This window comes from Sciurus vulgaris (genome assembly GCF_902686455.1).
Source record: "Sciurus vulgaris genome assembly, chromosome: 19".
Lineage (NCBI taxonomy): Eukaryota > Metazoa > Chordata > Mammalia > Rodentia > Sciuridae > Sciurus > Sciurus vulgaris.
In genome coordinates, this window is record NC_136480.1 from 6599263 (window position 1) to 6716505 (window position 117243).

The 117243-nt window shown below is 45.1% G+C and overlaps 3 protein-coding genes across 6 annotated transcripts; 2 read left to right on the forward strand and 1 right to left on the reverse strand.

Annotated features, from left to right (window-relative positions):
- The first annotated feature begins 1872 nt into the window (after positions 1-1872).
- RAF1 (Raf-1 proto-oncogene, serine/threonine kinase) lies at positions 1873-69492 on the forward strand. Of its 3 annotated transcripts, none has more exons than XM_079122286.1 (18): positions 1873-2192; positions 45457-45689; positions 49980-50092; positions 52170-52272; positions 52547-52704; positions 54038-54136; positions 56117-56270; positions 56850-56909; positions 59454-59481; positions 59571-59698; positions 60091-60208; positions 65949-66033; positions 66416-66592; positions 67156-67202; positions 68206-68324; positions 68515-68646; positions 68740-68874; positions 69001-69473. In XM_079122286.1, the coding sequence occupies exons 2-18, from the start codon at positions 45483-45485 to the stop codon at positions 69142-69144; spliced, it is 2007 nt and encodes a 668-aa protein (XP_078978412.1). In that variant the 5' UTR covers positions 1873-2192; positions 45457-45482; the 3' UTR covers positions 69145-69473. The 3 variants fall into 3 exon arrangements, with proteins under 3 accessions (XP_078978412.1, XP_078978414.1, XP_078978413.1); XM_079122287.1 differs by lacking the exon at positions 1873-2192 and adding an exon at positions 2543-3249 and having other exon boundaries at positions 69001-69492; XM_079122288.1 differs by lacking the exon at positions 56850-56909 and having other exon boundaries at positions 1875-2192; positions 69001-69472.
- Positions 69493-70285: 793 nt separating this feature from the next.
- MKRN2 (makorin ring finger protein 2) lies at positions 70286-98297 on the reverse strand. The gene is given in 10 exon segments (XM_079122305.1): positions 70286-70842; positions 70979-71123; positions 76627-76737; positions 78242-78456; positions 79647-79948; positions 81203-81384; positions 82531-82659; positions 98032-98071; positions 98074-98167; positions 98169-98297. Coding segments are annotated over 10 exon segments (1470 nt in total). The 5' UTR covers positions 98283-98297; the 3' UTR covers positions 70286-70704.
- A 4182-nt stretch (positions 98298-102479) lies between these two features.
- MKRN2OS (MKRN2 opposite strand) lies at positions 102480-112275 on the forward strand. Of its 2 annotated transcripts, XM_079122322.1 has the most exons (4): positions 102480-102809; positions 106762-106811; positions 110314-110476; positions 111853-112275. In XM_079122322.1, the coding sequence occupies exons 1-4, from the start codon at positions 102592-102594 to the stop codon at positions 112073-112075; spliced, it is 654 nt and encodes a 217-aa protein (XP_078978448.1). In that variant the 5' UTR covers positions 102480-102591; the 3' UTR covers positions 112076-112275. The 2 variants fall into 2 exon arrangements, with proteins under 2 accessions (XP_078978448.1, XP_078978449.1); XM_079122323.1 differs by lacking the exon at positions 106762-106811 and having other exon boundaries at positions 102616-102809.
- The last annotated feature ends 4968 nt before the right edge of the window (positions 112276-117243 follow it).

Sequence of the window (117243 nt, forward strand, 5' to 3'; positions counted from 1 at the left end):
GCTCTGCACTCCTTTCCTTCTCAAGCTGGAAAATTCCGACTCATCCTTTAACACTCGGCTTAAGAGTTCTCTCTGCGGAGGCCTTTCTGGCCTGCCACGGCAGCACAGGTCACTCTCTTCCTCTGCTGGGTGCCCTCTGAATCACCTGGCAGACTGTTTATTGACATTGCTCTTTCCTAGCACCCATCCCAGGCCAGACCCACACTTCAAACTCATCTGTGACTAAAATTAAGCTCACCAGAGGCAGGATGGCATGGGAAGGTCACAGGCAGCAGTATCAGTCTGGATATTGCTCCAGCCTGTCCTTACTTAGCCAGCCTCATCTCTTTCTGGCGCTCTTCGCTCTCATCATTCCCGTGCTACTCCATGGCCCTTGGCTCCTGCACATGCTGTTCCAACTGCTTAGAACCACACTAAGTACTGGGGTACTGGGGATTGAACTCGGGCATTTTACCACTGAGCTGCATCCCCAGTCCTTTTATTTGTTTATTTAAATTTCGAGACAGTGTCTCACTAAGTTGCTGAGGCTGGCCTTGAACCTGCCATCCTCCTGCCTCAGCCTTCCAAGTTCAGTCACTGGGATTACAGGCATATACCACCATGTCTGTCTTTCTCACCCTTCAGTGCCCTGTTTAACTGTCACTTAGGGGAGGGCTTCCTAGACTCCTGAAATCTAAAGGCACACCCTTTCCCAATAATTCTGTAGTCATCCTCTTCAGTGATTTATCACAGTGCTGATGGTCGTGTCCTGTGGGTTTACTTGTCTGCTGCTTGTGGCCTCAGCTAGACTTTAAAGCCCCGACTTGTTCACTGTTACAGGGCCAGTGCTCACACAGGGCGCGACCTTCAGGCTTAGGCAATGCAGAAGTCTTTTCTTTTTATTAACTTTTGCAGCTGTAGGGACTAAACCGAGAACCTTGTGCGTGCTAGGTAAGTGCTTCTTTCACTGAGCTACGTGCCCAGCCTTGACTTTGGGACTAAAATGTTGAGGCAGGATCTCACAGAATTGGCCCAAGCTGGCGTCGAACTTGCGATCCTCCTGAAAAGCTGGGACTACAGGAGTGGGCCACCGCGCCAGCTTTGGCTCCTTTTTAAAAAACAGATGGACAGCAAGCCATAGTGTCGACACTGGATCGTTCCTTCAGCTTCCCATCAATTCACCCTTGCCCCCGTGTTTCTCTAATGAAAACGACCTGGTAATAAACATCTTCGGACCAGCCTTTCGGTGCATTTGCGTACTTATTTCTCTAGAATTAGTGCCAAGGCGTGGAGCTGCTGGGAGCAAGGGTCCAAGCTCTAGAAACGTGGACAGGTAAAGCCGAACTGCCCTCGGGTATCCATGCCTGCCTGCGCAGGTTTCACTGCACCCGAGACCAAATCGGATCATCCGTTTTTAACTTTGCCCCAAACTCCTGGTTTGCAAATGAGGAAACTTTCCCACGCAGCCGGTAAAAGTGGCGGAGCCGCGGTTTGCGGACCCCTCCGTGGAGGACGCTCCAGAGCTGGACACGGTGCTGAGTGTCCAGGGCAGGCCTGGCCACCCGAGGGCCTTGCGGTGCTGGCAGACGGGCTGTCCTCCTCCCTGTAGGCCTCACGCTCCTCCACCTGCTCTTCCCGATTACCGATCGCTTCTCCCGAGCGACAGCCACTCAGCGGCGCCTCACAGCCTCTTTAGCTCCGAAATGGCGGCCGCCGGCATCGCGAGGACACGCCCCGGAGGCGGGGCCTGAGCTCAGGCCCGACCGATAGATCCCCGAGCCAAGTGGGAAGTCGACAGCCCGCCGGGAGAGCCAGCTCGCGCTGCCGCGGAGAGCCGGTGGCGCCGCAGGTCGGGAAGTAGAGCACCGAGCGGACGGCTCGCCTGCCGGGGCCGCCCGAGAGTGTCTTCATCGCGGGCGTTCGGGCCGCCATCTTAGATGGCGGGAGTCAGAGGAGAACGAGCGTAAGGCGGGAAGGCTTCTCTGCGGCTCTCCTTGGGCCTCCAAAAGGGCCAGCTGACCGGGCTTTGGGGCGTGTGCCCTGAGGCGCGGAGCGCAAGTGCGACGATGCGGGGTCTTCCCGGGGCCCCGTCCCCTGGGCTGGGGACGCGTCGAATGTGACCGCCTCCCGTTCCCTCACCCGCCGTGGGGAGGAGGAGCGGACCAGACGCAGCCGCCGGACGACAGGACACCGGGGCGGCCTGGCTCCCTCAGGTAGGCTGCGAGGCTGGGTGGTGGATGTGGGGGGAGTCGGGCGGCGGGGCTCCGGTGAGCGGCCCCGCGGCTGCCAGGCGGAGGGCCGGGGCCCGGCCGCTGTCACCCCGGGTGGCGCTGGGCGGGCGGGGGCCCCGGGGCCGGGTGTCATGGCCGGCGAGCCTAGTTCCCACATCCCTACTCGAATTTCCTTGCGTTTCGCGGAGACGTGCCAGCGCCACCCCTGTGCCCAGTGCGCATTCCTCATATTTTGGCAGTGGGGAAAATCCGCCCGGCGCTGCCCGGATCTTCGTTGTCACTCGGATGGGCTCGTTCCTTTTCTCTCCACCTGCGCCGCCTCCGGGGCTTCTGATTCACTCCCGTGACAGCTTTTTAGGGGCAGACGCGAGGGGTCGGGGAAGCGAGGAAGAAATGGGTCAGTGCCCCGCCACAAAGGCGTAGGAGCCTCGCCTTGGGTTTCAGAACTCTGTGGGTTACTAATGAGAGGTTTGGGACGCCTCTGCCGGGACTGGCCTCGGGATGCTCCGGAATGAAGCGCGGGGCTGCCTTTTGTGTGAAGCAAGAGCCGCCGGGACGCGTCAGCCCTGCAGCTGCCGAGGCTCTGCAGAGCCCGTCGGTGCTCAGACAGAGGAGTCTGGACCCCGGCAGGGGCGAGGGCTGCGTTCATTCATTGTTCTCGGTCCAGGGCCCCGGGTGTGCCTCTGGTGTTCTTTCTCTGGTGGGAGGAATGATAGCATCTGGTGTGTCTCCCGGAGCCGTGGCCGCGGGTGCTCGGGGGGTCACCTGATGCAAGTGCGGAATGATCGCCGCGCACGGTGGTGGAGCGTCGCCGTCCGCCTGGCCCTCCGTGGGCCGGGTCCAGAGCCTGCCCTCCCTGCGCTCCCGGGGCGTGGAAACAATGCGGCGTGATAAGGCTGGGTTTGCCAAGTGTTCTGGGCACTCGGAACAGCTAGTTTTGCTTTGGGGGAGTTGAGGAAAATTGTACACCGGAGGCGGCTTGCTTTGGCGCCGGGGGGATTTTGTGCGGAGTTTGCAAGGACGGGCAAGTGCTCCCCAGGTGAGGCCGAGAGGAGCGCTTTCCAAGCTGAAGGAGCAGCTGCCACAAAGGCAGAGGCAGGCAGGGGTTGGGATGAATTCCGGGGGCAGCAAATCGTCGGGGGTGCGGAAGGAAAAGGTGGGGCGTGAGGGTCTCAAAGTTGATACGGTGTGATGGGTCTCTGTTGTGGACAGTGGTGAGCGAACGGATCTAGGTTTGTTTCAAATTCTTTTGATTTTTTGGAGCGGGGTGATGATGAGCCTCTAACCTTGAGCCTCTTGCACGCTAGGCAAGCATTGTGCCAATGAGCTTCCACCCAGCCCGGTGTTGCTAATTCTTTACTCGTGCTGCTAACTATCCCCCACCGCCCCCGTGGTGTTAAAGCTGATAGCAATTGAAATGATTGACTTTGTTAAACCCAGTTGAGTACATTATTGTTTTATTTCAAATGTTCTGTGCTGATAAAAAGGAGAGTGAATTGAAACTCATATTTCTAGAGATTCTTGAAAAAGATTCTTATAAAGTTATACCTGGCTCTCGAAAATGTTGATTTTTATCAATGTGATACCCCTCTGCTGCTTCTGAACTTTCAATGACTGTTGACAGTATAAACTGTTCCCCACACATACAGAAATTGGCAGATTATGTAAAACCCACATCTGAAAAAGTGTAGAAAGCAAGTATTTTTAAATAACCTATTTTATGTAGTAAACTGTTTCTTTGGATTGAATCTCCAGTTTTCAGATCTGTTATAAAGTCTTTAGCTCTGTGAACATTATTTTCCTTAAATAGCTATTGTGCTAAAATAATTATGATGTTAAAAGACTTCAGCTGGCAATTACTAAATCTCTGAGTTGTGTTGATTGTATACCTCTGAAGAACATTAAGATTCTTTCCACTTGTTTTTACCCTTATCATTTAAAGGGGTAAGCTGTTTAAAATCCAACAGAAACATTTGACCCAGTTGAACACTGGATACTTGGAAAAATAAACCTGTTACTGTTCCTGTTCTAAAAGCTTATCTTTTAGGTATGTGGTGTTTGCGATTATGCGTTGTGGCGGGATTGCTTAGTTTTGCTAACGTCTAGGCAACAGTTGGAAAAAGCCTGTGCCTTTGAAGTAGAAGGTTTGACCGAAATACATTTGAACATATTTTGAGGAATTTGGTTTTGTAGGAAAAAGAAGCATTAAACTGATCATTAATGACAAAAAGTGAAAAATGGAGAATGTTTAAACATCAAGTATTATATTACAGTTGCTCTGAAACAAGTTGCTTTTAGCGCAAGACATGCTGATTGTTGACTATGAAGATTAAACAACATACTTTTTGAGAATTAAATTTGACTTTTGCAGAAGCACTAGATTTTTGAGATGAAAAGTATAACTTCAAATTCCTATTTCAAGAAGTCTATTAGTGAATGTGTGATTCCTCTACATTTAAATCTCATGAAAGATTGTTAGTAACCTACTGCCTAAAAATAGAAAAATGTTACATGAGCGAGCACTTTTGTTTGCATGCTAGGAACATAATAGGCCATACATAATAATCCCGGTCTTGGGAGGAGTTTGTTAACCAAACAGCAGGCCTTCATGTTGATTTGCAGAAGAGAATCTTAAAATATTGCCTTTGAAAGGCAGTGAACTACTGTGGCAGTTGAGGGGGTTTATGAAACCACAAAATCAAGATTCGACTTGCAACGATTTGTTTTAAGTTGTGCAGATCGTGGAAGTCATTTTTTTTTTTTTTTTTTTTCAAAACATGACTATAGTTGGAAAATTGCTCACCTTAACTAAATTAATTGGAAAATCAGGAACACTGGGTTCTTTTAAAATTAGTTTGTTTAGGTCTTTTTTTTTTTTTTTTTTTTTTTTTTTTGGCATGTGCATAGATGGGCACATTTCCTGATTGCTCAGCTAACTAGGTTCAAAATATACTACTAAAGAGTTGTATCGTAGTTTAGTTGATATTTATGGCATAGGGCTAAACTATTTTATCCGTAATCCTCATGGCTGGGAATTTTGTTCTTGCCTTAAAAGTTGTTTAATTACATATTACAGTTTTCACTGTTAATTTTACAGTGTTTGAGTCATTCTATTCTCCTTTTCTTCCCGAATTACTTGTAGCTCTGTGATTTTAGTAGGTAACTTCAGATCTGTTTGCCTTCTAAAGTTACTCCTAGAATCTCCCTTCCACCAAGGAAAATGTCAAGTGGGTGTTGTTTCTTTGTTACTGGTTTTGGCTCAGGCTAGCTGAAGTTTCTTTGGCAAATTACTCACCAAGTGTGTTAATTGGCATCACATTCCGATCAGTGTACATAGTATTTTTTTGAGGAACACTTGACACATAGTTTTATTTTTAGAATAGATTCTAAAGGATTTTACTGGGTGGGGATTAACAATTCTAAAACTACTTTAGAATGTGAAAAGTTTTGATTTAGAAATTGTTTACATTTTTGGTTAATGAATGGGAAAAGAGCAGGCTCTGATTTTAAGGAAACCCTTGTGGTCTGTACAGTGATCTTCCTCCTCTTTCTACATAATTGGATTTAATTTGCTATCATCCAGTAGCAGGAGTAAATACATCCTTACTGTTTTAGTCAAGATGTTCTATTTTCTACCAACCTGCTGTGAAAATAAGCATTTTTAAGGTTTTTTTATTTTTATTTTTTAGGCTGCATAACTGGGTATCACATTTGGACAGAGTATTCTGCTTCATCCTCAGATTTCTGCTGAAAGAGGGTAGTTAAAGGTTAATTTTGTCTTTATGAGTTTTCATTCTTAATCTGCATAGTTTGGAGGTATGTTTTTAAATTTGAGATTTTGCCTAAGTTTGAGACAGATGAAATCCTATTTTTTTTTTCTCCTGGAAGAATACAACTCTTGACCTCTGTGGCAAATCTAATGAGAAAGCTTTAGGGTTTCAGGGAGAGACATTTTCCTGGCTCCAGTTAGATCAGTTAAAAAAAAAAAAAAAAAAAAAAAAGGAGGTCCTACTGCATTTAAGAAAGTTTATTAACAATAGAAAAAAAACAAAACCCTGAAAATTATTCACATGTCCAGCCAAAAGAATGACTAAACTAAGGTATAACCACCTGATAGGGTCACTGTCCTTACCTTTAATATCTTACATGAAGCATTTACAATATGAAAAAATGCTGAACACAAAATTATGTATCTGGAATGATTACAGTTGGATTTAAAAAGTCAAGATAATACAGTGGAATAGTATTCAGTAATAAAAAGAAATGTACTGATACATATATGTAACATGGATGGACTTTGAAAACATGCTAAGTGAAAGAAGTGAGACAATAGACCTCGTACTGTATGATTTCATTTATGTGAAATGATCAGAATAAAATCCATAGAGATAAAAATTAGATTAGGAGCTGGGAGAAGTGGGACTGGGCAGAGACTGGCTATAATAGTGGGTTTATTTTTGGGTGATGAAAATATTCTAAAATTATGGAGATGAATGCACAGCTCTTGAGTACAATAAAGGTCACTGAAATATATGCCTTAAATGAGTTGTAAGGAATGGAAATTATATCTTACGTTAAACCAAAACTTACACATGAAATACATGTAGATGTTACCAGTGGTTGTTAAGTAATAGGTATAAAGATGATTTTCCTCTTAATATATTCTTCTGTACTTTACAGTTCTCAGAATACATTGCTCCCCGCCCCCCCACCTTTTTTTTTGTCAGTACTGGGAATTGAACCCAGGGCCTGTGCACTGAGCTATATTCCTATCTCTTTTTAAATGCCTTTTTCTTTTAAGACCTGGTTTTGCCAAGTTGTAAGTTGGCAAGCCTGGCCCTGAATTTGTGATCCTGGTGCCTCACCCTCAGGAGTTGCTGGGGTTACAGGCACATACCACCACGCCCAGCTCATACATTGCTTTTATAATAGAAAAATACATTTAATAAAAAGATGAATTCTATTCATAGCGTGGGCCTTAACACTAGCCATTCAGTCACTTGTCAGAGTGCATTTTGACAGAAGTATTTTTGAGCTGCTTTCAGGTACACCCCTGCCTCCAGATTAGTTCAGATCCTTATTACTATTTTCTTGGATTGTTAGACCTTCTTATTTCTTCCCATACCAAAGCCTTCTCCAAATTGCTGCCAGATTCACTTTGTTAATGTGCAGATTCTTGCTGGGTGTGGTGGTGCACACCTGTAATCCCAGTGACTCAGGAGGCTGAGGCAGGAGGATAGCAAGTTCTAGATCAGCCTCAGCAATTTAGCGAGACCCTGTCTCAAAAAAATTAAAAAAATGGGAGTGTAGTTCAGTGGTAAAGTGTGCCTGGTTTCAATCCTCACTACACACCCTCATTCTCCAAAATAGTGCAGATTCTTAGAAATTAAATTTTATTATTGTTTTTGAATAGGTAATACAGTCAACATGCCACAAAATTCAAAGCATACAAAAATTATGGTGTGCAGAGTAATTCTGTCTTCTTGTTTGTTTCCCAGCTACCCACCTTTTTTTGATGAAGAGAAATACATTATGGGGTTCCTAGGCATTCTACTGCCGATGACCCAAGGATATTCAGTTGTAGATGTGCTCACCTTCCTTTCTTCCTGAAATCTTCAAGTCTTTATTGCCTTTGAGACCAAGTGTGCAATTCTCGCCTGGGTGTCTTGCTTACATGACTTCCTCATTTACTGTGTTTGTTTTGTGCAATTCAAATGCTTGTGGTTTTGTCTTTGTTGTTTTTTTGGTGGATGCGGGATTAAACCCTGGGACCCTTTACGATTGAACTACACTCCAGTTCTGTTTTCTTTATCTTCAGTCTCTTACCTTGCTGAGTTGCTGAGGCTGGCTTCAAATATGTAATCCTCCTGCCTCAGTCTCCTGAATCCCTGGGATGTCAGGCAGATGCCACTGGGCCCTGGTGAAAAACTATTTTTTAATTTTTCAGTTTTGGGGATTGAACCCAGGGGCACTTTACTATTGAGCCACATCCCAGCCCTTTTTCTTTTTTATTTTGAGACAGGGTCTCGCTGAATTGCTTAGGACCTCACTAAATTGCTGAGACTGGCCTGAAACTTGAAATCCTCCTGCCTCAGCCCCCCAGGTCACAGGGATTCTAGGCATGTGCCACTGTGCTCACCTCAAAAGCTATTTTTTAAAGCACCTCGTTGCTTCAGGCTACTGTGCTTGGTGCAGGTGGAATAAGGCAAGTTCCTGCCTTCAAGGACCTTATCTGGAGGCTGAGGGTCATGGCTCAGTGGTAGAGTGTGAGGCACTGGGTTTGATCCTCAGCACCACATAAAAAAAAAATAAAAATAAAGGCCCATCGACAACTAAAAAGTAGGGCCTTATCTAATGGAGAGAGCCTTACAGATTTCCTTACTTTATTCTTTTAAAAGCCATTTCACACAACATCTAAATATCATTTCCTTGTCTTTTATTCCCCTTTCCACTCATTCCTGTTATTTCCCCTACTTGGGCTTCTCCAAAAACCGTTTGCATTTGTCTGTCTTTTGCATTTGATTTTCTTATGGCCTTTATCATACAGTTGTTTGTGAGCTTATCAACCCAACAGATTATAAATTCAAATGAAAGTTTTCCACTAGATGTTTACTTATTGATATTTGTGGGAAAATTTCCATTCGAGAGGCAGAGAAGGCCGGTGTGCTTGGGGGAAAGTGCTGAGTCTAACTTCCACCACTTAATACTAAATTTTACAAGATCTCTATTTAACCTTCAATGATTTGTGCAAATACTTTTTGGTACCCTGCATTTGTAGGCTTTCCTGTGTTTATGTGAGACATGATTAAATTGTTTGCCTTTTTCCTCTTAGAGGACATGAGTTTAGTCACTGTGTAATACTCAGGTTAGCACAGTGCCTGGCCCCTGACTGCAATGGAATTTGTCGAATATAAGTTGCTATATAACGTTTGTTATATTGAATTTAAGGTGGAGCATGTTTTACTCTTGTTTATGTATTTTCGATTCTTAAAACCTTATTTTCCTTATACAACATTAGTTGAAAGAGTAGAGATTCAGAGGTTGGTCACTTGTAAATGTAGTGTCTTCCCCTGCCACCACTCCCCTCCCCCACCACCCCTACAATAAGGAGAATATATTCTTGATCTGCTTGCTCTGTTCTATGACGCATGCCTGTAATCCCTCTAGTTTGGGGGGCTGAGGCAGGAGGATTGCAAGTTCCAGGCTAACCTGGGCAATTTAGGGAGACCCTCAGCAACTTAGATCCTTTCTCAAAATAAAATTTACAAAGGCCTGGGGATGTAACTTAGTTGTGAGCACCTTTGAGTCCAATCCCCACTACCAAAAAAAGAGAGGTTAAAAAGTAGGGGTGCAGTGGTGTATGATGGTATTTCCAGTGACTGAAGAGACTGAGGCAGGAGAATCTTTAAGTTCCAGGCCAGCCTCAGCAACTGGGTCAAATTTTGATCCTGTCTCAAATTTTTAAGAAGGGCAGGGGATGCAGCTCAGTGGAAAGTGCCCCTGGGTTCAATCCTCAGTATTCCCCAAACAAACATATTTCCTCAGAATTTTGTAATTTAGGAACTGTGATTGGAGTTAGCTTTCTTATACTTCTCCCTCTGTTGGGCATTATATGTAGAATGTTTGGGGTTCTTATTGTTTGTTCCTGAGGACATTTGCCAGTTTTAGCAGCTCTTGCTATACTGGATATTTCCTTCTGCATCCTTAGTTTTTAAACTTGAACAAAATTTTAACCAGAGGGAATGAAGAGATAACTGATAAGTCTCTTGCCTTCCTTGACCTTAGTTTGGACTGGAATTAGAGAATGATTGTGAGAGTAGAGATAGTGACCTTTCTGACTAGTTTTAACTAGCTGTCTGACATTGCAGAATGGGCCCGTAGGCTGTGTGTGGATATGAGTGTTAAAATATAACGCAAAATTTGCCGTTTAAACCATTTTAGGTGAACAATTCAGTGGCATTACGTATATTCAGTGTTTCGGGTTTTTCCCTCCTCTGGTCCTGGGGTTGAACCCAGGGGCATTTTACTGCTAAGCTACGTCCTCAACCCTTTTTATTTTTAAATTTTTAGTCAAGGTCTTGCTAAATTGCTGAGGCTGTCCTCCATCTTGTGATCCTCCTACCTCAGCCTCCGCAGTAGCTGGAATGAAAAGAGTGTACCACATTCACAGTGTCTTGTAATCATCACTCTCCATTTCCAGAGCTTTTTCATCATCCTCAACAGAAACTCTACTCATTAAATAATAACTCCCTGCCCTCAGCCCTTGACACCTATATTCTTTGTCTCTGAATTTTCTTGTTCCAGGTGCTTCATCTAAGGGGAATCATAGTACTTATCCTTTTGTGTCTGGCTGATTTCACCAAGCATGTTTTCAAGGTGCATCCATTGGTAGCATGTACCACTACTTCACTTTTTAGAGCTGAATAATATTTAGTTATATGACTGTATCACATTTGTTTATTCATTAATCTGTCGATAGACACTTGGATTGTTTCCACCTTTTGGATGTTTTGAATAATGGTGCCATGAACATTGGTGTACAAATACCTGTTTGAGTTCCTGCTTTCAGTTCTTTCAGGTATATGTGTAGGAGTGTTACTGGTGGATCTGTGTTTAGCTTTTGTTTTTAATTTTTTTTCCCTTCTTATAGGTACCGGGGATCAATTCCAGGGGTGCTTTTACCACAGAGCTACATCCTCAGTCCATTATATTTTTAATTTTGCAACAGGGTCTCACTGAGTTGCCCAGGCTGGCCTCCACCTTCTGATCCTCCTGCCTTAGCCTCCCAAGTTAAGAGCCCAGACTGTGTTTAACTTTTTGAGGGATCGCCAAACTGTTCTGCACAGTCACTGTGCCATTTTACACCCCCCATCGGCAAAGTGCAAGGGTTCCAGTATCTTCACATTTTTGCCAAGCCTTGATATGTTCCTTTTTTATTTATGTATTTATTTATTTTTTGTACTGGGGAGTGAATCTAGGGGTGCTTAACCACTGAGCCACATCCCCAGCCTATTTTGTGTTTTTTATTTAGAGACAGGGTCTCACTGAGTTACTTAGGGTCTTACTCAGTTGCTGAAAGTGACTTTGAACTCAAAATCCTCCTGCCTCAGTCTCCTGAGCTGCTGGGATTGTAGCCGTGTGCCACCATGCCCAGCATATTTATTTTTTTAATAATAACCATAACCATCCTAACAAGTACAAAGTAGCCCTTGGCTTTTTTTTTTTTTTTTTCTAATTAGAGCTGATACATAAACCAGAACCATAGAAGTTGGCTATATTTCAATCTGATAGATCCCCCCCTTAAAAATGCATTTGTATGTAATATTCTAAAAAGAGATACATTTGATATACAATTAATGACTCTTCTTTTTTTCTAAAGAGTAGTTTACCTGTAAGCTGGTTAAGTGTAGTTGTTATAGTTAACCTTCTTTGTATCCTCATATTCTTTTTTTTTTTTTTTTTTTTTTAATTTATTTTTAAAGACTGCATTTTGATTCATGGTACACAAATGAAGTGCAACTTTTCATTTCTATGGTTGTACACAATGTGGATTCACACCATTTGTGTATAATCATACATGTACATAGGGTAATGCTGTCTGTCTCAGTCCACTGTCTTTCCTTCCCTCACCCCCCTCCCGCCCCATTTCCCTCTACACAATCCAAAGTTCCTTCATTCTTCTCTTGTTCCCCCTGCCACCTCTTCTCATTATGTATCATCATCCACTTATCAGAGAAAACATTCGGCCTTTGGTTTTTTGATCTTGGCTTATTTCACTTAGCATGATATTCTCTAACTTCATCCATTTACCAGCAAATGCCATAATTTTATTCTTTATGGCTGAGTAATATTCCATTATATGTATATACCATAGTTTCTTTATCCACTCACCAATTGAAGAGCATCTAGGTTGGTTCCACAATCTGGCTATTATGAACTGAGCAGCTACCCTCATACTCTTTTAACCTAAAATGTATTTAGATTGGTTGGGGTGGGGCATGACTATAATCCCTCACACTCAGGAGGCTGAGGCAGGAGAATCATAAGTTCAAGACCAGCTTCAGCAACTTAGGTCCTAAGCAACTTAATGAGACCCTTAAAATAAAAAAAGGGCTGAGACTGGGGCTCACTGGGTAAGCACCCCTTGGTTCATCCCTAGTACTTAAAAAAAAAAAAAAAATTTATAGGTAGCTCAGTGGTAGAGTACTTATCTACTGTGCATGAAGACCCTGATTCAATCTCTAGTACTGCTCAAAAATGAAAAAAAAGATGTATTCAGTTAACCAGTGAGGAATGATTTCAATTGATAGTGGATTATAAGAGCTATTAACCGAAAAAAAGCAGTGTACTAAAATATATATAACAAAATCTCATTTTACAAAGTACAATATCTCTGCTTAGAAAAGTCTGGATACCTATGTCCATATACTTTAAAAGCTGCTGCAAGATCCTGGCATTTTAAAATTTTTATGTATTTGTCAGTTTTTCTGCTTCCTCTATGAACATGTATTCTATAATCATTGTATCTTTTTAAAAATTGTATTGGGAAGTATAAATGATTGCAAAAGGCAAGGTAGAGAGGGGGTTAAAAAAAACTGATTTATCTATTGATAAATGCAACAGAAAAGTACAAAACAAGACTTAAGCAACTTGAGACCCTGTCTCAAAATAAAAAAAAGAAAGGGCTGGGGGATGTGGCTCAGTGATTTAGTGCCCCGGTTCAAACCCCAGTACCAAAAAAAAAAAAAAAAAAAAAAAGTTTTAGCGGGGAGGAGGAGTTTGGTATTAACAATGCTCATAAAGACACGGAGTATGAAGATTTACTATAAAAGAAAGCAGGACCCTGTGGCATATTCCTGTAATCCCAGCTATTCAGGAGACTGAGACAGGAGGATCCAGAGTTCAGGGCCAGCTTGGACAACATGGCCAGACTCTGTCTCCAGAAAAATAAATGAATACATAAAAGGAAACAAAGTTACAATCACTTGTGTGTGTGTGTGTGTGTGTGTGTGTGTGTGAGAGAGAGAGAGTGTAATAAATTTAAAAGGCTGTATCTTCATCAGACTCGCTTCTTTACCAATTTCACATTCTTCTTTACCTCTATTCACATTCTCTGGATCTCCTTTGACTTGTTTCACCTTTGCATTTTTCTGTTGAAAGTCTGCCTTTTCACATTCAGGTAGCACAAGGAAATCATGCTTTATTGTGTACTCTTCCTCCACTCAGACCAGAGTACCTTTCTGTAATTCAAATTCTCATAGTACTTTTCATAAGAATGCCCCTTCCCTTCAAAAAGTTACCATGTTTTGTCTTAGGCCTCCTTGTCTTCCTGAAAGTTCTTACTATACCTAGCACACTTTTGGCAAATGGTGGCAATTGGAACATATACTTTAAAAGCTACTGTAAGGCAAGGGCCATGACTTTCTGAACTTTGTAGTCTTAAAAGCAGCTAGAAGTTGAAAGTAGAGTCTTGAAATTACTGACTGAGTAGTGCTTCTTATTCTTTTCAGTTCATTGCCTGGTTGCAGTATATAGAGAGGCATTCTGGTTTTTAAGATTATATAGTAATATTTTTATGTGGTAGATAAACAGTATCTGAAAAATTGCTAGGATAAATGTCTTAATTTTTTCTTCATTAGTATTTCATTCAGCAAATATTTGAGTACCTAATTTTATGCAAGGCACTATACTTGATGATGTAGTTAACAGGATGTAGGAAATACACATAGTTCTTTTCCTGAAGGCATTTATATTTTGCCAGGGCAAAATATAGTGCCAGGGGCACTTAATCACTGAGCCACATCCCCAGCCCTTTTTGTATTTTATTTAGACAGGGTCTTGCTGAATTCCTCACTAAGTTGCTGAGGCTGGCTTTCAATTTTGATCCTCCTGCCACAGCCTCCCAAGCTGCTGGGATTACAGGTGTGCGCCACCACACCCATTATGCTTTGGTGAATAATTACATAGGTTACATTTTTATGTTTTACTTTTTTAATCTTGTGGCAAAGTAGCTGGGTATAATGTAGAACTTTAATAAATTAGTGGTCTGATTAATGAATTAACAGGGAAAACTTTTAAATATGTTCTTGTTTTAAGGCAATTATTCATGAAAAGTTGATCAAGAATAACTTATGAAAAAACAAATGATACTGACCGTTTTACAGGTAAACTGTAATTCCTAAAAGTTCTTAAAGCCTGGCGCTTACTTTGGGTATGCCACTAAAGACTCAGGAATCTTTCTCCTTGAAAGTGATTGTCTCCAAAAGAAAGTTTGGAGAGCTAGGTGAATCAGGCGGTTACCTCTTGAAATGGCATTAGCAAGATGTAGCCATGGGGAAGACCTCTTATTTTGAAGACAGGTCCCAGTGTCTGATCAAATAAGTGATGTCAGTGTATAGGATGGTAGGTTCACTTATTTCACATTTGTCTTTGTTTTGAGATAAGCGGTTTTTTTTGTGTGTGTGGATGGAGGGTATACTGGGGAATGAACCCAGGGGCTCTTTAAGACTGAGTTCTATCTCTGGCCCTTTTTATTTTTGAGACAGTGTCTTGCAAAGTTGCTGAACCTGGCCTTGAACTTGGGATCCTCCTGCTTTAGGCTCCCAAGTTGCTGGGATTATAGGCATGAACCAAGCTTGGCATGTAAAGGGCAGGTTTTCTTTTCTTTTCTTTTTTTTTTTAATCTACTTCTTGAATGTGCACATTTTGCCACCAAAATTCATGCCTTCTATGTGGAATATGAATTAATGATGCAAGATTAAATCAGTGTTTCCAGGCGATTAATTTAGTGAAATGAATTAACTGGGTGATTGTTACTTCCCCTTTCTCTCTTCAGTACGCAACCATTTTTTAATCCTTTTGTTACCTGGCCATCAGAATAATCATCTCTAAACCATAATTATTTGTTGTATATTTTGGTACTTGCATTAATGTCATATTTTGTAAATGAATGATTCATTTTTAAAATTAGGAGTAGTTCCTAAATGAGGAAACAATGACTGATGTAGAGATAAAAAGAAAAATTTGAGTTAAAAACAATTCCAAGAGATTTAAAATGAAAATAGTGGAAAAACTCATTTTGTGATGGGAGTTAGGTTGGCTCCAGACATCTTTCACTACGGAACTGATTGTTTTTGCATAATTGTTTTTTAATTAGCTCATTTTTAACTTGCATTTTTAAGTTAATTGCAGTTTTAAGTTCATTTACAGTTTTAGAATCTGAGACTGGGGATGTAGCACAGTGGCCAGGCACTTGCCTGCCATGCAACAAGGCCTTGGCTTGGTCCCCAGCACTACAAAATTCAAACCAAAACACTGGAATCTGTTTGCTAAACTTGGGCGTTTCCTGCTTACTTGCTTTTAGAAGGGTAGAGTTTTCCTTTTCTTCTTGTGTGTGCTGGTCAGTCATCTGATGAAGTTACCAGTTTATGGTCAGAGATTGAGAAAGAGGAGTGAGGAAACTCGAAATATTGACACATACACCACCTTGAAGTGTATGATAGTGCCCTTTTGGACTGGTTGGGAAACTAGCAAGACTTTTGCAGACTAGACATATCGTTTCTTAGCTTGGATGAGATGAATATCTGAATATGTTTGTTCAGCAGAAACTTTTTTTTAATGTGTTGAGGGTGATTTTTTTCTATTGGTGTTTGTATAGCCAGTTGAACTTAAAAAGCAAAACAAACAAACAAAAAAAACCAAAAAACCCCCACTCATTCCCTAAAGTAAGCTTGAGATAGTCTTGAAACTGATCACCCAGTCTATCAGATGAAGCAAGGCTGAATCAAAGAAAGGAATGAGTATAAGAGGAGGAATGAATTTAGTAAAGTCACATAATAAGGACATTAGCATACAGTTATTCATCTAAGTTTTTATAGTGTCTCCCCCAAAATGTGTCCCCTCTCTCCCATTGCTGGGTATGGAGCCTGGTGCCTTGCACATGCTAGGCCTGTGCTTTATCACTGAGCCATTCTCCAGTGCTTTTAATTTTAAGACAGGGTTTTGCTGAGATGTCCAGGTGACCTCAAACTTATCCTCATAACTTTGTCTCCTGAGTGGCAGGAGTTACAGGGCCACCACGCCTGGCTTTGGTTTTTTTTTTTTTTTTTTTGTTTTAAATTGGGGATAGAATCCAGGAGCACCCTACTACTGAGCTACATCCCCAGTTCCCTTTCTTAATTTTGAGATAGGGACTTGCCAAGTCACCCAGGCTGGCCTCGAACTTGGGATCCTCCTGCTTCAGCCTTTGGAGCCTCTGGAATTACAGGCACATGGCACCACGCCTCACTAACTTTTGAAATCTTAAAAGTTTATTTTATAATTAGGTAATGAAAACTGAGTAGATATAAGTCTTTGGAATGGTGTTCTGAGTTGAAGGGCTATTAGTCATTAAGTACATATTTCATATTTCATTGCCAACATTTCTCCTCTGAACTCTCAATCTGTTTTCTAGTCTTCTGATATATCAGGTACTTTTATAGTATTTCAGTTAGTTAACTGATTAAAACAAACTCAAATAGTTTGAATATAATGTGTATATATACTACTTAGATTTGATGGAACTACTTTTACCTGTATTTGACTTGAAGAACAGTAAAACCAGGATAGTTCTCTTAAGTATTACTTAGCTTTAAGTTGTTCATGGCACTTGGTTTATTTTCTCCTGTATTATTTTGTTTCATATTAAATCTTTTTCTCCTTTCCTGAGGAATTAGATGATTTTTGAGGAAATGATAAATGCAGGCAGAGAGGGAGATTTTCCAAAAAGTTGCATTGGTTAATTGTAGGTGATTTAGAGGTGTGTTGGTGTCATTCACAGATTCCAAGTTATAGACTATTGGGAAGAGCATTTAGAATTGTCCCAGAGGATCTCTTAAGAATCTGGAAACCAGGCATGGTGGCACATGCTGCTCCTGAGACTAGCATCACGAGTTCTGGGTCAACTTAGGCAATTTAAATTTTTACAAACCTAGTCTTAAAAGAAAAAATAAAAATTGAAAGACTGGGGATTGAACCCAGGTTGTTAGGCCCTGCGCTCACTCCCTTACATTGGGGAAAAACCGAAAAGGATTTGGATGGAGAGAATTTCCAAAAAGCAAATGAATAAAACTGCATAGTCAATATGGGGAAATACAGACTTCTTTAATGTCGGGTGGAATGAGCACAGTTGATTAATACTTTGGTACCTGGAACTTACTATTCCAAATACAGTAACAGTGCTTAAGAACTTTAGGTAACAAACTGGAACAGGCCAGAGGTTTAAGGGCTATCTAGACAAGTGGCTGACTGTTGTAACCAATAGAATATAAATTTCTAGTCAGTGGAACCCTCATTACCTGTATAACAAATAATAGTTGTAATATTTACTATTTCAGGCTAACATTGTTTGCTTTTCATAAACTGTTTAATTTTCACATTTTAAGAAAACTGCAGCCGGTACAGTGGCACATGCCTGTAACCCCAGTGACTCTGGAGGCTGAGGTAGAATGATCAAGTTCAAGGCCAGCTTCAGCAGTTTCGCCAGGACCTAAACAAGTTAATGAGACCCTGTCTCAAAATAAAACATAAAAAGGGCTGGGGATGTGGCTTAGTGGTTAAGCATCGCTGGGTTCAATCCCAAGTACCAAACAAACAAACAAAAAACAAAAACAAACAAATCTGCCAAGTAAAGGAGAAAGCAACATAAGTAAATCTTAAATTTAGCTATCACTAAGGAAAATGATGTTTAAAAATATTAAAAGGATGTTTAAAAATTTTAAAAGGAGGGATAGTAGAATGAATCAGACGTTATTACCCTGTGTGCATATATCTCTACACGGCTGGGGTGATCCTATGTCATGTACAACCAGAAGAATGAGAGGTTCTACTCCATTTATGCATGATGTGTCAAAGTGCACTCTACTATCATGTGTAACTAATTAGAACAAAGAAAAAAAAATAGAAAAACTTCATTGTATTTATGCCAGAGGTAGCCTTTCAGCTCTTGCTACCAGCTCTTCCTCCTCCTGCTTTCAAACAAAGGAGAAACTGGGGGCAGCCAGATAATATTACAACAGAATTCTAACTCCAGGGTAGTGCCCAGGTTATTTTAATATATAGGAATTCTTTTGTATTGACTAACATTCACAATTAATGAGTCATGGTTTGTAATTCGGTTGTCTTCTGATTACATGAAGCCTCTCTTCTGTCCTTTTCTTAGTACTGGCGGGAGAACCCAGAGCCTCAGCGTGCTAGGCGAATGCTCTGCCTCTTAGCTACAGCTCTAGCGCAGGTCCAGGCTGGCCTCAAACTTGCAGTCCTGCTGCCCCGGCCTCCTGAATAGCTCGCATTACAGGCATGTGCCACCCCAGCAAAACCCTCTCAGGTGTTCTTGAAGGTTTTGTTTTCTAACCATATTAATCCAGCACCAATTATGCATTCATTTGTGCTGGAGTGAACTCGGGGCCATGTTCATCAAAGGCCTACCTTAGCAAACCTGAGCTATAGCCCAGCTCTATTCTTCTTCTTTTTTTTTTTTTTTTTTTTTTTTTTGGTGGTGCTGGGGATCGAACACAGGGCCTCACGCTTGCAAGGTGCAAGGCAAGCACTGTACCAACTGAGTTATCTCCCCAGCCCTATTCTTTTGTTTTAAGACAAGGTCTCACTCAATTGCCCAGGCTTGAACTTGAGATCCTTCTGCCTCAGTCTCCTGACTAGCTGTGATTACAGGCCTGTGCTGTGTTGCCCAACAAACCTGCTTTTTTTCCAATTTTAAACGAGTCAGTACTTCACAGATGTGTGTCCCCTATATACTATCCTTAGTTTATTTGATCCTTAACATGTTTGAGTTCCCAATAGTGTTCCTACCTGTTCTGACCTGTTTCTTCACCATGTGGTGCTTGTGTAGCGTGAGGCCTGAGGATTTGGGGCTCAGAATGCGACAGGCCCTCTGGAAGTAGGACAGCCTTGGCCTTAGCTGGGAGAATGGGACTTCTCTGCTGCTGCCTGGGGGTTGAGTGGTAGGCACTGTGCTCTTACCTGCCCTGTGATTCGTTCCCTGAGGACAGAAGTACTATATTATAGGTAGGACTTGTGTCTTGCCTTGCCGTGTTTATACTTTTAAAAAGATGGTATTACTTCTTGAAAGTGTAAGAGGTGAAAACCAGTGGGCTTCTGTTTCTGTACCCCTCTTTCTTCATAGCTTTTTTCTGCTATGCTTTCTGTTTAGCGGAAAGCGAATTCATTGTATTGGTGCATTTTGTCCATAGAAACACTCAAGAGTGCATTCTTTTTTTAATGCACTCTTCTGGGGATTGAACCCTGGGCCTTGTGCATGGGAGGCAAGCACTCTACCAGTTGAGCTATATCCCCAGCCCAAGAGTGCATTCCTGAATTAAAAAAAATAAAAATGAGGGCCCGGGGAAATAGCTCAGTTGGTAGAGTGCTTGCCTTGTAAGCACAAGGCCCTGGGTTCGATCCCCAGCACCCCAAAAAAAAAGAATATACTTTGAAAGTTGAATTTTTCTTATAGTTTCAGATTGTTGGAGACAGAGTTGACAAATTCATTTTGAACCATGGAAGTCAGCTAATTAGCCATGACCTAGAAAACTTGTTGACATTTGGCCTGGGGAGGTTGCTCAGTGGTTAGAACCTATGCTTAGCCTGTGAGGCCTGGGTTCTGCCTTCAGCACCACCAAAGAGAGAAAAAAAATTGTTGGCATTCAGTAGTCAATAGTTTGTTTTTGTGGTGCCAGGGATTAATCCCAGGGCCTTGGACATGATAGGCAAATGATCTACCTTTGGGCTGCACTCCAACCCCCTAATTTTTATTGAGAAACTGGCTTCATCCTTTTACTAAAATGAGGATGTGTTCTTAGGGCTGGTAGCAGCATTGCCCATAGTATCTAGCCCATTGTAAATCCAGAGAAAGTAGAAAGTAGTGACTACTGTATTATTATGGAATCTTTTACAAACATAATGTGGATGTAGCAGTTTTCCCACATTTTAGCATTTATATATTTTGGAATTGCAAGGAAGAATGACAGAATTTTAAGTTTGTATTTGTTTTCTGCTTAATTTTGCTGAATGGTTGGTTTCATGGTTAACAACTTGTGTATATTGACTGTTTAAAATTTATGTTTCAGAGTCTAAATTACAGCTAGTCTTAGGTGTTTATGCTTAAGAAATAATTTTTGTTTTGGGACATGTCTCTCAGACATTTGGAACTTTTGTATTTTCTCAAAGCCAAACTAATTTTTTTCTCCATATCTGAAATCCTTTTGTTCCTGAATATTCTTTTGCATATTCTATGATCTTCAAGTCTGTTTAAAGAAACATTTGTGTAGCAGGGGCACTGTAGTTTAAAACTCAGCAGTGCATGTTTAGGACAAGTTGAGTATGTATAGAGACACAAAAGATTTAGTGTAACGAAACAGGTGAACAACAAAAATGGTACTTGGTTTTATTTCTGATACAAAACAACTGTGAAGGAAAATGCCAAACAGTAGTAGTCAGTCGAACTTGGGGATATCATCAGCATAATAGAATTTCATAATAACTTCAATTGGGTATTGTTAAATAAAATTTATAGGAGGCCATTGTTTCAGACTAGCCTTTGTACTATACGAGGACACAGCAGATCAGAGCTGAACCAGAATGGAGTTACTCATGCTAAGTGCCACTTAATGAAACAACTCTGAAATGGGCCAGTTAAAACAAACCAAACCATCTGGCTGCAGTGGCACATACCTACGTAATTTTAGCTACTTAGGAGGTTAAGGCAGGAGGACGGCCAGTTCAAGCCCAGCGTAGGCAACTTGGCAAGGCCCTGTCTCAAAATGAAAATGAAGAAAAGCACTGGGGGTGTAACTGAGCGCTTGCCTAGCCGGTGCGAGGCCCTGGGCTTGATCCCCATTACTGCAGCAACAGAAAGCAAAAAACCAAACCACGAGACTCACAGCAATGAAAAGGGGCCCAGCATGATAAGGAAGTCTCCTATGTGTTAACTTTATAAGGAAAGTAAACTTGAAACAACCAATACGCTTTTGTTCTGTATTTCTGCTTTCTTCAGCTTTTTATGTCTATAGAACCAACTTCCTCTGCTCAACTGATTGGAACACTCAATTCTATTTTATAGAATGAAGTGTTGCCTGATTTTAGAATCTCAGTTAAGAGCCAATTAAGATGTTCAATCTAAATTTATGATTTCGTCTTTGACAATATTAGCAGCTGGTTTCTGTGTGTCTGAGTTTTGTTTGAGGAATCATTGCATGACCTTAGCTGATTGCCAGTCAACAATTATTCTGTTTATTTTATGCTTTTCCCATAATTGTCAGCATCCTAGGTCCAAGTATGGCGTATGGCTGCTTTTTCTTTTTCTAAATCCTCCTGCCTCAACCTTCCAAGTAAGTGGGATTATAAGCATGAACCATCGTACCCGGCCTAAGTATAATTTTTTAACATTGTCTAGTTCATAAATCACGGCACTAATGATTTTTGTTAAAACTTGCTAGAATGCTTTTATGGCATCTTGTTACTCATTCAGGAGATACATCTTAAGGACCTATAATGTGCTAGACACTCTTAAAGGTAGTAGAATAGGCAGATCATAACCATTGGGTAGGCAAATACCTAATAAATTTAAAATGGTGATAAATGATGGAAACTGTCAGGCTGAGTCAAAATGAGGTGAAGTGCAGGCTACTCTTGAACCCAGTGCTCAGGTGAGATGGCATTGAGTGGCAACATGCTTGCCAAGAGACTAGCAGCAAGAAGGCCAGTGTGGGCCGGGCATGGTGTCACATGCCTGGAATCTACTCTCTGGGAGGCTGAGGTGGGAGGATAGCAAATTCGAGACCAGCCTGGGCAATTTAGCAAGACCCTGTCTCGAAATTAAAAGAGGCCTGGGGATGTAGCTTAGCCATGGAACATTTGTCAACATGTGTGAGGCCCTGCGTCCGTCCTGGTATCTCGGGTGAAAAGAAAAAAAAAATGCTGGAATGATAGGAATAAAGTGAGCGAGAGAGAGATGGATAGGAGATAAGGTGCAAAAGAGGGAGAGAGAGGCAGGAGGGGCCCGGCATCAGTGCAGGGATTTGTCAGTCAGTTAAAGAATTTGAGCTTTATTTTGAGTGCAAGGGGGAATAGGTCTGGAAGATTTTAGCAGAGGAATAATGTGACCAAGTTTATGTGTTACGATCACACTGACTGCTCTGTAGAGAATCGAGTTAGAGGGATTGGGAGCAGACATAGTGACCCATGGAGCAGTCTAGGCAGGGCGTGATGGTTGTTTAGGTTCGATGGGTTGGGATTCGATTAATGTGGTTGGATTTTTAAAATTTTTAATGTAGTAGGGATTGAACCCAAAGCCTCATGCATACGAGGCAAGTGCTTTACCAACTGAGCTGTGTCCCCAGTCTTTTTTTCTTATTTTGAGGTAGGATCTTACTTCATTGTCTAGATTGGGTCCTAACTTGCCATCCTTCTGTTTCAGCCACCCACGTAGTACGCATGTGCTTGATTTTTTTTTTTGAACTGGGGACTGAACACTGAGCTACATCCCTAGCCTTCAAAGTTTTTTATTTTGAGACATGTTCTCAATAAGTTGTGTAGGGACTCACCAAGTTGCTGAGGCTGGCCTCAAACTTGTGATCTTCCTCCTTAGCCTCCCCAGTCACTGGAATTACAGGCATGTGTATTGCATCCCACTGTGGGGTTGGATTTTTGAGGAGGACCTGACAGGAAATGATGGATAATCGAATGTTGTGCGTGAGGAAAATAATCAAGGATGATGTCTAGGTAACTTTGTGGCACTGAAAAGTAGTGTTGCATTATCTCTAATAATACCTGTCCTGTGAAGTGCCTGCTGTGTACCAGATGTTGAATTTTCATTACATTCTCTTAAAATATAGTTTGGCCCATTTTACAGAAGATGAAATTACCGCTGTATGTGGTGCTGGGGCTCAACCCCAGGGCATCATGTGTAATAGGCAGACTTTGTACCACTGAGCTACAGCCCTGGCCTGAAGTTGTGCTTTCACTGTGTCGTCATTTGCCGAGGTTCATGGCTAAGAAGGCCATCCACCTGCAGGTCTCCTTGACTTCAGAGTGCACACTCAAATCATTTAGTCATTCACCACCTACCACTTCCAAGTATTTATTCTGCAAGAGGTTAACTATACAGAGGATAGCAACACTGAATCATTTTTGTCATGAAGTTTTAAAAATTTATAATTTGTGAGGAAAAAAAAAAAAAACCCTTTATGGTCTCAAGTGTGGAGAGAACCTTGCTTGCTCTAATGTTGTATTTCTGGTAGCCTTAATCTTCTAGAACATAGCTTTAACCTGAAGTCACTTTCAGTATTCAGTGGGCTAGGTTCTGAGGCTTTTTTTCTTCTTGTGCTTTTTGACACATACTTTGTTAACTAAATTCCTCAGAACCAGTTATCGGTAACTGCACGTGCTAAGGAATCAGGGTTAAGGGAGGTAAATACAAGGATAGTAAATAGCAGTGATAGCCAGAGTGCAAAAAAATTGAATGCAAAGGAGGTGCAAAAATGTGTTTTCTGTTACATCCATTGTCACATTAAAAAAAATTATATGTATGTATTTTTTAGTTGTTGACTTTGTTTATTTATATGCATTGCTGAGGATCGAACCCAGTACCTCACACGTGCCTGGCAAGCGCTCTACCACTGAGCCACAACCCCAGCCCCCATCGTCAGATTTTTTGGAAACTTTTTTTCCAGCATACTACCTACCACCAGTATTAGAGAAGATTAAATGCCTAACCGTTAAGCCTGAAAGTTCTTTACAGTCATGTTTTGTCTTAAAAATCTTTAGTTCTTGGAGGTAAGGGTGTTAAGTTCATGCTTAGTATGCACGAGGTCCTGAATTCAGTTTGTACATAGTCCTAAACAAAGCCCCTGCCAACAAACAAAACCCCTCCATCCATTCTTGTATTTTACTTCATAATAGATGCAACAATATTTTAAAATACTAGTTAACAACTGGGCAGGGGTGGTGCATACCTGCAGTCCCAGTGACTTAGGCTGCTAAGGAAGGAGAGTCCTATGTTTGAGGCTAGCCTAGGCAATTTAGCATGACCCTGTCTCAAAATAAAAAAGAACTGGGGATGTGGCTCTGAGGTAGAGTGCCCCTAGGTTCCATCCCCAGTTCTACCCCAGCCCCCACAAAAAGTTACCTTATTACTCTCCCTTATTCAGTCTAAATAAAATCGATACTTCAGAAAAGTTTGGTGTACTTACTTCCCCTCAATAACCAGAGGCTATTCATTCTAGTAGCTTATAAGTCACTAAGAAAAGGTTGCCTGGTAATTTGGAAAGCTAGGAAGCCATACACACACACACACACACACACACACACACACACACACACACATATACATGCATATATACATATATGCATATATTTAGTACCAGGAATGAATCTAGGGGTGTTTAACCACCAATCACATCCCCAGCCCTTTTATGCTTTATTTTGAGACAGTGTCTCACAGAGTTCCTTAGGGCCTTGCTAAGTTTGCTGAGGCTAGATTTGAACTTGTGATCCTCCTGCCTCAGCCTCCCCAGCCATTGGGGTTACAGGTGTGTGTCACTGCATATTCTTTATTGGAAAATTTTAATATGTATTAGATTTTGATGACATTAGAGTCATTCATAAGGTGTTAGCGCTAGCAGAATCCTTCATCATAAATCATACTACTGATCATGGTAGTTTTCAGAGGAAGTAACTTAAGGTCCAAAAAGACAGTGACTTATTTGTCAACACATTTTTAGTTTTTCTTTTAGAACCTGAATTTAAGCTCAGGTAAGGCAAATTATGTAATTTTTAAAATTTTATCCCTATCAGTCATTAAAAACATCTTCCTCATAGTTACGTGGATTAAATGAAATAGTATATAAACACCTAGCTTAGGGCCTGGTAGATGCTCAAAAGATTCTGAGTTTTGTTTTTCTTTATCTGTCACATTTGCCCTTTTTCAATTATGTCTCGTATTTCTCTTTCTGGAAATGTTAACCTTTTTAGTCCTAGTGACAAACGTGTTCATTCCAGGGAAGCAGTTGAACAAGAAATTGATGGTATCTTGTCCCTCCTTGCTTAGGGGACTGTGGTTTCCCAAAGAGATCTGGAAGAACTGAGATTTGCTGAAGAACAGAGCCACCAGGACTTAAGCAGACCCAGCAGTTGCTTGATTTTGTCTGGGTGGCTATTGGAGAAACAGTGGCAGTGTGTGAGAATCTTGGGGTTAAGTGCAGGTCCTGAAGTTTGATTATACTACTGGGAAGAGCGCACTGGAGACATGTAAAGATCTTGCTCTAAACTCCCTCCTTTCTTCCCTGACCTTGGCGATTTTCACCTGTAAACCATTGTAGTGAACATCTGTTTATTTCCTTCTTTTTGTGGTCACTATATCCCATACTTTTCTCTGAAGAACCACTGAAGCTTACTCCCTGTTGCCATTCAGAATGAGTGAATGAGTCTGACACATCCTGAGTTCTTTGGATGAGATAATGAGTTTAAATCAATCAATAAAGCTCAGACCTTTGGATATAGTGATTTGTTCTTGGTGACTTCATAAAAGCCAGTGAAAGGTGATGTTTGGCACGTCCTTACTCCAGGGGCGTCCCTGAGAAATTCTGTTGACCTCCAATAATTAAATGAAGATGTGTACAACCCTCAGAATCTGCTTTATAGTCTCCTATCTTATGACTTGGAGTAGAAAATTGCCAGCCTTAGACTGAAGCAAATACCAAGGAAGGCAAAGAGGAGAAAACAAAAGAAACCAGATCTTTGGTGACATTATGAGTCACTGAATGAAGCCTTTCTGAAGCCATTCTATCTTTGGTCTTTCAGTTCAATGAATCAGTAAATTTTTTACTTATGCCAGTTTCAATTGGTTTTTCTATTACTTACAGAACCCTAAAACTTTCCAGTGACAGCCCCCACCTTACCCTATGCCACCTACACTAATTTCAGATATCCAGGAGTGTAGATTTAACAGCATGCTCTATGAATCGATTTTCTAAGTGAATCAAATCTCTCAGCATTGGTTGAACTGCTAATCCATTCATTTGTTGAGTACATATTTGAGTACCTTCAGTGTGCCAGGTTCCGTGGAAGGCAACGGAGTTGAACCTTTAAGAAACTACAGTTTAGCTGGGTGTGGTGGCGCATGCCTGTGATCCCAGCAGCTGGAGAGGCTGAGGCAGGAGGATCGCAAGTTCAAAGCCAGCCTCAGCAACTTAGCAAGGCCCTAAGCAACCTAGTGAGGCCCTGCTTCAAAATAAAACAAAAAGGACCGGGAAGTGGCCTGATGGTTAAGTGCCCTGAGGTTCAATCTCTGGTACAAAAAAAGGAAACAAAGAGAAAAACCCTACAGCGTAGAGGAGGTAAGCCACATAGTATATTTAAATAGTAATTGTGGGATTCTTGTCCTAAAAATAAGTATCTTCCACTCACCACTGCAAATTGCTTTAATATTCTTTGTTTTAAAATGGACTACTCTATTTTGTTTTTTTATTTTTTATTTTTTTCTATTTTGTGTATCATTATTGTAATTTTTCTGCTTCATAGTGTAGTGTAATATAGTATGGTTTCACTGTAGTTAATGTAATATGCATGTATTCCCTGCCTCATTTGTTACACTTTCCATAAAGGCCTAATTGGTAAATATACTTGGGCTCTTTAAAGATTAACATGTGTTAATGGCATATTAATCAGCAAATCAGAAATGAATAAGAGCTGATCCAAGTATTTCTAATTGCTGATCACTCTTATCCTTGGATACTTGCTGCTTTTTAGATTGTAATTGCTTTCAAACTGATAGAAACTAAGGTCTGGGTATCGGTGTGTACGTATACAAGATTGTATTATGTTTCTGAAAGTTCTTGAATTCTCTGAAGCTCTCAAAAGTTAAAGGACTCAGGTTAACCCCCATACTTTCCCCTAAATGATACTCTGGGTCCTAAGCTCACTAGTGAAAATAATTTACTTAAACAAGCAACAACAAAAAACTACATCTTTCCACCAGAAAAATTTGTAATAGTGGAGAGTCAACTTTCATTAACTTTTTAGAATGCTTCTTATGTAACAAAATTGATCTAGGTGCTTTATACACATTATCCTACTTACTCTTTGCTGTAGTTCAGTTAATTTTTTTTCAGTCAAGTTTGTACTATTCTTAATTTTGTGCCTGAGAAACCTCATATGCCTGGGGTTTTTCCAAGTTCAGAAACCTCGTTAAATAGCGAAGCTAGATTGCAAACCTAGTAACTGTCTAAACAGTACCTACTACACTATTAAGTAATTGATGGAGAGTACTTAGTATAGAATCCCAGATGTAAGCAAGCAAACTGTTGCTACTGTTACTGTTCATTTGTGTGGCAAATATGTGTTTGAGCAACCACTCTTCATACCTTTAGCTGTGTGTGGGTGTGTATGGGGGATTGAATCCAGGGGTGCTGATGACACTGAGTTACACCCCCAGCCCTTTAAAAAAATTTTTTTTTTTTTTTTTTAAGGCAGGTCTCCCTAAGTTGCTCAGACTGGCCTAAAACTTATGATCCACCTGCCTCAGCCTCCGGAGAGGCTGGGATTACAGGTGTTTGTCACCCATGCCCAGCATGCCTTTAGTTCTTAATAATAGTATTTTTTTTTTTTTTTCTTAGAACCCTTAGATGGAAGGAACAGAATTCATTTCAAACTAACTTAAATATAATAGTGAACCAAGAGGTTCATAAATGTATTTGGTTTGATTGTAGGGTTTGAGGTAGGAAGTTGTAAGACTTATGGGGGTGTAGGACTAGAATCTAGAAAGTTCAAAAACCCACATACTCCATACCCAATTACTTCAGGTCTGACCTCTCCCCCTTTTGTAACAGCTTTATTGAAATGTAATTCACATACCATATAATTTACCTATTGAAAGCACATAATTTGTGGTTTTTGGTATATACAGAGTTGTGGCAACCAGACATTGAACCTGGGCACAGTGTCACTGAGCTACATCCCCAGCCCTTTTTAAATTTTGTGTTTTGAGTCAGGGTCTCACTAAATTGCCCAGAAAGGCCTTGAACTTGAAGTCCTCTTGCCTCAGCCTCTCAGGTGTATGGTATTACAGAATGACAGCTGATCTGACAAGCAAGACAGCTTGTGGGAGTGGATTGTTTGAATGGAAGGGAGCCCCTTGTGTTTTGTCTCTTTTCCATGTGCCTGCTTCCTTTCTATTTTTGGCCATGAGCTACAGCAGTTCAAGGCCTTTAGCAGAAGCTGAGCAGATTCTAGCACCATGCTATTGGACTAACCAGCCTGCAGAACTGGGAGGCTGAAATGAACTCCTTTATTTTATAAATGACCCAGTCTCGGGTGTTCTGTTGTAAGATCGGGAAATGAACTCATACACTCCTTATCCTCAGTTTTACTTTCCTTAACCTTTTACCTAGTCAGCTGCAGTCTTAAAATATTACATGAAAAATTCCAGATTAAAAATTTTAAAGTTTTTGGGCTGGGGAGATACCTCAGTTGGTAGAGTGCTTACCTTGCATGCATCACCAAAATAAAAATAAAAATAAAACAAAAAAAATGTATGTATAATGCTTGCTGCTAAGAGATGCATGGTGAAATCTCACACCAGACTGCTCCGTCCTGTCCAGGGTAGGAACCATTACGTTGTCCAGCGTACCCGTGTATATATGCTCCCCTCTATTCAGTTACGTAGCTGTCTTGCTTGTCAGATCAGCTGTCATTCTGTTGCAGTCTTGTGTTCAGGTGACTCTTATTTTACTTCATGGCCCCAATGCAAGAGTAGTGATGCTGGCTATTTGGATATGTCGGAGAGAGGTCATGTAAGACTTCCTTTAAGTCGCAGAGTTTCAGCTTAAGGAGAGGAAAACATCGTATGTGGAGTTGCAAAGCTGTGCTCTAAGAATGAATCTTTTGAGAAATCCTGAAGGAGGAAGAGATCCACGCTCGTTTTGCTGTCGTACCTCACACTGCAAAAGTTATGGCCATAGCGCGTGATAGGTGCTTAGTGAAGGTGGAAAAGGCCTGAATCGTGGAGTTCAGTACTATGTGTGATTCCAGACGTCCGCGCGGGTCCTGGAGTGTCTCCTGGGAATAAGAGGGGGGCTTCTGTAGCAGCACGTCTTTTTTGTTTGTCCAGTCACTGTTCTGTTGTTTGAATATACTGTATTTCATCCACTCATCCCTTGATGGGCACTTGGTCTATTTCTTCCTTTTGGCTATTCAGAATAATGCTGCTGTGAACATTCTAATGTTCTAAGGTTTTAATAACCTACAATTTCAGTTGATTTTTTTTCTTTTATTGCTCTGGGAAGGCTTTTGGAAGATGAGGATATTTTCATTAGGTTTCATGTGGAATATTGGAAGCAGTCAGGATCCTTTTTATTAGGTCTGAAGTCTCAGGATTCCTGAGACGTCAGGCTGGGTGTAGGACTGTATTTGGTCCCACCCTCATGTTAAATCCGCTGAGGTACAGGAGGTATGTAGGTCTCCTCAAGATCTCCAGAATTTAGTACCATTGTATTTAATGTTTTGGCCTGGTGTGGTGAGGATAGGGGATTAAATCCAGAAGTGCTTTATTACTGAGCTACATATCTGTCACTTTTTTTTTTTTTTGTGGTGCTGGAGATTGAACCCACGGCCTTGTGCCTTCGAGGGGAGCACTCTACGAACTGAGCTATATCCCCAGCCCCACCTGTCACTTTTTTTATTTTCCTAAAACAGGGTCTCACTAAGTTGCTTAGGGTTTCTCTCTCTCTCTCTCTTTCTCTCTCTCTCTCTCTCTCATTATGTGGTAGGTAGGTTTAGCCAACTACAATTCTTTTTTTTTTTTTTTTTTTTTTACATTCTTGTGGTAAAATATCCATAACATAAGATCTATGATTATAGCCATGTGTAGATGTGCAGTTCATTGGCGTTGAGCACATTATTCGTATTACTGTGCAGCCAGCACTTCATCCCTCTCCAGAACTTCATCATGTCCCCCTGGTACTCTGTGCTCATGACCTCCTGCCCCTCATCGCCTTTTCTCCTCCCAGTTCCTGACAACCTCCACTCTGCTTCCTGTTCTTATGAGTTGGACTATTCCAGTGTCTAGCTCTATTAGTAAAACCGTCCAGTATCTTTCCGTCTGCGAGTGGCTTATTTCGCTTGGCATGATGTCCGCACAGTTCATCCATGTGATAGTGTGTGTGAGAATCTCACCTTTTTCAGGATGAGTAGTATTCCATTGTATCTGAATATCAGCTTTTGATTACTCCCTTGATCTGTTGATGGACAGTTGGTTGTTTCTGCCCTTGAATATTTGCTATTGTGAATAATTTTGCCATAAGCATGGGTGTAAAAGTACCTTTTTGAGTTCTGCTTTGAGTTTTTTTATTTTATTTTTTTGGATATAAACCTAGGAGAGGAATTACTGGGTCATATGGCAATTGTTTGAACATTTGAGGAACTTCATAACATTTTCACAGTAGCTGTACCATTTTACCTTTCCATCAGCAAGTCTCAAGGATTTTAGTTTCTCCACATCCTTGCCAGCATTCCCCTTCCCCTTCCCCTTCCCAGTGGGCATGACGTGGTATTGCATTGTGGTTTTGATTTGCATTTCCCTTTTAGTGATGTTGCCCATCTTTTAAGGTCTGGGCTCAGTGGCACATGCCTGTGATCCCAGCACTTCTGGAGGCGGAGGCAGGAGGATTGCAAAGTCGAAGCCCACCTCGGCAACTTAGAGAGGCCCTAAGCAACCGAGTTTAAAAAAAAAAAAAAGTCTATTTAAATCCTATTTTTCAGTTGAATTTTTTAAAATTAATAAGTATAGGGCAGTTCTATATCCTATAGAAAAATATTTTCTAGAAACAAGCCCCTCATCAGCAGTGTGATTTATAAATGTTTTCTGCCATTCCTTCGGTTATTTCTTAGTGTTTTCTCTTAAATAACTCACTTTAAATAGAGAAGTACTTTTTGGGGGGGCGGTAACAGGGATTGGACCCAGGAGCACTTAACCACCAAGCCATAGCCCCAGCCCTTTTTTATACTTTATTTAGAGACAGGGTCTTGCTAAGTTGCTGAGGCTGGCTTTGAACTTACGATCCTTCTGCCTCAGTGTCCTGAGTCGCTGGGATTACAGCTGTGCACCACCGTGCCCAGCCCCTAAATACATTTATTTTTAAAAGGAAGCTTAACACTATCAACAGTCATGTATTGCTTAAAGATGGGAATGTGATCTGAGAAATGTGTCATTAGACAATTTTGTCATTGTGAAATATCAGAGTGTGCTTACACAAACCTGGCTGGTCTAGCCTGCTGTCACTGTGCTCTATGGTAAGAGTACAGTCTGTGTCTTCAGGCCACAAATGTGTTGCAGTGTGTTAGTATGCTGGAGAATATGGGGATTGTAACACAACAGTAAGTATTTGTGTATCTAAACATAGAAAAGGTACAGTAAGTGCAGCTCAGGAGAATAGTGGAGGAAGTGCCTGTGGAGGGTACTTCCTGTGAATGGAGCCATAGCGGCTGTGGGCAGTCAGTGAGGAGGGAGTGTGACGGTCTGACGCTACTGTAAGGTGTTTTGAACAGTGTGACACTAAATTGATTAAAACAGTAAGTCAATATTAGCTTACTATACCATTTTAGCTTCTTTAGCTTCTTTAATTTCTAAAAACTTTGATCCTTTGTAACAGCAAATTGATACTAGATAAAATATTTTCTTTATTGTGTGTTTTCCATTAATTTTTTTAACTTTTTCTTTTAAATGAGAGCATCCTGTTATACATGCTCATTGGATTCATTTTGACAAAATCATGCATGCATGGAATTTGATTGACTTCAGTTCCGTCTCCATTTCCCTGTGTTTCCCTCCGCCCCTCCCTCTGCCTCTACTCTCCTAATCTTCCTTTTGTTTGTTTATATATTTTTGTTCGGTGCTTTCTACGTATACGTAAAGGTGGAATTCACCATGGGATGTTTATATATGCGAATATGTGACTGTTTGCTCCCCTTGCCATCCTTCGCCCTTCCTCAGTCTTCTCCGCGGCCCTTCGGTCTTTATGACACCCAGCTCTCACCTTTCCCGCGCTTTGCTCTCGTTCGCACTTGAGAGGGAGCACTCCACCCTTGCCTTCTGCTGAGTCTGACTTCACGGAGCATGACGTTCTCCAGGTGAATCCATTCCCCACCACAGGAACCTTTCATTCTTCCTCATGGCTGAGTAATTCCACCCCCACTTCTTATCCATTCGTCTATTGATGAGCCTATGGACTGGTCTTCTGTTAGCTTAGTTTTGTTAGTTTTTTAATGGTTCTTTTGTCATCTTAGTTTTTAACAAAAAATAGTGGCAGGCCTTCTTTTTAAGTGTTTGAGACAGTCTCACAATGTTGTCTCATCTGGCCTCAAACTCCTGGACTCAAGCGAGCCGCTGAGTAGATGCGATAATAGGCGTGAACCGATGACGTTTTCATGAAACAAAAGTGACAGTATTAATTTTTACTTAGGTATTATGTTCTCTCATTGTGTTTGAGTTTGAAATCTATTCTTCTTTTCTTTAAAAAAGATTAGGAAGTGTTAAAGAAACAGTAAACAGTGGCCAGGCACCGTGGCACACACCTGTAATCTCGGCTCCTCGGGAGGCTGAGGCAGGAGGATCTTGAGTTCAAAGCCAGCCTCAGCAACAGCAAGGCACTAAGCAACTCAGTGAGACCCTGTCTTTAAAAAATACAAAACAGGGCTGAGGATGTGGCTCAGAGGTTAAACACCTCTGAGTTCAATCCCTGGTACCCAGGAAAAGAAAAAAAAAGATACACCGACACCAAAGTGAGGCTTTCTCCTTAACTCTTACTGGATTGATTCAGTTTCAGTTTCTGTCATGTTCACATAGCCTCTAAAATCATCCTGTCAAACGTGGAAAATCCACGTCCTGTGCTTTGAGAAACACTGCTGCGGGACTTATTTGTGGCACTCGGCCACTGGCACACTCGGGACTGAGCACGGGTGGCACTGCCTCCCCCATAAGGAAGATGGGGCACTTTACAGGGGCTATGTGCAAGCTTTAAAATGGGAATTTCTTTTTAAAATTCTTTTCCTTGTGGGCACAGGTAATTTTTTATTCTGGTTTTATTTAGCAAAATATAAACTATATTTTTATTTTATTTTATTCTCACAAACTGCATTTTGATTCATTGTACACAAATGGGGTACTACTTTTAATTTCTATGGTTGTGCACGATGTAGAGTCACACCATTCGTGTAATCATACATGTACATAGGGTAATGATGTCTGTCTCATTTTACTCTTTCCGTCCCCCACCCCCTCCCACCCCATTTCCCTCTACACCATCCAAAGTTCCTTCATTCTTTTCTTGTTCCCCCTTTGATCCCCCCCTCCTTACGTATCATCATCCACTTATCAGAGAAAACATTCGGCCTTTGTTTTTTTTTGGGCTTGGCCTGTTTCACTTAGCATGATATTTTCCAACTTCATTTACCAGCAAATGCGATAATTTTTTTCTTCTTTATGGCTGAGTAGTATTCCACTGTGTATATATACCTCAGTTTCTTTATCATTGTGTATATGTACCACAGTTTTTGTTTTTGTTTTTGTTTTTTTTTTTTTTTTTCTTCCCTCTTTTTTCCCTCTCAGAAGAAAATGAAAAGCCACTGTGAATGTAAGTGTTGTTGGCCATGGTGTCATATGCTAGTTATGGAGTCTTGTTCCTGGTGCACTCTTGTAATCCGGGAATTTTCCTCTGTTGGCGTACAGGAGATTTCCTCCTCCTCTTTCCTGTGTTGGCTGTTCTGTTTACTATGCCCCAGATCAATTATTTTGTTTATTCATGTAATAAGGCCCTTGAGAAAAGGTACCATAGAGGTTAAAAGTTTTGTGTTCATGAATATCAGAAAACGTCTCTTCTACCCATCAGTAGTTTTGATGGTTATTCTAAATTGTAGATAATTTTCTTTCAGATTTTATAAGGCTTTCCTCAATTACATCATAAGGCTTCCAGCATTGTTGAGAAATCTGAAGCCATTCTGATTCCTGATCCTTATTATTTTTTGTTTATTTTATTTTTTTTTAACTCTAAAAGTTCTTGTTGTTGTGAAATTTAATGTGCTAGGCATTCGATGGTTATTATCTGATAGTTAGTTCAAGTCTTGGTAGTTAAGTCCTCTATATCCCTCCTCCCCACCCCCCCACCCCCAATCTGGAGGATTTCTAGTTTATCTTCTCCAAGAATGAGGGCCTGGGCCTTCCTAATAGAAGGTTTCAGAGAATTCTTGGGGAATTAGGCTGTTGAGTAGTCCTCTTCTTCAAAGGAGTAGATAAACAGTAGTCTCACTGAGCAGCTTAAGTTGCTCATGGAAAACTGCCCTAATATGGAATTCTTAGAAAAGTTACAGGGCCAGTGATGGGGGCTCAGCGTGCTCTAGGCCCTGGGTTTGATCCCCAGCCCTGTGGGGAAAGAGAGAGGCCACACCCACTGGTGTTAGTTGCCCTTATCTATCTCTATCTTTACCCTCTTAAAATTTTTGAAGGCTTTGCCACTTCTAAGAAAGATGAAGTAACAGCACAAACCTTTTCCGGGTTAACCCCCACCCCCCAAAAAAACCACACACACAAAATAGATATCTAGTGACCAGTCACTTCAAGAAATAAGCCTATCTTTAAAAATCCACCCAAACCCAGTCTTAAAGTACAAAAACATGACAGTGGCACCGTTCATACCTGTGTCTTTCTTTTTGATGGAGTAATCCCAGTCTAATGTTAAGAAAAATTCTCACATACGTGAAGGCGTTTATTTTAGGTTCCCTGTTAGGCACACCCTTGTTTGTAGGATGTATTCTGACTTCAGAGATTTTAAAGTTTGAAAAAAAAAAAAAAAAAAAAAGTGTAACTTATATCCAGAACAGTGGAACATGATTAGACAGGTTATCAAACTTTTAAAATTAAACCAGAAGGATATTAATAACATAAAATTTAGATTGAGAATACAGTTATGGAAAAGTGCATTTGTATGCAGACAAGGATCGGGCGGAGCTAACCCAAGGGCACCGTTACTTAATGGGAAGTCCCTCCTGGATGGCTGCGGCTTTGTGGAGGCAGCTCAGCTGGCAGGACCAGCCTTGGTGTGACGTAGGAGGACCCCTTCCTCCAGGCTCACGCTGCTGATAGCCCGCGTGTGCTTTTCGCGCTTTCTCCTCTGCGCTGGGCGTGTTTGCAGGGCAGAAGCCGTGCCCAAGGCGCTTACTATGCGTTGGACGCAGTGCAAGTGCCTCACGGACACTTTTGAACCATTTTCGTAGCAGCTCAGATGCAGTAGTATTCTCATTTTACGTTCGTTCTTCAGCCCAGACATCTTCTGAGCTCCACAATTGTGCACTAATTTCCTAGGTAGTTTATTTCATGATACTTGGCTTCATGCTGCAAAAACTTGCTATTTTTTGTACCCAGGGTTTTCCTTGGTTATTCCATCTGCCTGGAATATTCTTCCAGCTGTCTGCAAGTCAGACTCGGTCACTTCCAGATCTTGGTGAACTTGGTGCCTCCTTGTTGAGGCCTGCTGTGACCTCACTGTAAGTTGCATGTTGTCCCCTCCCCGGACTTGGTGCCCACTCTGATATTATCGACTTTATTGTGTGTTTACATTAGGAGGTAGGCTTCTTTTTTTTTTTTTTTTTTTTTTTTTAATGGTTTATTTTATTTTATTTTATTTTATTTTATTTTATTTATTTTTTTGCAGTACTGGGGATTTGAACCCAGGGCCTTGTGCTTGCGAGGCAAACACTCAACAAACTGAGCTATATCCCCAGCGGAGGTAGGCTTCTTGTAAGATAGGTATCCCAAAGGGCTAGAACAGTGCCTGGTACATAGGAGGCACTCAGCAATGTTTATTACCTGCCTAAGTGAGTGAGAATATCGGTGCGTGGGTCAGTTGATGGATTTGGCCAAAAAAACCCCATACAGCTAATGAAAGGCGGAGGTAGATTTTGAACTAATACCCAGGTATTTTGCTTCTAATATTAGATGATATCCAAAGAATGTTAGAATGAGTTAAGTTTATGAGTAACTTTTTTTCTTTATCTTTTCCAGATTTAATTATTGTTTTGCTGTTGTAATTAAAAACAAACTAAATTACCAAAGTAGAAGGAGAGAGCCAGATAGCTATCAGGAAGCTAGAACAAGCGGCCACAGGTTGACATCTGCACCTATCTGATCAGTCCCACAAATGGCGCTGATCTTATCAGCCTCGACGATACAGAATGACGGTGTGAGAGAGCCCTGTGGAACCTGTGAATGCTTTTGACTTCACATCTTCTGTCGTCCTCACCCTGTGTCTTACTCTGTAACTTTAGGCAGTTGGGATGATAGTTCCTCTCCTAAGGGGTTGTTGGGAGGATTAAATGAGATATTGGATTTAAAATATTGGCAGATAATAAACAATGCGGTTAGCTGATGATACTGTTGCTGAAGTTTGGTTGGTACAGAAATTTTAAAAAATGATTTTTTTCAGTGGATACACCTTGCAGTCTAGTGAGTTTTAGCAGGTATCATAGAAAGCAATATAGTCTAATGGTAGTAATTAAATATTTGTTTTTCACGAACACTTGTTTATTTTATTACATGTTAAAATAGCCATATTTCCTCATTTATATAAATTTAATATTTAATATATGTTGTGAATTCTGTGGCTCCCATTGTTGGTTTTGCAATTTTGGGTGCCGGGGATCGAACCCAGGGCCTTGTGCTTACAAGACAAGCACTCTACTGACTGAGCTATCTCCCCAGCCCCTGATTGGTTGATTAAAATGATCATTGGGAATTATAATTATGATGGTTGATGAGTCAATGTTTTCTAATTTTAAATGATAATGTCACATAGAAACTAATGGTTATGGAGAGAATGAAAATTTAATACATTGAGTTTTGTTTTGTTTTTGGTACTGGGGATTGAACCCAGGGACATTTAACGACTGAGCCATATCCCCAGCCCTTTTCGTTTTTTATTTTGATGCAGGGCCTCACTAAGTTACTAAGGTCCTCACTAAGTTGCTGAGTCTGGCCTTGAACTTGTGATCCTGTCTCAGCCTCCTTAACCACTGGGATTACAGGCATCCCTGGCCAGGAAAATACTTTAAGACTAGATGAATCTTTAAAAAATTGGTCATTCAAGCAGGGAATGGGGTACAGTGGTGCATGCATGTAATCCCAGTGATTTGGGAGGCTGAGGCAGGAGAATTTTAAGTTCAAGGCTAGCCTGGACAATTAAGCAAGACCCTGTCTCAAAATGAAGGGGAGGTGGGAACGAGGGACGTAGCTCAGTGGTAACGTGCCCCTGGATTCAGCCACTATTACCAGAAAGAAAGTGGGGGAGGAAGATCATTCAAGTACAAGGAAATGTATTTGTGTGAATAAATGCATTTGGATGAATTGATGCAAACTGTCCTGGCGATTTGGACTTTAGAATTATACTAGTAGCTTTCAACTTAGCACTGATCCATGCTAAGCATACATGTTTGTTTGTGAACCTGAATCAAAGATTTCTCAAAATAGCACTTACCTTGAGCCAGGTGTGGTGGTGCACACCTACAATCCCAGGTATTCAAAAGACTGAGGCAGGAGGATTTGAAGTTCCAGGCCAGCCTGGGCAATTTAGTGAGACCCTGTCTCAGAAATAAAAAGTAGGGCTGGGGATGTAGCTCAGTGATAAAGCACACCCCTGAGTTCAATTTTTAATAAAAGAAAAAGAAAAGCACTACCCATATTATGTGTGATAATATCTTATTTTTTCAGAAAGCTGGTCATGACTCCCCAAAATGATTTCCTGAATTTTAATGAATCTTGTCTCACCATTTGAAACAGTGTTGAGTTATGCTTTAAGAAAGAAGAGACTTGAATTTTGGTGTCTTCTTCTCTGTCATGAAGAAGGTGTCTGTCCTGGCTGTTGAAAGCATATTGGCTGCTATCTTAGTTACAAAAAAGGGTTCAGAGCTGGGGAGATAGCTCAGTTGGTAGAGTGCTTGACTTGCAAGCACAGGGCCCTGGGTTCGATCCCCAGCACCACACACACACACACACCAAAAAAAAAAAGGTTCAAAAAAAGGCAATTGTCAGGTTATTGAGGCACTTGGCCTTTTGGTTTGTACATATTTTCCTTCATAATTCAGGGTGTCTTTCTACTCGTCGTTTGCACTTAAATCTATTAATACTAGTGAGATTTCTCTCTCCTTTTTTTTTGTATTGGGGATTGAACCCAACGGCACTCTACCACTTAGCTATATCCCAGCCCTTTTTTATATTTTGAGACAGGGTCTCTCTGTTTTGTAGGCTGACCTTGAACTTGAGGTCCTCCTTAGCCGCCCCCCCCCCCCAAATAACTGGGATTACAGATGTTTGCCCATCATGTCCAGCTCTGTTTACAATTTATAAGCCCATCTTTGAACTTGATTATAGGAAATGTTTCACTTTCTTTCTAAAAAGGAATATTCACATAGGAATAAATGGGGTTGAGAGATAATGACAAGAAATAAGGACATTTTGGTATAAAAAAATCTAATCTGGGCTGGGGATCTAGCTCAGGTGGTGGAGTGCTTGCCTAGCATGCACAAGGCCTTGGGTTCAATCCCCAGCACCACCAAAACAAAACAGAAAGATGTAGTGTGAAAAGAATGTATACTATAAAAATCACGAATACATGATGAAAGCAAGTATCCTCTCACTCCACTTCGGAATAAAGCAGGGAGCCAATAGAGGACTTACTATTTGGTGGACCTGTGGAATCTGCCACCTTAGAAATGTGCCCTAGAAGACACGCAGGAAAATTTATACAAACTCGTGATTGACCATGTCGAGTAGGTGGGTGCAGACAACTAAGATGCTTGGTGGTTATGAGTCACTCTTTTTCTATCATAAAATATCCCCTGATGTTTTTCAGAGATGAATCTTAGGATCAGGTTAATTTGGCAATTCTTTAATGAGAAGTCAGTAGAGGGAGGCAGAGCAGGGTGGGATCTAGGCTTTTGGATTTTTCATTTTTATTTTTATTTTATTTATTTATTTTTTGGTACCAGGGATTGAACCCAGGGGCTTTTAATCACTGAGCCACACCCCCAGCCTGTTTTGTTTTTGTATTTTGAGACAGAGTCTTGCTAAGTTGCTGAAGCTGGCTTTGAACTTGTAATCCTCCTGCCTCAGTCTGCCAAACTGCTGGAATTACAGCTGTGCACCACCACACCCAGTGTATTTGATCATCTTTCTTTCTTTCTTTTTCTTTCTTTCTTTCTTTCTTTCTTTCTTTCTTTCTTTCTTTCTTTCTTTCTTTCTTTCTTTCTTTCTTTCAGCATTCTATATTGGGAGATGGGGAGAGGGTTCTGGAATGCAGACAGAAGCAGCTTAGAACCTGTTGAACCTGAATTCTAGAATAGACTAGATGAGTTCATATTAGGTACACTGAAGACTTTTAAAAGCGTTCATAGAATTTAGCTATCACAATTAATGAAATAACAAACATGCTGCATCTTTTCTGGCATGTAAAAAGTAAATGTTTAGTCTGCGAAGTGCAGATTCTCAGACACAAATAAGTGTTTAAGGTCTGGGAACTTTTGTGATAATAAAAAGCTACTTTATTCTGTATATGTGAAGAGAGTTATCTAAAAAAAGATTTTTTTATTATTGGACAGAAATAAAGTTTTACAGTTAGTTTCTATATAAGCCTTTGTTGCCAAAATTATCTTCAAATGATACAGTTAATAATCCAGAAAAAAAAAAAAATACTCTAGCACTACCCTTTCTTTTCCTCTCATTATTTCTCTTACCCTGCAGGGAGACACTGTTTGCTTAATAAATTCCCTTGTGTGGAAAAAAAAATCCAGGTTTTTGGGGGGAGGTGGATCCTGGATATTGTACCCAGGGTCCTGCACCATTGAGCCACACCCCCAGCTCTTTTATTTTTAATTTTGAGACAGGGTCTTGCTAAGTTGCCTAGGCTGTTCTAGAACTTGTCAAGCTCCTGCCTCAGCCTCTGGAGTAGCTGAGATGACAGGAGTGTGGAGGAGCACCAGGCTGACCAGCAATAGATTTTTATGTAAGAGTGGAGAAAGTTGAATCAATAACAAGAAACCTTTCATGAACATTTAAAAGTTATCTTTAAAACAATTCTCGGTTTATTTTTGACATTACACAACATAGTCCTTTGAAATATTATTTAACATGTGTTAGGTGGGGCACAGTGGCACGTACCTGTAATCCCAGGCACTGGAGGCTGAGGCAGGAGGATTGAGAGTTTGAGGATAGCCTCACCAACTTATCAGGGTGAGTCCCCATCTTGAAATATAAAATGGTTACGGGGCTGGGGATGTATTTCAGTGGTAGAGCCCCTCAGGTTCACTTCCCGGGACCAAAAAACAAAAGCATAACAACAAAACATGTATTGGTGACAGACGTTATTGGCCTCATATTTAAATTATAGAAAATGGACAGCACTTTATTTATGTTTAGCAGTAAAAAATCGTTTTTCTACTTAAATAAATATATTTAAAACTCCCTATTTAAAGCATAAAGTTAAAAAACATTGTTTAGGAAAGCAACCTAGGTGTTTCATGACTTTAGGGTGATGATAAAGTTTTTCCTGGACAAAACAGTCTGTGTTGTGTGGGTTGTGTGTTTGTGAGAATCATGCTGGGCACTCAAGCCCAGGGTCTCGTGCATGCTAGGTAGCCACGAACTGTACCCCCAACTCCTGGGCAGCTCTTAATTAAATCAGGCCTCTTCGGGAGGTTGTTTTTTAAAAATCAGTCTTGTTTCTGATTGTACAGGTTTAGTTCTGTGGTTTGGGGTCTTAGGTAGGTTACACTTTCTTGCTATTAGAAATAGTGCTACAGTCAATACTCCTGTGTGTTTATGTAGTGGTATTTTTGCTCCCATGGGACAGACTTAAGTGACATGTGACTTTAATTTTTTAGTTTACAGACATGATTAGATTGTTAAACTGTCGTGGTTTACACTGTCACCAGCTGTATAGAAGATAGAAGTTCCTTGAATGCCTGTAGTGGGTGTATTAAATTTTACAAATGTGATATTAAAAATAGAATTTTTTTTACATTTGTATTTCCCTACTTACTTTTTTATTATTTGTTATGTATTTATTTATATGTGGTGCTGAGGGTCCAACCCAGGGCCTCATGTGTGCTAGGCAAGAACTCTACCACTGAGCCCCAGCCTAAGATCATACGCTTTAAATGATTGACTTCTTCACTGTAATGTACTCCACTCTTAGAGAATGCATTTGCAAAAGCTGATTTTTACTTTAAATCTGACTAGTTTGGATGTGTTTCTAGGTGTGTTTATGCGTACGTGTGGATGTCTGTACATATTTTAACATAAAACTAAGCAGGCCAGAGAGAGATCCCATGGTAGAAGCCACCTACATCTGAAAGTGGTGTCAGTGGTTTCCGAGCATCTTCCTTTAGGATCGAAATAAGCTGCTCCTGTAAGGTTGCTTTAGGAGATGGTTGTTTTGTTTTCGGATGTCAGCGCTTTCATAAATTAAGGAGTACCTTAGCACAGATGCCTGATGATGGGCAGGCTAGCATTGTACCTATCTGCCCTGGGCCACTGGTAGGGCTCTTGGCCTCGGAGCCCTGGGCTTGTCACTTCTAGCTGGAGCAGCCTTGCCTGCTTGCCTCAGGGTGTCTTGCAGATATGTTCCCTCATTTTCTTTGAGTATAACTACGTGAAAAAGGTTGGGGAACACTGATCTAGCATGTTCCTGAGCCTGTGAATGGTCTCGCTCTGGAGATGGGGAAAAAAAGTAATGAAAAGTTTAAAACCCAAAATGGGTATATTTTTATCTTGTCACTTCTTATTTAAAGTTGTTGCATTATGTTCTCTAAAGTACCAACACTCTATTTTCTGAGTGCTCACCACACTTGGTATTCATTGTAGAGTTACTGCGTTCTTAGGTTAGGGTTACGCTGCAGTCTTGGTTTTCTTTTCCCTGTGCTGGAGATTGAGGCCAAGGCCTCCCACCTGCTAGGCTAGCGCTCTACCCCTGAATGACAAGCCCAGCCCTTTTTGTATTTTATTTTGAGACAGGGTCTCTCAAAGTTGCCCAGGGTGACCTTGATCTTGGGATTTTAGATGTGCGCCCAGTGCCCTGCTTATTCTGAGTTTTAATCGGGTGTGGCACTAGGAGTTAACATTGTTCTGCTGTTGTACAAGTTAGCATGAGCCACATTGTTCTAGAACAGCCAGATGCTCAGATGGGGCTTCCCACCCTGAGTTTTCCCTCTTCAAGCTGGTCCCAAGCACCTTCATCTCTTCTTCAGTAGTTGAGGGAAAAAAGATCTAGGGAAAAGAGATGCTGTAGGTGTCCCTAAAAAGTGATCTCATGGTATCCTGGGTATAGGGTTAAGAGTGAGTCAGGAGTCAAGTTTAGGTGCCAGAGGTGGGAGACATGTCTTTGCCATGCCAGTCGAAGGCTATAGGATCTTAGCTAATTTAGGTTGATAGAAGTTTAATGTAGGGGTTGGAATGTAGCTCCGTGGTAGGAGCACTTAGCACGGGTGAATGGGTGAGGCCCTGGGTTTGATCTCCAGCATTGCCCCTCCTGCCCCCCAAAATGTAGTTTATAATGGAATAGTAAAATATAAAAATAAAAAGCAAATAGTATGTATAATAAAAATTCCTTATAGTTCTGCTGAAATAATTACTGGTAAAGCTTTGTTGATAATTCTAGATCTTCCACCCTCTCTCCCTATCATTCTAGATTTCCTTCCTCTTTTCTAGATTAACATAAAAGAGATTTAAGCTACATTTTTTCGGTTTTTATCTTGTCTTAGTTATCTTTCTCCATTTGCACACATGTGGAGCAACTTCAGTTTATCATATGCATATCAACATGATTTAAAGCGATTCTCTATTGTGGGACATTTATTCTTTTCCTGAGTTTTTCAAGAGTATGAACCATGCTGCTGCGCCTACACTTGTGCGTGAATCTTTATAGAAGACTGTATGAGCTGCTTGAGGTAGCCCGTGCCTGTCATCCCAGAGACTCCAGAGGCTGAGGTGGGAGGATTGCAAGTTCGAGGCTAGCCTCAGCAACTTAGTGAGGCTGTAAGCAACATAGTGATACCCTGCCTTAAAATAAAAAATATAAAGAGCTGGGGATGTGGTTCAGTGGTTAAGTGCCCCTGGTTCAGTCCCCAATACCAAAAAAGAAAAGACTGAGAGTAACAGTGTTGTGGTTCTGGATAAGTCGGAACCTCTTTGGTTTCCTCACCTGTCAGTTCAGGATACACTTGTCCTCAGTGTCTGCTGAGGATTTATTCCAGAACCTCTGCCCTCCCACACCCAAATCTGTGTTTGCTGAAGTCCCTTATATAAAATGGAGGAGCAGTTGTGTAGAAAGTGTGTCTAGCCCCACTATACTTGAAGTTGTCTCTAGCAAATGTCGGTGTACTGTGTTGTTTAGGGAATAGTGAAAAGAAAAAAGCCCGTATGTGTTCAATGCAGCGGCGGCTTTTTTTTTTTAAACATTGATCTGTGTTGGCTGAATCCACAAATGTGGAAACCTGTAGACATTGTGGGCCGATTAGTTGATCTCTAACCTCCCTTTTGATAGGAGAGAGTGTAGCACATAGTGGGTATTCAGACAGAAACAGATGCGGATTACAGAGTCCTTAAATCTAGGCTGTTCAGCTCTGAAATGATTTCGTGGGTGACAGGTGCGTGGGGAGGAGGGCTGTGGAGTCGGAGCTGCCTGGAACCAGCTCCAGCTGTGTGAGGACTTCATCGGATCTAGTTCCTACCTAGAGTGTCACTGCAGGGATTAAGGTGATTAGTAGGAATGGAATGTGTGCTGTGACCCTGCTGGTGGCAGCTGGCGTGGATAAGACAAAACAAGCTTCGGAAAGAAGCCTTGAAGGACGGGATTCCCTGTGAACCTGCAGTTTTCTAAAGGAGGAAGCAAATCTTTCACACCTGCCTGGTTGCTGACTTCTAAGCCACGGTCAGGGCCTTGCTAGGCCTGATGTCCGAGCCTGTCTGACTGGCTGGCTGCCATTGTGTGACTAGCTGTGGCTTTCCAGAGCTTGTTGTCCACTTAAAGCATTGGATTATTCTGGGTTCCATGGTTGTCCTTGCTTGGTTCTGTTGATAAGCTTTGTTTTTGCACCAAAACTAAACTCTGATTGTTAACAGTGGACAATTTGTGAACCTGAAATTTAAACAGGTGTGGAATCTGCTTCTTTGACCTATTCCCTGGATGTTCTGGGGCAAGTAGTATGTATCCTCTGGTTTAAAACAGGAGTGAATGGGGTGCAGTGACACATGCCTGTAACCCCAGCTGCTTGGGAGGTGGAAGCAGGAGGTTCACAAGTTCTGGCAGCCTGGGCAATTTAGTGAGGCCCTGTTTAAATGAAAAAGGGCTGGGGATACAGCTTCCCTGGGTTCAGTCCCCATATTGGACTAGGGCTGGGCAAGTGGATGGAGGAAGTAATTTAATACCTTTGGGCTTCTTATCCAAATTAAATTGGATGGTTAACTGGACGCAGTGGCACACCTGTAATCCCAGCGGCTCAGGAGGCTGAGACAGGAGGATGGCGAGCTCAAAGCCAGCCTCAGCAACTTAGCAAGGCCCTGAGCAACTCAGCAAGACCCTGTCTCTAAATAATATATAAAAAAGGCCTGTGGACGTGGCTCAGTGGTCAAGCACCCCTGGGTTCAATCCCTCTCGTTCAAAAAATAAAAAAATAAAAAAGGAGATGGAATACTATATATATAAGGTATGAGGCACATATCATAGAAATATGTTTCTTTTTCTTTCTTGGAGGCAGAACATGCCCCACCCCAATAAAACCCTAAAAAACAAAAAAACCTACTTTCCTCCGTAATTCTCGTGATTAGAAATATGTTGGTCATATTCAGGGGCAGTAGTAACTCGTACTTAATATGCAATAATCAGTAAAGGAGAGTAATGTAATTGAAAAAGTGTCAGAACAGAAGTCAGGAGGTCTGGGTGTATGCCCCAGGCAGGTTTTACTGGCAGGTAACTCTTGATAGGTAGGTCTTGTAACTCCCATCCCCATTTCCCTCATTTCTTACTTGTCTATAAATATTTCGTGGACCTATATTATTACAGAAAATTCTCTTTTCGGTTTAATTTGTAAATTATTCTTTACACTGTGTTCCTGAATGAAGTGCTTTTTAGAGTTATAATTACTCGTTTTTCTTACCCAGGTTTAAGTATCGTTTAAGCTGCATCAATGGAGCACATTCAGGGGGCCTGGAGGACGATCAGCAATGGCTTTGGACTCAAGGACGCGGTGTTCGATGGCTCCAGCTGCATCTCCCCTACCATAGTGGAGCAGTTCGGCTACCAGCGCCGGGCCTCGGACGATGGCAAACTCACGGATCCTTCCAGGACGAGCAGCACGATCCGCGTTTTCTTGCCGAATAAGCAACGAACAGTGGTAGGTGAACATCCTCTGGGGGAATGTAGCTGTCCGTCTGCAGGCGAGAGCGTCGGGGCTCACGCTGTCCGGCTCCTAGACGGGGGCGTGTCACGCGGGGTCTTCATTATGGATCTTTCAGTGGCAGGCTTTGTTGTTACGTTACCGCTCTCCCAGGCTCGCGCTCTTCCCACCTCTTGGCCTTCCTCCTGTCGCCACCCTCACGCACAGTGGCTTCCTTGCTGCCGGTTTACCCAAATCATTCGTTCTAATGAGGGCTATTGCTGAGACTTTTCCTCGAAAAGTTTTAGTTCTTTTCAGCTAAGTAAAGCTAAGTTTTAAAAAGACATTTATTTTTTTATGAAAGCAAAGTGTTTACTTAAATTTGGGGGGATATTATAGTTAAGTGCACAGAAAGTAAAATGAAATTATTTGGGCATATTTTGTAAGGCCCAGGACAAATCCAGAGGTGGCTTAAATCACAGTATCGTTTTCTTTCCAGGACGCTTGTTATTCGTGCAGATTCTTCTAGTACAAGTGGCAGGTTCATGTGGGCCTCATGGCAGGACGCTGTCACTGCCATATACTAGGGTGTTTTCCCAACACCCTGTTATTCAAAAATTTTTGGTTCTGAATTTTTTTTTTTTTTTAAGTCACCTGTCTGAAATAGAAAAGTGAAGTTGTATTGACTATGCTTGGGGACATTTGAGAAAACCGTAGTCCAAAACCTGCCCCTTTCCCACCATCCGTGGTGGGAACGCAGTCCGTTGGGTTTACTCCGTAGAGTGTGTGTGTGTGTGTGTGTGTGTGTGTGTGTGTGTGTGTGTGTGTAGGGGGCACACCTGCGTGGTAGACACGTGCTCTACCACAGGGGTAGCTACACCCCTAGCCTCTTGGTAAATTCACTTCCGCGGCTTTTGCGACCCTCTGTGCGCTCTCAGTTGGAGTGTGGGACACTTAGGTGCATTTGAACCGAAAGCAAACTACAAAAGGCCAACTAAATCTATTTTTGTTCCCCTTCCTAAAACGAGAAGTTTCCTTTCTGACCTTAAATCGGGAGGTCAAGTAGGCGCTGGGAGTGTTGGAGGAGTCCGACTGGGCCCACCTCTGGGTGTGGCCGCTGCCACCGCTACAGTTTGCCTAGGAGGTGGGAAGCCGTGTGGCACGTGGGTGCGTGCGCCGAGCTGCAAGTGGCAGACTCAGCGTGAATCGCCTCTCGCGAGCGGTGTCTCCTAGACAGGCCGCGTGGTGTCCCGAGCCTGCCTGCTGACCGTGGCTGAGTCACAGCTCGGGCCTGCGGGTACTGCTGAGTCTTCGAGCGGCTTCCTAGTCCTTTTCAGCTTTCTTTTGAACACAGCAGGGGTTGGGAGCCAGTAATTTTATATGCTCGACTCCTGCAGCTTGTGAGATTTTTTTTATACCTTTATTTTATTTATTTTTGCGAGGTGCTGAGGATCCAACCCAGGCCTCACACATGCCAGGCAAGTGCTCCCCCACTGAGCCCAGCCCCAGCCCCTCACCGGAAGGTTTCAGCAGAGCTTAGTTTTGCCTGTTCTTTGGTCAAAGATGGACCATCCACCTCTGGGAGACCCAGCTGGCTTTGCCCCAGCACCCAGCTTTGGAGGAGCAGCAGGCGAGGGTGGAGTCACTTGCCAGGTGGCAGCATGCCTGGAGCCAGAGTGAACACTCGTGAGCACCGAGTGCACCCCAGAAATCTTTAACTGATTTCAGTGTGTGCCTAGTGGGGTCAGTAAGGAGCAGAATCAGAGAAGGGATGTGTAAAATCATGTAAAGAAGCGGAGACGTGGCCAGCGCGGGTCTGCAGCGGTCCCTGTACACGTGTGCTGCTTCCACTGTGACCTTTATGGTCGGCTCACTGGTTCACACGCAGTCCTGGGTGGGGAGGGAGCAGCTGCGAATCTTCTTCACAAGCTCCTGGGGTGGTTGAACACCAGCCATGTTTGGAACCTCACTGGATTAGAGAACACTAGACCCGCCCAGCGCTGGGACCCGCGACTCTTCATGAAGATGGATACTGTCGCCAGGTGGAAGCCTGGCCGCGGGGGGGGGGGGGGGGGGGGCGGTCCTGACGCTGCCAGTGGATCAGTGTCGACTCTTCATTTTCTTCATTCTGAGTGTCTCTGGGGTTCAGATCAGCATCCCTCAGCTGTTTTGCTGGAGTTCATGGGATCTAGATTATTGCTGCTTCAAGAAACCTGTCACGTAGACCTGTGGGACATTTAGAGTATCTGTGCAAGTAGAGGCTGGAATTGTAATGCACCCCCTCCCAGGTCACTCTGAGCTAGTGACAATCATTCTGTTGAATCTTTCCATCTGTTCCTTCCCGGTTATTTTGGTACAAGTTTTGAATGACTTGACTCTGAACTATTTGGTGTGCACAAGAAACTTTTAGGATGTTAATTTTATTTATTTTTAAATACAATATCTGTATGGGTGGAAGGTGTCAGGGGACTGCGGCCTCTCCCTAACTGCCTTTCCTCAGAGAAGGCACGTGATGAAGGCGCCTCTGCTGGGTGCAGCATTCTGGGTGACTGAGGCAGAAGGATTGCAGGTTTGAGCCCAGGCTGGGCAATTTAATGAGACCCTGTCTCAAAGTTTAAACAGGGCTGGAGTGTGACACCGTGAGAGAGCGAGTGCCCCTGGGCCCAATTCCCAGTCCTGGGCCACGGGGAGAATGTGTGGGGAGAGAGACATCTTTTTTTTTTTTGGTACCGGGGATTGAAGCCAAGGACACCTAACCATTGAGCCACGTCCCCAGCCCTTTTTAATATATTATTTAGAGACAGGGTCTGAGGCTGAACTTGAACTTGGGATCCTCCTGCCACCTCCTGGGTTGCTGGAATGACAGGCGTGCACCGCCTCGCCTGGCTGAGAGACATCTTGGTCCACTTGAAGAATCAGTCGGCCGAGTAGCCCACGGTGGCACCTTCCCTCTGCCCCGCATCTGAAGGGGAAGGAAACCATCAGTAACCACAGCGGCTCCCCAATCTCTACTGGGGCTTGAGTAGTTTGGAAAGCCCCCTTTTTTTCCCTCCCCAATTTGATCCTTCAGGAGAATGTTCTCCCCCGCTCATTATCTCCTGGACGTACTTAGCGTTTTCTACGTCGTACCCTCTGAATGCGAGTCCATCTTTGTGCTTCGAAGGCTGATTACTGGGCATCTGGGTTCTCATCGCTTGCCAGTCAGGGCAGAGCTGTGGAAACTTCTGGCATGGCTCCTCACTCGTGTTTTCAAATTCTTTAAGCTGATTTTCCCTCCGTTCCCTCCAAGATTGTTCGATATCTCCGCTCTGCACCCAGGCATGATGGCCCGATGTGCAGCCTGTTAGCCGGGCAGCCCAGCCAGCTCTGACCTCCGCAGGCCAGAGCAAGCCTGGCTGTAAGGGGCGGGCGGCCTCTGAGCTGCCGCCCTTGGGGCGGAGGAGGCGGCGCAGTGCAGGCGGTGCTCAGGCTGCGTCCACCACTGAGCTACCCCAGCCTTTTCACTGGGGGCAGGCTCCAGCCTGGGGTCTTCCTGCCTCAGCCCCCCGAGTTGGTGGGCTACCGGCGTGCCGTGCGTGTGCCCAGCCTCTGCCTAGCTTCTGGAGATCAGGTACCAGAGAAGGTGGAGGACGGGGTGCTGCTAAGGCTGTGTGGCGTGGTGCATGAGTGTCTAGGATAACGTGGGCATTTGTCCCTCCAGCAGGACAGAGGCCCTCTTTCGTGCACTTCCTGGGAAGTGTGTGTGAAACGGAATTTTTGTCGGGAAGACCATCTAGCCATTTTGTTGAGAATGGGCGATTTTTAAAGATCCCATAGCTCGTCGCATGGTTGTCAGTAGCTCACGTTGGCTTGTGTTCCTTCCTGGTGGGTGTCCGCGCTCGGGTGTCATCAGGGAGTCGAGCAGAGGGAGCAGTGTCGTCCACCTGCCTATCGCGAGCTTGGATTTGAGCTGCTGAGCGCCTTCTGCTTCCGCATCGCACAAACGTACATAGGCGCACACAGCTGTCCCCACCTCCTACTCTTACTCTTTGTATTATCTTGAAAATATTTCCCCCTGTTAGCGTATCATGGATTCCCTCCACATTCTTATGGGCGGTATGATGTAGCAGAGGCAGGGCGTGGCACAGTGTGGATGTCGCACGCTTGCTTCGAGCGCTCCCCAGTGGCGTGCCCACGTATATTCACCGTCCAAGCAGCGCTTTATGAATGTGGCGTGCACGCCTTTACACATGCATTTATTTATACTTTGCTCCTCTTCCACGGGCTGCCGCAGTGCTGTCCTTCCTAAAGGTGGTCTTCTGTCTGCAGGTCAATGTGCGGAATGGCATGAGCTTGCACGACTGCCTCATGAAGGCGCTCAAGGTCCGAGGCCTGCAGCCCGAGTGCTGCGCGGTGTTCCGACTTCTCCACGAGCACAAGGGGTAAGTGCTCCGGTCCGCCAGCTCCTCTTGCAGAATAGCAACGATCTTCTGGCCTCAAATGACTGGTTACGCTAAAGAGATTTGTACGGGCTTTCTACAAGATAGCATGTTTGTCTCTCTTTGTTTATAAAGGGGTAATTCTAAGAATAAGCTACTAAGAACTTGAGATCATTGCCTGGATATTCTCTTGAAAAATAAAATACGTGACAGGCGCTGGTAGTGTTCCCGGGGCTGGAAACGGGTGTTTCTCAAGCAGGCTTCTTTGCGTTCACTATAACGCACACACTGCCATCTCGGGAGGCCAACGCTCTCACTCACTCACTCATTCTTTCTTTTTTGGGACGGGTACTGGGGAGTGGAATGCAGGGGTGCTTTGCCTGAGCTCCATCTCCAGCCCTTTCTTTACAATTTTGACATGGGGCCGGGAGGTGGCTCAGTGGTGAAGTGCTCGCCTGCACGTGTGAGGCACTGGGTTCGATTCTCAGCACCACATAGAAATAAATGAATAAAGTGCAGGTGTTGTGTCCGTCTACAACTAAACATTTTAAAATGATTTTTTGGAGACAGAGTCTCACCAAGTTGCTGAGGCTCTCCTGGACTTACAATCCTTCTGCTTTAGGGAAAACATCCTGTGTCTCGGGTGGCAAGCTAGAGGCATGCCCTCAAGGACTGCGGCTAATCCCCTCTAGCAACAGAGCGGGCCTGATTATGTATTATCTGTTATTTTTACCTCCCACGCATGGGCAAAACTTTTGAAAGGTCTTTGAACTTTGTGGTGTTCTAGGAAAGAGGTACTTCCGTTACCGATCGTCACGCATCTCTCCCGTTCCAAGGAGGCCCCGTCTGAGAGTAGTCCAGAGGATGCGTCTGCTCCCAGGGTGAACTTAAACGAACCTGTTCCTTTCAGTTTAGGAGGCAGTGGGTTGAAGCGCAAATCCTGGAAGCAGATGTCAGCTGCAGCTGGTTGTGGCCCTGTATCGGCCTCAGTGCTCCTTAATTGCTAGAAAGATTCTGAGACGGGAGGGGCGTGGTCTACTGTGCTCCAAAGCTGTACTGGTTAGAGCTGACCTGGACACTCTAGGCGACAGCAGCCGAAGGCTGGCAGAAGATGGGGCTTCCCACCCTCTTCCTTAGGACAGACAGGACTGGAAGGTGACGTGGAGTCTCAGGCCTCGTCCACAGAATCATATTAAAGAGTGGGTCATCGACTGTTGGAGAAGCAGAACAAGGGCTCGGAGGGGCTCCTGGCCGATGACGTCAGCTGTTCTCTGCTTACCAGAGTCATCCTTCGGGATGGGACTGAGGAATCGGGCAGGACACCAGCATGGAGTTGGGCGTTTATTTTTGCTTAATGGAGATATTTTCTGTCCTGTCACCTGGGCACAGGAAAAGTAGTCTCAGAGTAAATTTTATGACAATTGAGTCTCCCAAAGACTTATTTTTCTTTTATAGACTGTAAACAGCTCTGCAGATGCGTCTTTCATTAATAGTAAAGTGCATTTGTAGTTCCTTTCTATTTATGAATCTTCTAGATTGAAGTGGGCAAACACTAAATTTTGGCACTGTGGTAATATTTATATTGCGTTTGGTAAGATTTTAGGAGTTTTAAAAATAAGATTTTAACATCCCCAAACCTGCTTTAAGATATAATTACAAGCTGGATCTGGTGGAACACGCCTGAATCTCAGCCACTTGGAAGGCTGAGGTGGGAGAGTCAGTTGCCCTCCTGAGTTTGATACCAGCCTGGGCAATACAGTGAGACCTGTTCCCAACCCCACACACCCTCACGCACCCTTCCCATGAGATTGTTATATTTCATTGTTTAAAGAAAACTGTTCTAAGAGCACCAGCTTTGGAGTCCAGCAGACCAGGCTTCCAGAACAGGTCCTTACACTTGCAGTGAGCAGATTATCTCCTTGGAGCCCAGTTAACATTTTTAATACGAGGATAATGACCCTTACTTTGTTGTATGGATTAAATTCATTATGTTTAGGTATCGGGTAGAAAACAGTAAATGTTATTCCTAATAAACCCTTGTTTCAACATTACCTTTTCATTGTGTCTTTAAAAATCTTAGTAAAAAAGCACGTTTAGATTGGAATACTGACGCCGCCTCTTTGATTGGAGAAGAGCTTCAGGTGGACTTCCTGGACCACGTTCCCCTCACCACGCACAACTTTGTAAGTTGCGGGTTTCGTCTCTGGTACGTTGGTGCCTCGCATTGGGCACTAGGAATTTCTTAGAGTCTATAAGCATATATTTTATTGTATTGTTGAAAACTCTGGTTAATGCCATTGTTGACAGTAGGCAGTTTAGATTGTATTATACTTTAATTTCTGTACAAATGTTGCCAGTGTGATTCTCCATTTGCATGAACTTTGGGGAGCTTGGGGGAAATGCCTTTGGAGAGCTTTCATTTGTTAAGTATATTACACGCATGTTCTTTTGCTATAGGCTCGGAAGACGTTCCTGAAGCTTGCCTTCTGTGACATCTGTCAGAAGTTCCTGTTAAATGGATTTCGATGTCAGACTTGTGGCTACAAATTTCATGAGCATTGTAGCACCAAAGTACCTACTATGTGTGTGGACTGGAGTAATATCAGACAACTCTTGTAAGGCACCATCCCCCCACCCCAAAGAATGCAGGGCGGGTGTGTGACATCTTGGAGGGTGCTGATTGTCCGTTTTGATTTAGAAATCTGGCTTGGAGACTTGTTAGGTGGATCATTTTGATCTCGAAACCAACTTCAGAAATGTGATGGTTCTGAAACTAGCTGGTTTTAGTGTGGGGGTCAGATTCTCTAAAATAAGCAGTGTTACCTGTCAAATAGATGGTGACATAGTGCAATTCAGTGAAGAAAAGGACAGACAGATACTGAATCCCAAAAGATGTTTGGCCTTCCTGTCTTGGCACTGATCTCTCTGAGTCTCTAGTAGATGCTGCTGTGTTTCGTTTAATAAGGTGACTAGGCCGTGACACCGTGACATAGTTGGGCCATTTTCTTTACCTCAGACACATTAGTTAGACTTAAAATAGTTTGAAAGACACTTATTACCTTCAGAAGACAAAGCAGTTACCAAAATGTATTTGATACATTTTATTAAGTAATCGAGCATTTCAATTGAAACTACATGTCCCAGCGTGCCTTTCAAAAACTTACTGTTGACCGGGATGTGGAAAGTCCCAGTTTATCCTTTCTTGAGGGTAGAAGGTACCAGAAAGCTAAGGGATTGTTGTCACTAATCCACAACAGGGCTAGGGGCTGCCCCTCTGCAGACTCTGGGTTCATTTTCCAGCAGCACACCTAGAGGTGAGCCCACAGTGAGAGGATCTGTTTGCTTTCTTGGGCGTCACGTGTTGACTTCTGCGGACAGCTTGAGTGGCATAAATGGCGCCAGCGTTGGCGTCCAGCAGACGTCAGAATCTGTGTGTCACTGCCTGTGCCACTGAGCCCAGCTCACTTTCCAGGAAAGGAGCACTGCCTTCCTGCCTATCCCCTCGCGAGGATTAGCTGAGAAGGTGTGACCTGAGCAGAGCGCCTGGCTCAGGAGGAAGGCACCTCCTTAGTGGCGCTGTCACTGTCCTCTGTGACTTTTGGTGCTGGGTGTGATTGAGTCTGCTCATGTGTTTCCAGAGAAGCTCTGGGAGATGGAGGTTGTAAAACGCCCTCCTGGAGCTTTAAAAGGCATCTGACGCTGATCATTGGGACCATTTCTTAGAAATGCGCCCCGGAGCCTGTGCCACCCCCCGGTGGATGTGACCTTCTGAAATCCTTTGGAGCCCAGTCGTTTGGGTCAGTGGTCCCTTCATTCCGGGTGGCCTAAAGTGGAGGAAAATGTGGCGGGGGTGGTTTCAGCTTGGCGCCCGTGAGGTGCACGGCAGGCAGGCTGTTTGTGTGACATTTCGGCAAGTGTGTGAACCAGTCTGTCGCTGATTTCATTTAGGTTGTTTCCTAATTCCACCGTGGGTGAGAGCGGGGCCCCAGCGCTGCCTTCTCTGACGATGCGCCGGATGCGGGAGTCTGTGTCCCGGATGCCTGTGAGGTAATTCACCTCCGGCTTTTCTTGGGGAGTCAGCTGGGGTGGTTGGGGTTCAGAGCGCGATACCGGCGGCAAGAGTTCCTTTGCATCCGCCGCTCGGTCAGCGCCCAGGGTGTGTGATGCTGGTCTACCGCCGGGTGTAGAAGCTGCTCTTTGTGGTCCTGTAGTTCTGGAAAGCGACTTTGGGTACAGTTCCTTCCGTTATCATAAATCGCCCCTTCACATCTCATTATATCATAAAAGCTTGCCATTCTGCCTTCCTCGGTAAGAACGGAACTCAGTGGAACTGGTCCCCAATCTGAAATAGTGATTTAATAATAATAAAACCCTCATCTCCGCAGTGACTTTCATTGCTAGGAATGTGGCATTTATGCTGTCTTAAAAATATATATAATTTTTTTTCAGTATAAATATCCTTCCTAATATGCCTGTGCATTTTGCATAGGACTTTTTTCTAGCTTTAAGAATCGGAATTTTGTTGAGTTTGTGTTGCTAAGTGTTACACATGAATTTAGAACCTAAAATAAAATCTACATCTTTGTCTAAAAATATCTTTCAAAAATATGTAATCAGGTAACGTTGACTGGTTTTTATAAAATTGCCATGGAAATTGTTAGAAGCCAGCATATCTTAGAACAAGGGATTTGTAATTAAAATGATATATATTTATGTATGACTTTTTTTTTTTGATAATTTGTAAAGCATATTGGACCAAAAACTTGTGCCTGCCTCTGCAGATGAGAAGAAACTAGGCTTCTGAAAGCAGAAATACAGAATTACTGGGGAAGGTGATTTTTTAGAGAAACTAGCCTTGGGCCATGAGCTCCTGGGGGCGTCACTGCCTCGGAACAAAGCGTGAACCACCCTTCAGCGCAGGAGTGGGGACGTTCCGCAGTATACGCTGAGGGGGCGCTGGCGCTGCACCCAGGGCCTTCAGGTACTAGGCAAGCCCACAACAGCACAGCGAAGCCCCTGCCCCCCAAAATGCCATACTCTTGGGAGGGGGAGCAGAGCTGGGAGTGGAACCCAGGGCTGGTGTATGCTGGGCAGGCACTGTACCGCTGCCACGGCGTCCCCCACCCTGTCCCCAGGGTCTGCTTCCAGGGCTTGTTCCTGGCTTGAGTGGAAGAGTGTGTGTTGGCCGGGAAGCCAGAGCTTCCTTTTGCAGTCGGGACTGCAGATCTAAAATCCCACTTCAGGGTTCCCTGTGTGCTGGGCACAATGGGAGGAGGGAAGGGTGGTCTCGCTCTCTCGCAGGCTGCTCGGCAGCGCTTATCATCTGTTTTAAATCTGCGGAAAGTTCTCTAAATTAAACTGGGGAGATTCCAGCTAGCTTAGTAGGTGTTGGTGTTTGGCAAATGTTAATCTGTTCTTTCTTCTAGATTCTATAACAATTTGAGGTATTCTGTAGGGGTGAAGAAGAAAAAAAATTATAATGTATTAGTCTCCTTTTTGTGTGAATTACAAGTATGTGATTATTTTCCTTCTCAAAAATTTGCATGCAGAAGCACCCAGACAGAAGAGAATTTTCAGAATTTGCATGTCAAAAGAATGAAACATTTTAAAGATTATTTTGTTTAGTTGTAGGTGGGCACAGGACCTGTATTTTAATGCAGCGCTGAGGATGGAACCCAGTACCTCACACAAGCTAGGCAAGCGCTCTGCCGCTGAGCCACGACCCCAACCCCAAGCATATAGATCAAGTTTGCCCCCTAAGTGTCTGTTATTCTTTTATAAAATTTTTGCTAGTGGGGACTGAACCTAGAGGTGCTTTCCCCTGAGCCACATTGCCAGCGCTTTTTATTTTGAGACAGAGTCTTGATAAATTGCCCAGGCTGGCCTTGAGCTTGAACGCCTCCTGGGCCACTGGGATTGGGGGCCTGTGCCGCCCTGCCCGGTACCCTGGACGGCTCAGTGAAGACACCGGGTTGGAAGCCCTCCTCCGGGGAGGCCGACCGCCACTGAAGGCCTTTCTTCCCCCAGTTCCCAGCACAGGTACTCCACGCCCCACGCCTTCACCTTCAACACCTCCAGCCCCGCCTCCGAAGGCGCCCTCTCCCAGAGGCAGAGGTCCACATCCACGCCCAACGTCCACATGGTCAGCACCACCCTGCCTGTGGACAGCAGGATGATTGAGGTAATGGGGCCCCTTGGGGCTAGTGAGATCAGTCAGTCAGCATGGGTGGGGTTCAGTGTTCTGGCAGAGAATTTTGGGGTGCAAACCCGATCAGGGGCGTTGCAGCACTTTCTCAAGCCCCTGGAGTTCTAAGAGTTCCTTTTGATCTAGAATGTGCGCGGCTTGGCTGAACAGGCTGCGTGTCATTCAGGTGAAGAGTGAGTTTATGAAGGTCACTAGCGAATGCGTTCTTGCCGCTCAGCTGTGGACAGGGAGCGAGCCAGTGCACGAGGCGCAGGACCTTCGCTTTGGTGTGGGAAAGAAAATACTAGTGATGGAGAATGACAGCCCCTACGAGACTTTTAAGTGACCTGATTTAGAAATAAAAGGGTGGGGTCATGGGATGTTAGTAAGCAGCTATGTAGCGGACGGAGAAGCGCCCAAAGCGAGTGTTTTCAAACTGCTTTTCCCTTCCTTGGCTTTTTGGTATGTTGTTTGTTTGTTTGGTTTGCTTTCTAGTCATCTTTAATAACAACTGAATACACTTAAAATACTTCCTTTGTTCTTTATTCTTCTCTATTTCTCATTGCTTTGGACTAGAATAACAGCCTGAATGCTTCTCCCAGGGCGTGGTCCAGACGATTTTGTTTGAGGGGAAGAGTAGGTATTTTTCTTCCTGCCTTTGCTTTCTTGTAATTAACAGGATTGCTTAGACTATCAGACAGTAGACTATCGAACATGAAACCATTGCCAAGTGGAATTTACATGTCTACTCAGACTCGTTTCCATGTTTTTTAAGACAGTGTAAGTGAGTAAAAACACTCTACTTGGTATTACTATTAAATTTCTCAAGTTAATATTTTTTTCTTTCCTGGCACTGGGGATTGAACCCGGGGGTGCTGTACCACTGAACTGCATCCTCTGTCCTTTTTGAGGGGCGGATGGTCTCACTCAGTTGCCCAGGCTGGCTTCAAATTTGTGATCCTCTTGCCTCAGCGTCCCAAGTAGCTGGGGTGACAGGCGTGCACCATCCACCTGGCTCAGAATTGATCGTGAAGCTGAGGGCATTGAAATATATTTTACAAAATCAGCTCTAACCAACAACTGGTTGCTAGACCTAGTTGGCACTTACAACATCAGTATTTTGTTTATACATTGGAAACCAAATGTTCAATTAGAAATCAAAAGTTTTGTGACATGAACTGGGAAGTCCTTTATTCAGTGCTTACCAGAGATGACTGCTCTCTCTGCACCGTGATTGTTCATTAAAAATCTTGGACGCTGGGCATAATGGTGCACTGCTGTGGTCCCAGCCCCTTGGGAGTCCAAGGCAGGATTAAGTTTGCAGCCGGGGCAGCTTAACAAGACCCTGTCTCGAGAAGGTCTGGATGTAGCTCAGTGCTAGAGGGATTGCCTAGTAAGCACAGGGTCCTGGCCCCATCCCCAGGAGCACAGAACAAAAACTTAAGGGCACCTGCCACTTCAGGGGTGGTCCACCTCACTCAGACTGCAAATCACTTTTTATTTTGGTACCGAACCCAGGGCACTTAGTCACTGAGCTGTATCCCCAACCCTTTTTATTTGGAGATGGTCTTGCTAGGCTGCTGAGGCTGGCTTCGAGCTGGAGGGCCTTGTGTCTCAGCCTCCTGAGTTGCTAGGACTATGGGTGTATGCCACCTGTCTGGCGGCAGATCGCTTTTGACATACTTGTCCTACTGCTGTTTTCAGGAGGCCGGGCAGAAGCTGTGAATTTTGTTTTACCATTATAGTTTGTCCTCATAGTAATATAACAACAAACAAGCTAGTTTTCTTATGTGATTTTATTCCCCCTGTGGAAACACTTTAATTCTTAGTAGGAACATTAAATGTGGAAAATTCTTCAATTTTATTATAAAGTAACTAGCTTGTGCTTTAATCTTTTCTATACTTTTTAGAAACATTTTAATTCCTATTTTTTATGATTCAACTGGACATTGTTCTATATAAACCTTTGATAGTTCTCCTAAAAGAATAGATTCCAAGACCATAGAAAGATCCCTCCTAGGGAGAATCGATCCATCTGTAGAAATCAGCAGCTGAACAAAATATGAGCTATCCAGGGGACTCAGGGAAGCGAATTATGTAGCATGAAAAACCCCTGAATACGTGGGAATATAATTCTGGTTACTGAAAACGCACCGCGCCTGCTTTGAGTAAAATCAAAGAGCAGGTCAGCGGGTGGTGAAGCCGCAGCTGCCGAGTAGCTGCTGAAACCAGGCTGGTTTTGGCCAGTGAGTCCCGCTCGCGGGCGGTGGCCTCCCGTGTCCACACCTCTGCGGGCTGGGGAGCAGGACGAGGCTCTGCTGAGAGGCTGAGGATGCTGCCCACGCAGGCTGCGGTGCAGCGGCAGCGCCATCTCTCTCTCCCTCTTTGCGAGATGCCATTGCACGGGAACGTTCTAGCAGCAGTTGTATTGAACAGGCATCTGGTGGAGCCTGGGGTTACACAGAGGGAGGGCTTCCCGGGAAATGCCGTTTGTGAAGATGGGGCCGAGTGGCTTCATGTTATTCCGTGAAGAAGTCCCTTAAAATTGGGACTTCAGTTACTGATAGTCCTGAAGGTGGCCTTGGACTTCTCCTAAGCAGAATGTTCCTAACTTCAGGGCCTGCTCCGAAGGAATGAGGCAGAGGGTCCTGCCACCCACTTCTCTGCGGCCGTGCCAAGGTCCCCAGCCCTGCTCACATGTGTTTTCTTACATGTGAAGTACAGGGTTAGCCCAGGGGTTTCCTGTCGCTCCAGCTCGCTGTGCTCTGGGCTTGGGTGTAGTCTGTCGTCACAGCGCCAACCGTGTCAAGTCCACCTCTGGTCAGGGAACCCCGGTTCCTAGTGGGGTGAGAGCGAGGTCCCGAGCCCTGGGAAAGGTCTCAGCTGACAGTGACTTTGCTGACCCTCCTCGTTCATGTGCCTGGTTTTCTTAAGACGAATGTGGTTTCCAGTGTATGTGGGGTTTTAATATCACTTCACACTAATGTTTGATTAAAAATTGCTCCTGGAGAAACTGGCCTCTAACATTTGGTGAATTTAATCAGGGAAAATGGATGAGGAGTTAGACTTTTGTGCTCGAGACTTTGTATTCCACTTCGTTCCTGCGAATCTCCGCTTCTCCCTCCTGCAGAGAAGGTCTTGCCCCGGGCGCCACCTGACCGCTTTCCTTTTCTGTTTCAGGATGCGATTCGAAGCCACGGCGAATCAGGTACTGTCCCCGCAGCAGTGGCGAGTGGAGCGGGCTTCCCCCTCCGCGCTCACCCGGCTCATCCTGTGGCCTCTCTCTTGTCTGTTAAGCCTCACCCTCAGCCCTGTCCAGCAGCCCCAGCAACCTGAGCCCCACAGGCTGGTCACAGCCCAAGACCCCGGTGCCAGCACAGAGGGAGCGGGCGCCAGGATCCGGGACCCAGGAGAAGAACAAAATTGTGAGTATGGCCAGTGGTTCCGCCTGCTGCGTGGGGTCCAGCTTTACTTAATTCTGGGCTGGGACCCTGGTAAGATAGAGTTAATGAAAGCATTTGTAAGTCACCTTGCAGCGGGTGACTTGCCAGTCGGCCACAGCTGAAGTGGCATTTTCCCTTAGGGAATTGTGTGTGGGTGGTGGCACCTGTAACCCCAGCTACTCCGGAGGCTGAGGCAGGAGGATGGCAAGTTCAAGGCCAGCCTGTCAAGTTAGCAAGACCCTGTCTCAAAATAATAAAGGGCTGGGGGCGCAGGGTGCCATGGTGATGGAGCCAAAAACGGGGAGCCCGTCGGGTTCTTCCCCGGCCGCAGACCTGTCATTCTGGGGAGGTGATGGGCGGTCTCCTTGTTTCAGAGGCCCCGTGGGCAGAGAGACTCAAGCTACTACTGGGAAATCGAGGCCAGCGAAGTCATGCTGTCCACCCGCATCGGCTCGGGCTCCTTTGGAACTGTTTATAAGGGCAAGTGGCACGGTGAGTCTGGGGAGTCTGGGGCCTCCTTGCCGCAGGGCTCTGGTGGAGTCGAGTTTCGTCCTGGGGGCGCCAGGCGTCTGGGCTCAGAGTGACATCACGGGTACTCAACAACACCTGCAGGCGGGACTTGATATTATCTCTGAAATTTCATGTCCCGCGTGGTGGACACGTGGTCCTTAACTGGCAGGACGAAGGTCCTAGGATCATTAGAAAGTAGTGACCAAGATTTGAGTCCCGCAGTCCAATGCCAGCACTTAAAACCCAAATACTGCCCCTCACAAGACAGGCGTGGAAGCTCCTTGAGTTAGCAGGCATCTGCCACTGTGGGGAACCGGATTCTAGAAACTTCGAGCTGGAAAGGCTCTGACAGATTTTGCCTGCAAGAAAACTGAGGTCCAGAGAGGGCGGTTGACTTGGCCCTGGTCAAACAGCCCGGCGGAGGGCAAGCCCCGAACCTCCAGGGGCTCCCCCGGCTCTGCCCTCAGGTTAGTTGTGGCTGTCGCTGTCACAGGATGCACAGATGCGGGTCTCGACTCTGTGGAGGGCGAGTCTTCTTATTTTAATGCAAACAGTTTGTCACTTGGAGAAAGGCGCTAGTTTAATTTCCGTCGCTATGGCTGAGCATTCTGGTGGCGAGCTCGACAGTTCTGCTGGGATGTCGGCAGGCGCAGGCAGTGTGTTCATGGAGGGGTGCCCGCGCCACCCAGTCATCTCTTGTAGATCTGGGTTGTGGTACAGCAGCGTCCAGTGTTGGCGTCTGTCTGGACTTGGGCAGCTGCGAAGCTGACTTGATAGGTAGAGGGACAAAGATGGGGAGAAGTTGTGAGCAATTCAGAAAACCGAGGCTCCTCCAGCTTCCCGAGTGCCTCACAGTGACAGCACGTGGGTTTTTCGCCGTAGCTGTTCTGTAGGGCAGAGCTGAACGCTGGGCAGTCACACCTAGGACGCTTCCTTTTCCTTTGGAAATTGCCTCGAGTATGCTGGTGGCTGCCCCTTGGGTCCTAGAAAAGTGATGGTGTCTGGAGTACCATAAACGGCATGCCTCGGGACCCTTAGGAAGGGACAACAGGAGCCTCTGTGGGCGGGGCTTGTCCTGACGCAGGGGGCTGCGGAGGGTGGAGCTGTAATGTTTCCGTTGGGACCAGCTGATTATTTTTAGCCTCCATTGCAAAAGCCGGAGCTAAAAGCCAACAACCATAGGCAAGGTGGGCCTGGTTTTCATTCTCCTCTGCTTGGGTGCCTTCTTTGGGGGTCCGTAATTGAAGGCGTTAGTTGTACGAATAAATAGCACTGCTTACGTGCTCCTGTCGGTTAGTAGTGTGAACTCTCAGACTGTGGGAAAGACCTCAGGTTTTTTGGCACTGGGGATGGAACCCAGGGGCATCTACCACTGAGCCACACCCCTCGTCCTTTTTATTTTTTGAGACGCAGCGCGGCTGAGTTGTTTAGGGCCTCCACTAAGTTGCTAAGGCTGGCCTTGAACTTGTGGTCCTCCTGCCTCAGCCTCCTGAGTCGCCGGGATTACAGGCACGTGCCGTCGTGCCCATCGGAAAGATTGATTTGAAAGAGCGTTGACAGTGGAAAGAGCGAGGACGGGGAGCATGAGGCCACCCTTTCAGAAAGCTAGCCGTTGTCAGTGGAGAAAAATGAGCTGTCAGGGAAACCACGGTTTCTAGGTTGGGTGTCCTGCTGTGCCGGCGCGCATGGCGCCCATCCCAATTCCCGTTGACGGTGTTTTCCTGGGTGTCCTGAAGATCGCGACTGTTTTGATGATTTTCGGTTGGGCATTCTTGCCCTCGGCGCAGCAGCTGTGGAGGTGGACACCCAGGACGGGGTTTCAGACCCTGAATCCCAGCTCCCTGCTGGGGTCTGACTGCCAGCCTCCGGGGCTGTCACATGAGACAGCAGCTGAGGACGGGACAGCCTGTGCAGGGATCCCCACATCTGAGACGGACAGCTGCTTAATGCGGCCCCAGCTGTGGACAGAGCTTGGGGTTCATGACTGACCGAGTCGCTGAGAGGGATGGTGACACTCTTTAGGGAGCCAGGTGTCTGCGGGGAGAGTAGATGGTCCTAAATGGTAAAGCAGGACAATGGCTTTAGATCCACCGGGCGGTAAAAGCGCTTCCTCCCTCGGTGGATGAGCGAGGTGTCGGTATCTGACTGCAAACGCGACAGCACCTGAGGGGCGACGGGCGTCCCGCTTGCCCCGACGCTCCTCCGCGCAGGCGGGAGTGCTCCCTGGCTTGCGAGGGTAGAAGGTCGGGACCCAACCAACACCCGAGCCCCGCAGGGGCTGTAGCACGTCTGTCCCGTCGCCTCCTGACGACCATGCCGCACACGTGGGTCGAGGAAAGAAAGTGGCTGTGCTGCCCGTGGCCCTTCACCAAGGAGGCCGACCCGGGGAGCATCTGCGCTTCCTCTGCCTTTGCTGTCCAGGCAGAAAGAATTTCTGGCTTGACGTGTGCGGAGTGCTCCATGAGCTGCCCCCCGTGGAAGGGCACCCGGCCACGGACCTCCTGCTCTCCTGTGACTTGTGACGGTAACTCAGTACTGTCCTTTAAATGTCGCGGTGCTGCTGGCTGGAAGAGTATTTGGATAATTCCAGGCTGGAAAGAGGTTCCTGTACAGTTCTGTGCTCATCTGAGATGTGGGTCCAAAGGCAGAGGGACATGCAGTGAGCAGTGTCACCAAGCACTTGTTCACAGCTCACTGGCAAAGTCCAAGGATCCCAGGTCAGGATGGAAGGCCACCTTGGTTTTGCGTTCTAGTTCTACAGACTGGGGGCCTCAGGTGGGTGCTGTATCCTGAATTCTGTGCTGGAAACTTAAGTCCCCACCTGCTCCCCAGAGCTCAAATGGGCCGCTCTTAGCTCATCACTCGCCTGGACTGTCACAGTTCCACCTTAGAATCTATTCATTTAAAATTTTTAACCAAGACATAAAAATTATGCATGTGAATAGAGTATTATATAATGTTTAAATAAGTTTAAACAAATCCATATCCTCAAATTTCTATTGTTCCTTCTCCCCTTTTGGAAGAAAGAGCCACATCCCCAGCCCCTTTATTTTGAGACAGGGTCTCACTAAGCTGCTGAGGCTGGCCTCAAACTCGGTCCTCCCACTTCAGCCTCTTAAGTCTCTGGGATTACAGGTGTGGACTACTGCGCCCTGCTGATCATTTCCTTGTTTCTAGTAGCTTTCTGAAGTGTTGAGTACATTGTTATCTACAGTCACACCGTAGCACCTTGGAACTCCTTGCTCCCAACTGTAATGGGTTTGACCCACCCTCCCCCCACCCCCCACCTCCCGCCTCTCAACTTCTACCTATTGTTTTTTTGGGGGCAGGGGTACCGGGGATTGAACTTTGGCTCGGGGGCACTCGACCACTGAGCCACATCCCCAGCCCTATTTTCTATTTTACTGAGTTGCTTAGCTGTTGCCACCTCTCAGTCCTCCTGCCTCAGCCTCCTGAGCCATTGGGACTACAGGCGTGCGCCATAGCGCCTGGCTTTTGAGCATTTTTTAAAACACCAGATTCTTCTGGGGGCTAATTTTCTCTTGGGGACAATAAATAAGAACAGTGGACAGCATTGTAAGTGCTCAGGAGAAAAGTGGAGGGAAGCGGGCCGGGTTGGCTGCAGTGGACTGGTCGGAGTCTGGCAAGGCAGGGGCCAGGTGGGGAGGGAGCAGCAGCAGCAGGTGCGAAGCCTGCTGCTCACCAGCCTCCTTGGTGCACCCTGGGAGACTTGGAGGCTTCCTCCTGAGCAAGGGGAGACCAGCAGGGTGTGGAGGGGCTGAGGGAGGCTCCAGCTTCGTCCGGGTCCTGGGGCTTGAGCCCAGGGCCCTGCATATGCTCCTGCTTTCTCCCTCCCTGGTCTCTCCATCCGCCGCTTGTACCGATTCATTTTTTCATGTTCCTGGCCCAAGGATTCAGGTCCTGTTTGGGTGAAATGGGGTCTTGGTTGTAGGAGACCCGACAGCCTTCACCTGAAACGCCTGCGGGGAGCCCACAGCCTGAGCACCCTCTCCCACTGCAGGGGCTCCACCAGGACAGACCCTCCGTCGGAATCGCATGTGCTGGCGCTCCCGGCAGTTGATGCCCTCTGGCTGCAGCCCTGGGTCATCCGCACGTTTGAAGGGAGCGGCGCAGCACAGAGTAGTGCTTCTGGGTTTTAATAAGAAATTGCCAAAAATTGTGCCTCTTTTAAGTTGGACTGGCTGCCAGTTGGGTCCCTGCAGGTGTGACAGAACTGATGTGGGTATGGCTGCTCCATCTTTCCAGCGGGGACCTGCATAGAGACAGGGATTGTGGGCAGCTCTACACGGGGGTGCCATACACTTGGGGACAGTGGTTATGACGTAGGAAAAGGTGGTAAGGAGCAAGTCCTGCTCACTCCCAGAGCAGCAGCTGGAGTTGGAGCAGGGCAGGTGCCACTGGAGGCTGCCCAGTGATGGCCTGGGGCTGGGGGGACTGCAGAAGGGGCTCAAGGCGCTCCCCCAGAGCATCAGCCAGCGTCCCCCCCAAACCATACTGTCTCTAAAGGCTGCTCATTGAGCCTGGGCCACCAGCCACTGCCTGGGCTGCCACCCGTGTCAGCTGGTCTCTGGTGCTCCGCAGCTGCCTTCTCTGCTCTTCCATCTGGCTGCCCAGCCCCCTCGCGTCCTCCCTCAGCGTGGCTTCCGCTGGGCCGTTGGGCTCCTCTTCTCTCCCCTTCACTCCAAAACCCTTCCCATGGCCTCCACCCCTCTTCCTCTAGGAAACCTCCCCTTTCTTGGAAGCCCAGCACCCCTAGCTTGTCTGCAGTGCTCCTGCCCACAAGAACTTGCACTTGGGGCTTCTGGACATGTCCCAGCTGGTGGCCCAGGTGCCTCCTGGAGAGCATGTGGCTCTGGACTTGGCATGTCTCCGCCCGGGCTCAGCAGCGCCTCCGCAGGCCCTTGCAGACAGTGTGCACAGAAACCAGGCCAGCCAGAGATCACGGGGTTGTGAAGCCATCTCTCTACCAGCCTGTCACTCCAAAATTGAGGACAGGAGTGCACCACCCCTGGCCATGGGGATGGAGCTTGCCATGGGAGGGAACCCAGTCACCCCCAAGGAGCCCTCAGCCGACTCCTGCGGTTGCTGGAAGGCCTGGTTTCAGCTGACTGATTTGTCACGGAAGCTGGAGGACCTCATCGGTTCCCAGCAGTGTGGTTTTTTGGTAGCGGGCATTGAACCCATGGGGCTTTACCTGGGCTATGTCCCCAGACCTTTTTTATTTTTGAAATGGAGTCTCACTGGGGCTGCTGCGGCCTCCCTGCCTTAGCCTCCTGCATTGTCACCACATCTGGCCTAAGGACACTTAAGGAAATGGCTCCCAGCCCTGCAGCACACAAGAGGGGATCAGTGCCCGTGTGTCTGGAACTGTGCAGAGCCCGGCTTGTCACGTTCTTGGCAGGCAGAACTGCAGCGTGAGCGAGACAGGCTCTTGCCTGGTCCCTGCTGGTCGTCTGCAAATGCAGGAAGCGATGGTCATGGAGGGCGAGCGGATGAACACGGGGCCGGGACGTCGCATGCACTGGGTCCAACCTCACGGTTGTTTTTTTGATGATATCGAAGACGACTTCAGGGACCCCCATTGATTCGGGTCCCACAGCCTGCGCGGTGGCCCTCACAGACCTCACTCCTTTTCAAATACCTGATAAGGTATTTGAAAGAAGGAAGTGAGACCCTTCACTGACTCCACCCTGCCTTGCAGGAGATGTCGCAGTGAAGATCCTGAAGGTCGTCGACCCCACCCCAGAGCAGTTCCAGGCCTTCAGGAACGAGGTGGCGGTCCTGCGGTGAGTCTGGCCCTGGAGTGGGGTCCACAGTGATGCTCCCCTGCGGTGCACCCCTGGAAGGCGGTCACCCTGTCCAGGCACACTATGCTCGGTGGCCCAGCTGCTTCTGGGCCTGGGTTGGAGGTGGGGAGAGGTAGGTCCTAACTTGTCTTGGTTTCTAAGAACCTCCATAGCTTTACTGTGGATTTCAAAGACAAGGGGGCCCCTTTCCTGGGGAACACTGAGTCGGCTGGTCAGAGAAGGCCCTGTTGACAAGGCCAGCTCTGCAGTGAACTGACAGTGGGCTCCTGTCCCCAGGCCTCCTGGGTTGGCGCATCGAGTGCAGTGGCGGCGGGGAGGGAAAGCAGAGCTCTCCTGAGCACTCTCCCCTCTCCTCCCCCAGCAAAACGCGACACGTGAACATCCTGCTCTTCATGGGGTACATGACCAAGGACAACCTGGCCATTGTGACCCAATGGTGTGAGGGCAGCAGCCTCTACAAACACCTGCATGTCCAGGAGACCAAGTTCCAGATGTTCCAGCTGATCGACATTGCCCGGCAGACGGCTCAGGGAATGGAGTGAGTAGCTGTCCCAATGGCGGTGTGTCTTTGCACAGTGGAAAAACAAGCCTCTGGGCTGCAGGGTCAGCCACCAGGCCAGGCTGTCCCGGTGCCCAGGCTTCTGCTGTAGCTGCGGGAAGTGCTGGGACATTCCTGTGCTGCAGCCTAAGAAAGAAGTCAGAACAGAGGTCCCCGAGGTGCAGGCTCAGGCGCGAAACTGACCTTTTCGGAGCACAGCTTGGTGCTCAAGCTTGGTCACGGTGCCACCACCATCGCTGACTTCAGGGCATGTTTAGGCTCTTAGAAAGAAGCCCCGCGTTCCCCACCCCTTACCGTCTGGAGATCCTGTCTCTTGGGTGTCACGTGGGCACGCCTGGCTTGACGTTAAGCGAGTCCATGTCGTGGTGACTGACCTGTGGTCAGCTACACCGCGTCCCCTGTCCATCAGCCAGTGCGCGCTGCAGTTGGCAGAACTGCTTCTGAGTACAGTTGGGCTGGGTGGACGCGCGCGTTTCCTCCAGGTGGGAGCCGCGCTCTACCTGCTTCAGCAGCTGTTCTGATGGGACCGTTTCCCTTCACAGCTACTTGCACGCCAAGAACATCATCCACCGAGACATGAAGTCCAACAGTATCCTTCAGCGTGTGGGGCTCCGGGCTGCTCGGGCCTGCGTTAGGGAAACAGGATGTTTTGTCACGATAGCTTTTTGGGGAAAGGCAGTTGGTGAGGACGAGTCTGAGGCGCAGGGCAGGGGCTGTGGCGAAGGCCCTATAAGTTTTTCTCAGCAACAGTGATTTGGAAAGATCTCCGAGTGTTGAGAGGAGTTCGCCTTAAATTTGCAACAGTCCTGGTTTTATGCTGTTTGGCCTGGGGAGCGGTCAGGCTTTTGTCTTTATTTCTAGTTTGTAACTTGAGTAAACGGGCAGGCCCAGTGTGGCCAGACTTCCAAAACGACCGTTTCCTTAGAGCTCAGGGGGAGACGACGCCCCACTTCTAAGCCTTACTCCTCCTCTTATAAAGCACGCCACCCTGGCTGCACCCCATCCCCTGTGAAGGGAGGCATGTTGAGTTGTATGGGGACGAGGCCACACGGGTGGCTTCCACACTGGAAGGCCTCTTAGTGGGGGTTTCTTTCACGTAGACGCCGTGGGACACCATGACTTTGAGGAGATGTGAATTCTGAGCACCAGCAGGTCGCGAGGCAGATTTAAACTGCCTGCTTCTTTACTGTGTTGTTCCTGTTCCGTTGAGAGTCTTCTGTGACAGCATTCAACCCTCAGGACGGGATCTGCTAGCCACCCACGTTCAGTTGACCACTTGTGTGTGGAATGTCCTTGAGCAGATCACAGGGAGTCACCAGGCCAGCTCAGCCCTCTAGCGTAGCTCGGGAAGGCAGCCTTGATCTTGGGGTGTGAGGTACCTTACAGGAAAGGTTACAAGGCCAGGGACCCAGCACCTAGATGTGAAAATGAGGTGAAGCAGCCTTGGAGAAACTTGGGGAATAAAAAACTTCAGACACCTAGACAATGCTGCTCAGGTGGCTCTGGCTGGAGAGATCACCTGTGACAAAGAACTTGGGGAAAAATTAACTGGACAGGTTCTTTTGTAACTAGCCTCCTTAACGAGCACTGAGATATATTTCTCCATGAAGGCTTAACGGTGAAAATTGGAGATTTTGGTTTGGCGACAGTGAAGTCACGCTGGAGTGGCTCTCAGCAGGTTGAACAACCCACCGGCTCCGTGCTGTGGATGGTGAGGGCCCTGGGCATCGGTCAGAACCAAGTGGACCTCAGTGGGGCAGGAGCTGGAAAACTAGGTGACCTGCAGGCTCCTGGGCAGAGACCAGGGTTCCTGTGTTGGCCTTTGCCAGCACTGAGTCACAGACCCTTGGGGGAGGGACACCAGGCCCCATCACACGGTGATCAACGCGCTGTCTTTGCAGGCCCCCGAGGTGATCCGAATGCAGGATGACAACCCCTTCAGCTTCCAGTCCGACGTCTACTCCTACGGCATCGTCCTGTACGAGCTGATGACGGGGGAGCTGCCCTACTCCCACATCAACAACCGAGACCAGGTGACGTCTGTGGGCCCCCTGCTTGCCAGGCAGCGTGAGTGTGGGTGAGCCCAGTGCTGGCCCAGCCACTCACGCGACTGTTTCCCTACTCAGATCATCTTCATGGTGGGCCGAGGCTACGCCTCCCCGGACCTCAGCAAGCTGTACAAGAACTGCCCCAAAGCCATGAAGAGGCTGGTGGCCGACTGCGTGAAGAAGGTGAAGGAAGAGAGGCCTCTGTTCCCCCAGGTGAGACAGCTGGTGCCGGCCAGGGTAAAGCACGCGTTCCAATGATGGTAACGAGGTGGGGAGGGCAGTGACAGCGGTGGCCTTGGCACCCCCAGCTAATCGGACCGCGCCGTGACCCCATTTCAGATCCTGTCTTCCATTGAGCTGCTCCAACACTCCCTGCCGAAGATCAACCGGAGTGCGTCTGAGCCATCCCTGCACCGGGCGGCCCACACCGAGGATATCAACGCTTGCACGCTGACCACGTCCCCAAGGCTGCCCGTCTTCTAGTTGACTTTGCACCTGCACTCGGGCCCCAGGCGGAAGGGACGTCAGCAGGCAGCTCCTTCCTGTCCCTTGCTTCTGGGGCAGAGCGTGTTTTCAGAGAAGCTGCTGCTAAGGACCTTCTAGACTACGCACAGGCCTTAACTTCGTGTTGCCTTCTTTTCTACCCTCTCTGGCCCTGGAGAAGGAAGCCATTCACCCTGTGGGCCTGTCCTCCTCCCGCCCCAGAGCCACCCTCCAGCATGCACGGGGGATGCTGATGGCAGTACGAGAGCTGGCCCCCAACCATCAGCTCAATGAGCATTCTTAGGGCAAAAAAGTTGCTGGAGGGGAAGTAAAGGTCGTGGGCGGACTAGCTCCATGTGGGGACACGTGGGGTTCTGGAAACCAGCTTCTTTTCAGAGACTGCGGTGCAGTGCCAGACAGTTTTGCACATGACTCACCAAACAACCCAGGACTGCGGAGACGCGCCGCCCAGAGGAGCCTGCTCTGGTACTAGAGAACTTGCCTGTCGCAGTCGGAGACGTGCAGTGCAGAGGTGGCTTTCTGGGCACGGTGCTCCGCCCTCCTGTCTCCCTCGGGAGCAGCCTCCCCTCATGCTGAGTTTCGTCTTCCAGGGGCTGCCCCTATGGGGCGGGCCACAGGGCCAGCCCCGTCTCTCTAGTCACATAATTGTGTATGCAAGGAAGCCCGGAATACAGGTTTTCTTGATGATTTGGGTTTTAATTTTGTTTTTATTGCGCCTGACAAGATACAGTTATGAATGGTTCCTCAATTATGTTATTTTAATAAAATAAATTAAATTTAGGTTTAATGGCTGTTAACTCCTTTGAAAGTAACCTGGAACCCACAGCCTCAACGTCCCACTTCCCTCTAGAGCAGAGTGAGTGGTGCAATTATGCTCTTTGTAATGCTTTACTGAAGTTATACAACTATAAAAATGAAGCAAAAAGCACTCTAATCTACAGCATTTTACAAAAATAGATAAAATCCAGGGTTGGAACAAGTCTGTTCTAACTTGCAAGATTACACACATTCTTTAGTTAAAATCAAACTGATGTCAAGAACACATGGCCTCTGTTCCCAGAAGTGCTGCTGGGCCAGGGTTCCAGGTAGGAGTAGATGGGCTGAGGACTGGCCAGCAAAACCCTGACCGTGAACAGCAAGATCTGAGCAAGCTGTCCAAACACTCCAGGGGAGTCACCACTGAGGAATCCTTTGGTAAGAAAATTCAATCTGCTGCTTTAGGCCAGCTGCAAGTTTTCTAAGGAGGAAAAAAATCAATCAAAGGACAGGAGCCAGGTTTCCTTTAAAAGCCAACAGTCCAAACAGCTGGTCCCCTGAGGAGCTGGAGGGACAACTAAGATACCAACTATAAAAATAGTGATTTCATGTACTTATTAGGTTATTTTATATGCTTCACTCTCCCAGGGCTGTAATAAGGGAGAGTGGCGGAGACCAAGGGTGAGTACAACCGCACTCGAGCCCAGGCGACACGCCGCTGCACACCCTGGCTCAGCAGAGTTGTGATGGGCAGAGCCCAAGATGCAGGGACAACCACTGACCCTAGGGTTCTGATGATTCCACTCCAGAGAGGTGCATGAAGAGGTCCCCAAGCTCTGTCATGTCAACATCTTCAGTGTTGGGGACCTGCCGGGTTTCTCGGTTTTCGATGAAATCCCAAAGCCGCACTGAATTAAAGAACTGGGGGAAAGAAAAAAAAAGCACACACAGGCCTAGTCACGCTAAAGGCAACAGGAAGGCCGCCAGCTGCCCCAGCCTCTGCCAAAGCTGTTAGAGGGTCGTCGGGAAGGGCCACTGGGACCGCTCCAGGCCTTACCCTCACAGTGCCTTCCGAACTGAGCTGCTTCCGAGGTTTCTCCGGCTCTGCCAGCCGCCCGTCTGGGTAAGCATGGCGGTACAGGCATTTGCTTCCAAACGGGCAGGTCCCCTTGCCTTGCTCGAAGTATTTACAAGCTTTTTTCCTGAAAAGCACAAACATTTTTCAATCAGGAGGGAAAATGCAGAGTAGAGGTGAGTTAACCTCCACCTGAGGTGACAGCAGTCACCTCCCATGATAGGTGGGGACCCTGAGGCTGAGAGATTACGTGACCTGCCGGGATTCTGAGTTCTGGACAGCAGCCCACTGTCATGCGCCCTTGAAGAACATCCACCTGCAGGGGACGCCGTGCTGGGCGTGTTGCCGGCAGTGTGCCCCGAGCCCAGACGTGCCTCAAGTGCCAAGGTCTAAAGCTGGGGCACTTGCTCTGCTCAAGTCTGCAAAGCACACCTTTCCGTTCCTTCTGCAGCAGTGCCGCAAGGTGACCACAGGCTGTGGCAAGGAGAGCAGTGGACTTCAGCAGGTGCCCAAAATCACAGGCCTCGTCCCGATGTTCCTCGGCCCCATCTCAGCACAGTGTTGCTGAACGGATGGGACAGGCCTGTGGAAAGTTGTCCAAGTTCACAACTTCCTTCCTGAAGTCCTCAGAATTCTATCCACGGACCCCACATGTTAAGAACCTTGCTCCTGAGGACACTCGCTCTAATGAAATTGGGGACCGCCAATCATAAATGACTGTCTGGAAGAAAAGGAGGCCTAAGAAACAAGAAGCCGGGCTGGGTTGGGGCTCCCTGGTAGCGCATCTGCCTAGCACGCGTGAGGCCCTGGGTTCCATCCTCAGCACCACATGTGAATACATAGAATAAAGGTATCGTGTCCACCTACAACTAAAAAAACAAAGAAACCAGAAACCATCGGGGCAGCTGAGGGTGAGAGGGCAGGTGACAGGAGGGGGACTTGCTGGCCTGGATACCAGAGATGAAAATCAGATTTTTCAACAGCTCCCTGAAAGCAAGTGGGGCCCAAGTGGTCACAAGCTGGCCCTGCCTAACTCAGGTTCTGTCCAGTGTGCCAGACAGCAAAGCTAGGGTCTCCCAGGGCACTTGGCTCTAGTAAACTCATCAGGTTCAGAACTGTCCCCTCAGTCCCCTGCTGCCTCCCACACAGCACTATTCTAAATTTCTTGGTCACCAAGACCAAAACCAAAACCTTAAGAAGTTCACTGACTCCGTCTCAGTCTCAGCTCACATCCAACTGTGCTTCTGATCACAAAGCACCCCGAAACATCTGTCCTCCCAGGTGCCACGTTCTCTAGGGCTGGGCACCCCCCTGCCCTCTTGGGTCTCCCTCCCGCCAGTTTCCCGGCCTTTCCCAGCACCTTCAAACAGCAAGTCCCCTCTCACCATCGTCTAAAGACCATGGGTCTAGCTGGACGCAAGGCCTCTTAGGCTTTGGTCCATCTTTGTCCCTGCAGGTCCCACCACACCTTCTATGCATCTATTTCAACTCCAGGGACCATTCCCACTCCCAGGTGCAAAATCTGCACCTTAGGTCCCCTGTCATTCCAGCCCCCGCTATCCAGGGCTCGGGCTCCTGCACAGCTTTCCTGCATCTCAGACGGACCCCAGCGCGTTGTTTGGCCTGGACTGCTCGGGAAGATCTCGCCAGAAAACCAATATCATAACTGTCTGTTCTCCGTCCCCCGGGGACGCTGGCTTGAAGGCCCTCAGTGGGTGTCCAGTAAATGGTGTGGAGCGCGTAAAAACAGTCCCCACAGAGCAGCAGGGCAGGAACAATCCCAGGTCCCAACACAATTTTCAGACTACTCCGGCAGAGCTCCACTGCCCTCTTGTGGACACACAGTGGGGTGACAGGAGAAAAATGGTAGGAAGGGAAAACAGGGAAGAACCATTTTTAAAGGTAAATAGTATGGCCAAGCAAACTAACTACAAACAAGTGCTTCGAAAAACGAAGAGAACCGGAAGGCTCTCGGGGCAGCAGACACCCGGGAGAATGCAGTGGCTACAGTGAGGCCCACGGCAGTGCCACTCAGGCAGCTGGGACTCTGGGAAACCATCCTTCTGGCTTCAAGAACCAAAAGACCAGGGCTGGAACCCATCAGCCACTGGCAGCGAGGACATGCCCGCAGAAAGGCCTGAGAAGAAGCTTGACGCTGGCTGGGTGTCAACTGCCCAAAGCTGGATTGGCAGCATGTGGACCCTGAGATGTAGAGGCTCAAAGCAGGCGAGGATGCAGAGACCAAACAGATCCCCACGCTGCCCTATTCCCCAGAGGAACATAACATCCAGACTCTATGACATGACACCTACAGTGTCAATGATAAAATCTAAAATAACTGGATTAAGAACCAGAGACTAACCCCAAATGACAAGGACTTCAAAGTAGCCATAACATCTTTAAAAAAAAAAAAACCAAAAAACAGAGCCCTACGGTACAACGTGAAAAGGAGTTCCAGGAGAGAAAACCTGTAAGACCCAGGTGCAGAGGCACACGCTGTAATCCCAGTGGCTGAGGAGGCTGAGGCAGGAGGATCGTGAGTCCAAAGCCAGCGTCAGCAACCCGTAAGCCAGAGGCCATGGCCATAACCATAGGCCCTAAGCAACTAAGCAGGACCTTGTCTCTAAATAAAATATAAAAAGGGCTAGGGATGTGGCTCAGTAGTTAAGTGCTCCTGGGTTCAATTCCTGGTATAAAAACACAAAAAACAAAAAAATGGGGTAGAGGAAGAAATGCCCAAAATGTCCTTAATTTGGTGAATGACAAATACAGAGTTTCAAAGAATACCAAGCAGTATCGTAGGAAGAAACTAAGCAAAATGTCCAAACACCAAAACCAGGACAAAGAAAACCTTGAAAGCAAATGGGGGGCTTGAAGGGGACAGCACCTGGAGAAAATGATAAGGGAACTCCTGACTTCTCAGAAACGAGAGGCCTGAGAAACAGGGGCAAGACATCTGCAAAGTGCTGAGAAAACTACAGTGAGAGGAGGCAAAGGTAGAAACAGACCAATCAGACAAAGTATTGGATAAAAACATCCTTGAAGAACGGAGGGGGAAAAGCCAGGCCTTTGGCACACACCTGCAGTCTCAGCGACTCAGGACCTGAGGCAGGAGGATCACCAAATTCAAGGCCAGCCTCATCAAGTTACCAAGACAACAGTCTCAAAAATAAAAACGGCTGGGGATGTAGCTCAGTGGTAGTGTTCCCCTGGGTTTAGTCCACAGTACCACAAAAAAAGCCATTTATGATAAGAAGAGAATTTATCACCAACAGAGCAACAAAATGTTAAAGGCAGTTCTTGAGGGTAAAGGTAAACAGAAGGAACTTCAGTCACCTCTCGGTGTCCATAAAATTGGTCCCAGGATTCCCCCTGGACACCAAGACCACGGACGGCATTGTACTGACATGAGCTCTGCACATCCTGCCACATACACTTAAGTCATCCAGGTTATTATGATATAATGTCAATGCTGTGCCAACTGTTGACACTAAGTGACTAAATAACAACAGGAAAAAAGGGAGCCAACTGTGTAAGCTGAAGGAGAGAGCATCAAAACTGTCAAGATCTGGGTCAACACAAACATTTTCCTCTTTCAAAAAACATGTTTAAAAAAAAAATACATGTGAACATAATTCACATGCAGTTTACCTACAGCACAAAGGCAGGAGGCTGCAGGAATATGAATTCTGCTTGGGAAGTTAAGAGTTACTATAATCCCTAGTAAAAACATTTTTAAAAACAGGTTAGGGTTGTGGCTCAGTGGTGGAGTGCTTGTGTGTGGCACTGGGTTCGATTCTCACTAATACAAATGAAGAAATGAATACAATAAAGGTCCATCAACTAAAAAAAAATTTAAAGAAACAGGTGAAGCTGGCTAAGTGTGTGGTAGAGCACGTGCTCAGCATTCACAAGGCCTTGGGATCTATCCCCAGCTCAAAAAAAAAAAAAGGGTGGAGAGGGGTATAAACTAAAGACTGCATGTTTAAATGTCATTCTAAAAAATACCCAGAACTGTCACTATTTGGAAACGGCACACATATCCATCAATAGGAGAATGATGAGCTGTGGAGGACAGCCTGTGCAGTCGGTGGCTCTGACAGGTATCATGGCAGTGGCTGGACGGGTGGACCCCAAAGACAGTCCAAAGCCTAAGCCCTGGAACCTGAATGTCACCTAATTTGGACAATGGTCTCTGCAGATGTAACTATGAGCCCACAGGAGAATCCCAAATAGCAGGAAGGTCCCAAATCCACCCACTGTCCTTATAGGAGGCAGAGGGTGGAGACAGAGGCACAGGAAGACAAAGAAAAGGTGATGCTTCACATGCTTTACAGCCAAAGGACACCAGGGCCCACCAGCAGTCAGGGCAGGTGCAGACTCTTCCTCAAGGGCTCCAGAAGGAACCAACCCTACCCACACCTGGGTCTCAGGCTTCCAGGCTCCAGAATTGTGAGAAAATAAATTTCTGTGGTTTTGATATACCCAGTTTGTGGAAAATTGCTAGAGCAGCCCAAGGAAACTATAGCACGGTGGTTCAGCTGAGGACCACTTCTCCTCCTACCAGACTGTTTAAATCCCGTCATCCCAGCACGTTAACTCCGGCAGCTGCACACAGCACAAACGTGCTGAGCCCTGGTCCCCATCCCACAGCAACAGCAAGCCTGCTGGTGACAGGGCTCTGCACATTGGACAGCAGTGCTGCCTCCTCCTTTCTGGGTGGTAAACCCACAAGACACCCCCAAATCAGGTAAGGTAAAGAGTAAATTGGTCAGTAAAGAGGGAAGCGCACAAGAAAAATGGAAAGTGGTCATGCTGGAACTTTGTCTCCCACCATCTCCAATCTGCCAGCAGTTCTCCAGACAGACCCAGGACTGGGCTGCTCCACCTCCCTCCCGCCCCGGTGCAGGCCACAGCCGTCGCCCTCCTGGGTACCACCTGGCTTTCCTGGCCTCCCCACTTCCACCTCTGTCTTCTCTTTCAATACGTCCTCAGATCTGTCAGAGATACTGCTCCAGAGTATCGATCAGATGTCACTCCTCTGATCAAACCCAGGATGGCTTTCCACCCACTCAGTGACCTGTAAAGCCCCACTGTCTGCCCCTCTCATCTGCTAGCTAGGCAGGCTCTTGCCTCAGGGCCTTTGCAGAGACCACTCCCTTCATCCAGAAGGTTCCTCTCATGTGCTTTGAGTCTTTGCTCAAAGGCCACCTCACTGAGGCATTCCAGGGTCTCCTGCACCAAGACACAGCCCTCTGCACTTCCCACTCGCCACCACTGACCACCTGCTAACGTATCTCTACCTCCCTTGTCTCATTTGCTCCCGATTACCCTTACTCTGTGAGCTGTGCGAGGCTGGGACTTCTGCCGCTTTCTTTGGTGCTGTCCCAGTCTGTGATATGGCAGATCAACTGGTCATTGCTGAATGGATGAACAGTCACAGTTGCCAAGTCCACCTCAGCACCACAGACCAGGGTTCTTAGTGGGCGTTGCTCAGCTTCAAAACCAAGACCCTCCTCACACCTCATTCATCTTTGCACCCCAGAGCTTCAGGAAGGCCCAAAAGCCAGGACAGAGGCCGACACCACAGCCAGGCAGCACCGGGTCCCGTCTCAACTCAAAGCACTTACCCCATTCCCTGTTTGAAAGCTTCAATCAACTCGTTCTTTTTATTCTGATCTTCTACCCAATACACACTTGGAATTACGAACTCTGATATCACACGGCACTCTGGGCAAGATCTGAAATAAGAACCAGGTTAGTATCACCTTGCGACCCCTGGCCACACTCAGCACCCCTTGCTCAGATGAGTCTCCCAGAGTGTTTCCTTCACCAACACTCCCAACAGGTGCACCTATAATCACCTAAGAACCTGATTTACTGTTAAGAAACAGGTTCCACTCACCCATAAAAAGAACCCAATTTTGAAATGAGCAAAAGATCTGAGTGTTAAAATAGCTAATAAACACATAAAGAGATGCTCATTATCATTAGTTACGTGGGAAATGCAAATCAAGTCCACACCAAGGTATCTCTTCACTCCCACTAGGATGGCTCAAATCAGAAATAAAGACAAAACAAGTGTTGGTGAGGATGTGAGGAAATTAGAACGCTCTCGACTGCAGGCAGGAGGTACAGTGAACAAGCCGGCCCTTTGGAAAACCACCTGGTGGTTCCTCAGTTAAACGCAGTTACCCTAAGACCCAGCAGCAATCCCAGGAACACACCCAAGAGAAATGGAGCCGTGTGCGCACTCAGGTATCACAGGAACACACTCCCCACAGCTGAGGAGTGGAGAACCCCAAGCCCACCAGCTGATGAGGCCAACAACGTGCCCAGAGTTCAATGGCCTACAATTTGCCCACAGAAAAGAACGAAGTGCTGATCACCCAACCACAGGGACGAACCCTGAAACAGGATGCCAAGCAAGAACCAGTGACAAAGGTTAGAGTCTATGGTTCTGTTTAGAGGAAACATCCAGAATACACAAGTCTGTAGAGACAGGAACGAGGTTAGTGGCTGTCTAGGACTGGAAGGTGAAGAAGGGAGGGCAGTGGCTAGAGGATGAAATGTTCCAAAATTAGGCCGTGGTGACGGCTGCACTCACCACACCAAATCCTACCCCCTTCTCCACAAAGGAGCAGTGCAACTGCACAGACGTGCGACTTCAGAAAGTTACGACCTCACCATGCCTCAGCCTCCTGTCTGTGAAATGCAGATGACAGGAGGGGTCCCTGAGGGCCTAAGGGGCTGCTGCAGTACCAGGCAAGCAGCACCCACCCCACACAAGCGCCTCCCCTGTCCCACTGCTGCCTGAGCGCACGGCCCATGCCAGGCAGAGTGACACCTTCACAAGCACGACTCCACGCAGACCCCAAGTCTCCCTTTGTTTAAGGTTAAAAAACCTGAGGCTCAAAAGGTTACCAGGCAACTGGCTTAAAGGCAGACAGGCATTTCGGTCAGTACTGGACCCGAATGCAGGACGGGAGGTGGAAAGGGGTCGGCTACACTCAGCCCCTCCTCACAGGTCACCTCTGCCGCCTCCACCCTGGTCCCGAGTGGTTGGCAGGAACTGTCACCTACCTTTTAGAAGGAAAGGTGCTTGAGCTCAGGAAGGGGAGTGACAGTGCCCAAGTGCGCACAGGACCCTCTGGTTACTCTGCACTGAGACCCCTCTGGAGGGCAAGGGCAGGTTCGATTGGACGAGGAGGCCCACGGTGGGAGCGAAGGCCCGGCGGCACTTACTTGATGATTGGGTTTTCAAACTGCTTGGCACACCTCCACTGCCGGATGCAGGACAGGCAGTATGTGTGGTTGCAGTTGGAGAGAATCCCAAATCTCCTCTCAGAGGCGGAGGCCTTCTCCAGGATCACTTCCATGCAGATGCTACACACCTTGTCCTGACTTGCCTGGAAGGCAAAGGCCGCCTCCATCTCGTGCTCAAATGTCGACATGCAGATCTGTAGCAAGAGGAGGGAAACCGCAGGTCTGAGCCCCAGAGTCACTGCAGCGATGCCACCATAGCCACAATGGAAGGGCAGGGCAAGGAACTGCTGCACGGGGCCCAGCAGCCCTGTGCTTCAGGACACAAAGAGGACCTCCAGCCACCCTGCCTCTCGGGGAATCTCAAGGGACCCATAACATACGGTCACCTCTAACTTAGAGTCGAGACCACAGAGGCCTGAAGGTTAGGAGCACTGCTGTGGGTGGCAAGGTGCCTAAGGACTGGGCCCTGGCCTCCTGGCTCCTCTGGACACTGCCTCCCCCACGCTGAGCCATGCCAGTACCAGGAATGCTCAATAATAAGCTTGAGATGAGATAAGCCCACCGCCCAGTAACAGGAAAGCAGCGCAGCCTCCCCAGGAGAGCGATGTGAGGAGCTCCTCAGTTCACCATGTGCCCTGAACGCCTCCTCTGTGCTGGACTCAGTGAGGGCCAACAGCAGGCCTGCCCAGGTGCAGCCTGCAACGCACTGCAGGGCACTCACCAGAGGTTCCGAACCTTGCAGAGAAGCTCCCTCTAGGATCAAGGCCCACATACCACAGCCTGCTCCCACTGGCCCTGAAGGCTGCACTATCAGGTCATACAGCCCAGAGGGCACCTCTAATGTGCGTGGTCAGCACTGTCTGGGCCTCATCAGGGTTTTGTTCACTTCAAGTAGCTTGGTGTCCATCACCGTAGCTCTCAGCGTCCCCGCTATCTCTGCGATCCATCCTCACACCCCTGTGCTGAGCACACAGCCAAAGAGAGTCCACGACAAGGGCACCTCTAAGCTTTCAAGACAGCTAGCTGGATCCCTGTCACAGTGATGTGCAAACCTGGGGAGGGAGGATGTTGCACATGCAGGGGGCGGACACACACACACACACACACACACACACACACACACACACACACACGCAGGCCTCAGTCCTGAGCCAGCTCTCTCTAAACCTGCACTGCTCTGCATTTTGATGCCCCTTCATTTTCTCTTTATCCTAAATAATCAAAAATTGACAAAACGACAACAGGAAAGAGAATCTGCAAACAGGATGCAAACGCACCAGGGACAGTGCAGGTGTCACTGGCAGGAAGACTGCTGCCAATGGTCCTGTCACCTGGCTCAGTTCAGATTTCTTAAGCTGAGTCCAGGTCAAGGTTGCGACTTTACCTTCTCATGGTCCTTCCTTTGCTCGGGGTCGAAGGGGTGCAGGACCCGCAGCCTGCAGATCTCACACATTTCCCCATGCAGGTAGACACAGGCATCCCCAAACCGGCACTCCCCAGCAGCAGCGTAGGGACACAGCGGCTCGCTGCTATAGGAACTGCTGGCCTCCACGTCGTCCAGGCCGCTCCTGATGGCGTCAAGGTAGGAATGGGGCTTCACCTCCAGGCTCGTCTGGGGCTCACTGCAGCTGCCTAGATTACTCACCAAGCTTGGGTGAGTCTTCTCCTCAGCCAGGCCAGAGAGATCTTAACACAAAACACACAGTACACACACGGGTGAAGACTGGCTGCGTCTCTAGGCCTGCCGCCAGTCAAACCAAACAGACCAGTGACTCCAACCCAAGGGATCCACACCTGGGAACAGACAGCAAGTAAGCAGGCCAAAAACGAAAAACAAAGGGAATAGATTTATAATTTAAAAACAAACAAAAAAACCCAACCAGTCAGTCATGGTGGTGTACGCCTGTAATCCCAGTGACTCTGAAGGCTGAGGCAGGAGGAACACAAGTTTGAGGCCAAACTCAGCAACTTAGCAAGACCCTTGTCTCAAAATATAAAACAGAAAGTGCTGGGGATGTGGCTCAGTGTACCAAAAACAAAAACGAAAAAACAACAAAACAAAACAAAAAAAAAAGGAAAAAGAAAAAACAAAAACAAAAAAAGTGTAAATGGCCAGACCAGACAGGGAAAGTAGCAAAACGCAACATATTTATACCAAAGAACCCTAGCGTGAGGGTTTGAAAGTGGCTCACCCTGAAAGTCAACACATGGACCATGAATCCTCAGCCCAGAACACAAGGTAGTTAGAATGAGGCTGACGGAGGGCAGGTTCCTTTGTACCAGTAACACCCACGACAGCTGAACACAAGTCTGGAGCACAGCTCGGGTTCTGAAGCCAGTGTGCCGTTGGCTCTGCTCTGCCACCTCTTCTCCTGGGAGCCTCCCAGACAAGGTGCTGCTGAGGATGGAGTCTGCTTACCAGACACGGCTCAGTGCCAAGAACTAGAACCCCTCGCCTGGGGAGGACCGGCCAACACAAAACACTTTCAAGATGTGGAGCCTTCTCCCTCCTCAAGCCCTGTCCCAGACTCGACATTCCAACAGTGGGACCTAAAGCACCGCAGCCTGGTCGGCACAGCGCCCAGACTGGGCTGACCCACGAGGCGCACAGTGAACACACTCTTCAACAGCTTCAAAACAAATGGTTTGACTGACTCGTTCTCACCCACAGACAGCCCTGGGAAGATGGCAATTAGAGTGACAGAAGATCATTTTTTGATTTGGAGGTCAAATGGGAACAGAGTCAGGCTGTGGGCAAAAGGACAAATGTGCAATGCCAGGGCTCTGTAGCCACATGGAGTCCATTCTCAGAACAGCACGTGCGGACCACTGGCAGGTCTGAGGTTAGCAACCTCCTGACATGTGGAGGTCAGAAAGGAGCACCGAGGACAAGCGAGGCAGCTTTTCTAAGAGAGGCAACAAAGGCTTCTGCTCACTCACTTCGGTCTCTGAGCACCAACGTTCTCTTCTCCCGCTTCCCAGGCTCCTGGGACTGAGTTTTCACAACAGATGTGGTGAGGTCAGCAGAAGGGTGAGGACTGTGGAAGCCTGGGGAGGGCCCAGCATGGGGCAAGGGGCCCACAGCCCCAGCAGCTGCAGCCGAGGGCCTCGTGTGATCGTATCTAAACAAAACACACAGCATGTCACGGACACACTGCACGCACACGTCACCCATGCTCCTGGCTCCCAACAACTGCCTCTGCTCCACTTGCTGAAGTGGGCAATGAGACGATCTGTTCCCATAGTTTGAACTAGAACAGGCTGAGCTAAATTAGTGAGGCCAGCCTAGCCACTGATAGGGACTGGAACCCTTGCTACTTATCACATAGATGCAGAGTCCTGTGGGACTCCACAGGAGCAACAGAGGGCTCCAGGCACCTACAGAGCATGAGAGTTCCAATGAGGTATGGAATTGAACCTCCCACCACCTGCTCCTCGGCGTCCCCTGGAGGGGTCTTCTAGACCACCTGTCTGGGGCAGATGCTGGCAGGGGAGGCAAGGCGCCTCCACCATCACCCACTACAGGCGGCAGTGCAGGAAGCCCTGCGCCCAGAGAAGAATGGCTGAGCTCTGCACCAGAAAACCACCAACGAAGCAGGTGCAGAGTACCTGCCTGTGATCCCAGCAACTTGGGAGGCTGAGGCAGGAGGATGGCAAGCTCAAGGCCAGCCTGGGCAACACAGAGAGACCCTGTCTCAAAAATTTTCAAGGGCTAGAGATGTAGCTCAGCAGTAGAGCATCCCCGAGTTCAATCCCTGTAACATTAAAAAACAACAAATCCAGGTTTTTAAAGCTTTTCCTCCATCTACTTGCCCAAGGAAGACTGTACATAAATGCTTACTGCAGGGACACCTGTACCAACAAAACCAAAAGCCACTTAAATAACTAACAGAGGAATATTTTTTCAATGATGGTAAATTAACATTATGAAACATGAAAATACAGTGAGGAGATAAAGTAGCACCATAGGAAAATGCTTGGGACATACTTAATGGGGAGAAAAGCAAGATACAGAATCTTATTTACATTGTGAATACAACTACCTAACACTATAGTCCTAAGAATTAGGCCTGAAAAGTGGCTTTGAAAAATTAGAAGTAGTCAGGGTACCAAAAAGTGAGATTTTAAAATTATTTGCCATTCATTCTTTTTGAAATATTGTCAAATTAATTTTAAATTTAATATTTCCTCTCATCAACACCTAGTCTCCAAATGCAGGAATGGACTTCCTGCTAGTGTTCCAGTCAGAGTGGCCGCGGGGTCCTTGCCTGCACCGCGGTCCGTAGGCGCAGTAGCCCTTCTGGTAGTACTTGCAGATGGTGGATGGCTTGCTGTTCGCCAAGTCATGTGAGAACAGGCACTGGCTGCCTTCCCGACACACACCGTGCATAAAGTACCTGAAGAGACAAGCACAGGACACTGTTGGAAGCATACCTTGCTGTGTGTGGGGTGCTAGGCCCTGTGCTTGCTGGACGAGCACCACCAAGGAGCCCAGTCCCCACTCTGCTCTATAAGATCAGCCTATTCTTAAAACTAGCACACAAATATCTACTAAGCTTATGCCACGTATCAAGGCTGTCTTACGCCCTGGAGAAACACGTATTTTCTTGATTCTAAGACAAAGTGATTTCAGATCCACCACAATGACTCAATGATGACTTTTCTGAAAGAAAAATAAATGATCCCAAAAGTTTCTATCTCAAGAATATCCCAAGTTAGGTGTATTACATATGCAAAATGTAAGTCTCAACTGAGAAATCTCTTTATGAAAAGCTGCTCTCCTGCTCTTATGGAGTTCTTAAAGGGTATAATGGTAATGGACTCAGGGACCTGGGCTTATGATACAGCCCTGCCACTTACAGTCAAGTTATGAACCCACTTTCCTGGTCCCTGCTACCTTTATCTATAAAATGAACATTACACTGCCTCCTTCACTGGGTTGCAGTGAGAATCAAATAAGACGGTGTGACAGCAAAAGATGTTTTTGAGCTGGGCATGGTGCCGCATGCCTATAATCCCAGCAGCTTGGGAGGCTGATGCAGGAGGATTGAGAGTTCAAAGCCAGCCTCAGCAAAACCAAGGCACTTAGCACTCAGTGAGATCCAGTGTCTAAATAAAATAAAAAATAGGGCTGGGGATGTGGCTCAGTGGTGGAATGCCCCTGAGTTCAATCCCTGGTACCCAAAAAAAAAAAAAAAAAAAAAAAATTTGAGCAGGGCATGGAGGTGGCACAGGCCTATAATCCCAGCAGCTCAGGACGCTGAGGCAGGAGGGTTCCAAGTTCAAACCCAGCCTCAGCAACTCAGGGAGACCCTGTCTCAAAAAATAAAAAATGGGTGGTTCAGTGGTTAAGTGCCCTGGTACCAAAAAACAAAAAAATATTTGAAAACATTCCACTGAGAAATCATACCCCCACTTTGAAGTGATAACTGATATAGAAGTAACAGGTGTTCTAAGACTGACCAGCTGTAGAAGGGACCCACTGAACACCCAGAGCAGACTAGAGACCCTAGAGGAACATGCCTTAGCATTAAGACTAAGCTAGTCCTAAGTGAAAGTGCTGCGCACTCCCCCCACAATTAAGCTTTAAAAAAAGCTTTACAATGATCAAAGTGATAGCAAGTTAATTACTGTCCATCTCTTTAAAGGAAGATTATATAAAATTCAAATGCTCAAAAACACAATGCTTGGCACCCAATAAAACATTACTAGGTATGTCCAAACACAGAAATATGGGGTCCATAACCATGAGAAAAATACCAAGAATGAGAGAGATGGAAAGATGATGGAATCAGCATTAAAGAACCTAAAACAGTTATTATAAATATTCTCAACACACTGAAGAATTTAAAGTAAAAAATTAATATAATGTGAAGAGAATGAACAGATATACAAAAGAGCTATTCTAGAAATGAAACACACAGTATCTGAAATAAAAATTACACTGGATAAGCTTAGATACGATACCTCAAAAGAAATGATCAGAAAGCTTAAAGGCACAGCAACAGAAACAACCTGAAGTGAAGAGGAGAGAAAGCTGGGGAGGAGGGCATATTGTTGCTTCTGGCCATGGGGAACATGGAGCTTGCCCTCACTACAGAAAACGAGAAAATGGAACAACATATGGAAACATCTGCTTTTCAGACAACGGACAAAGGCAACCCAAGACCGGTTCCCCAGGGACGGGATGCATAGTACGTGAGCCCAAGTTTTCCAATCTTCCACTGGGCATGTTCTGGAGGGGAACCCCAGGCAAGGCACAGCAGTCTTGCCCAGCCCAAGAGACAAGAGAGCAGGACTGAGGAAGCTGGGACAGCTCTCCATAAACAGAACCACAACTGGGTACTCAACTAACTTCTTTCTTTCTGTTTTGAGAAAGGGTCTAAGTTGCTCAGGTTGGCCTCAAACTGGAAATCCTTTCGTCACAGCCTCCCCAGGGGCTGGAACTGGTTTTCAACAGACGAAAGCATAGTATATGTGGCAAACAATGCTGGATCCTTTTTTTTTTTTTTTTTTTGGTGGTGTTGGGGATTGAACCCAGGACCTTGTGCATGTGAGGCAAGCACTCTACCAACTGAGTTATATCCCCAGTCCTGGACCCAATATCTGCTGGAAAAACTTTAACTCAAATACTGTGTGTTTGCTGATGTGACTACACAGCACATAAAACCCTAGGTTTTAGTTTTGTTGTTTTGGGTACTAGGGAACCCAGGGCTTCACACAAGTCACATACTTGTCAAGGCTCTATCACTGAGCCACACCCTTGACCCCAACTACCAGTTTGTAGGAAATATAGGAGATTGGGAACAAGTTAAGATATCCTGAGGAAGCAACCAGATAAAGTAACAGAAGAGGCTCTATGTGGGACCTAAGCCTGGTCTCTGCAACAAGAAAGTGACATGTTAAAAAAAAAAAAAAAAAAAAAAAAAAAAAAGGGCAGGGAGAGGGTTTGAGTTTAAAGGAGAGTTAACAGTTTCTTAAAAACATAACCGTAAATCTACCATATGATCCAACAATTCCACTCCTAGGTGTTTACCTGAGAAAATAAAAACATGTCCACACAAATACCTGTTATGTGAATGTTCACAGCAGTATTGTTCATAATCCAAAAGTGAAAACACCCAAATAGCCATCAACTGGTGTCCAGGTAAACAAAAGTAACACGGACATACAAGGGGCTGTTATTCAGCCATAAAAGGCAATGAAGTACTGATGGACTCACGTACAACAGTGAACTTTGAAAACATCATGCTACATGAAAGGAGCCAGACACACAAGGCCACATGTTTCTGATTCCATTTCTATGCAACAGCAACACTCAGAAAAGGCAAATCTTGGGCTAGGGAACGCAGCTCAGTGGTAAAGTGCCTGCCCAGGAAGTAGGAGGCCCTGGGATCAATCCCCAGCCCACCCCCCACCCCCCCGCAAAAAAAGAGGAAAAAGCAAATCTAAAGGACATAAAGGAGACTAAGGGCTGGGAGAGGGTAAATGTGGAGTGCTAATGGGTACAAGGGATTTTGGGGGAGCAACGGACATATAATAAAATTTAACTGTGGTGATAATACTAAAAATCATAGGAATATGTACTGCCAACAGGCAAATTCTTTGCATGTAATTATATCTTAATAAAACTGTTAAAAGCAGGGGAAGTGGGGGCTATGAGAGGTTAGTAGACAAGACACAAGGACAGAATAACCAGGTACAATATTTAGCGCTGGATTATATTCTGGTTTAGTCCAATTAGATTAGCTACAATGAAACTGTATTGAAATGAAAAGTTAAGACTGTTAAAAGAGCAAATTATAAAACAGCAAAACCATTAAAGTGGTATAGCTGCTATGGAAGTATGGTGGTTTCTACAAAATTAAAAATATGATCCAGAAATGCTGCTTCTGGGTATACATACAAACAACTGAAAGGAGGTCTCAAAAGTATATGTACACTCATGTTCACAGCAACATGACTCACAATAGCCAAAAAAAATGGAAGTAATTCAAATGTCCACACACAGAAAAATGGATAATTAGTAGTGTGTACATATGACAGATTATTATTCAGCTATAAAAGGAAATTCTGACACACCATCACATGGATGAACCTTATGGACATGCACACCAAAATAAGCCAGTCGCAAGACCAATATGGCATGCTATCAGTTATATGAGCTCTCTAGAATAATTCAATTCATAGAGACAAAAAGTAGAATGGGGCTGAGGGAGGCGGGGGGATTGTTTAATGGGTGCAGAATTTCAGTTTTACAAGACAGGAAGCTTTCAAGATTCAGTTACATAACAATGTGAATATTCAACAGTAGAGAATTATAAATTTAAAAGTGGTTAAGATGGCAAAGTTTATGCTCTTATGTTATTTTACAATAAACAATTTTAAAGTAGAATATACAGGATGATCTCATTTTGGCATAAAAAAAGGGGGGGGTGCTGGGGATATAGCTCAGCTGGTAGAGTGCTTGCCTCACATGCACAAGGCCGTGGGTTCAATCCCCAGCACCCAAAAAAAAAAAAAAAGAAAAAAAATAATAATATATGTATATATACAATAAATGTACATATGCAAAACATTTTAAAAATTTGAAAAACTGGGCAAGGGAGCACATGCCTACAATCCCAGCAATTAGGAGGGCTGAAGCCAGAGGATTGCAAATTCAAGGACAGCTTCAGCAATTTAGTGAGACCCTGTCTCAAAATTAAAAGTAAATGGCTAGGGATGTGGCTCAGTGGTAATAAAGCACCCAGAGTTTAATCCCCAGTACCAAAAACAGAAACAAAAGCCCTGAAAAAGATATACACTAGACTAGCGGTGGTCCTGCTGGGCACAGTGGCCCAGTAGCTTGGGAAGCTAAGGCAGTAAGACCTCAAGTTCAAACCAGCCTAAGGCCCTAAGCAACTTAGCCAGACCCCATTTCAAAAAAAAAAAAAAGGAGTGGTGATCCCTGGGCTGGGGTGTAGCTCAGTAGAAGAGTGCTTGTCCACCATGAGGCCCTGGATTCCACCCAGCACTGAAGGTGGGGCAGGGTGGGGGGCGGGGAAGTAGGGATCCTTGAGGTTAAGGTATATATGAATATTTTTATTTGTTTTTGTTGTTTTTGCAATGTTGGCATTCTACCAAGGAGCCATGTTCCCCTGGTAGGTAGTATTTTATCTCGTTAGTTTTGCTGAGCTGTACATTCTAACATTTTTACCATGAACACACATTGTTTTTGTAATAAAGGATGTTTAAATTTCAAAAATTATCAAGACAATCCAGTGCTGTCAAGGTTGTGGTTTCTAAAACGTATATAAAATGCTCAGTACAGTACCCATCCTATTGTAGGTATCCAAAACAGTGTAGCTCTACCACAGTCTAGGAAGTCACTGACAAACTGCATCAGTGACAGTGACGGATGCCCTCCTGCAGCACAGGCCAGCTACTGCAGAAGGGAGGAAACACACAGCAAGGACAGCTCCAAGGGGCAGACAGTCTTAAAGAAGGAAGTTTGTAACAGAGGGGGAGCCTGTGCTATAGAGGGAAGACAAGTGAGGTATGGGAGGGTGGGCAGCCCTGCTGAGAGACAAGGCTGGAGCATGTCTGCGAGGAGCCGGCCGTGGGCAAGAGGCCCTGGCATCAGCTGCAGTGCCAGTGTGTGTGCCTTAAAACAAGCCCTGGTAAGCTCAGGAACCTGCAGGAGCTAGTCTTTAGAGATTACATCAGATAGCAGCACAGGAAAGGTTCCCTGGAGCCGGGGGGTGGGGGGTGTGGAAGAGAGTCTGGGCAGGTGGAAATGCAGGGAGGAGATCATAGGGGCTTGCTCAGGCATCCACCCTGGGAGGCCTTGAGGAGACACAGCAGAACAGTCCGTTTATTAAAAGCTAAGGAAATCTAGCCATGGAATTCTTTTCTGTGAAGGAGTTTTATCTGTGAACTCATATTTTAGGTCATTAAAAAAATTAAGGAAAATTTCAAACATCTACAAAAACAGATGAAGTCCTAAGATGGACCAGCATGGGCTTCCATGCCACTGGGCCTGCCTGGTTTCACCTCCTCCCCTGCTCCCCAATTCCTCTTCTATAAGGAGGGTAACGCACATGATCCCCGAAAGGACACTGTGGGCAAAGACAGTCCTCCCTCCCTCTGCACAAGGACATTATGAGGAACGTATGAGATGAAGAAAAATATAAAAGACAAGATGAATAGTAACTATCCCGTCTAGCATGTTCACACCTCTATCTTGTTTAACGACACCATGGGGAATATTAAACCCCATGAGATTCAAGACATTTTGCTAGGTTCAGAGACTGGAATCCTGGTCTTTCCAGAAGCCCTGACCTTGCCTATCACCCTGCCTTTGTGCACATGGTGGCCCCTGTCTAACAGTCTGCATCCCATTTCCACACCACTAAATCATCATAGCCCACCTGCCTCCACGTGCCAGCATGAGTCCTGGCTGATTTAAGGAGCCCTCACACACCCTTCGGGCCCACAGATTCACGGCTGGGTGTGCCCAAACCCCACAGTGCTGTTACACTGAAGACCCAGACCTAAGAGCGAGAGCTCTTAAACCATGGTATCATCATTTGGGTCTTCTCTAGAAATGTAGCCAGGTTCTCCCTAGGAAATAGCCCTTAAGAACTGACCACTAGCAGGCCTACAATCTCGGTAACTCAGGAGGCTGAGGCAGGAAGGTCTGTTTTACAGTTTAGGCCCGGTGAGCCAATTCAGTCATTTAAAGAAATTTTTGGTTTTTGGCAAGATAGCACCATGGTATAGTCCTTAAGTCACAAGTTCATTTTTCATCTTTGTAGGCTCACAAGTTCAAGGCCAGCTTAGCAACTTTTTTAGCAGGCTTTTAACAACTTTCTTAAAAGAAGAAAATGTAGGGCCAACTCTCCATCATGTCAGCTTAGGAACCAACTTCCTCAACAAGACTCCTAAAGCACAAGAAGTAAAAGAATCAAAAAATGTGATGGTATCAAATTAAAAAGCTTCTTCACAGCAAAGAAAACAATCAAAAAGAGGCTACAGAATAGTAGAAAATCTTTACACTAGCACCTTAGAGCATTCATCTCCAGGATATATAAAGAACTCAAAAAACACCAAAAAAACTAAATAAACAGAGAAACAAGATGTATCCCATTTGTTTACAATAAAAATGAATTTAAAAAAACTAAATAATCCAATAACAATGGGCAAAGGAACTGAATGGGCACTTCACAAAAGAATATGACTGGTCAACAAATACATGAAAAAAAATGCTCAACATCTATAGCAATTAGAGAAATGTAAATTAAAGCTACACTGAGATTTCATCTCGCTCCAGTCAGAATGATAATTATCAAAAATACAAGTAACAGTAAATGTTGATGAGGAAGTGGGAAAGGAGATACACTCATACATTGCTGGTGGGACTGTAAACTGATACAATCACTCTGGAAAGTAGTATGGAGATTCCTCAGAAAACTTGGAATGGAACCATTTGACCCAGTTATCCCACTCCTCAGAATATACCCAAAAGACTTAAAATCAGCATACTACAGTGACACAGTCACATGAATGTTTATAGAAACTCAGTTAACAAAATGTAGCTCAGTGGTAGAGTGCTTGCCTAGCATGTGTGAGGCACTGGGTTAGATCTCAGCACCACAAATAAATAAAGGTACTGTGTCAATTCACAATAGCTAAGATATGGAATCCTCAACAAATGAATGGATAAAGAAAATGTGGTATATATACACAATGGACTATTACTCAGCCCTAAAAATGAATGACGTTATGGCTTTTGTTGGTAAATGAATGGTGCTGGAGATTATCATGCTAAGTAAAATAAGCCAATGCCAAAAAACCAGAACAGAATTATTCTCTCTGATATGTGGATGATAACACACAGTAAGGCGGGGGAGGAGGATAGAAGTTCACTGCATTAAAAAAGGGGAATGAAGGGAAAGGACGGGGGATGGGAATAGGAAAGACAGAAGAATGAACTGGACATAACTTTCCTATATTCATACATGAATACACTACCAGTGTAACTCCACATCACGCACAACCATAAGAATGGGATCCTAATTAGAATAAGTTATACTCAATGTATAATAAGTCATACTCAAGGTACATGTCAAAATATACACCCTACCATTATGTATATCTAAAAAGAAGAAATTAAGTTTTTATTTTAAAATGACAATGCCATATTTAAAAACAAGGGGAGGGGGCCAGGAACGTGGCTCAGTGATAAAGCACCTCTGGGTTCAATTCCCCAGTACCATGACCACTAGATCAGACACTGTTCAGTATAAGGCTGATAATGTCTACTTTAAGCAGGGAAGAGACTAGCTGAATGGTAGGGTGCTTGCCTAGCATGCATGAAGCCCTGAGTTCCATCCCCAGCAGTACAAAACAAAAACAAAACAAAAAAATCCCACAAGCACAGCAAGGAGTCACCATACGTTGATTAAAAATAAATAAATAAATAAATAAATAAATTCCCTACAATTGAGTCTGGGGGTGTCACTCAGTGGCAGAGTAACTGCCTACTATGTGTGAAGCCTTGGTTTAGATCCCCAGCTCCACAAAAAAAACAAAACAAAGAAACAATTTCTGGGCTGGGGTTGTGGCTCAGTGGTAAAGCATTTGCAAGCACATGTGAGGCAGTGGGTTCAATCCTTAGCACTACATTAAAAATTATTAAAAAAAAAAAAAAAAAAAAAAGTCAGGTCTTTAAAAAAACAACCAAAAAAACCCTCAAAATTTCCCTAACTGACTAAAGTGGCTAACTGTGCCTAAACTGTAAAACAATGTGGTTTAGGCCAAATACCTGCCTTCTTCCTGGGAGACTGGAACTTTGATACATACTAGGCAAAAGGTGCCCAGCGTGGGCACTGATGCAGTTTACCACGTCCTCCAGGCACATGGTGTGACATTTTCATTGCTGGGGGAAGTGTGTGCTGTGTGCCCCTCTTGCACAGACTCCTCCAGACTCTGCTGTATCTCCCTGCTACATCACAGTAATAATCCTGACTTTGGTACAACTGTGTGCATGAGTCTGGATGTAGGGGTGGTCTTGGGAATCCCCAACACTAAGATCTAAACAGTTTGACAGTTCTTTTTGTTTTTTGAAATGGGGATCTCCCTATGTCGCCCAGACTGACCTTGAACTCCTGGACTCAAATAATCCTCCTGCCTCAGCCTCCCAAGTGGCTGGACTACAGACCTCTGCCAATACCCCACTTCATAATTCTGTTTGATAAGTGCTATTGAAGACTGTAATGTTATTTCAATCATCCTCAAACATGGTAATCTTTGATCTCTCAAGGTTCAAAAAATAAAGTCAGTACCAACAGGCAAGACTGCAGGACAAAGAGTTATCGGGATCAATAAACTCATAAACTTGGGAAAGAACAAGTTCAAAGTGGCTACATAAACAGTTCCACTTAAATGAGAACTTCAGATTCTTCTGGAAGAAGAAGACCAGATTTCCTGAAAGATCCACAGCAAGCAGGGTGCGGTGGCACATGCCTCTAATACCAGTGGCTTTGGAGGCTGAGGCAGTAGGATCACAAATTTAAAGCCAGGATCAACAATTTATAGTGAGACCCTGTTTCAAAATTTAAAAAAGGGTTGGCAATGTGGCTCAGTGCTTAATCACCCCTGGGTTCAATTCCGGGTACCAAGAAAAAAAATAATAAAAATAAGAACCAGAGGCAGACTACCAGAGGCCTTCTACTAGAATGAATTTGTTAAGCAAAACTGTTTTAGATAGTGTCCTACATAGAAATAAGAACCAGAGGCAGACTACCAGAGGCCTTCTACTAGAATGAATTTGTTAAGCAAAACTGTTTTAGATAGTGTCCTACATAGATGCCTTTCAGAATCATACTAACCACCTTCCATAAATCCCACTCAGAAAACTAGATTTCCAAACTACACTAATTATCTTTTCCATTAAAAGACCAAATAATTAACTGTCAACCAGAGCATCTAGTTAGATTTGCCACTTATATGGTGGTGACTTCATGCAAGTCATCAGGCTAAGATTTAAAGTAGGTTCAAAAATAACTTCTAGACCACCATCACTGCTTTCAAGAAAGGCAAGTATAAAACAAGTGTTATGTAAGAGAGAACGCCAGCTCAGTCCTATTTTTGTAGCCTAAGTCACCACTTTCATTCCCCAGTGAAAAACCAAACCTTGAGCACATTCTGCATATCCTCTGGGCATCCTTGCCATCTGCTTATAATCATTCCTCTTCATCTATGCTACACTAAACTTAATCTAGGCCTCCTCCAGTTGTACTGTGTGATAAATTCCCAAGTGCTCAGCTCTCCTGATAGACAAACCACCCCTCATTCTAAGAGGACTGAGATGCAGATTTGTGGGGGGCAAGAGGACAGTGATAGGATGGGGAAAGCACGTAAGTGGAGACTCAAAGTAAGGAGGTTCTTTATGGGAGACAACTCCAAAAGGCTGTTACCCTGAGTGACCCCCAAAACACAGTATGACTATTATACATTGCAAAGGATATCAGGTTCATGACTGGCCAAACACCGTCAGCAGCCACAACCAAGAGCAGAGTCAAACCATCAATCTGATTTCTTGCAGGTCTTTCAGTGGTGCCTCTAGCAAAATACTTTTGCAACTCATTTCCAAATACATGGGTAATCTGCATTCTCAGCGTCATTCTTCTTTACAGGTAGCCTCCCACATATTCTCATAGGCTGAAATGTTTTGACTGCAGTGCTTACAACCCCAGATGCCTTGAAGGGGAAGGGAGTAAACTTCAGGTATGGTGGTAAGCTTCAAACACACACACAGATCAGAGGTGGGGTCAAGTATGGTGAAGACACTGAAGCCACACAGCTTGCTATGTGATCTTGAGTGAATTACTTACATCTCCAAGATGATTATAATAACTACTTACTTCATGGACTGCTGTGACAGATTACTGCCAGTTTAACTCAGACAATGCACGGAAGTGCTTAGCCTAACACACAGTCAATGCTCTAAGGGCTGGGGATGTATCTCGGTGGTACAGTGCTTCCTAGTACAGCGAAGTCCTGGGTTCCAACCACAGCAACACACACACGAAATGCTGCCAGGCACAATGCTGCATGCCTGTAACCCCAGGGACTCAGGAGGCTAAGGCAGGAGAATCGCAAGTTCAAGAGCCAACCTGGGCAAAGTAGACTCTTGTCTCAAAATACAAAATAAAAAAGGATGGGGATGTAGCTCAGTGATAGAATGCACCTGGATTCAATCCACGAAATGGGGGAAGCATTGCTCTAACATGGTTTGCTACTATTATTTTTTTAATCTACCCTGAGGATTTGGTATTACCATTCTCACTTTACAAAGAAACTGTGACACAGGGGTACCCGGATCAGCGTCCTGAACTTCCCAACTCTGGAGCTCAATTTCTACCACTAACCATTGCCGACACGATCCCCCATGTTTTGTGACTCCAAAGAATCAAAAGTTCTAGGCCTATCTTAGGAGAAATTCTAGGACTTCAAATAGGAAATCTGAGATGAAGGGAACCTCTATCATCCAAGGATGGGAAAAAAAATGGTTCTGAAGCTATAGTAAGGACCTGCCCCAAGGTTTTGTAAACAGACTGGAAGACGTAGGGTGATGGTTAGGGGACAAAAATCAGCAAAAAATGATCCCTGGTTTGAGATTTTGGAGAAAGTGGCATGTTAAGGAATTGGATGACTGACACCATGGCCACAAGAGCAGCTATTCTAAAGATTCCAGGCAATATATATAGTGTATTTGTCACTTTAAGTCTGGGCATCCTGGCACTTGACAACCATCTCTTGGGAGAGACATTATGCACATTAGAATGCGAGTAAAACTGACAGTTGGTCCTGCTGCCATTTAAATACTCAAACACACTGTGTTTCAGAGGCAGGAACACAAACCTCAAGACACTTTGCAACCTGAGAAAAAGAAAACAGGTGAGCACCCTGCTTCAGTCCAGATCCACAAATCACAACTTGAATATTTTCCTCTAAATTATCAGTGTTTGGAGATTATGCTTTTGTGGATAAGACAAAGTGAGAAAAGTTTTTCCACCATGAACACACTAATAGAAGCTTGGTATTCTAGATAATACTGCATTTTTTCCCCACTTGATATCTATTCTGCTTTTTATTTGGCAAGACCTAACTCCTCCTCACCATTTTACAAGTACATTTCTTTTCCTTTCTACATGTTCTTGTGTGAGTTGTCCCTTCATAGGAGCATACTAAAAGCTGAGAAGACCCGCAGTAAACAAACTCATTTAGCATGCTCACAATTATCTGGAAGCCATACAGTCTATAGGTGTGTAGAGAGCAGGCTGTGCCCTGCTCTAAGCTACTCCACGATGAGAACAGCAGTTTTCAGACTGTGCCTAACCCTGAGTTACTCCATTTTACAAAGCAGTAATTTGCCAAAGCTATTCCATTTTGAGCATAAGTGCTGAGACAGAATGACTCTACACCTTGTTGTACAAGAAGCAACCATCTGCCTAGCACAACCATAAGGTTCAAACTGTGCTTTAAAACTGAACACCTGTGGACTTACCAAATTAAATCAGAAACACATGGATGCTAGGCACATCAACCCCATATCAGAAAAACCCAGGCCCATGAGGTTATCAAACATACAAGAATACTGAATAAAGCAATCTCCTCACCTGACACCCATAAAAGGAGAAAGCACCCCAGGCCTGGACACAGCAGCACCCTGACCCTTTCACCTGGTCACCTGTCTCAAGCTTTGCCTAGGAAAATCACTACAGTGACCAACTTTCATTTAGCATGGCTTCTCCTGCCCCTGACGATGACCCAAGGTCCACTTCAAGCTGACATTCTGCAAATGACATTCCAGACCCTCTACCTTGATAACTCTGAGGAAATGGTTGTTAAAAAAACACCTCATCTTGAGGCTGGGGATGTGGCTCACTGGTACAGCAATTGCCTGACATGCATGAGACCCTGGGTTGATCTCCAGTACCACATACACACACAACAAAAACCTCAATCCCAGTGGCTCAGGAGGCTGAGGCAGGAGGATCACAAGCTCAAAGCCAGTCCAGCAACTTAGTGAGGCCTTAAGCAACTGAGAGATCCTGTCTCAAAAATAAAAAATTATAAAAGGATGGGGGCGGTGTGGCTCAGTAGTGAACACCCTTGGATTTAATCCCTTGGGCCAAAACAACAAAACAAATCAAAACCTTTATGTGACCACCTACAGTTCTCTTGCCTTTGCTCTCAGTTCAGATTCCTAAAACACCGTGGTCACCTTAACCCATTCTGTAAAAAGTAAAAAAAAAAAAAAAAAAACAACCACACACATACAAATTTGTCATAGATATTGAGATTGGAATAAAAACTTGAGACTACCCAGCTCATGGCTATCAGATGACCCACAAGTATTCAGTGAATTACAGTCACTGAAAGTGATATAACTTGTGAATTGACTGTTATTCAATAAATTGTGACACTGGAAAGAAACATGTTTGGCATATCTTAATAGCATAGCTTGCCCAGGACAGAGTATAAACCCTAATGTCACACCTCTGTCACTTAGAAGCTGAATGACCTTTTGAGTAAGACCCTTCAATGCTGAGACTCACTTTCACAATCTGTGGAATACATCTAGCTGCTTAATGGACTACACACTACTCCATTAACACAGTACCTAAAAGAAGCCCTAGCACATGTAAGCCCAACAAACATGAATTAGTAACTAGCAGAAGTGATTCCTTTCCAACATTCCAACACACTTTTAGTTTATGTAGCAACATCCTGCAGGACACCCTTGTTTGAGAAACAAAGCTTTCAGCTCAGGCTACCTCCAAGTGCAAAAGGTGAAAAAGTTAAGATATCATTATTTAAGTTCTTGTTCTTGCACCAAGATGTGAAATTCTGAACAAGTCTCAAGTCTTTCTCAGCATGTATCCTTATCTATTCAAGGAGATAGTACACTGTGTTGTGGTTCAATTACAAAGTAGTATACACCATTTTTGTGGACAAAATTAAGAAACAGGTATGGGAATGGTTGAATTAAGCTATAAAGTGAGTGGAGGAATATAGAGGTTTTTCTAGGTAACTATAATCTGCTTTACAGTGCAAAATGACCGAGGAACCCTTCCTCCAATGGGAAATGTTACACAACAAAAAATAAATTCACTTACACAGTTGTCACAAAAGACCTGCTAGTACAAATAACCCAGCAAAAGTACTTTTACAGACACCAACTGCAATTTTTTGATAACTGCTTAACATAAGCCACTTGGACTTGGGTAAATTAGTTAATATCTAACACTAGGTTAAGTATCCTTTATCCAAAATACTTGAGACTCAAAGTGCTTTGAATTTCAGATGCTTTAGGATTTGGGAATATTTGCCCCTACATAATGAGGTACTTGGGGATGGGACCAAATCTAAACATGAAATCACTGTTTCATATAGATATTACCCTAAGAACAATTTTATATTATGTTAGTACTAATTTGACACAAGAAAAAAAAATTTATGGTGTGGAAATTTCCATTTGTGGCATCAAGTCCAAAGTTGTAGACTTTGGAACACTTTGAATTTTGGATTTTCAGATTAAGGATGCTCAGCCTGTACTTTCCAAGACTTCAATTCAATAGGACTAGATCTCAATACCAGTAAGCCACAGAGTTTACCAAAGAATGAGGGTGTTATACAACCAATTTTTATTTCAAAGTAAGTCACAGCATAGCCATCTGGTTTTCTGTTTTCTATAACAAATCACCTGATACCGTTTATTTCTGCTCCTCAATGGGTCTCTTACCAAGATAAAGGAAATCACAACCTCTTTCAGTCTCCATTTCCTGCACTGCAAAATGGGAAGAATATCTGCTTACAGGGGTCATTGTGAAGCTAGCAAAAATAAAGAACTTGGAAAGAGGGCAACCCGCCTTTAATCTCAGCTACTCAGGAAGCAGAGGCAGGAGTATCCCTGTTGGAGGCCAACCTCATCAACTTGCTAACAAAACCCTGCCTCAAAATTAAAAATTAGAGTCCTGGGGGTGTAACTTAGTAAAGCACCCCTGGATTCAATCCCCAGCACCAAAAATAAAGATAATAAAATAAAATATAACCAGGCGGGGATGTAGCTCAGTGGTAGAGCACTTGCTCAGCATGTGCAAGAACCTAGGTTCCATTCTCAGTTCTGAAAAACAAACAACAAAAAATTGGGACTAGGCGCTTTGCTATTCTTCACAGGATTCTTACTTATTTTCCACAAGAAGGGCTGAAAAGCCCTTATTATTTTCCACATGATTCTTACTTGCTAACTCTCTGCAAGCTGATGCAGCTGCAGTCTTCGAACTTGCGAAGCGAAAGCGGCTTCGAAGCCCCAGCTTCCTCGAGGCCCTTAGAATCGATTAACAAGCCCCTGGGTGGCATCTGCACCTGTGAACAGCCTCGCGTCCCTTCACTCAACCCCTAATCTCCTTTTCCAGCCAAACTGCAAGCTCCACGAGCCTCCCGCGGCCGAGCCCTAGTTAGCACGTCCGTCCTCCCAGCCCACAGGGACCCCGTTTCCCACTCGCACAGGAGTGCCTCAGCCACGCACCCGCCGGACCCCCGGCTCGGACGACAGCGCCAGCTCCGCTTTCGAAAGCCCCAGAGCGAACAGCTGAGGAACTTTCCCTGAGTCCCAGCCTCAGTTTCCCTGGCGTCACGACTGGGGCGCTCCGGCTACCGAGGGCTCGCGAGAGCGGCCCGAAGTGGCGGGGCGCTCTCGGACGCCGCTCACTGACCTGCAAGTGACCTGCTTGGTGCTCATGGTGGCTAGGCTTGAGGGCCGTCGTCGCGCTGCTGCCTCCCGCTGCCGCCTCGGCCTCGGCTCGGCCCATCCTGCGCAGCCGCGTCACGTCGGCGCACGCCGCCCCCGCACGTGCTTCAGCTTTGTAGCGCCGGCCGGAAACCTAGCCGCCGTCACAATTGGTTCCGTACCGGGTGTGAGGCGGGGCGGTTCCCACATCCCGGTGCTCGGTATCCGCAATTCCATGCCTCCCGGACGGAGCCTGACTGGCGTCTTGAATATGGCAGTCGCATCCAGGACAATTAGTTCCTAGGATTCTGCCCCAATCGCCAAGAACATTCCTTAGCGACCTCTTGCGTCCCCCAAATCACCTCATCCCTCCCCCGACCAACGCGTGCCTCAGCACTTTATTTCCAAATGCTCCTCCTGCACCAAATTTGGGCTCCCTGGAACCCCTCCTCAAGCCCTGCCCCAGGTCCCCTCCAGACCTCACCTACCGCTTCGCCCTTCTCGAAACAGATCTTTTTCAAAATCTCCACTCCTACCCAAGTTTTAGTGCCCATTTTCTGTGCTGGAATTCTGCCTTTCGTCTTCCATTTCCTTTTATGGAAACCCCAAAAGTTAGCCTTGACCCTGCCCTCTACGTCTTGCAGATCCCGCCCCCATTTCTCTGTCCAATGCATCCTCTTCTCTCCATTTCCACTTTCAGGGTTCCAGTAGAAGCAACCACCACGTCTAGCCTAGGCCCATGCAACGTCACGGGTCTTCTACTCTTTTGTCACAAATAACCTATTATAATATTATTATTATTATTATTATTAATTTGGTACCGGGATTTGATTGAACCCAAGGGAGCTTAACCACCGAGCCACATCCTCAGCCTTTTTTATTTTTTATTTTGAGGCAAGATCTCGCTAAATTGCTGATGGCATTATTGTGTGTGCATAGAACAGAATACAATGTACTAAAAGCACTGGAAGTAATTTAAACTTTAGTGTGGCGCTGCCTGCCTCAGCCTCCAGAGTCGCTGGGATTACAGGCTTTGACCGCAGTGCCTGGCAAAATCTATGTTTAAAACATAGATTACATCATGTTGTTCACTTTCGATCTTTCAGTGATTTTCTCTCGCTTTTTAAATTTTTTTTTACATTAAGAAAAACTGGGCTAGGCTAGTTGCGGTGGTGCATGCCTGTAAACCCAGCTACTAGGGAGACTTCAGTAAGAGGACCTCAAATTTGAGGCCAGCCTGAGCAACTTAGCCAGACCTTGTCTCAAAATAAAAACAATAACAAAAATAAAATAAAAAGGGCTGGTGGTAGCACACATGAAGCACTGGGTTCCGTCCCCTGTATCACATAAAAAATAAATAAATAAACAAAATAAAGGTATTGTGTCTATCTACAACTAAAGATTTTTTTTTTTTAAAAAGGGGGAGACTGGTGATGTAGCTCAGTAACAGAATGCCTGCCCTGGGATCAATCCCCAGTAAAAATTTAATTTTTTTTTTTTTTTAAATGAGTCTTCTAATGAATGAACCTGGTAAATACTTGCAGTTGCTTAGAACTTCTGAAAATGTTCTCAGCAATCAGAAATATATGGGAAATTTTGTAGTTTTCAGTGCATAGGAATTGAACAACCTAGATTCATTTGAAAGACTCTAAATGGGTTTTTATTAACTAATTTAAATATTTTTAAAATTCCTTAATTGTGTATTGCTTGTATACAGACACATACTTGATCATTGTATATGGACTTGGGAATCCAGCTCCATGCTAAAATTTAAATTAATTCCAGTGTTTTTGTTACATTGTTTTCTATTTTATATACACACAATGATGTCATCAGTAAACAATGACAGTTTTACTTCATTTGTAATGTTAAAGAGAAGTGGAAATAGTGTACATTTTGTTTTGTTCCTGAATTTAAGGAAAGTATATAATATTTTACCATAAATTAAAATATTAGCCTCAGACTTTCTTAAGTATCCATTATCAAATTAAGAAAATATCTTTCTCATCCTAGTTTTCTCACACTTTTATCATTAAAATGTCTTTATTTCCATCAAATGCTTTTTTCTTTTGCATCAATTGAAAAAAAACATATTGTGCCAGGCACTGTGACACAGGAGGCTGAGGCAGGAGGATCTAAGTTGGAGGTCAGCCTGTGCAACTTAGTAAGACCCTGTCTCAAAATTTAAAAAGGGCAGGGTACATAATACAGTGGTAGAGAACTCAGCGGGGGTGGGGAGTATTTCAATTCTTAGTACTGCCAAAAAAAAAAAAAAAAAAAAAAGACAACCCAATTAGGTGCAAAAGATTTAAATAGACATTTCTCTAACAAAGATATATGAACTGGCTATAAGCACAGGAAATGATGTTCATTTCGGAAATGCAGTAAGATACAACTCCACGCTCAGCCATTCAGTTGGCTAAAGTAAGTCCAGACCAGTGTAGGAAATGTGGAGGAAATGGAACTCTCATAAATTATGCGAATGGAAAATGATGTGCACTTGGGAAAAAGGTCTGGCAGTTTCTCAAAGTGTTAAACAAAAGGTTAGCATGTAACTCAAACATCCCACAGCTACCTGTGTGACCAAGAGATAGAGCCTCAGGAGAGAGGTGCAATGGCTTAAGCCTGTAATCCCAGCAACTCCGGAGGCTGAGGCAGGAGGATTGTGAGTTTGAGGCCAGTCTGGGCAGCTTATTGAGACCCTGTCTCAAAATAAAATAAAAAGGGCTAGTGTTGCCAGGCGCGGTGATACAAGGCTGTGCCGGGAGGCTGAGACAGGAGGATTGAGAGTTCAAAGCCAGCCTCAGCAAAAGCGAGGAGCTAAACAACTCAGTGAGATGCTGTCTCTAAATAAAATACAAAATAGAGCTGAGGATGTGGCTCAGTGGTCTAGTGCCCCTGAGTAGTTCAATCCCTTGTCTCCCCTCCCCCACCAAAAAAAAAAAAAAAAAAGAAAGAAAAAGGGCTAGGGTTGTGGCTTAGTGATAGAGCACCCCTGAATTCAATCCCAGTATCACAAAACAAACAAACAAAAAATAACCAACTTTCACATGAATATGAAGAAACTTATTCACAGCAGCATTATTCATAATAGCCCAAAGTTAAAACAACCCAAACATCCATCAACTGATGAATAAATGCACAAAATATGTCCACACAATGGAAGATTATTTAACCATAAAACTGAATAAATAACCAAGATGTACTATGACATAGGTGAACTTTGATAACTTGTGCTAAGTAGAAGCAGTCAGATGCAAAAGATCCTACACCATCTGACACCCTTTATGTGAAATTCATAAAGATTAGTGGTGCAGGGGCTGGAAGGAGGGGAAGGGGGACAGGACTGTGAATAGTTTGGGGTTTCTTTTTTAGGGGAATGAAAATGTTTTAAACTTAGTAGTGATGGTTGAATATGCTCAAAACCATTGAATTGTACACTAAATGGGTGAATTTCATTATATATATATATTATTTCAATTTAAACACAGCAAGTATTGGTGAAGATAGGCAAAAATGCAACATACAGAAAACAGAATTTTCTAAAAAAAAAGTAAAAAAATACTCAAAGTTATAACTTATGAAAATTCCCCTGAAATAATAAAGAGGTGAAGCTATGTGTCAAAAAAGCACACCACTGCTAGGTGTGGTGGTGCACGCCTGCAATCCCAGTAATTCTAGAGTCTGACGCAGGAGGTTCACAAGGTTGAGGCCAGCCTCAACAATTTAGTGAGAACCTGTCTCAAAAATAAATAAATAAATAGATAAAAAGAGCTGGGGATATTGCTCTGTGGTAGAAGATCCCTGGATTTGATCCCCAGTGACACAAAAAAGAAAATGAAAATTTTTTTTAAAAGTTTCTTGAATTTTAAAAAACCTACAGAGGTGAGTCTCTAAACCCAAGAAGCTCTCAGACTAATGGGAATAATAAAATTAAATGACTTTTTCTTTTCTTTCCTTTTTTCTTTTTGTACTAGAAATTGAACCTAGGGTGCTCTACTACTACGTTATATCCCCAGTCCTTTTTATTTATTTATTTTTTTTATTTTGAGACAGGGTCTCCCTAAGTTGCTGAGGGCCTCACTAAGTTTCTGAGGCTGGCTTCAACCTTACGATCTCTTGCCTCAGCCTCCAGAGACGCTGAGATTACAAGGCATGCACCACTGCACTTGACTAAATGACTAATTAAATAATAAGAGTTCTGGTAGGAATGTGACTGAGTCCAGGACTTGCAGGTCAACAAAATACTGAAGAAAGCTGAGAAAGTCAGCACTGAAAAATAGGGCGTTGAAGGATGAATAGGAGCTTGCTGTCATTCGTTGCAGACTGTACAGAGCCTAGAAAGAAACTTGGTGAGCACAAATGACGACTAGCTCTTTAAGAAGCCAGGCTATGGGGCGGCCTGGTTACTGGTTAATCCTACCTGGCTCAGTCAGGATGACATCATGGTGGATCAGGTTACTTTGGTGGCAGACTTTTGCCAGCTGTGTGTTGAGGAAAAGGAAGTCTCCAGAGACCTCGCCTGGTAGCCCAGGAGGTGAAAGCTATGCACTGCACAGAAGCTGGGAAGCCTTTGATTAAATTCAACCACTGTAAGAAATCCATCTACGGCTTCAGGGTGCCCGCATGCTGCCCTCTGTGCCAGCAGGAAGTGGGCTCTGCGAAACTGGAGGAGGCACCTGTCAGCATCTCTAATCCATTTACTGATGGGCATCAAGAAAAATGCTCCTTCCTGCTCAGACCAACTCAGGGGACATTTCTTAGGTACAGTGTTTTGTTTTGTTTTGTTTTGTTTTACATTGAATTGTGCAAACTTTTTCTTCTGTGTAATTTTGTCACTAAAACTTTCTTCCAGCAGTATGTACTATACAGTGTGAGGTTTTTGTGAGTCATGTGACCCGTGTTTTGGGCTTAAATCCTGATATGTAGCGCTACTTGTTTCATAAAAATGGATGGTGTTTGAAGTTGGGGGTGTGGCTCCACGTGTGGGCGTTTGCCTAGCATGTGTGAGTTCCTGGGTTCCATCCGAGCATTGGGAAAAAACAAGAAAAAAGAAAAGACTGTGCATATACATTTCTTCAATGAGAAGTGCAAGAATGTGTAAAATATGTGAAGAACACACCTGCTCAGACAATTTAAGGCTAACTGGGAAAATAACCCAGCTGCCAATCCTATCGAAATAGTACCTTTTAATCCCAGAGACTTCAGAGACTGATGCAGGAGTGCAAGTTCAAGGCCAGTCACAACAACTTAGAGACCCTGTCTCAAGAAATAAAGAAAAGAAAAAAGATGTAGCTCAGCAGTAAAGCTTTCCTGTATTCTATCCCCACCAACGCACCCCCCAAAAAATTTCATTGTAGATGTCACCTTGCTTTAAGAATGAATGCAGACAGAAATCAAAAAGAAAATATTGTTTCACTGTACTGGTGGAATTTACAAATAGAATTGAAATTGGACCTGTAGGTTTAAAAACCTATAGCCAGGTTTTTAAAGTGGCATGCATGTTATTGAATGATGTCATGCACTTTACATAGGAAGGATATTCAGTTCTTGCTGATGGTTATAAGCAGGAACTTGAAATCTACTGTAATTCTCCCATTCCTTCAAGAGTGTTGCTTTGGGATAAGAAAACTAGAGCTGACTATTCACTTCCCTCGATTACTAACTTCCTTCATCGGTTTCCTTCCTGGCCCTATCAGGATGACCAATGGAAGTGTGTAAATTAGAGGTTGGTCAAACCACTGGGTACAGATTGGCTGCACAGTGAGCCTGTGTCGGGAGACAGTGGGTTGCAGACAGACAGCACATGGTGTGAGGAGCCCCATCTTATCATGGTTCTTTTACTAACCAGCTCTGGGACCCTCTCCAAGTCTGATCCCTCAGCTGTCAGAGGATGGCTCCAACTATGCAGGTGGTGAGGTTCAGTGATAAGGCACATAAGGCTGGCCCACGTGTCAATCATGATGCTTCAACCACGTGCTCCTTCCATTCCATTCATGCTCAGTGCAGACTGTAGTTCCACAGCCTGGCAGGACCTTTGTTTCTTTGTTAAGCAGAATCACAGATTCCCAGCTGTTCCATAAGAGCCTCATTTGACCTAACTCTGAGTCATTAACTGGTTGGATTCCAAAAGCTTTTGAATAAAGTGGCCAGAATTCAGGATTTCCTTCTCATAACATTGGTCCATGAAACAAATCCTTACTGAAGAGTTTGCTAGGAATGCCACAGTGAACAAGCCGCAGGCCTGCTTTCCTGAAATGAAACGATGCATGATCAGATTTCAGACTGGTCCAAACTAAGCTTTTTTTTTTTCTTTTTTCTGGTGCTGAGAATTGAATTCGGCACCTCATGCATGCTAAGCACCTGCTAGGCACTGAGCTATGGTGCACTTTTTTTGGTTTGTTTATGTACATATTTTTCTTGGTCCTGGGGATTAAACCCAGTGGTGCTTTACCACTGAGCTATGTCCCCAGCCCTCTTTAAAATTTCATTTTGAGACCAGGCCTTGCTGCCATTGCTGAGGTTGGCCTCAAACTTGCCATCCTCCTGCCTCAGGAAGTGCCATATAAGAGGAGGATGACTATAGCTCTGCCTTAGTCATAGGCTTCTCCTCCTCCCTTTTTAATCTACTAAATGCTTTATTTACTACCTCTACGTTTAACATACTTTGTACACTTCTAAAGATCTAGAAAGATGAGATGTTTCAAATAAGGACTGAAGTTTGTCTACGATGTACACAGTAGAGTTGAATAAACTACATAGATGAGGCTGAGTTAGATCCTGGTTAGATCTGAAAGCATCCTCTAAGCGTGGGCACTTCAGCCTCAAAGCCTCCATTTCTTCCATTCCCGTCTCTTCTGGATCACAGGTGTCATTCAGATGTGATGTTCCCAATTCCCTTCAAAAGTCCTTTCCAGAAGACTGCCTTTCTATGAATCGTAACACAAAGCATACAGAATGCGTTAGCTTCACACTGGCAACCACGTTCATTTCTAGAGACTAGGTATTATAAAATTAGGATTCTCTGGGCATGGTGGTGGTATATGCCTGCCATCCCAGGGTTTGGGAGGCTGAAGCAGGAGGATCATGAGTTCAAAGCCAGCTTCAGCAAAAGCCAGGTGCTAAGCAACTCAGTGAGACCCTGTCTCTAAATAAAATACAAAATAGGGCTGGGGATGTGGCTCCGTGGTGGAGTGCCCCTGAGTTCAATCCCCAGTACCCACCCCCCCACACAAAAAAAATCAAGACTCCCTTGTGCAGCAGATATACAGTACAGCAAAGTCAAACAAAATGCACCTAACATGCAGGGCACTGAGTAAGCCGGAATTTTCTAGCTCACTCTAAAAAAACACCTCTTGTCACTTTTTCCTTTCCACTTCTCTCAGGCCAGTGAACAAGTACATAATATAGTATACTGTTCAGAGGTGAGTTAGTGATTCCAAACATAGTATTTCCCATCAGTTTTTAAAAGATATCAACAAAATGTTTTTACTTACTATTTCTACTTTTAAATTGATTGAGCACTTCTAAATATATAGAGGGACTAGGTATTTCATATAAGAACTTGCCGGGCATGGTAGTGCACGCCTGCAATCCAAGTACCTTGGGAGGCTGAGGCAGAAGGATCACAAGTCTGAGGCCAGCGGCAGTAATATAGCTAGGCCCTAAGCAATTTAGTAAGGATCTCTCAAAATAAAAGGGGCTTGGGGGTGTGACCTAGTGGTTAAGTGCCCCTAGGTTCAAACCCTAGTACCAAAAAAAAAAAAAAAAAAAACAAAAGTTGTCCAGGGAAAGCAGGTGTGGGCACAGATCATAAGACCAACATGGACTCTTTCTTTCTTTCTTTCTTTCTTTTTTTTTTTTTTTTTGGGTGGTGCTGGGACTGAACCCAGGGCCTCAAGTATGTTAGGCAAGCACTTTGCCACCAAGCTACATCCTTATCCCCAGTTGGCTCCTATAGTTTTGAAGTCTTTGGTCCTCTGAGATGCCTCCAGGACCTTCCCACCCCCATTAGTCTGAGGAATAGGCTGTCATTTGCCACAAATGGAAGAACGAACAGTAAGAAGCTCCCATGACAGATGACCTCCACGTGGGCCCATGCAAACTAAGTGGTGTGCTGAATTTCTGCGCCGGAAGGGTCGGCCTTCGGAGTTCCAAGAAAACTTAGATTTAGGGTAGACATGGGAGTATTTCCTATCTCAACCAGCTCTCAAACAGGGCTTCAGCTAACCTGGAGTCAATGGTAAGTTCTGGCACCAGCCACCAGGGGAGGCCCACAGCTTTCCTCCTATTTTAAGTACCAACTCTTCAAGCCAAACACACGCAAGTGAGGAAAAGAACACTCGTTAGCCAGGCGCTGCAGAGGCTGAGGCAGGAGGACGGCTTGAGCCCAGCAGTTCCTGGGCAACATGGCCAGAACCTATCTCTTAGAAATAATAACCATAAGCCAGGCGTGGTGGCCGATGATGTGATCCCAGTGACTCTGAGGCAGGAGGATTGCAAGTTTGAGGCCAGCCTCAGCAACTTAGGGAAACCCTGCCTCAAAGTTTAAAAATAAGATGGGCTGGGGATGCAGCTCAGTGGCACAGCCACTGGGTTCATTACCCAGCACTAACATAAATAAATAAATAAATAAATAAATAAATAAATAAATAAATAAATAAATAAATAAAAAGTAAATAAATAAATATAAATAAATAACAAGTATTTCTTTCAGGGAGTACGATGGCAAGTCTGATCTTCATGTTGGAATCACTAACACAAATGGTGAGTGCATTTGCATACATTTTTCTAGCTTAAAAAAAAAAAATGTCCCCAACACCCAGTTAGAGGAGACTGGTATTTCTAGAGAAGATGTAATTATAGCAACATTTAACTCATGATTCCTCCATTCCACCATGAGGTGGGAATAGCTACCTCCCCCAAAATAGAAATACTTGGCTTTATGGCAAGTTCTCACTACTCCCATACTAAATATTTGGAAGCTTTTTTTTTTTTTTTTCCATACCAGGTATGGAACCCATGGCTTTGCTCATACTAGGCAAGCACTCAACTGTGATAGCAAAACCAGACCTGGTTGTGAAATGAAATTATAAAAACCGTTAGAATAAGAAACCAATGCCTGGGGAAAGAGTCAGTTCCCCTCCCCTCTCTCAGCCTTTCTTCTGGAAGCCTGATTAACCAGGGTTACCTTTTGGATTATAAATAACTGTCCTAGGACCCTGACTCCTCCCTTTTGATATGGAAACACCTCTGCCAGGCTTTCAAGACTAGAGATTTAACAGATGCCTGTGAAAAGAGCCATTTCTTCTTATCTGTTTCTGTAAGTAGGTTTTATGTTAGAGACCCTGAATAAGGCCTTCAGTCACATATTGATTAGGAATATATTTTTTTTTAAGAGGAAAAAAAGATTCAGTGATAAAGACGGGTCTAAGATGACACCAAATAATCTATAAATGTCGTGAGAAACTGTGGAAAAGGGCTCAGAGTTTGGAGCTTGTTCTCCTCTGGGCCCACCAGCGTAAAATAAAGTTTGGAGTTCTCCTTCTCTCCAAGAGCTGCTTGTGGCTACTCCACCGTCTGTTTCCCATGATATGACCACAGAGCACACCGCCAGCCCCTTCAAAGTTCTTCCATGTTTTTCTCAGTGAAGAGCCCCACAAACCTGCACATTTTTTTCATTGGTTTTTAGGGAGAGGAAAAACAGCATTGATCTCTCCCAAATAAATCCTTTCCAGATTCTGGCCACAGACCCCCAACCCTCTCCCTTGCCCAGTAAAAATAAATCGCAGGTACTGACCACGGACCCCAGACCCTCCACTGCCTAGTGAAAACAAAACTCAAAGTTCCTGAGTGATACATTCTGACATTAATTAAGTCACCTCACAGTGACACTTTCTGGAGTCTCCTTTCAGTATAACCTGTATATGCATAGGCTCCCCCTTTGGGTGATGGCTCATTTTCCACCAGGAGAGTGGATCCATTGGAGGTGTAATCCAATTCCTGAATAAAAAGCTGAGCCGATCCATGAAGTTTGCATCCAGCGTGGTCTTTTTGTGCTAACAGTTCAAGACCTCCACGTGTTGTGGATCCAAACCAGAATTTGGATCCAAGTCCCTTGATTTCCCAATCCTATATTAAACCTGCTACCATCGGATCCTGAACACTGAAGGGGATTCAGGAATAAGATGAGAGATTAGAATGCCTTAGGGTCTGGAGGGTGTACTCTGCTTAAAAAAATTTTTTTTTTCTTTTCTTTTTTTTTTTTAAGGTAAGCTATAGATGTAGCTCTGTGATAGAGTGCTTGCATGAGGCCCTGGGTTCCATCCCCATCACTTCAAAAAAAAAAAAAAAAAAAAGTATATGGAGGACTGGCTCAGTATATAGCTCAGTTGGTAGAGTGCTTGCCTTGCATGCACAGAGTCCTGGGTTCAAACCCCAGCACCATACGCACACAAAGAAAAAGTATATGGAGAGTCAGAAAATATTCCTCTGGCTGGATTTAGTTCTGAAGGTGCAGAGTTTGTGACCCAAGACCAGAATCATTCTCTTCTGTAAAAATAAGGGCCTGGGTGGAGCCTGGAACCTGGAAGCAGGTGGGGCTCTTAGCTCAGTCCCCTCTGGTTAGTCTTTCCTGCCTCCCGGAGACAAGAGAAACCGACAGCATGAACAGAAACCTAGACCTGGGTTTTGTTTGATTGCAGTACTGGGGATTGAACCCTAACTCTTGCATGCTAGGCAAGCACTCTACCACTGAGCTACATCCCCAGTCCGCTTTAAAATTTTATTTTTAGCCAGGCACAGTGGTGCACACTTGTAAAGCACCCCAGGGTTAGATCCCCAGTACCATAAAATAAATAAATAAATAAATAGATAGAGAGATAGATTTTATTTTAGATAGGGCCTCACCAAGTTGCCCAGTTTGGCCTTCAACGTGCTATCTTCCTGCCTCAGCCTCCTGAGTTGCTGGGATTGCAGGTGTGTACCACTGTGCCCTGCTGAGTTAGTACTGCTTTTTATTTTTATTTATTTTTTAATTCACAGTTACCCACATGAGCCATCAAATGTACCACCGATTTTATTTTCTCTTTTGAGATGGACTCTTGCTGTGTTGCCCGTCCTGGCCTTGAGCAGTCCTCCTGCGTCAGCCTCCCGAGTAGCTGGGCCCACAGGTGTGCACCGTGCCCAACTTGTACCACCAGTCTCTATCAGTGGAAATCAGCCGACTTAAGGAAACTAGATACACTGATTTGTAAACCAAGAACTTCAACAAAAATATTTGGAGATGATTATCCAGGCACCGTTTTCTTTCCTTCCTTCCTTCTTTCCTGTGCTGGGGACTGAATCAAGGGACATTTTTACCACTGAGCTACATCCCCGTTCCTTTTTTTTTTTTTTTTAATTTTGAGATGGGGTCTTGCAAAGTTGGCCACGCTGACCTCAAATTAGTGACCCTTCTGCCTCAGTTTACCTAGTAGCTGAGATTACAGGCATGCACCATGGTGCTGGGACCAGGCATCACTTTATAAAAAACAAAACAAAACAAAACAAAACCTTTTTGTGGTGCTGGGGATGGAACCCAGGGCCTCCCGCATACTAAGCACCTACTTGATGACTGAGCTACCTCCCCAGACCCTGGGCACCTATCACTGTTTCCTGTTTCCTGGGGACAAGGAGAACAAGAACTGGGTTCCTTTGAAGGAAGGGCTTTGCTGATAAAAAGGGGAGGCTAAGGTTTCATAAGCCCCTCCCTGAGCCGGCACACTGGTGCCTGTCAGTAATCTGGCCAGTGACCTGGGAGGCTGAGGGACAAGGATTGAAAATTTGAGGACAGCTTCAGCAACTTAGCAAAACCCCAGGCAAACTTAGTGAGATCCTGTCTCAAAAAAAAAAAAAAAAAATTAAAATAAATGAGAAAAGGGCTGAGGATGTAGCTCAGTGGTAGAGCATCCCTGGGTGTGATCCCGGTACCAAAAAAAAAAAAACAAAAAAACAAAAAAACAATAACAACAAAAGAAAAATAAGTTATTTTAGGCAGTAAAACATCTAAATTCCATATATGCATCTCACCAAAAGGATGGCTGCTTCCCATACTTATTCTCAAATCTCTCCCTGCCGGGGTCCCTTGCTTTCTGACAGTAATAGGAAAATGTGGCCTGGATCCACCATATGGGAATGGAAGTTCCTGAGGTAGCTGCTGCCCTTTTCCGAGGTGGCTTTTCACAGAAGTGCAGCTTCCCTAAGGGCTCTGTGTGCCTGTGGCTTGCAGGGGTTGTGTATAATTACAACCAACGCGGCGTCCAGCGAGACGAGGCCGGCTGGGAGCAGAGTCTAAGTGTCCCATTGGTGCAGCCCAACATGTTCGGACTGATGAATCAGTGGGACAAGTACCTGGAAGACTTCTCGGCCACGGGGGCCTGGCTGCCTCACAGGTAGGTGGCTACGAAGCCCACTCACTTGGCATGTAAGTGCGAGTCCTCTGGGGTCCCCGCTGGCTGGCCGCTTTTCCTCTTCAAGTTGAGCCCACACTGAGACGTTAGGGCCTCTGAAGAAATTTAGGGTCATATGACTTTGGACTTATGCAGGGGCAGGTCAGTGCAAATTTACAAATCAAAGTGACAGCATTACTATTCATTTATTTTTGGGGGTTCTGGGGATCAAACCTAGGGGTATGCTTTACATACACCAACCCCCAACCCCAAAGTCACAGCATTTTAAGAGCTAAATGGTCAGAACCTTGCACTGTGGTTATTTTAGTTCTATGACTAGGTGTTTTTACACATATTTTGCAAAAGCCATATTATACCCTCTGGAAAAAAATTAAAAATTAAAACAATGCTTAAAATATAAGAAATATTAACTGGATATGGTGGCACAGCACAGCAGTAGAGTGCTTGCTTGGCCTGTGCAAGGCCCTGGGTCCAATTGCCGGTAAGTGAAAATGAAGTAAGCATATTTAATGCTTTTTTCGCCTTAGTTTCAGCAATTTTGAAGTTGATTTCTCAATTCCTTTCTCCCTCACCATTGTAGAAGGTTTATAGTATACTTGTGAATTTAAATTTTTCTGAGGCTTCCGTAGAGCTGAGTTTTGATACTGTGGGATATCCTAAAACTTAGATATGGAATTTCACTTCCAAAATCTAGAATTTCATTCAAATTAAGTTCTCCAGATTGGCAGCTATATGCAACTAAGTCCTGAACATTTGGGTGAGCCCCCTCCTCTCTGTCCTTTGGTAATAAGCAGAAAGAGTCCAGGATGCTGCTGTCCCCAGAACTGCACCTCTGGAGGCTTCATAACCAGGTGGGCCTGCACGTAAAGAGGCCCGGCTCCCTGAGGAAACAGATTTCAGTTATGAAAGTCCTTCTGGAGTGTCATGGCCTGTTCCTTAGAAGCTTTTAAAGTTCAGTTTCTGGTGTCATGGTGTGCATCTGTACTCCAGCTCCTGGGGAGGCTGGGGCAGAAAGATCTCTTGATCCCAGTTCAATGCTGTCCTGGAGTGCATAGAGAGTCTCTCTCTCTCTCTCTCTCTCTCTCTCTCTCTCTCTCTCTCTCTCTTTGGTACTGGGGATTGAACTCAGGGGCACTTTACCATTAAGCCACATCACCAGCCCTTTTTATTTTTTATTCTGAAATAGGGTCTCACTGTTGCTGAGGCTGGTCTTAAACTTGTGATCCTCTTGCTCCAGCCTCCCGAGTTCCTGGGATTATAGGCGTGTTACCGCCCTGTCAGGTCATCTTTTAAATAAATGCATGCATGCATAAAAACACACAGCTCAACTTCTCTTCTCTGTATCTTTCTTCTGGAAGGTATGACGAAGACCACCACAACTGCTACAGCTACACCCTCATGTTCATTAACTGCATTCTGACCACAGAAGGCAAACCACAACTGGACAAGAATGAATTCACAGAGAAATATGTGATCCCAAGGACAAGGTTGGCCTCTAAGTACATCACACTCCACCGGGCAATAGAAGAGCATGGCTTCTATGCAATTGACCACCCTGACCAAGAGACAAGCCCTCCTTAGGACGTGGTCTGTGCTGAGTGCTGTGTGTGAGGGTAGAGGGGACAGGATATTCAGGGGTCACTATCTTTAACTGATACTAAGGATTTCCAAATGCATCTAACTATGGTTAATAAAAAGGTATGTGGTTTTAAGTATACTTCAAGTTACCTCAGTCTAAGAATTTATTTAAAAAAATAAAAATTTCCCTGGGTTTAAAAATTTATATACATTCCAACTAAATTATTTTCATAGCAGTTGGATTTAAGCTGAGACTGTGTTACAAAACAAAGTGGTGGCAACACTTTGATTCATGGATCAAACTTCTTATAAACTGATTCAATTTGAACAACTGATTCAGTTGAACAAATTCATCTTTTGGTTTTGATTTGTTATTTTGCAGGACTGGGGATTGAACCCAGGGGTGTTCAACTGCTGAGCCACATCCCCAGCCCTTTTTATTATTTATTTTAAGACAGCAGCTTGCTAAGTTTCTTAGGGCCTTGCTAAGTGGCTGAGGCCAGCCTCAAACTTGCGATCCTTCTACCTTAGCCTCCCAAGTGGCTGGGATTACAGCCCCTGGATTCAATCTCCAGTACTGGGGGGAAAAATGTACTAGTCTGTTTCCTTTTCATTCCATCTCACCTGGCACATGGAGACCGGGGTGTATTACTGCAAGGTATTTCCTCTGTCACTAGAAATGCAGAATTCAGAGAAGACACAGGAAGGGCTTGACTTCTTTCTCTAATACCTTCAGGAGGAGGAAGGGGGAAGGTAGGATGAGTAACCAGAAAGAAATGAGGTGATTTTTGACAAGTGTATGAGGGTCTGTATACTTTAAAGAACACCAAACTAACTTGCTGGTGAGCATGACTTTTTCAGAATTCTACTTTGGAAATTTCTTCAAGAACTCACTGGGTTTTCTACCAAAAACAATCTGCTCCTCCACTTAATCTCATTCCCCATCCTTGGCACCAAATGATGTCCAATTTCCAAGAACCAAACCCACCTTCAAGGTGATGCTAAGCCTAATGTTAAAAAGAATTTAATGAGACACTGTAAGGCTCTTAAACAAAATGAAACATGCTTAGTCAATCATAAATGGTCAATTGTGGTCAACTGACCATTAATAATTAAATCAGAGACTTGTTCACTGGTATAATTCAAATAAGACAATTGCTCAAACTTTAACCAATCAAATAAATTTTCCTTCCTTCTTTCCTTTTTTTTTTTTTTTTTTTTTTTTTTCTGTAGTGGGGATTGAACTCAGAGGCTCTTAACCACTGAGCTACATCCCTAGCCCTTTTTATCTTTTGATATAAAGATAGCAGTCTCCAAGTTGATGAGGTTGGCTTCAAACTTTGTGATCCTCCAGCCTCTGCCTCCCCTGTGGCTGGATTAAAGGTATGCATCACCTCACCTGGCTACTGTGGGTTGAGAGGTATACCCTGTCTTAAGTGGAGGAGCGTTTGTATTCTGACTTCCCCTCCCCTTCACACTCTACTTTAGGTCTCAGTTTCTCTAGGCTAATTCTTTACTGGATTATGAATAATGATGGCAGCCGCATTTAATGAATATTCCCAAGCGACTCCTCACCAGAACCAACACTTCTTACTCTTCCTTTTCAATCCCCAAGGCCACCACCCTCCCAGGTAGGAACCAACATTATGTCCGTTTTGCACATGAAGAGACTTGCCCAAAGTCACACAGTGACAGAACTTTACAGACCCAGGTTTGTCTGTAAAGCCCATGCATTCAACCTCTGGACCACTGCAAGGGTCAAGGCTGCTGGTGATCATAGCTAGAGTGTGCCAGCATCTGGGTTAGCAGTTTGCTGTCATTAGAGACAAAGGAGAAAATAAAGATTGCTTTCATCAATGTGTAAAATGGAAAGGAGGTAGAAATTATGTCATAAAAATTAGCTAAAATAAGGGCTGGGGAGATAGCTCAATTGGTAAAGTGCTTGCCTCAGAAGTACAAGGCCCTGGGTTCAATCCCCAGCACCGCAAAAAAAAAAAAAAAAAAAAAAAAAAAAAATTAGCTAAAATAAACTGGGCACAGTGACGCACGCCTGTAATCCCATTAGCCTGGGGAGGCTGAGGAAGGAGGATTAAGAGTTCAAAGCCAATTTTAGCAATGGTGAGCAACTCAGTGAGATCCTGTCTCTAAATAAAATACAAAATAGGGCTGGGGATGTGGCTCAGTAGTCAGATGTCCCTGAGTTCTGTCTCTGGTACCAAAAAAAAAAAGCAAGTTAAATAAATAAGTTGATGATATTAGAATATTTTCATAAGTTCATGCTAATTACTCTTAGGGCTACCCTCCTGGATTTTCAAAGCTTCAGAGGTTCCCATTCCCTATTTTAGGGGTCACTCTTTAGTCTGGAATAGTTTGCTTCATGTTTTTTCCTTTTCATGTTATGAGGCTACAAATTCCCTACTCCTATAAAACCAAAGTACTGTATCTATAGGTTTCACTCATAATAAAGGAAATTGGTCACTGAAATAACGCCAACAGATGGCAATGTTGCTCAGCTTTGTAGAATTCTGAACTGAGAATCCTTTGATTTATCATACCAGCTAAATGCTAACCATGGTGATAAGGAGGCTTTGGCCAGGCCCAGTGCATGCCTGTAATCCCAGCCACTTTGGAGGATGAAGCAGAAGGATCACAAATTTGAGGGCAGTTTCAGCAACTTAGTGAAACTCCGTTTCCAAAAAAAAAAAAAAAAAAGGTCTGGGGATGTGGCTCAGTGGTAAGGCGCCTCTGGGTTCAATCCCCAACACCCCCCCCTACACACACACACACAAAAGGAAGAAGGGGTTGGTTAGATAGAGCACTTGCCTCATATGTACAAGGCCCTGGGGTTCATCCCCAGTACCCCACTACCCCCAGAAAAAGACATAAGTCCTCCCCATCCCCGCATCCAGCACCATGAACAATTCTGCCAGGGATTTACTGAATGGTTCCCATAGCCAGGTACTGATCCCAGCATCTCAAAAGGATCAACCAGGAATCTTCCAGCAACCTACTGTAGTTAATGACAGTATTTTCTATTTGAAAGGACCGAGGCGAGATTCACGTTACATAAAATTAACCTTCTTTGTTTGTGTGCTGCTGGAGATCAAACCCAGGGCCTCATGCATGGTAGGCAGGCACTCTAACTCTGAGCCCCAGTCCCAAATTAACCATTTTAGATTGAACTCTTCAGTGGTATTTTGTGCATTCACGATACTGGGCAAACACCACCTTTAGCTCCAAAACATTTTCTTCACCCCTAAAAGAGGCTCCATATCTATTAAGCAGTGGTTTCCCCATCCTTCCCTACCCATAACCTTGGTAGCCACCAATTTGCATTCTTTATAGATTTATCTATTTTAGATATTTCATATAAATATATACAGGGAGTCATATAATCTAGAACCCTTTCTGTCTGGCTTCTTTTCCTTGGCATTGTTTGAAGTTCATCCATGTTGTAGCAGACATCAATGTTTAGTTTCTTTTTTTTTAATTTTTTTTTCCTCCATCCTGGGGATGGAGCTCAGGGGTGCTTTATCCCTGAGCTACACCCAAACCCCTTTTATTTTATTTTATTATTATTTATTTTTTGCGGTGCTGGGGATTGAACCCAGGGCCTTGTGCTTATTTTTAATTTTGAGATAGGGTCTTGCTACCTTTCCCAGACTGTCCTTGAACTTGTGATCTTCCTGCCTCAGCCTTGTGAGTCACTGGATTACAGGTGTAAGCCACTGTGTCATTTCCTTTGGTTACTGACTAACATTCCACTGTATGGGCCTATCAGTAACATTAACTTCATTTTAGAGATGAGGACGCTTGGTATCAGGCTCACACGGCTAGTTAAGGATGAACTGGGATGCAAACCTGGGTCTCACTGTAAACTAAGGAGTCGGGCCCATCCCGCCTCCAGTGAGGAATTGCTGAAACCTAGAACTCACACCAGTCTTAAAAGTTTTTGAGCCCTGTGAACTGTGAAGTACTAACTCTAACCCAAGGAGGTGGCTCCCTAAGAGGAGGACAGGTTTGCTGCCTCTGAACCACTCTAATCCCTGCGTCACTGCTTGGCAGAGCTAGGCCAGGGCCTTCCCAGGTTGACTGCCCCGGGGGAGCCCAGGATGGAGGTAAGTCAGTTTGCTCCAATGATAGAGCGGCCCCTCTGGCATCCTTGAGGCTTCCAGCAAATCTCTTCTTCCCTCACTCCACAATGTCCACCTTTGTCATCATCAAAAGTACATCTCGTGGGCTGAGGATATAGCTCAGTGGGTAGAGTGCTTGCCTTGCAAGCAGTAAGGCCCCGGGTTCAATCCCCAGCACCGCAAAAAATGTACATCTTGAGGGGTGTGGTGGTGTACACCTGTAATCCCAGTGGCTCGGGAGGCACAGGAAGAGGCAGAAGGATCTCGAGTTTTGCTTTTTTGCAAAAGCAGGGTGCCATGCAACTCAGTGAGACCCTGTCTCTAAATAAAGTACAAAACAGGACTGGAGATGTGACTCAGTGGTTGAGTGCCCCTGAGTTCAATGCCGCCCACCTTGTACCATTAAAAAAAAAAAAAAAAAAAAAAAATTTGCCCTGAATATAAAATAAACGGACATTGCGTCTTTTTTGGCCTCTTGCCAGTCCGGTGGATTTGAGTCGCTCCTGCCAGGAAGGAAGGAACACTCCCTGGGGTGCCAGGTGCCTTTTGGGTCCTCCTTCTTTGTCTATGTAACCACACAATGAGGAAAACATTATCAGAGTCCCATTTTAGAATTAAGATCACTGAGGCTTACAAAGGGCAAGGAAGTTGCCCAAGGGCACAACACAACCACTGAGAGGCTGGACTGTGATGGGTTCCTTTCGAGAAGGTTCACTCCCCTACTCAGCCTTCGGCGGAATTATCTCTGGGGAAACCGGTGAAAAGCTTCGTGCCACCGTGTGCCGAGGTTTCTGTTTGGATCCACAGATGGACCTCGTGGGATCTGCGACTCTCCTGATGCTGTTTGCAAAATCATTGTGCATGAGGGCTTGGGGCATAGCTCCATGGTAGAGTGCTTTCCTGGCACCGTGTGAGGCCCTAGGTTCTGTATCCCCAGCACTGCAAAACATAAGTAAAATCTCGTATACGTGAGTGCATTCCTGGGGAAGCGGCCTGGCTGCACCCTGACCTTGAGAACTATCACCCATCTGCACAAGT

Excerpts from the sequence above, each read along its gene's own strand:
- RAF1 (XM_079122286.1), top strand. The coding sequence starts at position 45,483 with ATGGAGCACATTCAGGGGGCCTGGAGGACGATCAGCAATGGCTTTGGA. Across the intron at positions 52,273-52,546 it reads CCCTCACCACGCACAACTTT|GCTCGGAAGACGTTCCTGAA; the intron begins GTAAGTTGCGGG and ends CTTTTGCTATAG. Across the intron at positions 67,203-68,205 it reads CCGAGACATGAAGTCCAACA|ATATATTTCTCCATGAAGGC; the intron begins GTATCCTTCAGC and ends ACGAGCACTGAG.
- MKRN2OS (XM_079122322.1), top strand. The coding sequence starts at position 102,592 with ATGCACTGCACAGAAGCTGGGAAGCCTTTGATTAAATTCAACCACTGT. Across the intron at positions 102,810-106,761 it reads ACTCAGGGGACATTTCTTAG|GGAGTACGATGGCAAGTCTG; the intron begins GTACAGTGTTTT and ends TATTTCTTTCAG. Across the intron at positions 106,812-110,313 it reads TGGAATCACTAACACAAATG|GGGTTGTGTATAATTACAAC; the intron begins GTGAGTGCATTT and ends TGTGGCTTGCAG.